Source organism: Acartia tonsa, chromosome 2 (assembly GCF_053477335.1).
Source record: "Acartia tonsa isolate MP-2025a chromosome 2, ASM5347733v1, whole genome shotgun sequence".
Classification (NCBI taxonomy): Eukaryota; Metazoa; Arthropoda; class Copepoda; order Calanoida; family Acartiidae; genus Acartia; species Acartia tonsa.
In genome coordinates this window covers 35,677,869-35,813,698 of record NC_137261.1, presented here as the reverse complement: position 1 = coordinate 35,813,698, position 135,830 = coordinate 35,677,869, and the positions used below count along the sequence as shown (strand labels likewise).

Here is a 135,830-nt window from a genome sequence, read left to right as displayed (position 1 = left end):
ACAAAATCATAAAATCAATTACAGTTTTAATGGGCGCGGGGGTCAGAAGGCCTGGGCCAACTATAATCGTAATTAGAAACATGAGATTGTCTTTAAACTTTAAAGAAAAGAAGCCGTTTTTATTTTCCCTTACTTGTATTGTCGCGTGGGAGAAGAGATTATAATCAACAATTTTCAATTAAAAAAATAAATTGAGACTCAAAGACATATATTTGTACCAACTAAAATTGCTTTTATGCAGTTAGGTTTTTTTTTTTAAATCATTTCATAATGACAATTTAACATGACATGCATCACCCACCGGCCGCATAAAATCTGATTAAAACTTGTATTGGTTAAAAGTTGAAAAACAAAATTTCTGGCATTTACATTGACATTTTGCACAGCGTAAATAATTAATAACTAAAATTATTGGTGGATAAGTTTAGACACCCTTAGATTTGGCAACCCATACAAGATTCAGTAGTATTAACCATCCAGGTACTCAAAGAATAGCAGAACTAGTTTATTAACTAGTTGTTAATTGAGCCAAATCTAAAATCGAATAAATTCTTAGGATTGCTAGGTTTAACATTTAGGTTAAAGTATTAATTCTTCGATATAATATCACCTATAGATTTAACAGGAAAGAATTTTTGTAATTCCAATTTTGTTGTGATATAAGAAAATGAAGGTGAAATAAACATTAAATATCTATCAACATAAAATATTCATTTACTTCTGACTAATAATTCCATTTTATATTTCTTATCATGATATAAAAACCATTTTAAATTCTCATAAACTTTCTACCAATTACAATCAATGACGTTCGGTATTTTTATTCCATTTTTATCTCTCTACGTATTTAAAAGTTTCAGGGCTCGACAGCCGCACTTTATAAGCAATCCAAAGCCGCCCGGTTAATCTTAGCCTAGGCTAAGTTTACGTGGTTGGTAAATAAGCTATTCGCAGGTGATTTAGACTATTTAGGACAATATTCCTATTCATGCATGGTAATTATTAATGTAAACCTTGGTATTCTTGTTGAACAAAACATATTATTTGTGAGTTATTTGCGTTTTAAAGTCTTAACATAAAATATAAAAGAATAAGAATTTCCTGAAACCAAATTATGATATTAAAAGCCCAAAAATGAGTAAAATAATATGATGTATATGTTACACGGACAAGGATATGGTAAATAATATTTTGCCTCCATTTTGTTAAATTAACATAAGCATTATTGAGACAAACTTTATTTACAACTTTTTGCAATATCGAATATTGTATAATATATCTATATAATATAACTTCTATAGAAGTTTTGAAAATTTACTTAATGGTAAATATCATTTCAAAATTTACCTAATAGTATTGTCATTTAAACATTCAACTAATGTTAATTATCATTTTAAAATTTACCTTATGTTCATTGTCATTCTTTGCTTGATGTAATTGTTATCAATAAGGATAATGATACAATATAAAAAAATACTATTATTTTATGAAAAAAATGTTTGTTATGAAGCAAGATCCTTGTCCCTGATTACATTTTAAAAAGTTTAGTAGGGCATGTGATCAATCTTTGATTGGCACCCACCTCCATAACTCTTTAGCTTCAAGCAATAATATTGATATGTCTATACAAATATCTATATATATATATATAATATTAGGGATATAGAAATAGGGGAATAATAAATTACTACAAGATAAAATATTATTTGACAAAGAGATAGCTAAGAGTAATGTATATCGTGTAAAGTTTCTGCATTTAAAAAAACAAAATTAGACTTTGTACTATTTTGACTAATTAGACCTGAATTAGTAAAGTAAATTTTTCTTGGTCAATTTTTCGGTTCATATATTTCTGATTATAAAACCTATTAATATATTAAATATCTACAAATCAATTTTCAAGTTGTCCTTGATTTTTTACTGCATCTACGGCTGAATTTGGCCGTGTTTTATATCAAGCTTTAACCACTATCGTCGAAAAAAATTTTCGACAACCTACTTTAAGCTGGCAAATCGATGATACACAAAATAAATCCGCGAAATTTTTTTTAATAATATTTCCGCAATTTTACAATTATAACCATTTCTAGAAAATAAAATACGCGACTAAATATCCCTAGTTTTCATTTAAACCAGGAAAACCTTTCATATGTATGTCAATTAAAGAGTTTTAATTAAAAATGAACTATAATTTCAAGATATCAACTATGTGATGTGATAGGTAGCTTAGCTTAGAATGAGAACGAATATTTAGAGCCACTACGCCAGGCTTTAACTCTGTGGGACTCTGTAACCTTTACTTGACCTAATCTAATCTAAAATAAGAATGATTAGTGTTCGTGCATTATTCTTTTGCAATTAGAAGGAAGCGGTATATTTGTAAATTTTATGACAATATCTTATATAAGTATTACAGAAACATACAAACAAACAACCAACCATAATGACCATAAAATTTTTTTTTCATCTTTTCAAAATCTTCTTATCTATGCAACCAAACCGCGCGCACTGCTTCTTTTAAAACATAAATTTGCTCTGTCACTATGAAAATTAGTTTTCTTGTTTGATTAACCGAATTTGAGTAGATGTGAATATTTAATGAGTTACCGCCGTTTACTAACCACGAACTTTTCTACCACACAGTATGGAACATATGTGAGTTTATATTTACTTAAGCAGAAATTCTGAATATATTCTCCTTTAATCATCTTATATTTCAATTATTTATAGTTAAAAATATAAAGGGAGGGGAAAATGAGCTGTAAATTATGCTGGTATTAGTTTTTTTCAAATGTAGGAATTAAATGTTGATTAGTTGGTACAAACTAGCCGTGACCAATCATTGTCAACCAATAGATTTAATATACAGAATGGGTAATTTAATTTATTATTTTATGGAATATACATCAACTTATCATCCATTGTCCTAATATTCCTGCTTGACAGAGATAGACACGTCCATAGGCAAAAATGTTGATTTCCCTCAAAGTGCCTAACTACCACAGAACCCACAAACTTAATTTTTAATATTTAACAATAACCTAACCTGGCCTAAAGTACAAACAATTTAAAAATAGGAAGGGGTAATCCTGTGTTCGACTATATTCTTTGAGGTAAACTGCCCTATAAAACAAAAAGATGGCAAAACTCAAGAAACCAAAAATCCACACAATGCAATGTACCAAGTTATTCTTAATTTATTCAGCGTAAACAATAGGTTTACAACGGGAATCAGTTGCATTTCAGGTTCAATTTTCTGACGAAGCCCATTTTGTTCCGAATTTGTATCACTTTTGAAAAGTGCGACTCCAGTTACGTCATATTTTTCTTTCCCGAAAAAGGGAAGGGGGAAAGAAAAGAAAGGGTTGGGGGGAAGAAAAAAGAGATGAGAGAAAAAGGGGTATTCCCCATTTCTTTTGAAGAGATTTTCTTCCCCCCTTCCCTTTTTCGGGAAAGAAAAATATGACGTAACTGGAGTCGCACTTTTCAAAAGTGATACAAATTCGGAACAAAATGGGCTTCGTCCAATTTTCTTAGTTTAGCTTAAATTGTATAGATATTTTAGATTTATTCCGCAATACTGATGGGGTATGGGTGGGAGGGCAGTTTGCAACCAAGCTTGTTTTATTAAAAACTATATAAAGAGATATCAAGACAAAATGAATTATCAAACTAAAAAATCTGGGAGAGGGGGGAGGAAATATTATTTTGTTTGTCTCCAATAATGGCAAAAAAATATATTATTTTATGAGTCATGAATATATGTATTATTTCTATTTATCTAATTATACAATAAAACTTAAATTCATGCTCCTATTTTGTATTCTCTAGTTGTAAAAGCAACTGAATATTATTATTAGCAGTGCATCTATTATACAATTTAGTTCTGTAGGTAGGTTTGTTAAAAAATAAAAAGATAGATAATATTATTTTGACTTGCCATCTACTTTTATTTACTTGAATTTATATCCCATAAAGATTCGCACATGTAGGTTCTCGTTCTTATTACTAGCGGAGCTACTCTAAAATGAGGTAGGTTCGCCCGTCCGTTTCTGCATGTCCTATTTCAAAGCAGATTAGCAAACAAAGTTTGGTAATATTCCTTTCATTATATATTTTTAATTTAATTATTTAACTTCCTGACATTAAAAACAACAGTTTACTATTCTTTTTCATCCAGGCTATAGTACCTTTTCTGATGCTGTGCTTTTTATTGATATGAGTGTCCTTTTTATTTACTATTTAACATATTTATAATACAAAAAAACTTTCTATGTAAAAATGTTAGTTGAATGAGTGTTTAGACAAAGGTTGATGATTCATTAGCATAATTTGGTAGGAAGGCAGGCAAAATGACCAGTGGTGAATATTTTAGTTTTAAATTTTTCACGAAAACAGAACATTTAAAGTAAAACCTTCTTAAATGATATATTAAAACCATGGGTTTAAATTTAAAAAAATGTATATACCTGATATTAAGTCTTTAATCAATAATAATACAAATAGTAACACATTTATTTTAGGAGTAATTTTTAGTTCATTCGTCATATGAGTAATAAAAGGATGACAACATCCAAGTTGACAAAAAAACCAAATGCATATCTTATGGGCAGCGAGTTAATCACATTTTCCCCAAAGCGCTTCGATATTTCTGGCGTACTGACGGGCAATCAAATTAATTAAAGAGAAGTTTAGCTCCTAAAAATACATCTTGCTATGAGATATAATACATAATATATTGTTTGGGAAAACAAGAGAAAATCAAACATACACAAACAGGAAGGATTAATATAAACACTCCAACATTAAAAGTGTAGACTAAAGAAAAGCTTTCTTAATGTTTGGAAGCCTACATATAAGTAAACAGAAAATTTGGCATAATTAATATAAATATTTCATCAAGGTAATTTTTTTATGAAATTGTAATTGGTCAATGCCACTTATTGCAATGAATATTTATATTTTGCTCTTTCTCTTTTACACTCTCTCTCTTACTCTCTCTCTCTCTCTCTGAACCAGCGGCTGAACCCATTCGAAAATTCATTGAAAATCAATTTCGTTTGGCTGAGTTCCAAGCCAAAAATACAAGGTGTTGAGACACACAGACATTAAACCTATTATTAGAATAGCAAAAATTTCTACAAAATGAGCAAAATTAGTTTTAGTTCCGGAGTAGCCATCAATCCATAACTGATAATAAAATTGGCATCATAATGATAAAAAAAAATTGTTTTCTTAACTTACAATGTGGTGAGGTCATTTTGCTGTTTAATATTTTTTACTTTATTTAATAAAGACTAGATTTGATTCTGTCACGCCTGCCTTGATTCGGAACCCATACTAGTCTTTTTTTTAATTCTTGTCGTTGGCGACTAGTAGGTATTTTATTTTCAAAACTAGTTGCTCATGCTCATTGGCATGGAAATATTCATATAAAATTTTAGGCATCTACATTTAGTAGCAGCCTAGATCACTATACCTATTACGGATGACAAAATTTTTTAATTGTGTAGTAAATATACTAGCGCGATGTTGGTGGTACGCTCCCCCAAGTATATATGTATGTATAGAAGTACCATATCGATTCAGTGGTTAGCGAGATCCTATACTACACACAGACAGACAGACTTAAGATAGTTAAACATCCTGTTACTTTTATAAAAGGATATAAAACTTGAAAGGAAATAACATCTATATAGAAAAAACTCATTTAAAAATCCCAAAGCTGTTACTCATCTGGCCCTATTGACCTAATGATAATGTTACTCACCAAGAGAAATAAACAATGGAAAAATCACTCCTTCATTTCTCACCAACAAACCAAGGATATATGGGTAGATAGATACAGGATATATCAATTTGATTCGTAATATATATTTTTACTACTATCGGCTTCACCCCTAGCATCCAGGGACACTGTAATAGAAGTTTTTAGGAAGGGGTATAACTAATACTATAGCCTAAAACCATTCAAAGACCTAAATTTTCCACAACAAATCATAGCTTAAAACCACTCGGGACAAAGGACATGCTTCTCTCAAACTCAATTATTGAAATCTTAAGCTTCAGATAAATAAACCTTACTACTTTATGTAATATGGTTGGAGGCGACTCTAGCATCAAATTAATAATATTCTCGATATGAAAAAATAAGAAAACATCAAAATCATAAAGGAACAAAAAAAATTCCAGATTCCTTTGAATATCCTGGAACCCTGTTAATAATATATGTAGGATTATATACATTATTATGCATGCATTTGGAAATTTCTAATTTTGTTTGAAAACATTGCATTTTTTACTGCACGTTTCAGGGATGCGGATCCATAGCGTACGCTCAGGGTGTTTATTGTCAAGATATCATCAAAAAATAGTGTACAATGCTGCGCCCCTAAAATCTAGAGGTTCTATATTCGAGGGGATTGTGATTGGGGCAGAAAAAGCCTAAAACCATCCCGACAGCTTCCCTAAAATGGAAAACTTAATTAGAAAGTAGTTACTTTAATCTTAACACCAAACAAAAAAAATCTCACTACTTTATAGAATACTAGCGGCTTCGCCACTAGCCTCTCGGGGCTTTGCCCAAAGAGGTGATAAAAAAAAATTTGGGCGAAATACGTAAAAGGACCAAGGAAATCCCCTACAAAAAAATGGGGGGGGGATTTTTTGTTTTTGGGGGGGTTGGGGGTGTCCCAACCCCCAAGAAAAAAGCCTAAAACCACCACAGGACCAGTAGGTATATTCCCTGAAGAGTAGAATCCGATCGGTTCAGTGGTTACCGAGATCTCAAGGGACGGACGGACGGACAGACAGACGGACAGACATCGTTCTACTTTGTATTATAGATGATTAAAATGATATTGGTGTAGGTCATATTTACTCTCGACTTGAAAATTAAGCAAATTTGCTCCCATAATGGCATATCATATCTTGTAAACTACATAGTCATACATAAATAATTAGAGATACATAATGTTAAGTTAAGGCTCCTAATCACTGAAAAGCATAAGTCATCTAAGCCATATATCCTATGTAATACATTTTGAAAATGAATTAATATATTATGGGATTATGCATTTCAGGAATAGGCAGTTTTAAACATTCTTAATAATAAATAAGTAAATGTAAATTTAAAAAAAAAAAATAATGAACAAATGAGGTTTTTTTCCTACAGTGGTGTAGCTTTTCAACAAAAACGCAAACACAAAAAGACAAGGGGTTTAATATGATTGTAAGGTATAATTGTAAATAACATTGTAAATAAAATTCAAGAAAAAAAATATTAAGAAGTCTAATTAAAACATTTTCAGTTTTCTGCAAAATTAGAACTTAGGATCCTAGGACAAACGTATGAGTGGAAAACATTGAATGGGACAAACGTCGGAGTGGACAAACGTAGGAGATTGACAAGCATCGGAGAGGACAAACGCAGGAGAGGGACAAACATTGTTTGAAAATTAATAGTAAAATCCTAATTGGGCTCAAATTTTAGTCCATAGACTGCTGTTCCGCCACGCAGTTGGATGGAAGGTCAGACGTCTGGACACATCCTAAATGTACAAAAGCTTAGCTTTAAACAAAATTGAATGTTTGCTTTCTAGCTTATATAATGGTTACGTATTAAACGCATATGTGTGTATATTTATGATGAATGATGTTTCAACAATTATCAATCTTTAATGTTGAAATGTATGATTTGTCAGGGAAAAATGAATTGATAATATTGCAAGTTACAAAAGTGTTCATTCATATTTTTCTCTTTCGAAACTGCGACAAAATTGGGACAGCAATAAGGACACTTGTAGAACTCCATTTAAAACATTACTTATATATGTAAAAAAAATCTGTCACTGTAGGTTTCTTAAATCTATTCTGTATTAAAGTATCCCTGTTAACCAATTGCAATTTAATAAGAAGAAAAATGATTTCAAATTGACATTAGACAAAATATTCTAATATTTAGAGAAAAGAAATACAAGAGAATGATTTTTTTGGTTTCTTTACTTTTGGTAAAATCCTCATAAAAATTTGCAGAGTGAAAGCGTGCTACAAACAGTGATAGGTACGAATATTCTAATAATTTAGTTTTTGTTCCACGCGTCTTATTAACACATTTCCTATTATACCATTTCAAAGAAGATAAAGTACCATTTTCATTCTGCATCTACAACTCTTGTTCTAGATATTTTTAGGAATAGAAAATTGAAATTATGTGCTGTTCACATTTAGCCGCCCCCCCCCCCCTATTTCCCCAACTGTTGCAATAAATTTAAAATAAGAATATGTTTTTTTCTATGCTTAACCCTGAGGGGCTACCCAGTGCCAGATATAACCTAACCTGAATAAATAGTAAAAAGTGAACAAAAAGTACCCCCCCCCCCCTTTTAAAATTTATTTCAGAATAAGGGTTTGGGATGGGGTTTATCAGTGCTTCGGTGCTTCAATTCGGTTTAAAGGGCTGAATACCTGTCCCTTATCTACTCACACATCCTTACACACGTACACACACACACACACACACACACATACGCTGATTAATAGCTGGCGAATCTATAAAGAAATTTTTGACCACTCCTAACCTTCACAGTGGCACCAAACTGTGCAAAACCAAATTATTCAATGGTTTTTCTCCTATCGCACATGAAGACATATGGGTTGAGTTAGGAAAACTTCACATGGTTTTTCATTAGATGCTAAAAAAACAATTTTTAAAAACAAATGGCCTATCTCATGAACTTAACTAAAAATCCTTAATAATGTTTAAGTTTTAGCGTATTCAACTATTATAACCTCATAAATCTTAAGTATTCAAATTTTGGTACCTCAATAAATCATCCGGAGAGATAGTAAGTAATTAGGTCCGATGAAATTTTTTAATAATTTTGTTCGATGTTGAACCATAAATATAGGCATAGTGCATGGAAAGCCATTACTTTTTATCTAATATTTATATTATATTGGTTTATATGTGAAGGCAATTTTCCTTAATCACAAAGTGGAGCTACTATAACCCCTCACTATATATAAGAAGGAAAAAATATATCAAGACTATAGTCAAACGATAGCAGGAAGGTATGCGACATTGACCGGTGAATTGGCAGTTTTATCTATTCTCAAAGTTGGACTTCTTAAAACTAACACCATAGCTTTTAAACAACTATTTGTGATGTTTCTAAATACAAGTCTATAGTCTATCATTATTGGATAAATATTATCAATTTCTAATGAGATAATAAGTTGAGTAATATGTTTACATAAATAATATGTAAGCAATGTATATTAAAAAGTATGTTAATAATAAGTCAGTTTTCACAACTTTTATCAAATGCCAAAACATTAACCTAAAAACTTGTTGATGCTTCCCTGTCGTATACATACAGTATGTAATCATAATACGTCAATAGATCGTTATATATATAATTTTTCAGCAATGACCATTTTCAATTAATGCCATATAGTCAACAAATAAAAAGTCATTGACTAGATTTGAAAAATAACATGTCGATATAATAACAAACAATTTAATTACATATAGTTAAAAAAAAGTTATTGAAATCGATTAATGAATATAAAGAGGAGAGTATGTGTTGAACATGTAAAATAAATGATTCTACCCTTGTATTTATTGGTCAGCATGAGGTGTATTGTAAAACGCCCATATTTGTTCATTCTACCAGAAAGTACAAAAAATAAACATGGAATCTATATTGTTATTATTATTTTTAAAACCATTTTTATGGAATTTTAAATAAATTGTTCTTGAAATATGATTGTCTAATTGATTTAAAACGCTGAATACTGATAGTAAAGTATTCATGGGAAACAAAATAATGAAGGGAGGGAGTAGTTTTTTGTTTGTTTGTTTGTTAGGTTATATTGGCTACTTGGTAGTCCCGCAGGCTTAAGGTACCGCAGCAGGTGTTAGGCATAGAAAAAAACACCCACAACCCTTATTTTCACCGTATTTAAAAATTATGGTTGGTGGTTGTTATCACTGATCAAAAGGAACTTTATGTAAAAGTAACGAAATAACAACAAATGTTTGAAGTTCTAAATTATGTGCACATACATGTGTATTACCCCGTCCCGTTTTAGAAAAAAATTGTTAGAATTTTTGCCCCCAGCCATAATATGGTTGATTTATGCAAAATAATGACCCATGCTAAATATTTTTTCTGTAATGCAAAAATTGCGATGGTACAAGCACTGCAAAGTTTTTGCAATTTGCAAAAAATACCTGTTTTTAAAGCTCTTGTACCATCTCAATTTTGAAGATTTTTATAAAATTTTAACTCTAGTGTGTCGATATAAACCTGAAATTTACCAAAAAAAATGGGGGCAATCTCAAATATAACATATGAAGGACAAAGGTGTAGCAAGTAATTTTCCAAAGTAAAAATTGCCAAATTTCATACATAAATAATAGGGTTGGGCCGGATTGGCAGTTACGGATATCCAGCTGATTTATAATGTGGGATATCTGGTATTCAGGTTTATATTGACACACTAGAATTGAAATTTTGTGAAAATCTTTAAAATTGAGGTTGTACAAACTTTTAAAATCTACAAAAAGACCATTTTTAAAGCTTTTGTTCCATCTCAATTTTAACAATTTTTACAAAATTTCAATTCTAGTGTGTCAATATAAACCTGAATACCCGATATCCGGCATTATAAATCAGCTGGATATCCGTATCTGTCCAATCCGGCCCAACCCTATTATTTATGTATGAAATTTGGCAATTTTTACTTTGGAAAATTACTTGCTACACCTTTGTCTTTCATATGTTATAATTGAGATTGCCCCAATTTTTTTGGTAAATTTCAGGTTTAAATTGACACACTAGAATTTAAATTTTGTAAAAATCTTCAAAATTGAGATGGTACAAGAGCTTTAAAAACAGGTCTTTTTGCAAATTTTAAAAACTTTGCTGTGCTTGTACTATCGCAATTTTTGCATTACAGAAAAAATATTTTGCATGGGTCATTATTTTGCATAAATCAACCATATTATGGCTGGGGGCAAAAATTTTAACAAAATATTTCTAAAACGAGACGGGGTAATGTGTATTTACTACCCATTGCGTATCTTTTTTAAATAAATGATCAAATCATAAGTCACACAGTGGAAGAAAAATCAGTCAGAAATATGAATAAATCTAAAGTCATTTTATCATGTTTTCTGCTTTTCCAGATAAATGAGAATAATAAAAAGTATGACGTAAAAAGTAATTGAATGCACTCAAGATCCCTAAAATGACATAATTCTACTGAGCTTGCTTCTTGTAATCCTGAATAAAAAAACTAACAGCACTTGTCACTTGGTCACTTGGTCACTTGTCTCATTTGCCTAATAGCAGAAAGTTGCATGAGAACCAAAGTTTTAGAAATAGGTTCGATAAAGTAAAAAAAGCAAAAAAAAAGATAGACTAAGTTTTTGAACTCTATTCCTTGGTCATATAAGCCCAAGCATTCTTGACATGGGGGAAATGCTGTTATAATATTGACTTTGTGTTTTAAGAGATATTAGGTTATTTGAAGAAAAGGCAAAATCCTGTGCACGTCTCTGCTGTTGATTGAAACTAATAATATTTATCATAAATAAGTTCGCCTGTATTTATATCTTCCTGTGTTAAGCTTGTAATTTGTTACATTCATTATTACTACACCTGTATTTATATCCTTGACAAGTATTATCTATAATACAAAGTAGCTTGATGTCTGTCCGTCTGTCTTTCCGTCCCTTTTAATCTCGGTAACCACTGAACCGATCGGATTTTTTTCTTCAGGGTATATACCTATTGATCCTGTGGTGGTTTTAAGATATTTTCTTGGGGAATGGAACACCCCTCCCCCCCCGTCCAAAAAAAATTCCAACCCCATTTTTTTGTGTATGGGGAAGTTAGTTCACATGAAACTACTAGCAGCACCAGTAGTACTTAATTTTTTTCTAATTATCTCTTGGGGCAAAGCCCCTAGAGGCTAGGGGCGAAGCCGCTAGTATATCATATTGTGTAAAGCGTGTAATGTGTTATTTTATTATCACTACACCTGTATTTATATCCTTGACTAGTATCATATATCTTCTTGTGTTAACTTTGTAATTTAAGCAAGGATGCAATATTCCATAATATACCTAACCGAACAGATAATTTTACAAAGTTTGCTTTTACCTCTGCATGGCATAAAGTGCGATAATGTCAACTTCATCGCATAGGATAAGCCCGATTAAAATTGCAGCATGGTTCATGTTTCTTTCATCATTCAGACACAGAGAATTTATTACAAAATCTAAAGGCAATAGGATTAGCTTTTGGGAAACTATGTAATATATTTTGTTTAAGAATTGAGCCATTAAGAATTGGCCCGAATAATATCAAACAGTCAAATTAAAAAGGTTTTCTTTACTTTTATTGTATACTCTTTGACGCATATAATCTAAATAATTATTCACTTTTTTCAGCTAGTACTTGTACTTATGCTTTAATGGTTAAAAGAAGGTTGTTAATACCTAAAGTGGCATAACTTAAATTTCATTCGCAATTTTAAAAAAATAAAATCTAGGGTATGGAGGGCAGTAAAAATTACTTTTTTTGTAATTTGTACAATACGAAAAATATTCGAAGTTTTTCTTTTCTATTACATTTCTTATTGCTATTATTATAGCAATGCAAACTTTAAAAAAAATGATGATGAAATGTGTCTCGCCACTTTACCCCTGTTGTATACTAATGACTGGACACTGATACAAGTGAATACCATGCAAAATATGATGGATAGCAACACTTAACCTATTAATCAATGTAACACCAGCTAGCCATGGTTAAATGCTACCCATTTAGACATACATACATCTTTGCAAATTTTGGCGGAGAACAATGCAGTTTAAAACAAATAAAGAAATGATTGAAAATAACCCAGTTCAAATCCGACATAATGTGTAATAGCTGGTTCTTAACAATGGGACTTGACAGTGACACGAATAAAAAGGATCATATTGTATTAATTAGAAATTTTTTTTTGTTTTTCCCTTAAGCTCTCGCTTAACTTTACATGCAAGTACCTATAAATGGACCACCTAAACCGAACACGGCTCTACTTTCTCTGCCGCCTGCGGGATGGCTAAAACCCTTTCGAGATCTAATAACCATTACCTAACCTAACCTAAAATGTACATGAAAAATATGTGACTTTTATTTTGTATAAACTATACTAGCGGTTTCGCCCCTAGATGCTCTTGTGGAAAGTCGTAACTCCAATTTCAATCTTATTTTAAAAACAAAACTAAAAATTTAGTATAGAGGTTAATTTTTTCCTGGGGGGATTTATCCACAAGAAGCTTCAAAGGAGAACCATGTCTGTTTAGGGGTTAACGATATCCCTAGCTATACAAAGACAGCAGACAGACAGACGTACAGTTAGTTTTATATAAGAATTGCAGAGTTTTAAATGCAACCAATGAGCTTGAATTGTTTGGTTGATTAGATACTTAAAATCAATTTTTGAGGTAAAATTATCAAATAAAACTTTTACGCCTCATATTAAACGTGTTTACAGCTTACTGAAGGCCTAATATCATCACAATAGACTTATCATGCTATATTGAAAGAGAAGAGAATAAAAATTTATAAAAATTAAGTGTTTTATTTAAATCAAGTTAAATAAATGCAAATTGCTTTAAGAACAAAATTAACTTTTTCATTATTTTTTTAGTATTTTCAAGCTTGATTTAGTTAAATATCACTACAGATCCAAAAATAAAAGTACCAATTATGTAAATATGTGAAACTGTCTTTCAATTTCTTTCTATATGCTATGAAATTTTTATATAATATGATATCCTCGTATAGTGTGCCTGGCTTTATTCAGGACAGGGACACTTATTCCGTAAAACGAATATGTTATACTAGAATATTATTAACCCTCATACGAGAAGCGGACATAAAACGTGAAAACATCAATCATGGCGGCCAAAGGAGCCATCCCAAATCTTGGTATATAGTTATATACCAGCGGCTACGCCCCTAAAGGCCTCTAGTGTCACTTTAAATGTTTGTTGTAAATAATACGTTACCTATCTATGTTGCGTTCAAGTCTCTAAGATACCTATCTATGTTGTGTTCAAGTCTCTATAAGTAAATTTTTTTTTTAATTTTTGTGATTTCTCTTGGGAGGGTGGTGGTGCCCTCCCCCAAAATAGTTATAAACCTTCCCAGGACCTATGAGAAGCTACTCTGTTAAGGAGAACCCGATCGGTTCAGCGGTTAGCGAGATCCTTCGGTGCAAACATACAAACACAGAGACAAACAGATAGACATCCTGTTACTTTAGTATAAGGATTTTTATTAAAATTAAAGAATCACATTCTTTATGTCTTTCTTGCTCCAAACCTAATGTAACATTAATTATAAGCTTACTAAAGCATTTTTTTACCTTAAGTATAGCTGAGACCAGGAGTACCCTATACCTCGAGTGTTTTGATTACTTTTAAGCTTGTCTTGATATCTCTAATGGAGAGGGGGAATGCTACCCCACCTCTCCCCAGGATAATGATCATTCCTCCCCCCCCCCCAAATAGGGTTAAAAGAGAGAAACTTCTGTCCATAAATATATATATTTGTTCCTATTTTTAAGACAAAACCTTTATTTTTATCTAGTGACCTATCCCACTAATTGTTTATCATAATATTGATACCTATCCTTGATATTTCTGAATTTATTACCAACACCTTGTGACCTATCGCTGGTTAACTTCATACTTATATCATAACTAGGGATGCTTTAATAAAACATTTTAGACGAATATGTGATAAAAAAAATTGTAGCCAAACGAAGTAAATCTATAATATTTAAGCACTAAACGTGTACAAATATCCTTAAAAAGCATCATTAGATTAAACAATTTTACGATATATTTACATAAATTTGCTTAGACTTTTAGATTCTAAACGTTGCCCGACTTTCTGATTAGATGAGCTTTGCTTTTATGTATGTTATCATCTTTGCTTCTCTAATACCTTTGAGGATGGTTGATAACAAAGTAGAAAGAGACCTTTATAATAGGCCTCATACACTATCAATGTCACGCATCTGACATAGCAACTATATTTTCATCTATTAATGTCTATAATTAGAGATTCGAACCCATGACCTCCCCAACGACCAGCGGATGCGCTACATGTTACGTGGGTCTTCCTTGCTTAGTATATTTCTTTGAGATCATAAGAAAGAAACACAATGCTACTTTACAACAGACAAAATTACCATAACAATTATTGCTTTTTACACTGTAAACAATTATGTCTGATATCGGCACACCCCTTTATTTTCTAGCTTTCTATCAAAACTGTGTACATACGGGTCAAGGGCTTTTTATTACAAGATATCATATCTATCTATGTATATGTATGTTGTATATCTAGCATGTAATAAAATGTTCAACTTTATTGCAAAGTAATAGAAAGTTTTGCAGGCAAATGTGTTAAAAGATTAATAAATTAATAAACTGTCTTATTATTATGCCTCACGAATATCCAACCAATTTACATTTTAATGCTCATAGTCGCGGGTTCAAATCCGAGCTTGTAATATAATTATCGTTACATGTAATTCAGGAGTTAAAGGATTTTAAAATTATTAACCATTTGATGTTTGTGATTATATTCTGAGTTAACACTTTCACTGAAAAATTTAGATCATGTTATATTATTGTATATTCTATTATGAATAGGTTTTTTTTTGTGGTAGCTTAAGATTTGAATTACTATTAAACCGATGGATCGAGTTCTTCATTTTAGGTTCCGGAATGTTTTAGGCTATTTTGTTAAAAAAAATAAGTCCTATAGGCTGTTTCTTCCTTTCTCTATGTCAACGAACAAAAATCTTCTAAATGCTTGGGGGCGTAGTCACTGGTGATAAAGAAAATAGTTACCCAAATAGTCTTCAAAGGATGTGTTAACAGCATTTCAAACTTATAAAATAGTTTAAAATATATAAGAGGAAAATCAATGATAAAATGTACAAATTCCTTTTTGTCTAATCTTGATATTCATCCACAAAGTTCAAAAAAAAATGTTATTAGTTTTTAATATACGTTAGGCTTCGACCTTACCACCATAGACATATTTTTGCGTTGATGATAAAATAATACTGAACTATAAGAAAAGTTGGGGTGGGGGGGGGGGGGGGGGGGAGTTACCCACAACCTGCAATAAGTCTCTAAGATATTCCTAAATTTTAGGACTTGGTCGATTCAGTGGTGAACAAGATCTTAACGGTACGATAAAAAAATCACTTTTATATTATCGAAAAGTTAGTTAGGTGTAATTCGTTTTTTTATAAATTGTCCTAGCTGGACCAATGTGATGCATATGTTTAGTAGACCTGTAGTACTTCGAAATATCTATCAATCCACATATGTATCCCTGCATTCCTAAGTAGAAAAGTGATTCAAATTAATAAAAGAAATGTATATGTTAAAAGATTCTTAAACATTTGGATTCTATGCATAATATATGATTAACATTGAAATATTTAGAACAAAATAATCCAATGGAATATCTATTTTTATTATGACTACTGTAATTTGATTTTCATCTTAAATTCTTAAAACAAGATTGTTTTAATTATGCTGTAATTATATCAACATATGTATTTAGTCAAAATACCCAGGGATCTCAAAGGATAAGACTGATGACGATAAATTGATTTACATTTCCAATAAATAATTATTCACAAATTATTGGCAGAAATAATTGGACTATTTTAGTTTTAACCAACCAATCAAAATAAAACTACTAAAGTTTTAAGTCAGAGTGTTTATAAAACTTTGGGTACCACGATAGCTTACATTCAATTCCTCCTTTTATCATGCTATTACATATTTTATGTTTTTGTAACCCAACTTTTTTTAATTAGGCCTTTTGTCGCGTAAAGTTTGACAAAGTTATCTTGTGTAGCTGTCAGAGTTTCAATCAAAATTTTAAACTCATTATGAGGAAGATTAGGTTATTGATATGCTCCTTCTGTATACTGTATATAGAATTATCTACATATTGATAACATTAAAACATAATATTTTTATATCAAGATATTAGGAGCATATTTCTTTTTCATTTTAAAAAAGATGCAGACCTTTTCAACTAAGTTATATGAACATAGCTGTTTTTTTTTTAAAGTTTTAACGTTATCGGGTGATTATATCTTTCTTGTTTAACTTTTAACTTTAATCGACAGTTTCTTAGATATTGACCAATTGGAAACCAATTTTATTCAGTCATTAGAAAGGGTAGTAATGCCCACCACATAAGAAGTAGTCCTGATAGCATTAGTGTCAGATAAATAGGCATGAAAACTAATACAGCAGCTTCGCTACTAAACAAGGATGACAACATCCATAAAAGCGAAGCACTGAAACGGTAGGACAAACGGACATTAACACTTGTATAGTGTCAGAACTGAATAATTAGAATATAAATGTATAAGAGTCGATGCAAAATTGTAAGTAAATTTGTTGAAAAACTGCTTGATACAGAATGATGTTTATGGACATACTTACATTTTTAGGACTTAATTTTAGAGTTGCTTCGCTTGTAATATTGTACTTTGTTGTCCCAGGAATCAGTATACAAAAAATCAGATCAATCGGATAATTAGATCATATAAAAATTTGTTGTTAAAAAAGTAAAAAAATCAACATGTTTAAAATGGACGTACGGACATTTTGGTATTGATCATAGAGTTGCTACGCTTTCTAAATCGTATCTAACTACTGCAGGAATCACCATGCAAAGTTTGAAATCGATAGGACAATTCTAACATGCCTAAATTAACGAAAAAAGCTATTTAAAAAAATAAAAAAATCAACATGTTTAAAATGAACGTACGGACATTTTGGTAATGATTATAGAGTTGCTACGCTTTCTAAATCTATCTAACTACTGCAGGAATCACCATGCAAAGTTTAAAATCGATAGGACAATTCTAACATGCCTAAATTAACGAAAAAAGCTATCCGTGACGGACGGACGTACGGAGTGACGGACGGACCGACCCTAATTATAGAAAAGCCTCGCTTTTAAAAATATCAGTTAAGGTTGTCAATGAGTCTCTAACCAAAGAAACAACAACACTCACACACACATTTATTCATTTACTTATGTGTCCAAGCTTGTGTGATTTACTTTGTCTCTCCGTCAGTCAGTACGTAACGCTATGGGGATTTTTTCGGCTGCTATGTTACATAGACAGCTCAAACTTCAGTGATGATTGCTAGTCTATACATTGTTTTGTTCTTCCATCTTTGAGTTTTTGCATACTATCTAACTTCCTTCTCTGTTATGAAACTTAACATCTGCTCATTAGCTCACTTTTTCCGTTTTTGTGTGTTTCGCTACTTATGAATGTTGTCATCCTTGTTATAGTTCTGAATATGTCTGACACTAAGGCTTGTTGAGTAGCTGTGTTTGTGCACAATACCAAAGAATTCTTGAAAATCCATCAACAGTACAACTTTTTCAAGTTCAGCATCAATAACCCCTGCTTCACCAACAACGAAATTAATTCGAAAAAAAACACGAAACCTATACGTAACTTCAGCTGTCGTTGGAGGTCAACATATCGTAGAATTGACAACCTCTACATCTGCACCCCAAATATTTTTTTTTTCGCTTGTTGGTTATACCTTATTCCTGCAATAGCATAAAACCTCATATGACAACGCTATGATAAATTAATGTATATTCTCAATTAGCATCAACAAATTTTCTCCATTTAACCTAAAAATATTGATTCAAAAGTTTGAACACTGCTTCTTTGAACCAAAGAGCCAACGAATGAGAGAACTCGTTCGTAAATAAAACGTTGAGGAATAGTCACTTTCGTGGCAACGCCCCATAAGAGGCGATTCGTCGTATTTTTTAAATGGCTTTTTATATGTTATTTTAGGTTAGGTAAGGTTATATTGGGTTTGGTGATTGCCCCACAAGGTTAGGCAATTGGCCCAGAAGGGTTAGAGCCCACTTAGGCTACTGTGGAAAATACGAAGAATTTCCCCTTAAGGTGCGTTGCCACGAAAGGTACTGTACCCAAAGTTGTGTACCAAATATTGTATTCTTCTGGGGATATTGACATAAAATAATCCCTCCTTATAACTATACAAAGCTTCTCTGTAAAGAAGAGCCATGTAAGTTTAGTTGTTAGAGAGATCCTTCGTTACACACACAGACTGACAGACTGATATCCTGTTACTTTCATATGAGGTGTGGAGGGAACACACGTTTGGTCTGTTTGTAAAATAAGAGATTTTATATAACCATTTGATCCGCCTTTTTGCCCAATTATGAAGATGAACTTTTGGCCAATCCCACACCGGACTAAACCCGACTAATTGTGGTTTCCATTTTTTTGTCCATTGTATAAGTTGTAATTGTAAGAAGTCTGCGGTTTCTCTATGGAGCAACGTTACTGTTATTTTCAGGAAGGGAGGGTACATTGGACTATAAGGTTTCATGAACAAAAAACGTTTTTATGACGTTCATTTATTTTTTGGTTACATCTACTAAATCTTGATTAGATGGTTCAAACTACCAGTTTTCAGTTAAGAGCTTACACAAACAAAAGTGTATTTTTGTTTATCTTGAAGATAAATTTTAATTTATCGTCCATTGTCTTATACCTAAATCTCCCTGGCACACTGTTTCTGTTGTTTTATGGGGGGTTGCAAATTTAGGGTTGTAATATTGGCGTCACAGTAGGAAAAATTGCAATTTAATACCCGCACAAAATAAATTCTAAACAATACATATTACTATCTTAAGAAAGCATTCATTTAACCATAGTTCTTGATCATTATCCAAGAAAAAAATATTGTTCTTACTGGCACCACCCCTGCGGGGCTCTTTAACCTAAACTATAAAAAGCATCAAAAACCTGTTTAGGTCAAAGTGCGATATAACGCAGCTGCTTTCAATTAATAGATTATTCCAAAATTATTGTTTATTAATTAGAACAATTTGTTAGATTAGTTCTATAATTGAGAAATTATCATAAAAAAATCTAAATGATATCAACTGTGATTTGAAGATGTATTTCGCAAATTGTTGCCTGAAGGAAGAAATTATTGACGTTGAGAAAAATGATTTATGTACGTTGCGGCTATAATTTTATTTCTAGTACATATAAAATGTAATGTCTCATTATTTAAAATTGATTATTAATATTTATTTGTGTAAAAAATACGTTCTTTTACAATAAGTTTTTTTTTTCTATGTTATCATCTTTTTTGCTCTTTAGTAAAAGAAAATTTTAATTTATGACGCTTGAATTAGCCATATCATTTTTTTAAATAACATATAAAAATCTTAAACTTAATATAAAAAAGTATTTAATTTCTTGTTCGTCAAGATTTGTGTTTGTCACAAAAAAGATTGAGGATTGAGTTCCCAATTCTAGAAAAGTTTCAGTTTTGCTTCGTTTTAGGCTTTTTTATTTATTAAATCTAACTATTAGGGGGAACAGTCACTAGTTGTTAAATTAAGCATTTAAATTTTGATTTATTATACATCAGATTATTCATGAAATTTTAGGATAAAGGTTTATACAAAAATGAATAATATGTAAAGAATACAGATTAAACAATTATGCAAAGTAAAACTTCTTTTATAACATGCGCAAATGAATAACCCCACAAAAAAGTCTAAGAATACGTACATCATATGTTAAATAATTAGAACCAATAGTATTACAAGGATGAGCACTAAAGCGCGCTACAATGTAATAGGCACCGAAACGGTATAACGCGCGTCGTAGCGCGGTTAAAATGCACCCATCCTGGTCAGAAATTGCGGCACCCGACTGACAACGTTCATTGCTCTAGACCACAAGGCAGGGCAAAAGTAGGGTACACACAGATTTTGTCCCCCATATTAAGCTTTTTAGTTATGTATTGGTGTTAGATATGTTGACATAAACTTTTGCAGACTTTTTTTTTATCACGTAACCCGGAAATAAAAAGCGTTGCCTATAAATCAGTGAAAAGATTAAAAAGAATCAATAATTTCCTCTATTATCTGTAAGATGAATTTAAATATATTTTGAAGCAGAATTAGACTAAAACAAAAAGTATTTCATAACTTTTTAGAAATGCAAGATCAATCTTTATTTAGGCATAATTTATCAAAAGAGTTTACTGAAAATATTAACAATAAACTTAATTTTTGGATAAACTTATTTTTAAGAAAGTATTCTTAAAATGTTATAAACAAGAAAACAAACTAAAAATTATTATAAGTTCAATGTTCTCTAAACTGGGATAGAAGTATTTTTCAAAAGCATTCTTATGCATTAAATCTTTGTTTAAAGATTTAGATTTTGTAAAGATAGCACTTTGACATTTAATTTGGCTATAAAACCTTTCTCGGAATTGAATTTATGCAATCTATAGGACTTTAAATCGGCTGTTTTCGACAATGTGTGACAAATTTATTTGGACACTCTTCAAATTACGTTTTTGAATTCTTTAATTGATTGGAAATAAATTTAAAATAATATCAAACAGACAAATATAAGATGTAAGGAAAACATCAAAGTTTACTTGAATACAGGACTTTTAATATGGACATACTTACATTTTAAAACTTGATTATAGAGATACTTTTAACACTGCGATTATTTGTCCTCAATCATGTGTACGTATTGAATAATCAAATCTAATAGAATTGATGTAAACAATAATCAACATGTTTCAAATCAAAGGACTTTCTATTAATGAGTGCAGAGTTGTTATTGCTACTCTTGCTAAATTGTTCCTATCTGTTTAAGGAATCCGCAAGCCTTATCGAACGGAAAGAAAAACTGTATATGCTAATGTAGAAAAATCTTCAACTATCTTTGTAAAAGACATTAATCAATATAATTCTATTATAAGTCATCCCCCTTCCCTCCTCTGCACCTTAATATTTTCATTTTCTTTCAATAGCTGTTGATCTATCCCTGTTTGGCAAATTTTTACCTCCTGCTGGTATTAGCTAGACATGATGGATAGATTATCATACACATTTGTTATACCAACATACTTTTTATCAATACATATTATACCATTCATACCTTTCCTACCAATGAATGAATACGTATTGTTATGTCTGTTTTACAAACTAGTGGCCTCGCCCCACGAGGTAATTGAAGGCCTCACTGCTGTATAAATGCGTTCTTAAAGCTACAGAAATATTATAAAAAATTCTCTTGTCAAAGTTACTGTGTGGTGGGGTTTCCCCACCTTTACTTTTTGTTTAAAAAAATTAAGGGGGGCATATTCCTTTTTTGAAGAAAGCCCCCCCCCCCCCCTTAGAAATCTAGCTGGAACCAATATATATATTCCCTGAATATTAGAGCCCATTCGGTTCAGCGGTTTCCATTTTATTTTAATTCGTAATACTTTAAGTGCAGATTCAGAATGTTTGATATAATTTTCTGATAGCTTCAGATGTTTTGTACTTAAACTTATTTTTTTGCATTGTACAGACAAAGTTTTATTTTTTATAAATTTATTAAATGTTAACAAGCACCATACAATACAATAACACTTTTAGTTTATCTTATAATATCATTAGACAATAACATTATTGATATTCAGTCAATCACAATAACATTAAAGAAGGTGTATCAACTTTTTTTTTATAGCTAGCCGGTTCTTTTAGTAAGTAGTAGATGTAAAATTTTTCATAGAATTCAGATATGCAATCGGTTTTTTTGTAGACCTCTTATTTTTTAAGTAATTTAAGTTTTAAAAAAAAAAGTTAAGTCGGTTTTAAGGTACTAAAATGCAACAAAAAAAGAAAGAAAATGGCCATTATGAACAAAAATAGTAAGATCTTTAATTTGACACCTTACTTTTTCAATTCTGTCAGGTAATTATTGAAAAAATCGATTTTTTTAAACCCACGAGAATAAAAACTTTGAACTTATTTTTTTCATTCCCCAGGCATAAGAAATAGGCATTATATATACTGTTAGAATGAGAAAAGTATTACAAATCCATTCTAAGCAAAATTGAAATAAAAAGTTTACAATATAGTATATAAACTACAATAAAAGGAATTATATGAAAATATCATATTATATTATACAGGCAACGTCTTAATTCTTGAATTGAGTACAAAAATGGGAAGGGGGTAAAGAGGGGGTAAAAAAGGGAAGACAAAAGTGTTGCCTGAACAAAAAATATAATTGGCCATTTGTTTATTTTTTATTTTTTTACTTTTTTTCAATTTTGCTTACAATGGATTCGTAATATTTTTCTGATTCTAAAGGTATATATGAACCCATATTTTTTTACCTGTGAAATGATAAAATTAAGTTCAAAGTTTTTATTCTTGTGGGTTTAAAAAAATCAATTTTTTCAATAATTACCTGACAAAATTCAAAAAGTAAGGTGTCAAATTAAAGATCTTACTATTTTTGTACATAATGGACATTTTCTTCCTTTTTTTGTTGCGTTTTTGTACCTTAAAATCGACTTAATCTTTTTTTTTAAACTTAAATTACTTTAAAAATAAGAGGTCTACAAAAAAACCGATTGCATAACTGAATTCTATGAAAAATTTTACATCTACTATTTACTAAAAGAACCGGCTAGCTATAAAAAAAAGTTGATACACCTTCTTTTAAAAATGAATTTGTGTCCAAATATGTTATACACAGGGATAAGGGATAGGAAACCTGGCCATAAATTAGGTCTCGGCCTGGTTTTGAAAGGGATCATGCAACTTTTACCATTTGCCTAATTTAATGACCTTACTGGCGGACGGCTCATATTGGCTACCACTCTAAACCAATAGTGTTCTGTGATTTGGGCTTGTTTTGTATCAACCAATCACCAATTGGCGCCGCCAATTGGTGATTGGTTGATACAAAACAAGCCCAAATCACAGATGGCAGAAATTTTAGAAGCAGACAATTCTAGAAAAAATAATGATTTCGTCTGCTACGAAAAAATAAATATAAATGGTGTTAGATCACATTAGTTTAATTATTAAATCTGCTTAGAGTTAAACATTAAAAAAGGGCCATATAGAAAAAAACAAAAATAATGGGATTATTTTTTTTTGGAAAGAAGGTAGCTACGAATTTTCATTTGGTAGTTTATAAATTAGATGTTGTATTTTGAATTTTAAAAATTTAGTACGGAATTGATACAACACCTTAACCCTAATTTTTGTACAATACAACACAGTACAGATATATCATTACATTATAGTATCCAAAGAACTTGATAGAATGTTACCCAAGTGCATATTTATTTATTTATTTTGAATTTTAATTAGCAATGAAATTTTCAAATAAAATTTTTACTCATTAATAAAAATGCAAATAATACAAACTAAAATCTGTCTGAGGGAAACCCAACGATAGCTTTCTGACAGGTCAAATTACCAAAGAAAAAGATAAAAAAATTTTGGGAGAGAAAAAACTTCATTTTAACAAAAGCCATTAATATATAGGTTTATAAAAAGTTATGTTTTTTACTTTAAACTAGCTACCTGAATTTGATTCTATACTTTATCTACACACACACACACAGCTTTTTTATTAGCGTTTAGGACGAACCACTGCGTCATCCCAAAACTGGTTTATTAGGCCTAGGCTTGAAATAGGCCTGAAATAATATTTTCCTACGTTTCCCATCCCTTATCCCTGGTTATACATCTTAATCATGCTGCAAAAGATGATTATATTTTACATGATTTTGAACCTTGACGTAAAGATACAACAACTTTACATAATAGAAATATTAGGGTTGGCAATCCGTATCCGAATCCGGGATCCGAAATCCGGAATCCACCCAATTTTTGGTCAATTTTGGAATCTGAATCAGAATCCGGAATCCTTTTTTCAATAGCGGATTCGGATTCTTAATTGGTAGGCTAAAATTAGCGTCTTGAGTTTTTTCTTTCAACTCCCCCCTTTTTAAGGCAAAGATTATCATCATTATATATAAAATCTTTTAAAATCTGGTTCGATTCTCGGAAGTTAATTATAGAGAACACCAAGAACATTAATTTTTAGGACATATGTAGCACTTAATTTGGATCATATGAAGGAAATGAAGTCATTCCTAAAAAGGACAGAAATTCCCTTCCAAAAAGGACAGAAATCATCTTCCTTTTTCTCAGATATCTCAAATATGGACAAAAATCACTCTCCTTTTTCTTACATATCTGAAAAAGAGGATAAAAATCACCTTCCTAAATCTCACTTATTCTTCCTAATTCTAAGAAAATTAACCCAATACCTCCATGTTCTTCCTTATTCTCAGATAATCTACCTTATTCTAAGAAATTCTTCCTTGTCCTTACAAATTCTCCCTTATTCTCAGATAACCTACCTTATTCTAAGAAATTCTTCCTTATTCTAAGAAAATCTACCTTATTCTAAGACATTCTTCCTTATTCTAAGAAAATCTACCTTATTCTAAGACATTCTTCCTTATTCTAAGAAATTCCTCCTAATTCTATGAAAATCTTCCTTATTATAAGACATTCTTCCTTATTCTTAGAAAATCTACCTTATTCTAAGACATTCTTCCTTATTCTAAGAAATTCTTAGTTAGTCTAATAAGATCTACCATATTCTAAGAAATACTTCCTAATTCTACAAAAATCTACCTTATTATAAGACATTCTTCCTTATTCTAAGAAAATCTACCTTATTCTAAGACATTCTTCCTTATTCTAAGAAAATCTACCTTATTCTAAGACATTCTTCCTTATTCTAAGAAATTCTTAGTTATTCTAATAAGATCTACCTTATTCTAAGAAATACTTCCTAATTCTATGAAAATCTACCTTATTCTAAGACATTCTTGCTTATTCTAAGAAATTCTTCCTTATTCTAATAAGATCTACCTTATTCTAAGAAATACTTCCTATTTCTATGAAAATCTACCTTATTCTAAGACATTCTTCCTTATTCTAAGAAAATCTACCTTATTCTAAGACATTCTTCCTTATTCTAAGAAAATCTACCTTATTATAAGACATTCTTCCTTTTCCTTACTAATTCTCTCTTATTTTCAGATAACCTAGCTTATTCTATGAAGTTCTTCCTTAATTCCCCTAAATCTTCCTTTTTCTCAGATAATTTTCCTAATTTATATTGGGATATCATAACTGAAATAGAGGTATAGAGAATATATAAATTCTGCCTTTTCACCTTCCTTATTCTCTCAAAATCTTGGTTTTTCTCACATATATTTCCTTATGTTTATTGGGATATCAGAACATGTGTAGGATAAGTTTGGGTTGTATCTTTTGACCTGAAATATTTGTTTGTACTTTAGAGGTGGAATGATCATAAAGTACATTTTAATAGGAGAAACCCCAGTCTGTAAAACACACTAGCTGTATCAATAATCTGTTCTACTTGCCAACTGATACAAATATTAGACCAAAATGGAAAATCATCCCTCCCCCCCCAAAAAAAAATTTTCTTTACAATAATAAAATAAAAACCCAGGCAGAGAGTCAGATATTTGTATATAATGAAAAGTATAACCCCCCCCCCCTCAAATGGTTGGCAACTTAATTTTCAGTCTGTCTATAAATCAGCTGATAATTATGTAATGGATGCAAGGGCGTACTATGAATTTGTACTATTTGGGGTATAAAGAAAGTTTTTGTTGTTCTCTCCAGAAATATTTAAATTAAACTTTTTGAACAGTGATCATCATTTATCTTTATATAACACGCTAGCAATGTGTAAAATTATGCAGAATAGCAATTATTTATCGATAACGAACTAAGATTGCACATAAAAACATTAAAATATACAAGACTGGAGTTACGTAAGATTAGAATTAAGTAAATTACAAATCATGTAAACTGTACAAAAAATATTATTAGTATAGTATTTATCTATCTATCTACCCTCCCCCACCCCACCCAATCGCTAATGTTAAATTGTATATTTTCTTTTAAAAATGTGAATGTTTTCTTTAACCTTAAAGTCTGTACGATACATAATTTAAATACTGACTTAACTTATAGTTGAAAAATTGAACACATAATCTTATCCCTTTAGATCCCTGAGACTTCAAAGTGGCCGAAGCAAAGGTTTTCTATAATTAGGGTTGGTCCGTCTGTATGTAACAGTTAGCTTTTTTCGTTAATTTAAACAGTTAAAATTGTTTTATCAATTTTAAACTTGGCATGATGATTCCTTTAACAATGAGGTCCTTCTGATTTCAGAGCTTCATTTTTATGGATATTGTCATTCTTTTTAAAAAGCGAAGCTTTTCTATAATTAGAGTTGGTCCGTTCGTCCGTCCGTCCGTCCGTACTTCTGAGAGAGATAGCTTTTTTCATTAATTTAGGCATGTTAGAATTATCCTGTCGATTTCATGGTGATTCCTTTAGTAGTTAGGTATGATTAAGAAAGCGTAGCAACTCTATAATCATTACCAGAATGTCCGTACGTCCATTTTAAACATGTTGGTTCTTTACTTTTTTAACAACAAATTTTTATGTGATCTAATAATCCGATTGTTATAATTTGTTGGTATAGTGATTCCTGGGACAACAAAGTACAATATTATAAGCAAAGCTACTCTATAATCAAGTCCAAAAAAATTAAATATGTCCATAAACATTATCCTCTATCAAGAAGTTTTTCCAACAAATTTACTCACAATTTTGCTTTGACTCCTTTTTTATATTCTGATTATTCAGTTCTGACACTAAACATGTGTTAGTGTCCGTTTGACCTACCGTTTTAGAGCTTCGCTTTTATGGATGCTGTCATCCATGTTTAATTTTGTTTATACTTTTATTATTTCAGGGAGAGAGGGGACAATGGTCTGTTTATTACACTAGTCCCCAAAGTTTTATAATTTGTAAGTTTATACAACTTTACGCACTTGAGTGAATTTTTATTGGTTGGTTAATTAAGTGTTCAGACGTTTCAACCATTAATTTTAATCTATAGAAGGGATAATTTTGTGCATCATCATTGGGGATGTACGCGCTACCGTGGCTAAAAAGTAGTACATAAACAGAGAATATTGGTGTTTGCAGAGAGAGAGAGAGAAAGGGGACATTGGGCTGTTAATTACACAAGTCCAAAAATATTTACAATAACATTTTCTTATTAGTTGGCTTAACAACTGTGTGGACTTTTAATAAATTTTAATTGGTTGGTGTATTAAGTTGAGTGTCCAAATGTTTGTAATTGTAATCTACTGAAGGGGTAATTTTGTGTTTTAACATTGAGATTTACATAATTTTATTAGCCATTATCTTATCCCATTAGATCCCTGGGTATTATCAATTAACTCAAACGCCATGTCCAACAAACCAAAATAACTGCCCAAACACCCGAGGTATTAGGTTAAGTAACACTAACACCCATCACACAACCACCATTTTGATTGCAAAACCTTTGTCGGAGAAGTCCTAAATGGGATTGGTAATGAGTTGTGACTGTTTGGGGCCAAGGCATTCTACATACTTTAACTATTAATGCCTTTAGTTTTTATGCTGGTTAATTTGATTTTAAAGTTGTTTATTCTCTGATTTTTCCAGGGATAATACAATGGCCGTTAAATTGATGTACAACCCAATGATGATACACAAAATTACTCCTTAAAAATTTGTGGTTGAAACGTTTGAACACAAAAAATCAAAGAATCAAAATTCACTATATTCCACAAGGTAATAAGCCAACGAATAAGAATCATTATAATAAAACTTTGGGGACTATTATTAAACAGCCCATTGTACCCTCTTTCTCTAAGTAATTTCTCTTGGGAGAGTGGGGGTACCTTCCCCAATTTATGCAAAGGAGAACCAGAAATTGGTCTAGCAGTTAGCGAGATCTTTCGATATACATATATAATCACAGGTATTGACAGATATACACAAACACACAATGTTAATTTTGAATATTGACTAGTAGTTGCGCTCCTCAAGGCCTTTAAGGGGTGAGGTCAACCCACAACCCTTATTTTAGTTTTAAAAAGTATGACAACATCCATAAAACCGAAGCTCTAAAACGGCGGGAAAGAAGAACATTAAAACTTTAGATTGTCAGAACTAAATAATCCGACTATAAATGTGTTACTGTAAAAATGTTTAAACTGTTAAATACAGGATACTGTTTATATATACTAGCGGCTTCGCCCCTAGCCTCTAGGGGCTTTGCCCAAGAGGTGATAAAAAAAAATTATTGCGAGAGACCATAAAGGACCATGGAAACTCCTTCAAAAAAAAAAAAAAAAAAAAAAAAAAAAATGGGGGGGGATTTTTTGGTTTTTGGGGGGGTTGGGGGTGTCCCACCCCCCGAGAAAATAGCTTAAAACCACCACAGGACCAATAGGTAGATACCCTGAAGAGTAGAATCCGATCGGTTCAGTGGTTACCGAGATCTTAAGGGACAGACAGACAGACGGACGGACAGACGGTCAGACGGACAGACGGACAGACAGACATCGTTCTACTTTGTATTATAGATGTACTTTTTTATTAGGATTTGATTAGAGAGATGCCTTGCATATGATATTGTACCTTGTTGTCCTAGGAATCATTATTCCCAAAGTATGATGAATAGGATAATTATCCTATTATATAAAGATGTAACTCTTTTTATACATTTTAATTGGAACCGATGATCTGTTTAATAGTGAAACAATTGTCTTCCATTAATAAAATGTTAAAAAATAACCCATGTTACATATATAAATAAATCCTTATAATAAAGTAACAGGATGTCTCTGTGTTTGTAAGTTTGTACAGAAGGATCTTGCTAACCGCTGAACCGATCGGGTAGCTTCTCATATGTCCCGGGAAAAAACATAACTAACACAATCTATCAGCGAAAAAATATTTTTGGTAAATAGTTGATTTTAAAATAGATTGATAAGAGAAAAAAAATTACGTGTCCCTAGAGGCCTCTAGGGGCGTAGCCGCTAGTCCTATTATATAAAGTAGTAAGCGTTTGTTGTCTGTCCCAAAGGATCTCGCTAACCGCTGAACCGATATTGTTCTCCTTTACAGTGAAGCTTCTTATAGGTCCTGGGAAGGTTTTAAACTATTTTTCGAGAGGGTGTCCTAACCTCCCTCTCCCCCTAAAAAATTATTTTTATAACTCTTTATAAACTCAAATTTAAAATAGGATGAGGTCGACTTTTCCTTCTCCTACCAGTGCAGTGCCACTAGAGGCTTCTAGGGGCGTAGCCGCTAGTATTATATAAAGTAGTAAGCTTTTTTGGGTCTGTAACAAAGGATCTTGCTAACCGCTGAACCGATTAGGTTCTCCATTGTAGAGAACCTTCCCATAGGTCCCGGGATGGTTTTAGGCTATTTTATATTTAAGCCTTGGAATGGTTTTAGGCTATTTTTCTTCCACCTCCTTACCCCTCAACAGAAAGAGTCTACTAGATGCCAGGGGCGCAGCCGCTATTCCAATTATATAAAGTAAAGAAGGATATTGCTAACCGCTGAACCGATTAGGTTCTCCATTGTAGAGAACCTTTACATAGGTACAGGATGGTTTTAGGCAACTTTTTTATTTTAATTTAAGTCTAGGGATGGTTTTAGTCTATTCTGCTCTTTTCTACCCATTGAAATACAAAGCCACCAAAGGCTAGGGACGCAGCCGCTAGTTTCATACAAAAAGTTGTAAAAAATCCGCATGTTTTGAATGTCTAAATAAACGAAAAAAGCTAACACATGGACGGAACGACCCTAATTATAGAAAACCTTTGCTTCCGTATGCAGTTTATGGGGTGGATGATATGTGAAAACCAGTCTTCAAGATCTAAGGGATAAGATAATGGCCGGTAAAATGATTTTAATTTCCAAGTTTAATTAATTAATTACAACTTTCTATTTATTTTTTTCTATTGTCTATTTATTAAACTTTTCCCCCCCTTTTGGTTAAATAGTAAAACTTCAATGTACGCCCTTGAATTGATTTCATAATTATCAGCTGTTTGGGTTCAATCACTTCCGGCGAAAAAAATAAGTTGCCAACCTTCTATAGAGTTTGTACCACATAAATAGGAATGTGAAAAAAAAACATTACATTGGTTGAGACTAGCAGCTACGCCACTAGAGGCTTCCATGGACACTTAGGGTAATTAATCAAATACAAATATCTGACTCTAAGCCTGGTATTTTATTTTTGACAAGGAAATTAATTTTTTTCTGATGGGTAGGGTAGGAACTTTTTCTTTAAGCAATTTCTCTTGGGAGCCCAGAAAAACATCCTGTTACTTTTATAAAAGGATTGATAATTACATATAGTTATTGAAGAAAATATCAGTAAAATATACAATATATTTAAATTTGTTTTGAAATTATTACTTTTTTGGTCTTGGTCTAATATTTGTATGTGTTGGCTAGTGAAGGATTATAAAGACTCCTGTTCTTATTTTCTGCTATCCTGTTATTATAAGGTTTATTTCTCAGTAAAATTATGTTAATATTATCAATAATTTTATGAATAAAAACATAAACACTAAATGTCAAAAGATACAACCAAAAAAATACTGAATGTACTATTATTTCTTAAGATAATTTCCTACTTGTTTTACAGACTGGGGTTCTTTCTAATAAAATGTACTTTATGATCATTCCACCTCTAAAGTACAAACAAATATTTCAGGTCAAAAGATACAACCCAAACTTATCCTACACATGTTCTGATATCCCAATAAACATAAGGAAATATATGTGAGAAAAACCAAGATTTTGAGAGAATAAGGAAGGTGAAAAGGCAGAATTTATATATTCTCTATACCTCTATTTCAGTTATGATATCCCAATATAAATTAGGAAAATTATCTGAGAAAAAGGAAGAATTAGGGGAATTAAGGAAGAACTTCATAGAATAAGCTAGGTTATCTGAAAATAAGAGAGAATTAGTAAGGAAAAGGAAGAATTACTTAGAAGAAGCTAGATTTTCTTAGAATAAGGAAGAATGTCTTAGAATAAGGTAGATTTTCTTAGAATAAGGAAGAATGTCTTAGAATAAGGTAGATTTTCATAGAATTAGGAAGTATTTCTTAGAATAAGGTAGATCTTATTAGAATAAGGAAGAATTTCTTAGAATAAGCAAGAATGTCTTAGAATAAGGTAGATTTTCTTAGAATAAGGAAGAATGTCTCAGAATAAGGTAGATTTTCTTAGAATAAGGAAGAATGTCTTATAATAAGGTAGATCTTATTAGAATAAGGTAGATTTTCTCAGAATAAGGAAGAATGTTTTATAATAAGGTAGATTTTCATAGAATTAGGAAGTATTTCTTAGAACAAGGTAGATCTTATTAGAATAAGGAAGAATTTCTTAGAATAAGGAAGAATGTCTTAGAATAAGGTAGATTTTCTTAGAATTGGGAAGAATGTCTTAGAATAAGGTAGATTTTCTTAGAATAAGGAAGAATGTCTTATAATAAGGTAGATCTTATTAGAATAAGGTAGATTTTTTCAGAATAAGGAAGAATGTCTTATAATAAGGTAGATTTTCATAGAATTAGGAAGTATTTCTTAGAATAAGGTAGATCTTATTAGAATAAGGAAGAATTTCTTAGAATAAGGTAGATCTTATTAGAATAAGGAAGAATTTCTTAGAATAAGGAAGAATGTCTTAGAATAAGGTAGATTTTCTTAGAATAAGGAAGAATGTCTTAGAATAAGGTAGATTTTCTTAGAATAAGGAAGAATGTCTTATAATAAGGTAGATTTTCATAGAATTAGGAAGTATTTCTTAGAATAAGGAAGAATTTGAGAGAATAAGGTAGATTTTCTTAGAATAAGGAAGAATTTGCTAGAATAAGGTAGGTCTTCTTAGAATAAGGGAGAATTTGTGTAATTAAGGTAGAATTTCTGAGAATAAGTGAGAATTTGGGTAAATAAGGTAGATTTATTAAGCATAGTTGTAATAGTGAGGAAAAGGAAGAATTTCTAAGAATTAGGAAGAATTTGTAAGATGGTGGACAGAGGTCACCTTCCTTTAGTGAGAATTTGTAAGATAGTGGACAGAAATCACCTTCCTTACTGAGAATTTGTAAGAAAAAGGAAAGTAAATAGCCTTCCTATACCCAAGGAAGGGAATTTCTGTCCTTTTTAGGAATGACTTCATTTTCTTCATATGATCCCTTAATTTTAAAAAAAGTCTTTTAAAATATTGCTAGAATCCGGAATCCGCGGGAATCCGCCATTTTTTTGGTCCGATTCTTGTAAGAATCCGAATCCGGTCCAAAAATTTGACGGATTGCCATCCCTAAGAAATATATCAAGTTGCTCCCATTAGTGATATTTAAAAGAGGAATATAGAACAGTTATTTTTCACATCGTATTATATATAGAAAACATTTAGGCCAAAAAAACTGGTATTAATTTCATATTTTTATTTTATGGGTTGTGAAAATTTATCTTCGATACTATTAGATACATTTTTTTCAGTATTGCACTGAGCCGGTTCTAATCCAACGCATATTAATGGGTTTCGACGCAGGAAAATACTTTTTATAGGAAATTTAGTGCTTTTTTGCCTTTATCACTAAATGTGAGTGAATGAATATGCATTATTATACTCACAATGCATCCGCCATCCTTTTACAATATAACTTTAATGTAGTAATTAAGAAAATAATGAGTTTTAAAAGGCCTTAGAATAATTATGTATATGTGCATAGGACTTAGCCCACTGTCAGATGATTTTAAAGCCAAGGATGATAATTTTTTTCTTAATTTATAGTCATTATGGTTTAGCTTGAAATTATAAACTTCCAAGGTTCCAACAACCTATAAAATGTTGAATTAAAGTATTAATATTTAGAATAGCTTAAGACATCCTCTTTATTTAGTAAGGCTGTCCTTTATTACATCGTACATACCTGGCCTTAAATATATAAAAAACTTACGATGCATTAGGTTTTCTGAAAGAAGAGCAAAATCGATCCAGTGGTTAACAAGATTTTACGTGCATTTATTTTTAATATATCTTATTATTTACTCGTAAGAACAAATGTACAATTGGCTTAAACCCCATTTTTAATGTATTCAGCTGAGGTTTACATGCACTAAAAATTGCATTATGCACGCTAAAATATAAACATATTCTTTAAGTGGATTGGCATCAACCAACTTCTTCATATACAGACTAAAGGGATGGGTAAATCAAAGATAAAATGCTTATTTGTTACCTTTACGTTTAGTATGTCAATAAAATTTAAATGTTTTTACTTTTTAAATTTACAACAACTATGAAAAAAAAACAATGTTGATGGTGATTTTATTATTTGGGCTAGGGGATTAGGAACTGCCCTGCAAGGCTTATTAGTAGGTTTTAATTCCTAGAGTTTTTATACATTCTGCAGATGCTGAGAAAAATTTAAAATTTTGTTAATTTGACATTGAGGAATCTTACTGATGGAAATGTATAATATCTATTTCTTAATCCCTATATCTCTCTTGGTTTGCAACAAAATAATAATTTCTTGGAAAAGTGTGACTGCTCAGTTCTCCCATAATTTAGCAACTGTTCGGTGATGCCATAACTAATAACTGCTCGGGACTGATATGATTTAAAACCATGTAAAATTAAATCTTAAATTAACGGGGAGTTTCTTTGTCATCTATTAAAAAAGGTCTATTTTCCTCAATTTTATTTTAAACCTTCTTATACCCCAAAGTTGAAATATTGAGGATGGTAATGTCCAAGTTAAGGATGCCCCTTGAGGCCTGAAAAATAACTGTAAAATTAGTTTTAATTTTTTTTTGTAGGGGGGGATGGGGAGGTTACAATATGGAAATAAGTCATTTGGATAATGCAAATTAAAAGCACTTTTTTGGTTGTGTCTTGCTTACTTCTAGGCTCTTTTGTTTAATATTTCAATTAGATATGCATCTTACTTGAAATAATTTTTGTTATTGTACTTTTTTTTGTCAAAAATTTAAAATTATTTTAAGTTCAGGAAAAGACAAATACGTTCATTTTTTTATCTAATTAAGATTATGATTAAATTTAAGGTTGGTTTAATCTAAAAATAAAAAAAAAGTCTAAGTTAAGTTTTTATTTGATCTTTGAATTGGCCTAATGATTATTTGCTTAGGTAGAAAACATTTTAAAGTCATCAAATTAAAGGAAATCACCACTTTACTGATTAAACACGAAAGTAAATGATAAAAAGTGTTTTATTATAAAACTTTTCTAAGCTTTAAGGTTTTTTTTATAAATTTTGTTTTAGTCTGATGTGTATGTTAACTCATGAGGTGTCTCTAAAAATCAAACTAAAAACAAAAAGACTATATAAACCGTTCATTTAAATTGTAATAGTTTAATATTTGTGTAATAAGTAGTTGAAATAATTGTTAGTCTATGTGGGTGGGGCATCCCGCTCTCTTCCCTCTTACTCTGTGCAATTTTGACTCGCAGAATATAATTAAATTTAGCGTCTGGATGTTTTCATCTCATGCAAACCAAAAAAAAGTTAATCTAGATTACCATCATAAACTCAAACCATGTTAGTCAAAATTTAAATCTTTTTTTAACCTGTGCGCTTAAGTTAAAATGCACTGTAAGAAATGTTGATTTATCATATAAATTTTATCCATCCATAAATAAAAGAACCAGGACGTAACGTACGTAAATATCCTGCTCAACTGAAAATTGACAACGAACCAATAATACTAGCTTTAATAAAAAAGCAAATACTTTAAAGACATATTTTTTTGATTTTTTGATTATAACGAAACTTTAATTTTGCAGTGCGTATTAAATGTAAGCTCTAAGATTATATTTTGTATACAATTCAGAACAAATTAGAAAATCTTATGTAATTCAAATTCTAAAAGGTGAGCTTAGCTCACATTTGGAAGATTTTTAAAGGTCAAATTAATCAAATTTGTTTACTTTCTAAAATAATTTTGATGTTTGGGCCACAGAAAAAAGGTTTCATATGGAAAAGTGTGAATTGTAATCTGTTTATCATTTATTAACAGATTAGATTAAATTTGTGTTTACACTTGCAATTATCAGACTTTTATTTGTTTTACTTTAAAAAAGATATGAAAAAGCTTTAACAAGCTTTTAATTCCAGATATTGAGAAGACTATTAATGATATTGCCCCAAACCCCCGCCCCACCCCCACCACACACATTCTCACATTCATCAGCTTAAAAACTTTAAATAATTTTCAATCTGAATTTAGTTTTACAAAGGGACAGGGTTCACCAATAATTATGATCTACATAGGTGGTAATTTGTCCAATATAATTAGGGATATATTTATTTATCGTCAATTGTCACATCCCTTGGATTGGATTTGATACATTTTTATTACACAAGAATGAAAACATTTGTAGCAAAAATGGTAAGTTAGTTATCAGTTAAAAGCTTTCTTATTAATACAATTTTATATCAATATAAATAAAGCAATTTAATCTTAACTAAATCTAAATCTGAAACAAACATACAAACAGTCAGACAGACAGACACATTCGTGGTGTAATCTTTGCATTTAAATGAAACAGTTATAGCCACATTTACATATGTTAGTGGAATGTTTTGACTTGATTACAAAATGGGAATCAGGATCACACTTTTCGCTCTTGATGTAAGTGGACAAAGTGTCTCAAAAATTAGCCATGTGACGTAATAAAAATGAGAGGGAAGAGAGGAGAATTGGGAAAGAAAACCATCCAAAAAGAGATGGATAATCCCTTATTTTTATGACGTTACATGGCTTACTTTTAAGACACTTTGTCCCGTCCTGTAATAGGGGAAAGTCGACCCTCTAATTCAATTTTTTGTTTCTTTAGAAAAATTCAAAAGTGGGAGGGCTACACATACACACAGACAGCTATACTGGGGTATAGTCCCTTTCGTGGCAACGCACCTTAAGGGGCGATTTTTCGTATTTTTTACAGTAGCTTTTCTCCTATTTCTAGCCCCTGTGGAAGGCTCTAACCCTGTAGGGCCAATTACCTAACCCTGTGGGACAATCTCCTAACCAAATATAACCTAACCTAACCTAAAATAACATATAAAAAGTCATTCTAAAAATATGACGAATCGCCCCTTAAGGAGCGTTGCCACGAAAAGGACTATTCCCGTAAACTGTTACTTTCATATAAGAATAATTATAGATATACACAAATTCCGTTTAAAACTTTGCTGACTATTTGCCATTTGAATTTAATTAGAAGTTTTTATTTTATTTCTATGCTTATTTAGCACAATTGTTTAGTTGAGTATTTGTGATCTCGAATATAGATATTGCATATAGCGTAGGAAGCATGAAGAAATCTCATCCTACTACCTAGATTACATTTAAAGGACTTAGTTAATTTTAACAAAACCTATTCATTTAAATATTGTTAAAAGCGAAGCTTTTCTATTATTAGCGTTGATCCGTCCGAAACGAATAGCTCTTATCGTTAATTTAGACATATTAGAATTATCGATTTTAATCTTGGCAAAGTGGTTCCTGTAGTAGTTAGGTACAATTTTAAGAGCGTAGCAACTCTATGATCGTTAGCATAATATTTGTATGGTTATTTCAAACATATTAAATAATTTTTTTTGTATAATTTACTGTCCAATGTCTCCTTCCTCCCTGATTAAATGCGAATTTCATAGCTACATTATTTTCTTAATTTTCTTTAAAAAACAAAAAAAATATGCAAACTTTCGGTTACCAAATGTAAAAGTTTTGTTGGCAGGTAACAAAAACTCAGCCAACTTTATGATCATCAATACGACACCAAAAAGATAAAATTGAAAGGAAATTCCGGTGTTTAGAATTTTATGTTTTTTTGCGCTTAATTGGATTATATTTTAAGAACATAGTAAAAATGGCCTTGGAAAAACGAAGTAGCGGGTTTAGTAGTATTTTCATTTTCATATTTTCATTACCTTTTGTTTAGGTTGTTTATTTTATGTTATGTTAGGTTAGGTACATGTTAAAGATTACCCCTCAAGCCCCGCAGGGGCTAGAAATAGGAGAAAAGTAAATGTGAAAATACGATGAAACCTGCTACTACGTTTTCTTCCCATGATTTATGGTTTTTTATTTATTAGGTTATATAAAGATGAGTGGACTTTACATGATTTAATTCAATCGAACATTCTGAATATCGTTTTCTGTTACCGAAAGTATGCCATTCTAAAATTTTGGTGTTACAATATAGTAAAAGATTTCAAATATTAAGTGCTGTGTTTTTAAAGTATGAAACATTTCTAGAACCCACCAAGGGTCATGAAATCTCAAGAAAGGGGAAGACAGATGCCTAAATGGGACACTTCCACGTTTATATTGAGAATTTTTACAATATATCTATTTTTGATTTAAGATTATTATTAATGTTAGTTCAGGTATTTGCACTGGTATGCCTTTATTTGGCTTTTGATTAAATTGGAATTAAAACCATTAAAGATTAATCATTTTTGGGTCATTTCTTCGACCCCCTCCCAGTTGTAACCAAATTTTTTATTCTTTAAATTACTTTTAATTATTTCTTAAGTTTCTGAGCTTCCTTCTAATGCAACGCATCACCTTTTCTTTTTAACCATTCTCCATTTATTTTTATCTCTTCTATTCTTTCTCAATGTCTCCTTCTTTTAGAGTTGGGTAAACAATATGGATATGCTTTATTTGCAACGAACAATCTTTTCAGCAATATCTCTACATATGACTTTGACTAAAGAGCTGACTGGAATTTAATTGTAATACATTATAAGGACAATTAATCACCAGGGACAAACTGCAATTATCAGCTCCTATATTTATTGGAAGGAGGAAGGTAGAAAATTGACCTAATACCATCTCTAGACCTGATAAAATAGTCTAAAACAATTATGGGACCAATGTTAAGCTTCACTATTAATCGGTTCAGTGGTAGCAAGATATTTAAGGACAAACTAAAAAACTGTCCTTAATCTAGGAAAGACTATTATTTATATTTTTTTAATGTGCTTTTACCAACACGCCGCTTATTAGTTTTTGATTGCTGTTGTTTTATTTTTAACTAATTGTTTTAAAAAATTTGGAAATTAATTCTTCAAAAAGAAATAAGAAATACTTTCTTAAGCGACAATCAATCTTATACGAAATGAATGTCATATTATTCTTTCTGTAAATACCAACCTAAGTTTATTTACTCCACTGTCTTAACTCCAAGTTAGATTGTCTCTTATCGATAATATGATCTAAATGAGGTCCCGCCTGGGTTTCCATAATAATCCTCTCCCATCTCCCGCCTTTCCCTAGTTCGCGCCTTAGACAAAAAAACTCATGTCATTTTTAGTCAAATTGCTCACTTTCTCTCTAAGATCTCTGATAAGGAGGGTTCATGATTGATGGGTTGCAATATGCCAGATAAAACACGCAAAATGCATTAAAAAAGAATAAAGTGTCTTTTGTAATGTGGCAACTACAATGTGCCTATGTGATTTGCGCGGTTGTTGTGCCTATTTAACTTGCTCACCCGACCCTAAATATAATAAAAAAGCTACTTCAGACATTAAAGGTTAGTACAGAGTTTATATAAACTTTTGTATTTTTATTCGACCCCTAGTATCTAGGGACTCTTTAATTGGGTAGGGAGGAAGAGAAAAAAATATAAACATAAAACTGCCTAACACCATCCCGGGACCATTATTTTTGTTAATATTATGCATGTTAACTATTAAACTTATTGAGTCCCTTTATTTCTGAGAAACTCTAGATTGGTTTTAGAATACATTTTGGCTTTTTTTTCTGCCCTCTCTCCTTTCGAATAGAAAGCCACTAGATGCTTATGGCAAGCCGTTTGTAAGAAAACTATCAGTATAATACCATACAGTGAAAACAGACAAGAATGAAAAGTAAAAAGTTTTGACATAAATCAATTTATATCATATTTGTGTTACATACTATTTTTGATTTAAAGCAATTTATGACTTTTAATCTTTAAATCTGCCAATAAAAAAGGAAATTACAGTCATTTTACCTTATGATATAATAAATTTTCCATAAATAAAATGGAGTAATTTATTTGTCAAAATGTTAATTAGTTTTCCTAACTTGTAAGAAATAAGGTTCGTATTAGAAACTGTAATAGGGAAATATAAATTTTGTTAAAGCCATATAAATTATCAAATTAACATAGAGATTAGATTTGTGAAAGAAATGGGAACACCCCTAATACCGATTGTATATCCATCAAAATCAAGGATTTTAAGGGATGAGACATTGAACCATTAATGTAACACATCCCTAATAATGATAATCAAAATCACCCCTTCTGTAATTAAAATCATTGGTGGAAAATATTTTACATTGCAGCTATTATCTGATCAAGATTTATTTAAAGTTTTCAAAGAAAGAAAATGTATAATTTTGGGGACCATTATGATTTACAGTTACAATGAATCCTCCCTCCCTGATTGTATCTATCAAATTGTAGTGGGGGTATTAAACAAAAATCGGCATAATTGAGCGGTTCATAAAATCTTGCTTTGTCCTTTCACTTGTTTAAAGTATGAGAATGGAAATAGTATTTAAAGAGGGGCAATGTGGGTGGTTTTATAAATAAGGCCTTCGAATAGTCACTAATAATCATCTACGTACTCCTCAACTCATAATTTTAATATTTTTATTTTGCAATTCTTGATATTATTAATTTTTTAATATTTTTTGTTACAATATTTGTTGGTGTTATGGCCTATGGCTTTTTTTTACATTTACATACTAAGCGCTATATTATTAAGAGAGAGCTTGGCTACTATTAAGAGTATAATTTTCATAACAGTTTTTAAACAATAAATTTAAAAAATAAGTTTAAATCAACGTGATTGGTATATAAACTGCAAAAGCATATCCAATCAATTCAGTGTCCTTACTATAAAAGGCCCAGAATATAAAATTTTCTCTCTTACTTTTTTACATTTTACCGACAATAAAAACATAAAATGTGAAAAATTTGGTTTCCAGTATTTAAAAGTTCATTCTTTACTAGATTATTTTCACTACAATATTATAAATCTATGTGTGATTTACTTTTATTTAAGCTTTTAAAGACACTTTCAATAAATAAGTCTATATTGTGTGTTGTGTTTTCGGGCCTGTTAGTTTGTGTTTTAAGTTTATCGTATTGTGCGGGCGAACGGAAATCTCTGGTTTTGAAGTAGCAGTGCTTTTAATAAAAGTACAAACAGTGTTTGTATAAAAACAGATTTGATATAGACATAAAATATTGAAAAATGCATCCTTTTATAAGAAATTTCAGTGGTGAGAAGCCGTCGGTTTTTTTGAGGGGTGATAGGGGCACTTCGAATCCATAAAAAAATTATACTCTGGCTCCAGTAAAAATAAGACGTTCACTCCAGGTTTACGTCGAAATAAGAAATGTGAAGCCGCCGTTACTTTTGAGCTGCGTTTCGATCAGCTTAAACGAAAAAAGCGGCTAAAGCTACAGCTTCGGATCCATATCGCTGCTGTATACGAGATGGGAGTCTCTGTATTACTTAGTCTCGCTGTACACGAGGTTAATCGAGTCCAGGGGGAGGGACAATTGTTACCAGATTTTAGAATTTTTAAGTCGATTTAGATCATTGATAATTCGAATAAATTTACTCATTGTCATCTCAATGCCCTCATAAATCCCGTTTTTTTAGATTTTATATTATATTGTGGTCCAAAGCTTTGAGCGCACGGTCTACCATTCGTTGTCTAAAAACTTTGGGTGCTCTAATAAGTCTTCATTGGAAGGTACAAACTATCAGTATCCAAGCTTTAACACCAATAATTCAAATCTAGGGAGAGCTTATTGAGTTGTTTTTTTTTTATTTCGTGTGTGTCATAAATTATCGTCTATTGACTTGTCCTTTAAGATCCCTGTGTTCTCCGGAAGCACATCTGAAAGTTAATACTTGCACAAATAAAACTTAATTAATATCACTGGATATCTATACATGTCCTTGATAGAGTGTGAAGATGCCATTAAAAGTTTTCATTGCAAATAGCTTTTCTATAAATGCCTGTATTCATTTTCTCTAACTATGCAAAACTTTTCAGCATTTGTTTTCTACTTCCAACGAAAAAATTAAGTATTTATAAATTTCAAATTGATTTAAACGTATGAATTGGTAAACTGTTGAAATATAAATTATAACTGTTTACTAATCTTTTTCTTTATTATATAGGCTTTTTGATATTATATTATCAATTATTCTAAATCATGCTACACTACCTATGAATTAAATTGCTCTTGTTTTTTTATGCTAATGTTATAAATATGACTTATTATAATTACACCTCAATTGTAATATTATTCATACATTTGTATTTTCTCTTAAATACATAATAAGTTTTTTCTAAATAGCTTTATTAAAAACTTAAAACATTAATCGAAAAAAAATGAAACATAATATGCATATTTACATTAAAAAAGCTATATTTATCTATCTATCAAACTATACTTGCAGTTTGATAATAGATAAGTATTTCAACATAAGCATACAAAAAAATATAATATTATTACACATATTCACATAATTTTAATTGATAGTTTGCTACTTCCATAACCTGGGTTAGCCGTTGCAAAAATGCATTCGTTTTAAAAGTTTCGTTTTTTGTCTATTTTTGTAAATATTTTGTTAAAATTCAACAATTTTGAGTGATTTACAATTATTGCCTATGCTTAATTTTGTAAATAATTTATCAAAAAAGTTGAATTTTTGTAGTGAAAGTAAAAATGACTCTTCCTAGATTGATCACATATCATATTTCATAATCAACAAAATATATTTATTATTTAACAGTTGGGAAGTTGAATATATATTTCATTCTTTGTTTTATAGTCCGTGAATATATCCATGAAAATTATAAGATTACTTTGAGGACCGTATATGACTAATTTTTGGTTTGAACAAAAGAATCTGGTTCAGTGGTTAAAATATGAAGTTTTCTGTAAAACATTGTGTTATATTCAAAATTGAAATTTTATAAGATTATTACTTTTTACCTACTCTTTGCTAAAAACAGAATTAGATTTGTAATGAACAATAACAAATTGTCATAATTTGAATTTTTTTTTAAATTAAAAATTTAACTAAAAAATCATATACAAAATTATTTAATTAGATTCTAGTAATGACAATGAACAATTGAGTAACATATTAGTATGGACCTGTTAACAAACATCTTATTCAACAGTTTAACGAATAAAACATAAATCTCAGATTATCTTTTAATAGAAAAAAATGAATTTCAACCTCCCAACGCGTTGATATTGATAAAAAATGAGGAAGAATTCCATTAGATATAGCTGATGACATTTTTATTCAAATAATGAAATTCAATGCACGTCAACATAAATTTGCATATTATTGTGTGTATTTCAAGTCTAAGGGTTAAAATTCGCACTTATTGTGTAATATTTACTCGTAATAAAATAAAATTTTCAATGAGAAGAAAATTGATAATGCCAGTGACCAAAGGTTGCAGCACTTTTTAGCCATACAAAATGTAAAAAGATTATTTCCGTCCCTTGTCATTTTTATATAAATATTTTCGTTTTTAGTTCTTTGCTTATGATTAGATTATTTCCTGAAGGCATGTTCCAAATTCATTGATGACCAACCAATCGACAAAGAACAGTATAGGCACATTTCATTTATAAAATACCTTAATAGTTATTTCTCGTATCGTATTATAAACGGCTTTCCGCGGATATAGAATGTACAATTATAAGATTAAAACTAGTTTTTTTAGCCCCGTGATGCCGAAGGCACCGGCTAAAAAACTGGTTTTAATCTTATGATTGTACATTTCTATATTCGTAGTCTGTAGAAAACTGGATATAATACGATGCTAACATAGTTTTTTCGTATTCATGAGAACCGGTTCCTATCCACCGGATTCAAATGAATACGAGAAAATATTTTACAACTCTTCCTTTTAAGAGAGTGTCAAAAATTGATTCTGAGTTTTAAGTCTTTCAAATTGACACTTTAATATTAGTTGTATTGACTCAAAAGTTAGAATTAAATTCAAATTGAATTGGAATTATACTCTTTAGTATTTTATGTTGTATAAATAGATTTTTAAAGAAAGAAATACTTATATAAATTTTTATTCGAAATGTGTTTTATAAAATTTCAATAAGTATCGCAGCTAATTTGCCACAAGTAATACTGTTCTTACTGTGCTACTTTGGACAATATTATCCTTGTTTTTGTCTTTTTAGTATTTCTTAATGTACTTTTAATACTTTTTTTTGAAAAATACAGAAAGATTTTTTGAAAATCTGAAATTGTATACCTGCTTAAAAGGAGGGTTAAAAACATAGGGGCTTGTCTATAAAATTGTATTTACAAAATATCTTTAATGGTTTCTTTAGTTCAGCCTTTCAAAAATATCCGGAAAACGGCGGGCTGTGCCCTTTTTTGTCTTTTATCTATTAATTTTATAGAACCATCAAAAATTCATGAATAAGAAGAGCGCCAAAAAAGGATGATTTATTTCTTGCTCTGTAAAAAGAAATAGATGTCAAATATAGGGTTTTATACTGACAGCTTCCATTATGAAAAATTTGTAAAAAGTTGATAATAGAATATTAATCAATATTTTTGTATACATACAAAAAGAATTAGATTGTTTTAGTTCTCAGTTTTGTCATAAATGTTTCTCTTAATTCGTTTCGACGCAATTGTCTGCATTTAGTTAGAAAGAAAGTAATTGTCACGCCTTATGCTTGACACATAACCTTTCAGAGAAAAATTTTAAAGTATTCAAAAAATTGCGACTTTTTGACCCTTTTTCAATTTGACCAACCATTATAAAGAGCGGGTGAGGGGGGGGGCGGCAATTGTTCAACCATTATAATTGTCTCGCAAATTCTTAAAGAGATAGTCATTGATGTAGATTTATTTGTAACCCTTAATTTTTATTTTATCTTTTAATGACTATTACTGCATGAGGTTTAAATTTTATAATCTTTCCTTAGAGGTATTGAGAAGATAAGACAATGGGCAAAATAAAGTTAAACAAAATAACCTCATTGATAGATTAAAATTGTTGGTAGAAAAGAGTTAACAATATAGTAACCAAAGCTTTATGAGCCAACGAATACGATATCATATTCATAACCAGAATAATATGCAGTCTAATATCCCCGCCTACCCCCTGAATTTTCTGGTATTTTTATAAAACAAAACTGAGGAGAGTCCTTTGAAGTTTGACTTTTTATCTCTGTATTTCTCTCCTCTTAAACATCTTTTCTTCTTCATAGGTGAAAAGACTTTTAGCAAGGAATGCTAATTACTTCTTTGTAATTTCAACAAGGATAATAATGATTAAAAAGAGCAGCTATAAAAGAAAAAAACAGTTAAGTAATATCCAAGAAAAATAATAAAGTGATCCTTATATTAAAGTATCAAAAGTCTTTCTGTGTGTCTTTCCTTCTGTAACTAGGGATCTCGCTAACCACCAAAGGGAAATAGTTCTTCTTTATAGCTTCACATATATCCAGGGAATTGGAAATTACTATTTTTCTCTTGTTGGAGGAGGGTGCCTCCATCCTCCCAACAGAGTTCGTCCTTATATATAAACTCCTTAAAATAGTTTGTTTACTTTTTCTTTTAAAAACTATAAAGCCATAATTGGAGGGTCAACTTCAAGTTAAAATTAAATTTTAGAAATTATTGGCTATATTTTCATTAATATTTTATTCAAGTTTACAATTAAAAACCAACTACTAACTAAATTTAACTAAGTCTGACAGACCGACGGTGTCTACCTATTTATAGAGTATCCACAAGACTAAAAACTTTTCCTTGTAAATTTCTTGCCACTAAAAAGGGCTAGGCAAGGCAGATAAAGGTTTTAATTTTCAGCAAAATATATAAAACGTGGACATTTTTGAATTTTTAAAACTAAAATCTTGTACTTGTGATGTTTTTTATTATATTTATGCTTACAGTCTGTATATATACCATCATCATTACCTCTCTCTCTCACTTTTTTCACTTCTTTGGTGCTTTTCCCCACGACTTTACCCCACGATACCTCTTATTTTTTTTTAAATAAGAGGCTTATGGTTTTTTATGCCTAACCCCTACGGAGAGCCCAACCCTGTACCCAATTTAACCTAACCTAACCTAAAGTAAAAAAATATACACACAAAAAACTTCCATCTTCAATTTATTTCAAAATATGTAAAAGGAGGGGGTGAGTTCTGTGCTCGACTAACAACTTTGAAGGAAATCGCAGATTGTCTTCTACTATTTAAATTTTTAAATAGGTGAAGTATTATTAAGCTTTGCTTGCAAGTTTATTTATCATAAATTTTTGCATCTCTCAAATTGAATGCTAATATTTTATAAATGTCATATTAAATAAAAACTCTTTTGTTCGAAGTTTCATCATTAAAACTTCTTTGTTATGAAAACATTCCCCATAACAAAGTACTAATTCATATTTATGAATGAATTATAGAAATGCGACGCATTTGATAGATAAATAAATAACTGTTGCTAAAATGTTTTTTGCAACGTTATAACTGTCAAAACTAAAGGAGGGATGATTGGATTTTTGATTTATATTCATTGATTGAATTCTTGATAAACTATTCTACATTCTAATCAGTAAGCAGCTTTAAACATGGACTTATATTTCATTATTTTAATTTATATGTAACAAATATATCTGCTATTTAACTCTATATTTTTTTCAACAGAAACAGATTTCAATTATATTAAATAAGGTTTTGATGACCAAAAAGACATCGATAACCGTTGAACCGATTGAGTTCTGCTGTTTAGGTAAGCTTCATATGAGTCCAAGAATGGTTTAGACTATTTTATTTAAATTTTAATCTTGCTATGATTTGAAGTTATTTAACTGCTTCCTCCCTCCCCTTGATGCTAAGGCCGTAGCTGATAATTTCAATAATATTTATCTTACCACTGTTTAGTGGGTAGGTATACCTAAAGCACCAATTATAAAGGTTTATTCAATTGAATTAAAATCTCTGTACAATCTATGTCCCTGTTCCCTCTTTCAGTGAGTCAGTCAACACTGCAAATAAATTGGCGCATCTATCTATATTTATCAGGAACACTAGGATAAGACAATGGAAGATAATATAATAATTTCCCTAATTTTTTATGTGTTTTTGATCCATTTGGTAGTTAGTTAATTGGACTGTAAATTATACTGGCTTTAAAACTTTGGGTAAGTTGTTGAATCCTGAGCGGTTCTTTCAAACTCGCAGTCTTTTAACTTTTCAATTAATTGCATTAATTAACATAATGGGTAATTTTTTTTAAAGGGAAATGTGCATCAATTTATCGTCAATTGACTCATTCCTTAATATTCCGGATAAAGTTACTGTTGCTTATATTTTCCATAATCATTTATTACAGTCGCTAATATTTTGATTTCAATACTGTCAATTTTTATTTGTTGGTAAGTTTTACATTGGTTCAGAGATGGTTTTATGCTATTTTATATTTTGATTAGATTAAAAGATTGTCTTATGCTTTTTTGCCCTTTTTTCATTCATGTGAAAACAGTATGTCATGTACTTTAACATTGTCTCCTAAAGGGAAAATATTGCAACTTTAGTTTATAGCACAACTACACTTAACCTAGCTATGTATGTTCGTCCGCATGACCAGCACTAAAAACACATACTTGAAATACTTGGCTGTTTCCATAAAGTGCCCTGTCGATCATAGATTCCCCCCTTATTTACAACAAATTAAAAATAAGGGGCAAGTATTTTTTGTGTTTGTGTTTTACTTTAGGTCAGGTAAGGTTATATTCATTACACGATAGCCAGGCAGGAGTTAGGAATAAAGATAAATAAATCTACCCACCTTCCCTTAGTTCCAATTTAATTAAAGAAAATAGATGTGTTCTCTGTTCGCTAGGACCTGCGAGGGAAAGCACCAATACTTTTTTATATTTTTTTACAATGCTGCACTTTAGGTTAACATGATCATTTTTGTGTGAAGACGGAAAACGAGACCAAATATATTTGTGCACAGGACTTTTTCTCGGCACATTTAAATCTATCTGATCATCAACTCAGGGATAGGGAAATGACAACTGATAAAAAAAATATTGAACTGTAAACTTTTTTTCTAAGGAATCAAAGGTACAACCACTAGTAACTAATTAAAATTTTGTGTAACATTTATATTAACTAGCTGTTTGGTTCCGCCCTTATATATACTATTATATTTATGTTATAAAGTAGTGAGGATGTTTTGTTTGTCCTATAAAAATACTGCTATCGGCTTAAAAGTCTTTGGAAAGTTTTAGGGTACTTTCTGTACCATCCTACCCATTCCAATTCAAGCCCTAGAATTAAAGAAGTAAGTTTTTTTGTTTGTCAGGATCTAAAAACTCTGTACTAATTGAGTTCTGTATTACAGAAAAGGTTTATGAGTTAGAAATATTTATATATATTATGCCTCTAAATACAGGCCCTTAGAGGCTATGGGCGCAGCTGATTGCTTACAAACATAAACGGAAAATGATTATGTTTCATTAGCTTGAAAGTATTAAAACAATATTTCTTTCTTTGTATACCATATCTCTATCCCTTGATCAGACTTGCAAATCTTTACCATAAATAAATGACCACTCATTTGTTTTACAGATTATTCGCATAGTCCCGCTTCTTACATAGGTTACAGTTGACAGACACCCAGTACACCGAGAAAGTACATTGCCAAAAAAATACCAAAATTTTAAATTTATGATAAATGGCATTTTCATTTTTAAGCATAGATTGAAACATTCATGTATCCTGTTCTTTACGCTAAGATACGGCCTCTAAAAAGTCAATTAAAAAAAATCTGAATACCTTAAGTGAAGCTCATTTTCAAACCCACAGCCACCTTAAAAAACTTTATGTGTTGGAATGACTTTTCTTGTATTCCCTGGCAAGTTCGAACCCATTAATTCCCTTTTCCTTACACCAGAGAATGAGTGTGTTACGCGGCATTCCTAACTATCTCCGCGCTTCGCTTGTAAACAAACAAAGGCGCGCACATTTTTTCCTTGTTGATTCCCATGTGAAGAGCTACGTGAATAAAAATAATGTATTGGATGGATATACATGCGCTCTAATCCGTGGAAGATCTCAAATAAGCCTTCCTGCTTAGTTTGACGTATAATGTGGTAAGAATTTATCTTTAATTCTTAATAATAAGTGTAGTATGGTAGATTTTTACGAAGAAATTTAAAACATTAATTTTTCAATAAATAGACCATTTAACTGCTAACTTTTGACATACGAATATTTTCCTTAATTTTATTGATCATTTGAATCTAAAATTATCAATTTCTGATGCTATTTAATATGTTTCGTGCCAATTTAAAGTTTTTTAGAAATTTTATATTTTTAATTAAATTGAAATCACGCAACCTCGATATACAAAAATAATAAACCATTAATATTATGTTATTAATTTTTATATTTTTGTTTTAGATGCACCGTTTTCATGGTAATAAATACACATTTGTAAACATTCACATGTTGGTCATTCGGAGGGCTTGGAGATTAAGATTTCGTGTACGGCAAGGCATGCGTACCGAAACAATGAAAACGAGACAGAACAGATGCGGCTAAGAAAATATCTGTGAAGTTTTGTGAATGTGTTGGTTGTGATACCTTACCACACACTATTATAATCGTAATCAGTACAGTTAATTATTGTGACAATCATGGGTCCTAAAAAGAATAAAGGCGCTCAACTGGGACTACGGCTGCGCCCAGCCGTCGAGGCCCTAACCAGTGAACTAGATAAAGTGATGAAGTTGGTCAGTGAATCTTCAGAGCTTGATGTTAGACATTTCACTAAGGAGTCAATCCTTGTCCATGACAAGTTCGAAACATTCGATAGCATTATGGTCGGTTTTAGCAAGCTTGGTGTGAGAATCCAAGAGCTTGAGGAGTTTAGTGACATTTATTCTAATATAATTACTGTGCAAAAAGATTATAACGCTCTGAAAGATGCTCTAGATGCTATGGAGGAGCTTAGTGACATTCAAAGTGTTGTTGATTTAGTTGGTGATAATTTGCCTGACCATAAGGCTGAACTATATGATCGTTGCTTAAAGATTGTGAAGGTTATTAAAGGGTCATACTTTCCCTTACCAGAACCAATTATAAACACTTTGTCTGCTTTGATGAAACGGCTGGCCGAGGTTAAGCTTGAACCTGTGAAGCCGCCTACAACGACGGCGGGTGCTTCGACAGCATCGCCATTTGTGTCGCCGTTTGGCACACCACAGTTCGGCACCGGTTCTATGTTCACGCCAGGATATATGAATCGTGTCGACGAACGTCTTCTTCCAAGCTTTGACGGCTCAGAGTCAGCCTACGTAAGTTTCAAGGACAATTTTAAAAAGCTTACCGTAGGACAGGACCCGTCATATTTACAGTTATTGTTGAGCAGTGAAAAGGTTTGCAAAAATAAAGAGTTAAGACTTCAGTTAATTCAGATTCAATCACATGAATCTCAATGGGCTTACCTCGACGCACGTTTTAAGTCCAAAACACGTCAGATGCTCTGCCTTTTCAACCAATGGGAGAAGAAGCCTAAACCGTCGGACTCCAACCAGATTGTGACAGTCTTAGCAGAGTTTGGTGGTGCAGTTAGCCAGCTCGAGCAGCTGACTAAAGATGATGATGATGAGGAAGTCACCACAAGCCAGTGGTTGACCATTATTCTTTTGGAAATGTTATCCAAAAAGTTGCCACGTGATTTCCAGGACAAGCTCAACCTGGCGTTGGGCTCGATGGATACCCCAAATATTCCTAAGCTGTTGAAGATTATAGAGGAACAGCGTGGCGCCATTTTGATGAGGTGTTCAATCGATGTAGACACCCCCTCCAAGAAGAAAGGTAATCCTGCGGCCGCAGCTACAGCCGTTGGTAAACCTGGGTCTCCAGCTAAGACCAAGAAGAAACAGCCTTGCCCGTCGGAAGGTTGTAACTCTGATCACCTGTTGTTTAAGTGCTCCAAGTTTAGGGATATGTCTGTTCCTGAACGCAAAGTCTTCATCAAGAAGATAGGCGCCTGTTTGCTCTGCTTACAAAAAGGGCATCGGGTGGCCGATTGTCCCAGAGCCGATAAGCTTGGCAGCTGTACCATTGATAGTTGCAACCAGCCTCATAATTCATTATTACATGAATCAGTTGCTAGTGGACAAGTTGCGGCAGTGTATGAATCACAATTGTTTAGCAAGAACAATTTTATGCTGATGTTGCAGCAGGTCCCGGCGTTGGCGGCTGACAAACGTCAAGTCACCGTCAATGCCATGTGGGACAGTGGAGCAAATTTGACGTTGATTTCTAGAAGTATTGCCAAGAAGTTAGAGTTGCCATCAACTGGTCGCACAGCTACTATTTCTCTGGCAGATGGAAAGAGCCAAGCATGTCCTACAGTCAAGATTTGTTTGGTTGACCGCAACCGGAATTCACATATTCTGGAGGCGGCGGTAGTGCCCAGCATTGGTACTGAAGAAGGGTTGCGTTCTATTGATCCTACAGCCGCCGCCGACATTTTCAACATGAAGCCTGATAATTTTTCTATGGTCGACGGCAAGATTGATGTTTTAATCGGCCATTTAACACCAGCTATGTTCCCGTGTGCAGATAAAATGGTTGGTGATTCTAGACTGTACAGAAGCTTATTTGGTACAGGCTATTTAGTTGTGTCTGCAGATGGCAGGACTGTTGCTAATCCTGTCGCCTGTAAAGCTGTGAAGTTGGAGGTCAGCAAGATGGAGTTCCTGAGTACTGAAAGTTTGGGAATACAGCCGCCATCAATGTGCAGCGGTTGTAAGAACTGCCGTCATTGCGCCGCCATAGCCGCCGGGCAGTCCGCCTTGGATGTGCGTAAGCGGCAGCTGATTGAAGAAGGTCTAACATTAGATCTTGAGAACCATATTTGGACGGCCTCATATCCCTACAAGCAGCCGCCAAGTGTGTTATTTGACAATTCAGAGCAGGCCAATAAGATCTGCTTACGTGACCGGCAGAGAATGATTAAAAAAGGTGAGTACAGCACCTTCTGCCAAGTGTTTCAAGAAGCTGTGTCTCGTGGAGTGTATCAGAAAGCTTCGCCAGAAGACCTAGCTTATACTAAGCCCGTGTATTATTCGAGCCTAGTCTGCGCATATAAAGAGTCTATTTCCACACCCTTGAGGATATGCGCCAATTCTAGCCTCTGCTGCAAGGGGCTAAGCCTCAATAGTATTATGATGGACGGCCCAGTTCCATTATATACTCTGATGCACAATCTTATCCGGTTCAGAAGTTATAAGTGTGCATTCGTGGCTGATATTCAGAAGTTCTATAATTCATTATTAGCTACCTATGAAGATTCTCAGCTGAAACGTGTTTTTTTCGCTGATACAGTTGATGGAGAGCCAGAGGTCTACCTTACCAAAACCATCAACTTTGGTGAGGCCTTGGCTGGAGATATGGCCGTGACCGCCCTCAGACTCACTGGTCGTATTTTTGGTGGACGTTCCCAGCAGGATGTTCAAGATGTTTATGGATCTGAGAAGATTAGAGGTTGTGACGTTGTAGCCCAGCAGGATGTGTGGAGAGATGTTCAGCAACCACTCAGTTCTGAATTTATTTTGTATCAAGATCCTCCATCGGTCAAATTGGAGACTTGTACTTACGTGGATGACTGTTTGAGCGGTCATAACAGCAAACCTGAAGCTGTCCAGCTGGTCCAAGAGCTGGAAGATATGATTGCACCTGGCAATTTCAAGTTTAAATCTGTTGTTTATTCTGGAGATGATGTTGACAGTGTAAAAGTTCTGGGCCTTGTTTGGGACCCTAAACAGGATAAGTTGTTCCTACCTGTCAGAGCCAACCACGGCGAGAAGATTAAGGGTAGAAAGTTACTAGAGGATCTGGACCTGGAGGATCTCTGGAGAAGTCTACCTGAGTTGATAACTAAACGTGAAGTTTGGAGAATTGTGCAACAACTTTATGACCCAATGGGTCTAGCAGCGCCATTGCTGCTTAAATCCAAGCTTTGTCTGCGCTCAGTTTGCATACATGGATGTAACTGGGATGATGTTATACCTGGAGAGTTGAGGTCGGAGCTCGTGTCCAGCCTCCAGGACCGTTCGGCACTTGGAAATGTGTCGTTCAGACGTTCGATGGTTCCTGATAAGCCGTTGGGGCTTCCAATGCTTGTTGGTTTCTGCGATGCATCTAACCAGGCCTATGCAGCCATCACCTACCTGAGATGGCCAGTTCCTGGAGGATATGATGTAGTTTTGTGTTGCGCCAAGTCGCGTGTCGCACCAGTGAAGATTGAGTCTATACCAAGGTTAGAAATGCTTAGTTGTCTAATTTTGGCAAGGCTTGTGGATACTGTTGCCAGAGCCCTACCTTTCAACATTTCTGGCAAAGTGTTTTTTAGCGATAGCAGCTGCGCCCTAGCTCAGCTATCCAGTGACAGTGTTATGTTAAATGTTTTTAACAGTCATCGTGTTTCCGAGATACAACAGTTGACGAGCCCTGAAGATTGGAGATGGGTTCCAACCCAGCACAACATTGCCGATCTGGCAACGCGTGGTTTGTGTACGATAGAGGATGTACAACCTGGATCTACATACCAGGAAGGTCCAAGCTGGTTGCGCCTGGAACAGGACCAGTGGCCCGTTAAGACGGCGGGTGAGGTAAATGCATCCATTCCCGAGAGCGAGCTAAATCCCAAGATGGCGAAGCTCAAGGTAATGTTCACACAGGTAGTGGACAATGATTTTTGGAGGTCTCTGGCAAGAAGGACCTACAGGCAGGCAAGGAGGACTGTGGCCGCAGTTCTTAAGGCTGCCAACTGCTTTAAAACGCTGCTTATCAAGAAACGTGGCGTTGCAGCAAATGAGGATGGTGTTAGCAACAATGATAGTTCTAAGTATTATGAGAACTATACTTTCACAAATACATACATGGATTCTGTTTGTGACCTGTTTTTGACTTCCTTCAACCAAGAGGAGGAGATGACCATGGACGCCGAGGGGAAATTTGACTCCCTTCAACCGTATCATCACAAGGTCCAGGTTTGTTGGCCCATTGTGGGTCATGATGGATGTTATCCTCTTAGGACATTTACAATATTGAAAATGTCCGGGAGAGGAGATGAGGCTCTTGAGGCCGCTGCTGGAGGCCCCAGGAAGATTATGAAGGACAGCCCAGGTGTTGTCTTGCTCAGCCGCCACAACAGGCTGGCGCGGCTCATCCTTCAACAGTCCCACGATGAATTAGGGCATGGAGGCCATCGTAAGACGTTGGCGCAAAGCCGCAGGTATGCATGGATCACACATGGCCGCATGGAGGCTATGAAAGTGGTCAAGAGTTGTGCTGCATGTTCCATTGAATATGCCAAGCGTTCGAGTCCCGCAATTGCTAATATTCTGCCAGATCGTGTCGAGCCCTCTGTGCCCTTCAAGGAGGTGCATATGGACCTTGCGGGGCCGATCGAAGTTACGAAGCCTGGCGTTGGTACTAGGAGTTCCAAGACCAAGTACAAAGTTTGGTTGTTGATTGTGGCCTGTAGATTTACACAGGCTGTGTTTGTTGATGTGTTGACTGATTATTCAACTGAAGCCGTGCTGGTCGGCTTGAGAAAACTTCAGGCGTTTTACAATATGCCTAGAAGGGTTACCACAGACAGAGGCACCAATATGGCCGGTGCCAAGCGAATTATGGATGAACTTTTGAAGGATACCCGAATGCATTTTGAATGGCATCTGGTGCCCACCGCAGCACACTCGTTCGTGGGTACTGTGGAGAGGCAGGTTGGGCTGGTCAAGCGTGTGTTGAACAAGAAGTTGGCTGGTGCTACTGTAACCTTCAATGATTTATTGGTGTTGTGTGCTGAGACTGCAAAAGTCTTGAATTCTAAGCCATTGACCTATGCCACCCAAGGAGATGACGTCAATTGCTGGAGAATAATTTCACCTGCTGATCTGTTAGGCGGCAGGACCAACGATGCAATCTGCACCTTTGAAACAGGTTGTAAAGAGCCCATCACCAGGAGGCTGGAGAACTTGGAGGAGTTGACCCGTCAGTTCCATCAGGTGTACAAGGAGCAGCTCATGCCTGAGCTACTCAAGTCCGTCAAGTGGCGCAGCAACAAGGTGCTGCTTGAGCCGGGAGACGTGGTGCTGATCGACGATAGCACAAATTTGATGAAGAAGTTCAGATTGGGGCGTGTGGAAGAAGTGCGCCCAGGTGGGAGGACCGTGGTTTGCAAGTTCAAATTATCAGATGACGCAGCCGCCACGAGTAACGAGACTTCCGCAAGACGTCTGCTCAAGATCAATCTACCCAAAGTTTAGTATAAGTATCGTTCTTGTTTAACTTTGAATTTTATTTTACGGTAGATTTATCAGATTTTTTTCGAAAGACAAAAAACGCAAATTTTAACTCAATTTCGTTTAAACTTTCAAATCGACGCAAGATTTTTTTCATTTGAAATGCAAACTTAAGTTATTTATACGTTTACGCAAGTTTTTTCAATGATTTAAGTCTTTCCGGGACCAGGGATTTTTTTCGTGGAAATTTTCCTAGGTACCTACGCAAATACGAACATTTTTATACTTGTTTGATTGAAATTCGATATGATAAAAAAGTAACACAATGAGATTTTTTTACATCATATAAATATTTCTTAAGATTTATTATAATCACATAGATAATTTAATATTACATATATATTAAAATTATTTCTATTTACCTTTTAACCGATGTACCTAAAGAAAAATGCAGATTTTTTTCGTCTTGAATTAAGTAGATTCTTTGAGTTCGAAGATTTAAGCTTAATAAGACCGCTCTATAGTGTATCTTAGCTCTGTTACCTCGGCCAGACATACTACAGAACGGCAAAACTAAAGCATAAGATAATTTTATTTTGATTGCTTTGATTGATGATTCTAAAGTTTCTTGAATTATTCATGATTCTTTTAAATTTTGATTTGATTTAAACATCACTAATTATGTTTATTTTCAGTTGATGGAGCCCTGCGCCAGAAATCCTGTCGGAAATTATGCAGTATCAAAAAATTGTGATGGAAAGACATAACGTCCGTCAGGATAGCTGGAACATGGCATTATTAATATTTGAAAGATTGGTTAGTTTGTATCTTGAGGGGTACATTCTAACTGAGGCCCCAAATTGCCTTAATTTTGACTGTATGAATATGTACAAGTTGCTTTCTTCTTAAAACAGAGAGAAATTGCAAACTCAGCATTTAGAGAAGTTCTTTTCTTATAATTGAGCTTTTGTTTTATTTTGGTAATTTAATTTGCATATTTCAATTGCAATTTTATTTTACGCAATTTTAATTCACGAAGATTTAAAATTATGAAATTTTAATTTTCCGATGTTTGATGATTTTACAGTCATATTTTATTTAGATTTAAGTATCTATTTTATTAAACATGTTAGATTTAAGGATTACCTATCTTATCTAAGAATGTCTAGATGTAAGCCCGAGTATTTTTCCGCTGGAGAAAATGCTTAATTTTGAGAAGTTTTTTATGAAAATTCTATTTTTCTTTTCTAGCAAAAAGATTTAGTAGAAAAAATGTCATTATTTAATCTTTCTTTCTTTGATTAAAAGTTTGAGTTGATTATTTAATTATTGATGCGATTTTTAATATAAAAATCATTTGCCTATTATTATGTAGGTACCTAATCAAAGTTTAGGTACTATTGATTATTAATTCATGTATTCGCAATTACATGGTCTGTAATTCTAACTTTAATTGAGGTTATGAGGCCATGATTAATGAGATGTGTGAGTGGTAAATGTGCATTTCATGAATGTTGAATGCTTTTCCCATTCCTTATTCCTATCCTTATGTGGTAGTGGAGTCGGTTTGAGTTATTGTGGTGTTCGTAAGTTACCATAATTAATTTTAGGCCTGATGGCCATGCCATTTTAAACTCTTGTAATTTATGCGTTATGAGATTGTGATTTTGTGGACACTGTCTGCACGCATGATGCTAAGATGAGTTATTGTGTTCGATTCCCAGTGACCAGACGGGTGTGTGTTGGAATGACTTTTCTTGTATTCCCTGGCAAGTTCGAACCCATTAATTCCCTTTTCCTTACACCAGAGAATGAGTGTGTTACGCGGCATTCCTAACTATCTCCGCGCTTCGCTTGTAAACAAACAAAGGCGCGCACATTTTTTCCTTGTTGATTCCCATGTGAAGAGCTACGTGAATAAAAATAATGTATTGGATGGATATACATGCGCTCTAATCCGTGGAAGATCTCAAATAAGCCTTCCTGCTTAGTTTGACGTATAATGTGGTAAGAATTTATCTTTAATTCTTAATAATAAGTGTAGTATGGTAGATTTTTACGAAGAAATTTAAAACATTAATTTTTCAATAAATAGACCATTTAACTGCTAACTTTTGACATACGAATATTTTCCTTAATTTTATTGATCATTTGAATCTAAAATTATCAATTTCTGATGCTATTTAATATGTTTCGTGCCAATTTAAAGTTTTTTAGAAATTTTATATTTTTAATTAAATTGAAATCACGCAACCTCGATATACAAAAATAATAAACCATTAATATTATGTTATTAATTTTTATATTTTTGTTTTAGATGCACCGTTTTCATGGTAATAAATACACATTTGTAAACATTCACATGTTGGTCATTCGGAGGGCTTGGAGATTAAGATTTCGTGTACGGCAAGGCATGCGTACCGAAACACTTTATATGTGCGTTAATCCAAATAATTAAAATCATTTAGAATTTGTTTCCATATTTTTTATTTTATTATCTAGAAGTTATTTTTGGATTACCTGAAAATTTAGAATTTTATAATTGTTATGGCATTGAACTATTTTGAAATTTGTAAACTACACATTAAAACTTTTTTGAAGAATGCTTTGTTTTACATATCAAAATTTTAGGTGAACATCAATATATTTTATATATTTTTTGACATTCTTAAGCTTTAAAAAAACTTGTATAAAAATTTTAGTAAACTAGAAAAATTCATACCTTTTCTTTTTTACCTTTTTTTCAACCACTGCAAAAATAATGTTTGTTTTTTATTTAGCTTTGCATTAATTATAAAAGAAGTTTACCATTTGCAGTACATTTTATATGTATAGGCATATTACCATAATATTAATCACATTAAAAACGAACAACTGCTGTAGAGAGATCTTATTTGCATAATTTCAAAATTTCGTGATGAATTTTGTAAGTCTGGGCGAATAGAAAATATTTTTCTATGACCATAAGTTAGAATGAAAACAATATTAAGAAAAGGAGTGCATATAATTGATTCATGTACACAGAAATTTTTCCTCAATTTGTGAATTAATTAGATGATGTAATTCTTTCACATTTAAACTTATTGCCATTTAAACTCTTCTGTCTGTACATATGATCAAAATTATTGACATAAAAATAAAATAACAAAAAATAAAATGACAAAAAAAAATTATTAAAATAAAATTCACAAATATCCGAACCCTATTCCCCAGGGAGGGAGAAGACATTACAAATTACACTTGTACCAAAGTTTTTATATTTTATTCATTGTCTCAAAACTAAGGGTACTTGAATTTAGATTAGTTGGTTCCAAAGTAGTTTGTTTAAACTTTGAAACCAATCAGTTCAATCTTTAAAAAGGGTAATTATTTTCTTATAAAGGGAGGTTTAAATCAATTAGTCATTATTTGACTTATCCCTTAAGATCCCTGATGGTGACATTGTATTGGTCACTCTGTCTTTATTATTTTTCCCTATTCCCTGAAACTCTGAGTGACACTTTTGTGACATTGTGATGGCCACTAGACCTTTATTATTGATCGAATTTCAGACATAATCTTCATGTCAAGTCGATTTTTAAACAACATTTTTTTTCTTGTCTGTCCTTTTCATCAATTCATTTCCTATTCTAAACCTATATTGTTTAAACAATTCTGATTAATTTGTAATTCTTGGTTGGTTGACCGATCATAAGTTCATCTTTAAATGAATCTGTTTTGACTTTATGAAAGAATGTCAAAAAATTTAATAGATCTTCGTTGAAAAAATGATTAACGTTTTCATAAGGCATAACATTTTACACGAAAGGTATAACTATTACATGAAATCTAAAAGAGTTCACCAAATATTGATATTAAATTGTAAATTTCAGACTCTATAAAATGCTTGTTTTGAGATAGTTTGTTAAACAGAAATAGAACAATATAAAGTGAGCGTAGCAACTCTTATAGCAGCTTTGTAGTGAGCCCACTATCAACATTGTTGGGTTTGTGTGACTTTGTGAGTGTGAATACCCGCCCTAAACCATCAACCATCAACAAATGTAAGTTTTTGACATATAACTGTTTTGGGGATAAATTCTTCATAGGATTAAACAATAGAATTTTGGTAAAAAAAACTAACCAAATGTTTTTGTTTGATGTATTCAAAGTTTAAAATATTTTGTTTGTATTTGGAAAGATTACGTGGCCATTTTACTGTTGGTTAGCATTTTTGTACAGTAGTAGCGTTAAGTATTATTAATGAAACTAATATTCAAAAAGTAATTTTCTATCTTTCCAAATGCAGTTTCATTATCAGTAATAATATTTGGGTTGAGTAACCTTGTCTTTAGACATTGGCTGCAGCGACGACTTATTTTAAAATGTACAGCTGCGGCAAAGGGTGGCCTTAGATTGAGTGACGTGTGTCTGGCTGTTGCTTCCTTTAAGCTTTATCAAAGAGTGGCTGAGGTGGGATGTGGTTGAAGCCTTCTGTGTTAATTATGTCAGCTGCGCGGCTTAATATGACTAAGGCTGACGAGTTCTAAATAACTTAATACTTTAACAACTACCGGCTTCGCCCCTAGCCTCTAGGGGCTTTGCCCCAAGAGGTAATTTTAAAAAAATGGAGATGCAACCACTTATTTAGAACATATTTTAAAAAAAACATATTTTGGTGTTGCGAACCATAAATTTATGGGTTCAATATTTTTTTTTTTTTGGGGGGGGGGTTGAGGGTGTCCCACCCCCATAGAAAATAGCATAAAACCACCACAGGACCAGTATGTATATTCCCTGAAGAGTAGAATCCGTTCGGTTCAGTGGTTATCGAGATCTTAAGGGACAGACAGACAGACGGACGGACAGACAGACAGACAGACATCATTCTACTTTGTATTATAGATGTTTAAGTATTTTTCAAGATAGGCAAATCAAATACACCAATAAAAAAAATTCTTGGTGTTAGAACGAAATATTTGTATTCAGAGATCTTAAGGAATATGACGTTGAACAATAAATAAATATTCATCTCCATACTTCACTTCATTTCTATAAATTATTAGTTTCAAAGATAGGACTCTGATAGCCCAAAAGTAACAAATCAAAATTCAATAAAAGTATCCAAAGTTTATTGTCAACGAATAAGATAACAGTAGAAATCTGTTATCAGAGTAATTTATGTTCCAATGTACCTTCCCTCCCGGCCCTGATAAATAGTGCAGTACTAGTTGTATCCCTCTCATTCCCCAGTCCCAAATAATGATGTTATTTGCTTGTAAATTGTATGAATGAGTAAGGTGAACACAAATTACCATCCTTTCTCTTATAACGTATCATTTTATTTTTGTATTAAGATTCTCTATAAAATTTCTTTCATAGACAAAGTATAATAAAGATTCAATTAATTTTGATCAAAATCTGTCATGAAAAAGGAATTCTTATTCTTTTCTCCCTTGCTTAAAATGTTTGTTTAGGTTGGTTTCCATTATAGCACACATGTAGAACCTAAACTTATTCTTGGTTATGTAAGGTTAAGCAAAGGACAGAAAATTAAGATTAGTGGTTCGTAAAAAAAAGGGCCCTGTATGGTTTGAGCCCCTTAGAGGGACTAGTCATATGTATTTATCTTCCAAGTTTCAATATCAGGGGGGGGGGGGATTTTATTGGTCAAAAAATGTGTTTGATTATTATTACAAAAATGTGCCTATAGTTATAATCGTACATATGATAAGTATTAGAATCCCCTGAAAAGCATAGAGCCTCCTACCTATCAATAACATCGTATGTTCGTGGCCGCTGTCCATAGTATAGTTCAAACAAAACCCTGGATAACTAAGGGTAGCCAAATCTCTCCTTTTCTGTCCAAACACCCCTAGTATTAGATTAAGTAACATCCAACTGACAACCAACTCTTTGATTGATCGACCTTTGTCTTAAATTCCAACTGCGAATTGTAGTGGTATTGATTTGGGCCACGCACCTGACATATTAGCAGTAGCCATTTTTAACGTCTTTAGTTATGACGCAGTGTAAAGCATAGATTCGAAACTATCACCTCCTTGACGGCGAGCGGATTGTATAATAGGTCTCCAGGTACTAAGAAAATAGAAATAGAAAGTATATAAAATAATGTTATAATAATTCATCTATGTTTACTTGATTTTTTTCATAAACATTGTACATATATGGTAGGCCTAATATTAGAGGCCTTAATTCCAGGAAGGAAGTTATTATTTACAGTTCAACTTTTCCACATTTTAGTACAGCTATGGTTGTTTGCTTATGTATTTCGGTTTCAAAAAGAGTTTTTTCCTATTTCCTCAAAAACACAAATTAACCTTTTGAAGAAAAATCTTGTATACCTTATGTTAATTTTGTTGAATAGGGCCTGGGATAAGAAAGACCCTCCGGGACAGTATCCCGTACGGATAGGGCCCCGCTAGGCTAAAGCCTCATGAAAGAGCAATACACTTGTTTTTTCTTCAAAAGTTTAGATTAAATGGTTGGTTGGGTTGATGTTTAAAAGTCTTTAGGAAAGATTAGGCAAGGTTTTGCACTGCACTTATTAGATATGGAAGTTTTTGTATTGTCTTACTTTTCTTTTACAATACATATAGATACAAAGTAGTACAGAAATATTAAAATTAAAATACATAAGTATTTTTAGTGCATAAAGAGCATCCCTTTAATTCCTTACTTTATTAATGTTTTACACATAGGCATAGTTGCATGACTGGGCCTAACTATTCAATAAAAACAATTTTACATGGATACAAGGGTAGGATAATTTAAGAAATATTACAATTTAATATTTCTTACAATTGTTAACATATCCAAATTTTAAAACATCAAAATATTTTGTCTATTCCTAATTTCAAATTGTCTTTTGTATTCTAAGGGAGCCGAAAAATGTACTGGTCCCCAAAGTTTGGCTTTTATTTGATTGTGTTTGATCGAGTTAAACTTTTTAACCAATAATTTTAATTGCTTAATATAATTAGGGATGAACATAAATTTATCGTCCATTGTCTTATCCACGAAGATTTACCACTTTTCTTGCAATTAAACCAATTATAAATTCATCCATCTTATGCACGCAGTTCCTATATCTTTTTCTACGCATGTAAATGTTCATCTATTAAGTACTCTATTTCTCCTAATTTTTCTTAATTGAATATTTAAACATTTTAAAAGTTCAACACATTTTTTATCTAAAGGGATAAAAACACCAAAACAAAAAATTGAATTACGAACACAGTAATAGTGTCTGACTGATTATGACGTAACAAAAAAAATTAGCTAATGAGAGGCCACCATAAATTTTACCATTGGTCAATAACGGCCTCTCATTGGCTAATTTTTTTTTGTTACGTCATAATCACTCAGACACTATTACTGTGTTCTTGAATTACTTATTCAGTGGATTAATAATTATAAGTTGAAAGGTTTGACGCGATACAGATTTAGTCTCCAAAGTTTTTATGTCAACAAATAATTTAAATTTCTATAAAATTTTGGAGGCCACAAAATTCAATGTATCCTCTCTCTAGTTTTAAAAGAAAATGTCCTTGTTTGATCCCAAAGCCATTTAAATTCCCCCTTTACCCCACTGTTGACTGTTAAACTCATCTTCATACCCCGGGGCCATTATAATAACCTTTCCTAATTGATTACACCTTCAGATATAAAGAATTTACATTAAATTAAAAGATGTAATTAAATAAGAATCAAATTTAAAACACAGAATAAAAGTTGGCTGAAAGATTTAAATTAATCAATTTTAGTATTGAATAGTTTAATATTAGCTATCATATATGCTTACTCGATTTTGAAAGAAAAAAGGTTGCATTTTTATCAAGGATCTTAAAGTTAACCCTTCTAAGGATTTTTAGAAGAAAAATTTGGACACTGTTAGACCCAACAAACCAATGTAGTACCAACATATTTTAAACCATCGAATTAGAGAACGTGTTTTTTAAAAAGAGCAGCATTTTCTTGTAAATTATACTGGTTCCCAAAGTTTCCTGACACACAATTTACATCTTTTAATTAAAATTATACCACCATTTATTTTAATTTACAGTGAATAATGTTGATTTTCATTGTTCACAAATCTATCGTCCATTGTTTTATCCCTTGAGATCCGTGGATATTATGTGATGATGGTATAACATAACTAGAGTAATCTCCATACAAAGTATAGTATTAGTGTTACACAATTTTATCCATAAATACAAGAATACGGAGATAGGTAAATGAACAATAAAACCATATTGCCAATATTTTAAACCAAGAAAGTTTTGTTAAGGAAATAAACGGGGTTGGGTATCTCGAATTTTAGATAAAAAGAAACTGAATCTATTATGTTTTTACCAAATATTACACTATGTATGCAATAATATCCGAATTTATGAAAATTGTCATTCAAACTTCAAGAGAAATATAATATACCTTTAATTGTACAATCCTTGTATCCCAACCACGCCTAGATTATAAGAAAATATAAGGATGAGTTGCTTCAAGTGAAAACGCCATTTCAAAATATAAATATTTTATTTCATAAAATGTAAATCATAAATTTATTTTTAAATTAGGAATTTACATACCATTTCGTTTTTTTAAATATATCTCTTTATTTCACTAAATGTTGAATAACACGATTTTTTTTCTAAAGGAAAAAACTAGTAGAGTAACTGCACTCCCAAAGTTGAAAAAACTTCCCAAACCTCAAAATTCTTTAAAAATTACTTGCGCTGTTCTGTTTGCATTATCTATCTGATGAGAAGGCGAGTATTAGTTCCACTTGACTTTAAATATGGTTTATGATAAGATGGTAAAAAGGTGATATTTACAACATATTCGCGCCGGGGAGCCTTTTATAGTCCCCTCATGATCATTCTTTTGCTCATCTCTCCCCTCAGGGATTAAGGATGTGTTATCTAAAGATAAAATAATTCACAATCCTTGAATTAAAACAACCACTGACTTATCCCTCCCCAAACATATGAAAGCTACAAAAGGCAGAAAGTAAACAAAAATCATATTTATTTCTTGTCACTTTCCTATGAGGAAAATATTTTATCTTCGTGTAACATATCCTTAATCCCTGATGATTCTGCTTGTATGGCGTACCAACATTTTTATCTAGGTGTCCAATTATCATCTTTATTTCTAGCGCATCCACTCGATATTGAGCTTAGTCTGTATCTTCATGCCGTCGAGACACTTTATAAAACACGAGGATCTTCTACATTCTTTATAAAAGTAACAGGGTCAGGATGTGTATGTCTGTCTGTATGTCTTTACAGAAGGATATCTCTTACTGCTGGATCGACATGGTTCTCCTATGCAATGTAGTTTTTCATACGTTCTGGAAAGGTTTATTATTATTTCTATGGAGGGACCCACCATCCATCTCTATGCCAAAACTATGGTTGAATACGACAATTAGTTTTTTTTACTTAAAGAGAGGCACACGTATTCATTATTTGAATCATGCGATGTTTCTTTCTGTTGAAATAAACTTCCCTGCAAGACAAAAACTATAACAACAGGGTGTGTTCAAGTGTTGTCTCAAATTAGATTTTTATATTTAATATCAAAAATATGGATAAAAATTACAAAAAATTCTTATTTTTTTTAATAAATATTTTATGTATAACTACATTCTACAAAATTGAAATTGATTAAAATTTCTAAATAACTCTCTCTATCTTTGGTTTTCTTACTACTCTTTCTTTTGAAGAGTATGTACACCGTATAAATGAACATGCTTACATACAATTTAGTCACATCACTTTCTATACATACTTTTTATTTTCTAACTTTTTGTCAGGCTATAAAAGGCAAAGATGAGTATTATATGCGCGTAAAATCAATGTATTACAACACATAGGCCTTTTTGTTTGAACGTAGGAGGTCTTACACTAAAATGGAAGTTTTTAATGAAAAAATAAGCCTAACAAGTATTACACTAATATTAGAAACAATAAAATTAATCTGCTAATTAAAGAATACATTTTAAATAGAAGAAACATAATATATATATATAATATATATATACATAAATATTTATTTATATTGACTTTTGTATTTTATATCTATACGTTACAGGGTGTTCTTTTGAATAAATGCCAGTTTAATCAACATCAAATCTTAAATTGATGTAGCAGTTTATCATTCAGAAATTTAATTATAAGCTGAATGTATCTTTGTTAAAAGGGCCAATAAATAAGACTAAATAAGATTGGCTTAAACAACAAAATATTTATTTCAGATGTAAAGTTTCAACAAATTTTATTCTTTGGTCTTTTGTAAGTTCTTAAATTTTCATTTACCTCAGCAATGATGGACTTAGAGGCCGAACAAAAAACAAACCAACTAAGACAACAAAAAACTATACAACAGCCTCTCTGCAGAAAAAAAAACGGCACCTTAAAACCTCCACGGTTCACCCTGTATAAAAATTTCAGGTCACAAAATAGGGAAGTGATCAAATATAAAAGTGACAGCTCTGCCTCTCTCTCTTTAAGCTCTTCATGCTAAGGAATAAATGGATAGGTCAAATAGAGATTAGTTACGTTTTCCTCCATTAAAACATAACAACAAAATTTTGTTATTAAAAAACATACTTTTTGAATGATTTCCATATTTTTATTTAAACATAATATAATAGGTACTGCTATTTTTAAAGGAATATAGTAATATTAGAATTCTGGGTCAGATTAAGTTATCCCCCATTGATCTCTCCCTGTATGCCTGAAACTGCACACAATCATTCTGAAGACACAAATATCCAATGTTTAAAATAGATATCCGCATATTTTATAGTGCAGCTTCTCAATAACTGCTTTGTCTTTTTTATATCTGTCCACCATTGTCTTGTATATTTTGCAATATTAGGATTTTTTTTCAATCCTATTGTATAAAGTAGTATGGGTGCTTCATTATTATATTTTTTACAACTCTAGGGATGGTATTAAGCTTGTTTTCTAGCCCCTTGCTGTCCCTTTCAGTACTGAGCCCCTAACCGCTTAAAAATGAATAAATAAATAGCTAATCGAGAATAAACATCATATAAAATATGTAATAATCATTATCCAAATAGTTTTCTTTCCAACTGTTAGAAAATAGAAACTTATTCTTATTCGTTGGCCTGAAAACTTAACCCTTTACAGTCGGGTCCCTTGCCGCACCTTAATCAGTTGGGGGGGGGGGCGTTCAACGCACCCCCCCCCAATTATCTCAGTTCCTATTAGAGCTAGAGGGCTTAAAAGTTTTGTGCAAGTCCCCTGTTTGATAATGAATTTCCGACCTGAAGTGAATCAAATTTTCGCTTCCTTCACCCCTTCACAACCTTTGTTTTTAGGTCCTTTTTTACTGAAAAATTTCAAACGGCTGTAATTTTCTTATTTTTGAAGCTAGAAGAACAATGTTTTTACAGAAAATGTTTATCTTTATGTAAATTTTATATTAGAAATATCAAAACATAAATTTCAGCGGCCGCTGCTGTACTTGGCAGCCGCCGCAGTCGGCGGTCGGCGGGAGAACGGCGGCGGATCTTTATGAAATTTTAATACGTTATGTAGACATGTAAGGAAAGCTTAAGTTTAAAATTTGAAGTCTCTAAGTCAAAAATTGCGGTCACAGAAGCCTTTTAAAGATTTATGGAGACCTGGAGGATCAGGACCTGCAGGACCATACCTGGAACCTGAAATTGACTTTAACACCTGTATTTCATATGAGAATGTACTACTAGAGGATATTTTAGTATTTTAGTAAGATAAAATGCTTTGTTTAAGTCAAAAAAATCTTTTTGCTCTTTACCTGGATCACCCTGCCAGGTTTGCTGGCATCCTGTGCCCGCCAGGATGGAGATATTCAAAAAAAATTCCAACTTTCAGTTATGTGTCATACCCATACTTAAAATGTCACGCAGTTTGGGCTCTTTATCTTTCACACACAGAAAATGAAATGAGAAAGAAAAAACCGGATGGGGTTAAGGGTTAAGGTACTATTATTGACTCTTGATTAGTTGGTTCAATCTTAAAGTGTCCAAACTTTTTAATTGATAATTTTTACTAATTGAAGCGAAAATCTTGTTTAATATCATAGAGAATAAACATCAATATATCATTAATTAAGATCCGTGCTTTAAACTCTCATATTACACAATTTCAATCGATTTAAGTACGTCTGTATAGACAGATGAGATATAATGTTTTGGTAATATACATTATACAATATACATGCTTGTATATATTCATAAAAACATTACTCAAATAAACTATTCAAATGACATTATAATAAACTACAGTCTAAAATAGTTTTTGGAATTAACGTGCTTTTTGTCAATCTTGTTAATGTGTTTAAAATTCATATTAAGTTTCATAAAAGAAATTTAAAAGTAGAATTTATTAAGTGTTTAATCCTTTAAAAGTATGTTAAAACAGGGGATAAATAAAAAGTGGTAGAATAAACTCACATATTTTAAAATTAAAGAACATACACGTTTCCCCTATATTTATTATTAACTACAATCTTATAGGATTCCAGATATCATAGAGATGAGACAATAGACGATAAATTAATGTACATCGACAAACAAAAGTTACTCTTCAGTAGAAGAGTTGAAAATTTTGAGTAACTAGTAATTTTCAGTCCAATGTTCCCTCCATTCTTGTGTACCGGCCTTCAATGATTCTAACTTAATTGAGACTAAACAAACAAAGAACATTCTTTGTATAAAAAATAATGAGCTTTTAATCAGAAACATGAAATAAAAGAAAATATTATAATAATTAAGCCCAATATTTGTACAAGGTACGGCCCTAATTAGCATTATCAATACATTGTGTCATAGATAGATACATACATATATTGGTTGTCAAAAAATAGTTAGATAGATAAATTGATAGATTGGCTGATAGAACATTAAAGTAAAAGAATAGAGGGGACACGAGCTATATATAACTGGGCCCCAGTGCCAACTTTCAATTAGGTTTTGAATATCAGCCAAAAGCGTCGTAAATACAAATTCAGCTAAGTCGCTGCAACAGAGCATTAGAGGCTAGGGGCGAAGCCGCTAGTTAGGATTAAAAAGCACTGCTCGCCTTTGTCCCCATAAACCTAAAACTTAAATTCACTTGTTTGTTAAAGATTCTGAAATTCTTAAAGGATGAATTGTCTGTTTAAGAAAAGTATGGACAAGACATCCAGCTGAATTTTAACGTTATAATATATGACGGTTTCATTGAGACTGACACGCGGATGCCGAACCCTGTTGGAAGATAGGAAGAGGATAAAATTGTCATCCATTTACCAATCCGTATCTCTCGGCCGTGGGTTGCAAAAGTTGATAATGAAATAATTTTGTTTGTAATTAGTAGAACAGAATAAAAACTAATTAAAATTAATTTTAATAGAGAAGAAAGGAATAAAACATAGATAATGATAAAAAAAATGAAAAAGAATAACAAAGCAAAAAAGAGATATTTCAGTTTTTTTCACCTTTAAATAAAAAATCATAATTTAAATGTTTTACTATTTTTTTACATACTAGCAACTGTGGCGCTAGCTTCTAGGGGAGCTGTATTTAAAGGGGTTAGAAGAGGCATAAATATAGCCTTAAATTATCGTAAGGCTTAAAATTAAAAATGAAATAGCTAAAACCTTTATAGGACCTAAAATCTTACATCAAATAAGCTTCCATAAAATAGAGAACTCAATAAGTTCAGTATTTATTAAGAACTTAAGCTACAGACAAAAAAACTGAAAAATTATAGAATAATAGACAATTTTCAACGGATATTAAAATAAAAAGAAAGTGATACCAGTTTTGTAAGCACGGGCCTAAGTCTACTCGGGACTAAACAACTGGTTTTAATCTTTTATTTTAATATCAGCGGAAAGATGTCTAATACGAAGCGATAAATAAATATTACTTTATCTTTATAACCTTACGGCGGCAGATAAAATTATTGATAATAATTGAAATCAAAGTTATTCAAAATTTCGGCGCCTCTAATCAGTCTAAGATAATATCTGATTGTGATTCCTGAAGATATATTACAACAAAATATCACTGTATAATATTATTAGGGGTAAACATTCAAATGCCCCGCCTCAAAAAGCCAGTAATAGAATTTAAAGTTAATATTTTGGACTTCCAATCAAATTCAAGGTAAATTATTCAGGTTTAAACTTAAACCAGGGGTATATATTCTGCATGGTTGACCCTGCTAAAGTGGGGGGAAGAATAATAAATATAAGGTTGGGGGGAAAAATGTAAAAAAAATTAAGAGAAATGAAAACATTTTTTTCCATTTTTCTCTTCCTTGTTGAAAAAAAATCTAAAAGAATATGTGGGATAATATAATACTATGAATAAAATTAAGAATTCTGAATGTTTTTTTTCTATTTTTTCACCCTTCTTGATGTAAAAAACTAGTAGGGGGAAGAAAAAAAACCTTTTTTACGGCAGTGGTAAAAAAATTTATTCTTGTGCAGAATATACAACCCTGACTTAAGTGTTAAGTGGAGGGGGTTGAGTGCAAAACAATGAGTGCAGGGGTTGTTAGTTTGTTAGTTATATATATGCCATGAGAGGGGGGGGGGGTAGAGGAAAGAGGTAAAAGGCTATATAATGCAGGGAGAGGATGGGTTGATCTGTTTATTACACTAGTTAAGTTAAGTGTTCATACATTTCAGCCACTAATTGTAATCTACAGAAGGGTAATTTGTAATTCAAAGAAAATTATGGAGTAGCCCCTCTCTTTACTTGGAATTGTAAAACTTTTAAAAATCTTTTACATGTTTATGTTTTATATGTTATGTATTATTTATATGTTTTAATTGAAGAATACGAATTAATTTAATTACTTTAAATTAATTTAGTTTTATGATTATGTTTAACAATGGTAGATGAATTTTTGCTAGCATTTTATTTTTGCTGACCTGTATGCAATCCTAATCATACTACTAATGCTTGATAATTAGTGTCAATTCATTTCAGCAAAGATAAGTTTTTAAATTCTATTGGGGACCCTACAATATTGTTAAATCAAATATTAGAAGAATAACAGTATTATTGAATATTTTAAGATAGTTAAGGCTCTTTTTCACATAACTCTATCTATGATCATTTCCTATTTTATTTAATAGTAATGTATGAACACCATGCATGATGTATTTATTGCCATGAAGGGGGGGGGGGGCGAAGGAGAAGTGACACATTTGGAATTTTGGGGAGAGGGGAGGGGATACATTAGGAAAGGGAATTATATGGCATGTATAATAAATTCTCTTAATGAGGGTGGGTTAATATCATTATCACTTATGCTTCAGTAATACCTACAATAATAAAATGTCTATTTTAGTAAGTTTTTTTTATAAATTACCATTTTTGAGCATTTCAATCAGTTTTTTTTTTAAAACTCAACATATTTTTTCAAAATTATTTGAATATTTTGGCACAAAATAACAAAGCAGTTTAAAAATTCTATCTATAATGCTTATTGGCGCTGTTCAGGGTGTTCAACCCCAATAATTAACATTGAGACCTTTAAAATTAGGCGGGAAATTAAAATACCCTATTGCTGGGTTTCTCAGGCCCGGGCTATGTGATACCTCGTCCATTATTAGGTTACACTGCAGATGTGCTGTTATAGTACAATGGTATATAAACTTTAGGGGCTTTAAAGGATGCTTTCTAAGGATAAAGAAATCTTTAAACTGCAGACTTATTTCAAGATTTATAAAAAAAAATGTAAATAACTTTATTGATATTCAACATTGTGGTTGTGTAGTTGTGAAAAAGGAATCATCTTTAACAAATATTACAATATTGAAGCGAAGATTAACTAATTTAATGTTAGATAATCGGGCAAGCGATCATCAACGCTAATAGAAAGACAGTGCTTTATACGTTCGTACATTTTGAGATGTAATTATAGATATTCTACGCTTTTTATTATTAGCCTAAAACCATTTTTCGACATGTGTGAAGCTTCGCTAAAAATAAGATTTTAATCGGTTCAGTTGTTATTAAAATCTTTAGCTACAGACAAAAAAAACTTACTATTTTACATAATAGAGTTTTGGAGAATTGGTTATTGAATAAATTATTAAGACAACTTATTTCTACATACAATTGTGAATTTTAACCCTACTTATTTGTACAGAAACATAGACTTCATAAATTGAATTTAAATAATTATGACTGAACCCTTCTTCCATGCACTTTATTTCTCTTAATTCTGATCCGAAAACATGATTTCATCAAATTATGAATATATTTAGGAATATAGGCATAAATAAATTGAATATCAATAGCTTCACCGCTCCCGCATTCTTTAATTGGAGGCTTTTTAGGTCCTAGAATATTTGGGCGGCAAAATGCTGATATTTCTCTTTTCCTTTTATGCCATATTTTCTACGTGCAAAATGATAAACTTATTTTAATAATTACACACAACTGTAATACACTGTAAACTGTTATATTGTTTGTTTTCTAGACATCTTTTATTGTTTTGTGCTTCGCTACTTATGGCTGTTGTTATATTTGTTATATTTGTTATTTCCTAACCATACATACAGGATTTGATTGAAAATATAATATGATGGAAATTTTAATTTAATTAATTAAATTGATATCAAATTTTGGGCACTTAAGGCAGCAAAGCAAGGATTATGGACAAATATGTTAATTTTTGAAAAGGCAAGTAAAACAAGAAAATTAATTCCAGGGCTGAAGCATTACTGTGTTTAGACTCGCCTTCCCTCGTAGCATTTTGTCAATATGGCCAAAATAAAAGAAGTTATTTATAAATTAAATGGATGTAAAATAAACGTGGATATCATGACAGGGAAAAATTTGACGTCAATTTAGGTTGCTTTTATGAACCTCATTTATTGGTTAGTTCGTTCATCCAGCCAGAGTGAAGGTATTGGGGCAAAGGGGGTGGATGGGGGGGGGGAGTTATCGTTATTTTAGCCAGCTACAAGTTTCACTTAATTAGAATGCCTGATAATCAAGTGTAAGTGTGGTATCCGCCGAGGATCAATGGCAGACACCGGAGTTCAATTAGATTACGGCAGTGTGACAGACGTGGACACCTTACTATAGAGAAGCTACGCTTCTCTAGCTTTCACTAGATAATGATCAACATCTACTTTCAGTTGTCACTTTATTGAAGGGTTAAGAGATACTGCAGTTATATACAACAAACAAGAATTACATGGATAGGAATAAATAATCATAACATAAAAGCATAAATAATACATATACAATGGTCAGTTTGGGCAATAATGATTCCCCCATCCCTGGAAAGGGTGGGGGAGAATTAAGAATACAGTTAACCATAATAAACATGACAGATTCAAATCATTAATTCTAAGCGTAGGGAGGGGGTCACTAGACCCCTTCCCCAGGACTCGGGGGAGGGCCATTGGCCCTACACCGAACCCCAGATCAGGGGTGCCATAGAGATGGCTCACGGTTGCCGAATACCACAACTCTCCCCTCGGAAGGCTGGAAGGTGGTTTCCCTACCAGACTTCCGACAGTGGTTGAGGCCTTCGGCCCGCTCCTTAGGGCTAAAATATATATATACAACCGATAATGATTCAATGGAATCCTAGTGGTGAGTATCTTCTTAGGGTTGATGGGCTCCCAATGTGGGATAGAAGGCAGAGGCTGACTTGGGTTGGATACGTTGGTCAGCGCCGGCAGGTATCAGGTTTGGTGGTGGCACATTTGTTGCTGGAACGGTTAGCAGTGGGACCTGCGGGTTGTTGTTGGCAGCGGCTGGGGCACTGGCTGCCAGGTTGATTGTCTGAGCAGCGGCCTGTCCTCCTGAGGGGCCGCGGGGTCTGCCAGAGGGCGGTCCTGGCCTACCTGGGCGGTCATGCCCGCTGTCAGTTGATTTCATAGACACCATTTCCTCGGCTGCTTCCCTGCCGATGGGAATGGCATCCCAGTCCACTGAAAAGTCCCGGGACTTGGCATGGTTGAGCCTGGCTCTAGCCATCGCCTTCTTATACAAGGCTGGGTGGTACAGGAACACTTGTGATATCGCATTCAGGGCTGCCCGGACTCCTCCTTGTGCTGCTGCCAGAGAAATGATGGTTAGGTCCCCCAGCAGTTTGAGGATCAGCAGCAGCAAGCACAGGATGGCGGCGCCATCTCCCCACTCGTGGATGGCTTGTCTAAATCCTGCCCAGACATCCAGGGCTGCCTCTCCTTCCTCCGCCAGTCGGTCAATGTTGTAGGACACTATCCCATGGTCTCCTGTGGCCGAACAGCTGCCTTGCTGAACGCAGGAGCCATAGGATAGGCCGGTCAGCATGGCACTCTTGTATGCTGGGAACGCCAGCAGTTGTTGCCAGTCGTTCAACTCAGCCTGTGAATACAAACCACCTGAACTGAAGTCATCTAAGGGGTCTGTCAACAACTGCTTAGGCGTATCCAGCGGGGGTGGCCTCTTCTTGGGAGCAGGGGTTAACTCTATCCAGCCTTCCTCCGCGTGCACAGTCAGGGGGTAGGTGGAGGAACAGGGAATCTTGGTGGCGTGCTCACTGTATACCCGCGTCACAGCGTCTACAAAACCTGTGGGCTCCACTGGCACTTTGTCCCAACACTCCTTGTGTTCGCGGACAACATACTTGTGCCTTTGGCAGGTCAGCTGCAGCAGGATGTCTCCCCTCAGTACCGAGAACGTGCTCCCCTGGACACGCACCGGGTGGGCCGGATCTAGTTGCTGGAGCTTCCAGCAGTTGGCCGCTACTTCTTCTGCTGCAGTGCTTCTCATGCGTGTTTCCAGGGTAAATCCAATATAACCTGCATGGATCTGTGCTTGAAGGGGAACGTCAACATCCCTGGCCGACACTCGGGGCAGCGCAGCCGCGGCTGGGTCAGCTGCCACAAACAACGCTGGATGGTTGGTGGCATGGGCCTCGAAGTCGCAGTTCACAATTGAGGTGGGGCTGGTCATGTTGATGAAAAACTGGGCCTGATGGTCAACCAGATATGCATCCCTCACCAGGCTGGGCTGGAGGCTGCGGATCAGCCTCAAGGGGCAATCTCTTCCCAGGTGGTCCCACACGTAGGTTGCTTCCCCAGTGATACAGGACAGCTCAGAATGGGGACAATCGAGGGTCAGGTGGTCAGACTGGGACTCCACCCGTCCATCCTCCACCACATAGGTCTCCTCCTTGACCAGCAGCCGCCGCTCCTGGAGCACTAATTCATTGCGGTAGAGCTGGCCCTCAAAGTGGACGTCCTCCCCCTCGCAACCCACCCCCTCGGGGCTGTTGACGAGGGCGCCCACCATATCAATGGTGAAGGACAGGGGGTGGTTCAGCTGGAACGTCAGTGGCTGGGTCTTGCCTGGCAACGTGTATACTCGGTTCCTGGCCAGGTCTCGGCACGCTTCTGGGTCTATCTTGGTTGGCCTCATGAGGGTGGGGACCGAGGTCACCTTGAGGTGACCCCATACCCCACACCTGAATGTCCACTGGGACACGGTGAGCTGACAGCTGAACCCAGTGGTTTCCCTCACCTTGACTTGCTGCAGGACGTGGATGTCATGGCCCAGGGGCACCTCCTGGTGTAGGGGCTCCGTGTCACACATCTTTTCTTTATTGTAAGACGTGACATGGGTGGGGTTGGCACAGTCCCACCCCACCAGGACGTAGCTGGTTGTAGGCCACACGGCTGCCAGCAGGAGGCCCCACAGGACCATCCACCAATGGGAGAGGCTTCCAGGTAACCATCTTCCTCGTGCGCGCGGCTGGGGATCTCCGGCTCTGGTCACGGCTGCTTCTTGGGGCTGGACACGGCTGGGCTGCTCCTGGCTAGACACAAATTTCCATTGAGCGTTATCTGTATGCGGCCGAGGCACCCCGATACCCTCCCCAATGACAGACTGGCAAGCGACTGGCGCTTGCCTGGGTGTCGGCTCCCCTAGCCCTAAATGCTCCCTTCCCTGGTCCAAGGCATGCCCAGTGGCATGGGGCTGAAGTGCATGTGGCACAGGCTCGCCCTTACTCAATGCCCTCCCCTGCCCTAGGAACTCAGGTGCATGTGGCACAGGCAAGTCCTTATTTTCCCAATTTTCAATCTCCCCAGCCTCAAGTGCAGGGGGCACAGGCAAGGCTGGGTGTTTACAAGGTTTTGGATTCAATACATTTAACAAATTCAACTTATCCTGATGGTGAGCCGCTGGGTTCCCTTGGCTGGTAGAGGGCTCTGGATGGCATGTAGCTGGACTCTCCCTGCAGGCTGGTGGCGCTGGCTGGCATGTAGCTGGGCTCTCCCTGCAGGCTGGTGGCGCTGGCTGGCTGGGGGTGACGGGTGTCACCCCTTCCTCTGGGACCGCTGGCTCGTTCCAGGACTCAGGTCTCTCGGTGGCGGCGACGGTTGTCGCCCCAGACATCAGGTTGGAGGCTGGCTCGTTCCAGGATCCAGGTATCTCGGTGGCGGCGACGGTTGTCGCCCCAGGCACAAGGTGGGAGGCGCTGGATAGCACCCCCCCATCATCCCAGGTGGCGACGCCGGGTGGCGTCCCATACATCGATGCAGAGGTGCGGGCTAGCACCTCCTGCCTCTCTCGTTCAGCGGCTGCCAGGGCCTCCCCATACACCGTCTCAGGGACGCTGGGCAGCGCCCCTCCACTCTTGCTGGGTAGGCTCAGTCGGGCAGGTTCCATCATGTTGAGGCTGAAAGGCTGGGGCCTCAGCACCTCTGGCTCGGCTATGTTGTTGGGCTGTATCAGCTCTGGCCCCAGATGGTTAAGACTGAAGCCTAGGCCAACCCGGTTGGGCTCAGCCGCGCCGCCCAGTACGTTGATCCTAGCTGGGACAGTCCCGAACTGCGGCATCCCATCGGCTCGGTCCGCAGCTCTGGGGGCGGCTGCTTGCGGTGGTGGTGCTGGGGGCGCGCTCCCTTCCATATGGGCCACTCTGCTTGGCTTCCCTGGAGGGGCACCTTTGTCGGCGGTGCGCCTGCGGCTGGCTACCTGGGCCCAGTCAGCTCTACACTCGGCCGCCGTGTGACCGTCATAGTGGCAACGCTCACACTTGGCAGAACGGTCACGGCGTGGCTGGGTGCGCCTCTCCTCTAGGCTAACTTCCACAGGCGTTGGACAGTCTCGAGCTCGGTGGCCTCTCCCCTGGCAGCGGTAGCAGCGGCCTGGAACCTTGTCATCTGGAGCGACCTTCCCCATCTGGTGGAGACCCGGAGCCAAGGAGCCAATCTCCATTGGCTCCGACTCGTCATATTGGGGCAACTGGATGCAGGCAGATCCAGTCAGCCCGTCGGTCGAGTCCACTAAGCACACACCTTCCTTCAGCTGCTTAGTAACCATGGTCACGGTGAACATGGCCTTGCGAGTGTACTCAGGTACACTCGCAATTTCATGGTTCATCATGAGGCGTTTTACATTGGCGTTACGAATTCCACGGTTTAATTCGTCCACCAACAATTCAAGATCCTCATGATTGTAGGCGTCCCTATACAAGGCGCACTTTGTTGATATGTACGCCTGTATAGGTTCTGTCGAGTGTTGCTTGTAGTCCCTAAACGCTTGTTTAAGCGTTTGGGACTCAAAAGCAGGGCGAAATAACAATTCACACTCGGTCTTGACCTGTTCGTAGGTCAAGGCTTGGCCTGCCTCGCCAAACAGATGGGACGCCATTTCCGCCGCTTGCCCTACCAATGACAGTAGTAGGGCGTTGCGGCGGTTGAGGGAATCATGAGGTGGCACGCGGTAAGCCGCCCATGACATCTCCAGTCGGCGGATATGTGCCGACCAGGACTGCTTGGGCGGCCCTCTAAACTCCGGGAGATTGCTCAGCATCAGCTTGCGGTACTCGGCTGGGGCCGGCTGAGGGTCATCCTGGAGCCATCCTGGGGCTTGGTCACCTCCTGGGACTTGATGCTGGTCCATTGGGTCAACGGTGAAACGGCGGGCACAAAGTTATACAGGACTACAATGAATGGGTTGTCACTTGAGGCTTCCTAGCCTAACAGCCAACACTGTTTGTATCACTAGGTTGGGAGTTTTAGTTGCAAAGATATAACTTAGCTGTACTTATCAATAGTTAGGTGTTGAGGTAGATAGATGTTGAGGGTCTGAACTGCTGTCAAGAACTGATTGGGTTTTCCCTTATCACACTAGAGCTAGGAGGAAAGAAACTTGCAATTCTTTATTTGCTAAAAATACCCCTGTTAGATGCTATGGAGTAGCTCCGCTCTGGTGTGAAAGTGTGTGTGTGTGTGTGCGTGGAATCTTCTGTCCTTGTAACGCGCGTTCGCGCCGTCAAATCCGCGCACACGGGGAAAACGCGCTCTCACCCCTCAGCTCGCTCCCTCATTGGTCCGCTTCGTCCGTTGGATTTATGATGTTTTCCGCACTTTGTTGCGCTACCCGTGAATGGCGCTCTGTGTATCCGATCGCTAGCTCCACACTACAGACGGACTTAGTCTAGTGTGGGTAGGAAGGGGGGAAGCGCGTGAGGGGACGGGGGTAACTCCGTCCGTTCCCACTGTGAGGGAGGGGGGTAACTGTGTGCTGGTGTAATGGGGCCTTTGCTTCTTAATCTTAGGCTTATCTGTTATATAACCCTGATTGTATTTGCCTTCAAATGGAGAGGGGCCCCTCCCCTTCCCTTGGAATAAGGGGTGTATTGTTTTTTGTGCTGTGGGCTTGAGATTGTTTTGATTATATTACATCTAGCTTTTATTGCTGTCCTTATCACAATTGCATAACAGATTTGTTGACCAACTCTGTTCTATTTTTAGCTGTTATCACAATACACAGTAATCCAAGCCTGTTCTATTCTTAGATTTATCACAACACAACAATTTGTTTGCCAAGCTTTGCTCATAAATCTATTGTTTGGCCATCACATTAGGGTGGTAATCCCTGCAAATGTGATATAATATCTGTCTTCTAGATGGGTGGCTGCGTTGTAGCTTCTCAGGATACTCGGGGTTGACGTAGTTTTTCTCTGTTCTGGTGCACTACACCCGTATGTTAGCTCGCAGCTTGCAGCTATGTGGCATGTTTCAGCCTATCGGCGGCAGGGAATGTCCCGTCCTGCTAGCGCCACTGGTTCGGATCCTGCTATTTCTTGCAGTAAAGTTGGCCTATTTTCAGCCGTCTACACGTATTTGGCTTGTTTCAGCCGGTCCGCAGGCCTGTTTCAGCCCTTTTGGCGCTCAATTCTCCGTTAGATATCAGCGCTGCTCGCGGTTATTCGTCAGATTTCGCTGTTTTGCTTCCACAACTGCCGGATGCAGAGTTAAACTTTGCTGTCCAGGGTGGGTAATTCAGGTTGCTTGCGTCAGTTTTGCCAGATTCACTGCTGGGAGTACCTTAGCCTCAGATGCGCGTCTGCTCTACACTTGTGGTTCGCCGTAATCTCACACAGCTGTCACCAAAGTTGTGGTATCCGCCGAGGATCAATGGCAGACACCGGAGTTCAATTAGATTACGGCAGTGTGACAGACGTGGACACCTTACTATAGAGAAGCTACGCTTCTCTAGCTTTCACTAGATAATGATCAACATCTACTTTCAGTTGTCACTTTATTGAAGGGTTAAGAGATACTGCAGTTATATACAACAAACAAGAATTACATGGATAGGAATAAATAATCATAACATAAAAGCATAAATAATACATATACAATGGTCAGTTTGGGCAATAATGATTCCCCCATCCCTGGAAAGGGTGGGGGAGAATTAAGAATACAGTTAACCATAATAAACATGACAGATTCAAATCATTAATTCTAAGCGTAGGGAGGGGGTCACTAGACCCCTTCCCCAGGACTCGGGGGAGGGCCATTGGCCCTACACCGAACCCCAGATCAGGGGTGCCATAGAGATGGCTCACGGTTGCCGAATACCACATAAGATTCAAGTAATGGTAAATCAATTGCAACTGATTCAGTTGTATCTACAATTTCTAAAAGAAACCAAACCTGATACTGAGAATTGACAACACTTTAATTGATTCTTTTTATTAAAGCCTTTATGTGTCTGTGCATCAAGACACACAAATACACAAGTTTCTCCAAAAGTAATTAAATAGAGGGTCAATTGTCCCTTATTGAAAAAGATATTCGGTAATACATATGTATAATGACTACATTAAAACAAGGATGCCATCGATAAATTGTACCTAATTACCACAGGGATCACTCTGCAAAATTTGAACTTGTGGTTTCACACCTCTGGGAAATTGCTGTGCAAGCCAATGTGTACAACCCTCTTTCTAATAGCTTTATTATTGCTTTTTCCTCGGGTTGAAAACTCCAATCAAACATTGACGGGATCATATAGGACTACTGAGACATGACATTCTTACTGTAATTTTATTCTGAATATGACTGGCATGACTTTGGAATTTCTCTCAATGACAAAACAGTTTGTTTGGTTGTAGCTCTCAATCTGTTATTGGAACACCGAATCCCCCTCTAATTAGATCTTAAACAAAATCAAAGGGAATTTAGTGAAAAGTTTTTAAACTGAAAACAAATTAACAGGGAGGGAGTGGACAATGGACTGCAAGTTATCCTGACCCTTAAACTCTTAATTTGGTTGCACTATCTTATCTACAAAAATGTTTAATGTACATAAGGAGTGATTTTATTTATCTTAATCTGGTGTGTACATTTATTGTCTTAATCTCTAAAATTACAGGTTTTTTTAAACGGTAAAAATGGAGAGAGGGATTATTTGGTTGGTGCATTGACAAAAAAAAAGGATTTATTTTGATAAGACAGTGATTATGTATATGGAATCAAATATTAATGTGTAACACCTTTTAAGTAAAAGTAATAAAATTTAAGTATTAAAATTATAGATAATTGATGTGAACTAAATAAACTTTAATCTCTATGACGTACAAAATAAATATTACCACACTTGTAGTTATGTGATGTATTATTGTAATATTTTTGTATTTGGGAGTTAGATTATAACCATAAAACTGATTACACTGAAATATAATATAGAAGAAAACTATTTTTGTTACCATCATTAGCGGACTTTATTACAGATTGGCAACCACATCGGTCAAGAATCAAGGAAAATTGCTTTTGGACTTGGTAAAATTTTATTTTTTTTCAAAATTTCTTAGTCGGATGAATGGTAACTTTTAATTAAAGTAAATCTAATTTATAATTTCAAAAGATATCTAGTTGGTTACAAATAAAATTTGTGAATAAAAATCTAATTCCTTTTTTTTTAACGATAATATTGTCTGATAAAGGCAAAAAGATAATAAAAATAAAGTTTTGTCTACTAAAAATAGAGGCAAAAAGATAAAATCTAATTACGGTAATATACAAAAAAAAAGATAATTTGGTCTGATAAGGACTAAAAGATAGTAAAAACAAAGTTTGTATACTAAAAATAGGGGGCAACAAAAATTGAATTTATGCTCCATTACGTCCTAAGGTTGATAATCAACATTTTTGAACTAGTTATTATTAAATTTGATGTAAAAAAGAAAACCTTTAATCAATCAATAAATCAAGATAATAATTTTTATGTTTATGAAGCAAATTTCTCATTTAAAATTGGGGAAAATTTGAAAATTATATATTATGCAGTTAAAAGATTAATTCAAGATAGATATAATTTAATAAGACAAGGTAATACAGGTATAGAAGATAGAGGTACAGCGGAGAATCTGGATAATAATTCATCATATAATAGACAAGAAGTAGATCAAGAAATAGCAGGTCCTTTCACATTTAGTCATTTTGGAATAAATAGAACTTTAGACAGGTTTCCTGAGTTTAGAAGATATTTAGGTGGAACGATAATAATTGGAAACAGTGAAATTGATAATATCTATCATTCTGATTCAGAATAAAGTTTTAAAAATATACGTCATCAAAATATTAAAATATTGAAAACTTTCATGAAAATTGTTGTAAATATTTAAAACACAAGTGTTTTTCACCGGACATACACTGTAATTATAGTAATTATATCATTTCATTAAAAGGTTGGGAAGTTGAAAATTTTTTAATTACCTAACATTTTTAAATTGTTAAGAAAATAATATTGTAGTTTTGTACTTTGGACACAAAAGAAAAGTCTAAATTATAAAACTAAATATAAAGATAATTAAAAAAGGTAAAATAAAAGTTTTGTATATTGAACACAAAAGAAAAGTTCAATTTATAAAGCTAATAATTATTGTTAAAGTAATTAAATGATAAAATTTTGCTTAAATATTCTTGGTTTATGGAAATTAAGAATTCTATGTTCTGAAATTAGAGGGCAAAGTTGGACTGAAAAAATTCGAAGCTGTCAAATTACTCTTGGTTCTATAACTATTATAAGAATAAAGTTCAAACAAACATTGTAAAATTTTTAGGTAAAGGTAATTTTAAAAGATAATTCTACTTGTTAATCTAAAAATTGGTAAAAATAATTTTGGAAAATAACTCTACCTGATTTATCGGGAAAGTCATCAAAACATTGTTCCTGTTTAAATTTCATTGAAATTTAAAATAAAGATAGTCTCCACCAAGAAAATTGTTCCTGAAATATAATTTGGTAAGCTAAAAATAAAAAAGGTTTTGATCAAAATAAAAACTTTCAACGGTAATCAAGTTTTATTTTATACACTGTAAAAAACATTTTCCTTAAAACATAAAGGTAAAGAAAATAAAAAATGTCGGACACAGAACAACAAAATGATCCTTACTTTGCAGGTGCCAGACGAAGGAAGTTTAGTAATTGGTTTGTTAAAAATAAGGAAAAATATCTAGAAAGGCTACAAAAGTATAAAGATAACTTGGAAAATTCAAATGGAGAAAATTACAAAAGTATACGTGAAAACCATGTAGATTTTAATACAGAAACAATGGATTTATTGCGCAACAGAGAAGCAGAAAGTTATGTAACAAATTTTACAGAGCTTACTGATGATGTTTCACTTGGAAATCTCAGGGATGAAAGGGATAGAGAAATGAACTTTGAAAGAAGAAATTTTAATCAACATAGAGATAATTCTAATCAATTTAATTTTGATAGAGAAAATTTTAACACAAATGATCATGATAATAATCAACATCAAAATCAGTGGAATGAATTTAGAGGTTTTAATTATAGACAAGAACAAAGATATCCAAAAAATGAAAGATATTTTGAAAGAAATGAAAGAAATTCTAGACAATCTAGAAAAGATAGTTTTCAAGAAAATAGAGATTCTTATTTAAATAAAAAATATATGGAAGATTTACAAAAGAAAATTGATAATCTAAATATGGAAATAAAATATTTAAAACGAAAACCGGCTAGAGGAGAAAAATTTGAGGCTAAAACAGTATATAGATCTGCGGAAAACAGGGATTCTAGCCCTGCGGGACTCTCGTTGACCCATGCAACCGAAGCTGTGGAACTATTGGAGGAATATTTAGTATCAAATCAAGCAGAAAAACAAAAAATGAAACAAAATGTTATCAAACAATTATCAAAAATTGGAAAAATACAAACATTGGAAAATAAATATAACTCGTCAAAGTATTATAATTGTGATGATTTCACACCAAAAATTATAGATACAAGCCTAAGATATTACAATGTTGAGAAAGTTAGCGATAAGTTAAAAATTATAAAAAATCAACTCCTCTCACTGAAAAATGTAGGACTGATCGATTACATCGACCAGTTTGGTGAATTCGACTTTGATAGCTTTTCACAATTCGAATTCAATGCAGTTTTCCACAATTCTCTCCCAAGGGATACCAAAGATAGAATTGAATGCAAAAATATAAACCCAGCAAAATTGACTACCAAAGATTATCTTAACATTGTCAGTGACATTGTTAACAATGGACGTATAGCAAACCATAACATTGATTATATGCTTGAAACATTTAAAACATCCAAAAGAAACATAGAGGATATTTATGATGAGTATAGAAGGAAAATAAATAATCTACCTCCTAATGTTATGTCTGCTAGTGAGAAAGAAAGAAGAATACATTCTCAAATGATGAAATATCTACCAACTCAATTATTATCTATTTTGAGAATAGAAGAAGCTAAATTAGGTAGAAATCTTAATAGTGAAACACTCCATGATTTCATATTGCTTAATAGGGATCAAATAAACAAATATCTCAGATTTGTTAACAAAACTACAATGACAAAGAAAGTTCCAATAAAAAGGATAGATGAAAATGAACTAGAGGATGATAATACCACGGAAATAAATTATGAAATAGAGGAGGAGTATCTTACTGCAAGTAGTGATGAAGAAGATGAAGATTCCAATGTTTTAAAAGTAAAAAATGAGCCTAGGCCATTTAAAAAATGTAAAATATGTAAGAAAAACTATCATACTCAAGACGAGTGTATATTTAATCCCGATGAAAATAAAAGACAAAAAAATCAGCAAAAACTAAAAATTAGAAATTGTCTTAAATGTAAGGGCCAACATAAGGATAGTAACTGTGAAATATTTAAGAAACTATTGGTTTCTAAACCGTGTGAAAGGTGCGAAGCGGCCGAAAAATATGAATACCACCATACCCCAGAAGAATGCCTAAAGGTCAATTTTTTAGAGAAAATAAAAAACAACCAATAAAAAATAAATTCAATGAAAAATGGTATAAAAAAGTTGAAAAATTAATTAATGATAAAAATGACTCAAAAAATAAATTAGAGCTAAAAAATGGTTGTTTTTCAGAAAAACTTATAGTTGGAAAAGTAAATGATAATAATTATAAAAAATTAGGCCAAAATTATGCTAATTATGAATTATATATTAATATGATAAAAAATGAAATGATGCACAAGTGTTTAAGTAAATTAATAGGGTATTTGAACCTTTTTAATTTAAAGTACAGGTGTTATCAATGTAAAAATTATGAAAATAGATTCAAATCTTTAGAATATTTAAATTTAATAAAAATTAAAAATGATAAACAAGGACAAAACCATCCATTAGTGTTGAATAAAATAAATGATTATCCAATGGAAAAAATAAAATGGATAAAAATAAAACCTGTTTGCGATGAAAATATAATCAAGAAAGACAATAATAAAATATCCTGTATCAATTTAATAAATAGAAAAAGAAAAATAGATTCAAATGTATATTTTAATCATAAATGTTCAAAATCAAACAATGAAAAATTCAATATGAATATTTGTAGCGAAGAAATTATTCAAACAAATAACAAGTACAATATTGTTAGAAATTACATAACAATGCATGGAAATAAAATAACAAGCAGCAATGTGTCAAAAAGCATAGAAGCGAAAATTGTTAAAAAAGAATATAAGGTAATTAAACCATCCAAACATTGGTATATAAACCATAATGTTTTCTATATAAAGCTAAATAAAACTAATAAAATCAAAGATACTTTCATTATTCAGATAAGGAAATATTTGAAAAGAGATATGAATTCAATAAAAAGAAAATTAAAGAGTTATAGTAACATTACTTTCTCTGTAAAAGATGTAGAAATAATGAAAAAAATAGATGAATTAAAACCAGATACGTGTAATTTGAAGGAAAAGGAAATTTTTCCAGCCAATAGTTGGATTACTTGGGAGTCAAACCTTCAATGTCCGAGTATACCTGAATTACAAAATAAAGTATTTAAGTATAATAAATTAAAACAATGGGGAAAAACTATTATAAATAAAACCAAGAGATATAAATGGGTTCAAGATATCAAAATTAAGTCAGAAAATACGGTAAATTATTTAAAAGAAATAGAAATTATGAAAAAATTTAAAAAATTTGTTGAAAATAGTGAAAGCCCAATTATAATTATGTGGATAATTATGATAGCAGTATTTATGATAAGTTCCATGGAGAAAAAGATAGATATTGTATTAAATCTAGGAACCTTTTGGATTTCATATATCTGTACCAAAAAGAGTATAAATTGGATACTATTAATATGGAATTGGCTGAAAAATAAAAAAAAAAATTATAAAACTATAAAAAAGAAGATAAAGTACAAAAAGATAAGATATCATAAAAATAAAAAGAATAAACGGAAATATTCAATGAATAAAGTAAAATTTAAAACAAAATTAGTAAAAATAGATAAAGCAAAAGAATTCTGTTTCCCAATATTTTTTGAAGATACCAAGATAATCTTTGAGTTAGACACAGGTAGCGAATATAATATTGTTTCCAAGGATTTTATTCAGAATTATATCCCTGACTATGAAAAATATTACACTGGTCCAAATAACATTTCACTGACTGGAATAGAAAATAATAATCCAATAAATGTGATAGGAGTGTATAAAATACCATTTAATTTACCAGGTTATGGAAATATTAATTTAACAATTCGAATATCAAATAATATTGATGATTTTTTTATACTGGGGAGACAATTTTTCAAAAAAGTTGGAGGTCTACTACAATATGACAAAGAAAATAAAACTGTAAAATTAGAATTTTCAATGAAAGGAACACCCAGCTTATTTTTTGGACAAAAATTACAGCTTAAACCTAGAGAAGAAAAATATCTTGTGGGAAAAATTATAAATGGTGAACAAATGAAAGATTATGTAATTAAAAATAATATAAACTTACCTGTGTATATAGAAAAAGATAAAATAGTGGAAGATAAAATGATATGTAGAGTAAAAAATAGGTTAAATATACCTGTGCAGTGTGGCTTATCAGGGGCCTTTTTAATGCAGAATCTGGATCATCCTGCGAAGGACCATATCGGCGACGGTTCTCCTGATTTTGATTCTCCATTACAACAAACTTCATGGTCTAAAATAAAGAAAATTGTAAAATCAATGAAAGAAAAGATAATTAAAGATAAAAAAGATATAGATACAGATGAAATGAGCCACTCTAATAGTAAAAATGAATTTATAGAGGCTTTTAAAGAAAAAGTTGACCACTCTAGTGGTGTGGATATAACAAAATTATTAGAAATAAAAAATTTAACGGTGGAAGAAATAGCAGCTTTAATGAAAACTGGAAATGCTGACGGTAATTATCAAATAGCAGAATATTTGTATAATGAATCAATTTATTCAAGACATACATTTGATTGCGGGAGATTATCAGATAATATACCTAAATTAGATGTAGAAACAAAAAGTGAGATGGTAAAAAATACTAAACCATACAATTTGACACCTGAAGACCAAAATCATGTAACCAATTTTTTTAACTTATTATTAAAAAATAATTTAGTTGAAGTAGCGCCACCACATCAAAGTTTTGGAGCACCTATATTTACTGTAAAAACTAGAAATGATGGTACTGGTTTACCAAGGATAATAGCAGACATGAGGAATGCAAATTTAAGTATTAAACAATCTAAAGCTGCTACGCTCCCAGACTATAAACAATTATTGAATAAAATGATAACAAAATCCAAATATGTGTCATCTTTTGATTTAAAAAAATGCTACTATAGTATTCCCCTTTCGGAGAGGGCGAAAGAAACGGGGCTATTCAATGTTATACTCCCCCAAGGAGTATATAGATTTAATACAGCTATAACTGGGTTAAATTGTGTTCCTGCTTTTATTGTACAAACCTTTTTAAAATATTTACATTTAGATGAAAATGGAAAATTTAGCTACATAAAAGATATAATTGTCTTTATAGACGATATTATAATTTTCTCAGATGGTAATTTAGAGGATCATGTCTGTAAGGTAAAAAATGTTCTCAAAAGATTAAAGAAAATTGGGGTAAAGATATCCCCAGAAAAGGCTAATACTTGTATAGATATTGACAACGGTGAAATAGAGCTACTTGGATATAAAATTAAAAACAGAAAATTTTGTATTCCTGATAAAAAGATAAAAACTATCACAGAAATGACATATCCTGACTCATTAAAGAAACTACAAGTGTTTTTGGGAAAATTAAACTATTATAGAAATATATTTAGTTTAAAAATACATGAAGCGTTAAATAAATTATACAAAAAACTTTCACCATTTACTTTTGATGATGAATTAAAGAAAAACTTTGATATAATTAAGGAAAAGCTCAACACAGAAATTCAATCAATAGACACTGTAGAATCCAATAGTGTAAATATTTTGTTTAGTGATAGCAGCTTCTATTCTACAGGAGGGGTGTTATTAAACTTAAATATGAATGAAGCCTGTAAAGATTTGGTACACAAAATAAAAAGCTTTGAGTTCACACAAGAAAATAAAAAGAAATTTTTAAAAGAAGGGGAAGATCTCCAAATACTAACTTGTAAAGATAATTTTGTGGAAACCTTATTTGAAACAGCAAAAATTTTAAATTACAAAACACAAATTACAAATGATATACAAGCTTTTATGAATTTAGCCTTTATTTACTGTCAATTGACAGATTTTGAAGGGTTTTTTCCAATACGGGAAAATGAAACTGAAAAAATGGCATTAAAACGGCTTGAAGATAATTTATTTTGCAAGTCATACACAGAAATAGATAAAAAATACATGGAAGAAAAGTTAGATGAATTTACATACCTCTTGGCAGGTTTTGCGAATCTCCTGGATGTCAGTATCCATATGTTTAACAACACCCATGACCTCGGTCTTAATGTGGGATCCCAGCTTTCTGAAATATTAATAATGTATAATTGTGAAGAAAACTTATACTATGGTATAAAAGTAATCAAATCAGAACGGTTCAAAATAACTACAATAAATTTTTCTCCAGATCTTATGAAAAAAATTGAATTAAAAACGTACTTTTTAAAAATAATAAAAGAAAACACCTACGAGCAAAACAAAAAGTTTATAAAAATTTTGGGGTATTTTTCCAAAGCAGTACCAAAAGGTACTGAAAAGCTAGGAATTGCTTTTCTAGAAATGTGGGCATTATATTTATGTTTAATGCATTTTGAACCATATATTATTAACAGACCCACTTATATTTTGATAGACAGTAATGTAATTACCGCAGTCTTAAATAATAGTAAACTTATAAAGAAAACTACAAAATTAGATAACCTAAGTTCTAGAATTACATCTTGGTATAGCAACGATAATATCTACTTTATTCATTGTACAGATAAAGAAAATCTTGCTGACATCTTTTCAAGATTAACTGGAGAAAATGAAAATACTGGATTTAATGAAACATTTAAACCAGTATATAAAGATGAAATGTTAGAAATAGTATCATTGGAACAAAATTCTAGGATAAAAGAAAAATCTTATGATAAACCTTTAAAGCGAATGATAAGGAAAAAAGATATTTATCCAGCAAAAGAAGTAATAAAAAACATTCAAGAAGCCTTAAAATTGCCGGATCCAGGAAGACATATTATTAATAAATTAAATAACATTATGAACACGAAGGACTTTGTGAATTTACAGTTACAAGAAAAAAATTGTCCTAATCAAAATCCTATGGATCTGAAATTCATAGATAAGAAAATTTTGTTACCTACAAAACTAATTTTACCATTCATATGCCTATTTCATTATTCTTTAGGTCATATTGGTAAAAAGAAATTAAAAAATTATATATTTGATAATTATTATATAAATAATAAAAAATATGCCAATATGATATGTGAAAATTTGACAAATTCTTGTATGGGTTGTTTAACAAACAAACAATTAGTACATAAATATAAAGAGGGGTCTACATCTTTTATTAACAGTAAAAGGCCTAATGAAACCATTTATATTGATTTATTGGAGTTTCCAATAATAGAAAGCCATTTAAAAAAGAAATCAAAATTACCCAGCGCAATTCTAGTAATTAAATGCGTGTACAGTAATTATATCTCATTATATGTGATAAATGAAAAGAAAGATTATGTTATAAGAAATTGCCTCACAAACCATTTCTGTACTTTTGATTTACCTATGTATTTAGTAAGTGATAATGCCCAGCTATTTAAATCTAAACTAATAAAAACATATTTATTAAATTTAAATATAAAAATGGTAGAAAGCTCTGCTTTAAAATCTAAGGTTAGGGGCTTTGTGGAAATAGCGGTGAAAAGAATTAACTATCTTTTAAGGGTAGTTAGAGAAAATAAAAAATACTTGGACGTCCATCATATTATATCTATAATAGCATATATGCTGAATCATACACCTTATGGAAATAGTAAGTTAACCCCATACAACATTATGTTTTTATCAGTGAAAAATTTGGATGGTAATATAAGACAGCCAGGAGAATATTTGTTTGATTATAAACTTAAAGTAAATTCTGATCTAGAAGAAAAATTAAAAAGTTACCATAAAGAATTTTTAAATATGGTAAAAGAATGTAGAAATAGAATTATAAAAGAAAAACAGAAGGTAATATTAAAGAAAAACAAGAATAGATTTGACCACAAATTTAAAATAAATGACTATGTCATTATTAAGTTAAATGATAGTGGTTATGGTGCAAAATATAGACCAATTTTTGGAACTATTCTGTATAAAGTTATAAAAACAAAGAAATATGTTTTACTTTTAGAATCAACAGTAAGTAATCAAATTATAACTAGGCATATAGCGGATGTAAAGTTAATTAATTTTGAAAAAATTGCAGAATTAAACCTCCCAAATTATATAGCTGAGATGTTTGGAGGCATTAATTTAAGTAATTTAAGCAATATTTTTGATATACCTAATATGGAATCAAAAAGATCAAGAATAAAAACGAAAATTAAAGAAACAGAAGAAAAATTTGACAATATAGAAAGTGAATCAGATGAAGAAATCTTTATACAAAAAGATGAAAATGATAATCTGTCGGATATTCAAGAAGAACCCTATTTAGAAGCTTTGGATGAAACACTATGACAAGCCATTTAAATTTCAAGTGAAAAATAAAATCGATTTCCATATTAAAATAGCTGAATATGTGAAAAAATAATGAAAATTTCTAAAAAAGATAATTTTTATGATAATTAAATAAATAAAATAATAAATTAAAAGGTAAAAATTTGAATGTATGGTAATTAAAAAGTATTAAAACAGAAAAGAACACTTGTGGGAAAAAATTAGGAAATTGAACGTACGTATAATTGCGTGTTAATGCTTTAAAATGATAATCATCAGACCATAAAAAAAAGGACACCTGTAAAGTGGACCTAATAGTAATTAGGGGTAATTAAATAAAAAATGTACACTAGTTGATAAAATGATTAATAAAACACTTGAAAACGTAGATGATTCATAAAAATTTGAAAAGTTTTGAGGTCATAAAATAAACAATTAAAAGATATATGATTCATAAAAATTTTAAAACACTTGAAAAAGTATATGATTCATAAAAATTTAAGAAAGTTTTGAGGTCATATGATTAATTAAACAAAATTATATTTTAAATGTGTAAAGTTACCAATTATAGTTTTGAAATAGGAGATATTTGCTGATTATTTTGAATAGTCTAATCTAAAAATAGTCTAAAATTTGAACCTAAAATGTATGGCTAAAAAAAAGATATACAAACAATTATGCGGTAATTAAAAAGACAATCATTTCTTCTAAAAAATTAAAAATTGTACATAAAGAACCATAGAGTAGGTTTTGTGTGTAAAATGATGTTAAAAATGAGGTTTCATAAAAGTGAAATAAAATCGAAAATTTTTCATGAAAACAATAAAATTGGTTAGAAGGAAAAAATGTTTAAAAAATGAAGTGTCCTATATATTATAAATAAAATAGGGTCAGGAAAATTAAAGTGGGGTCTCTAATTAAAGAAAAGGACACTCTTTTAGTAAAATACAAGTGCAAAATAATTTGCTTTGAATTAAAACAAATGTTGGGAAAAGATATAAAGATAAAAATAAAAGATCAAAACGTTACACACATAACACTACGAAAACTAAAAAACAACACCCCCCCAACTAACGGAAAAATTTAAAGATAGAAAATTATAAATACCAAATAAATAAAACCAAAAACACCCCCCCACTAAATTATTCATTTTAAAGGGGTGACATATTAAAATGATTGTTTAAGAAAACATTAAATGAAAGAATGTCCTTTTATAGACTAACTTTTTAAAAGGACACTTATAAAGGAAAATTTATAAGTAAAATAATGTGGTTTATAAAACATGATAAAAAATAACTTAAGTCATAAATATGAAAGACTTGTGAATTATTCTTCATAAAAGATAATGTGGTTTATGAGATATGATAACTTAGGTGATAAAAATTGGTTAAAATAAAGTTAAAAATAAGCTAGAAAGTCAAAAGAAAAAAGAGACTGTCCTTTTACAAATTATGCTTTAAAAAGGGACACTTGGTCAGTTGATATATCAATTTAAAATGAATATTGTTAAAAAAATCATTAAATAGATTATTAACAAAAAATAGCAAAAGAAATGTAAAAATCTGTTTAAAATTGAAATAATAAATAACGGAAAAAACTTTAGAAAAACAAAGATAAGACGGTTCTTTTAAATAGAACATCTTTTTAAAACAAACATAAGACTGTTCTTTTATAAAACATCTTTTAAAACAGGACAAAAAATTGTCAACCCAAAGTAAAGTAGCAAGGTATGACATTAGTTCATTAAAAATACTCAAAAAGCAAACATATCTCAAAATTAAAACAGTTAATCTCAGTTACAGTTTTACAAGAATTCTTGGTTTAATTTATTTTGAAATGTGAAATAAATTAAAATTATAATTTAATGTGAAAATTTCAGAGAAGAAAATGGAACCAGGGAGAGATAGAGACAGGAAAAGATATGATAGGTAAAAAATTATTACTTGAATTCCTCTTCATTAGATGGGTTTTTTTCTGTAGCACGCTTTCTGTCGCAGTAATCTTTCAAAGTTTTGTGTATCCACCGAAAAAAAGTCACCAGATAGACTAGTGGAACGATAACCTAAACAAAAAGTCTATGGGCTCAAAGATATCCCTCAAAAGAACAAATTAAAATGGTAAACGTTCAAGAAATGTCTTTATTTTCCATAGCAAATTTTTCTTTGAATTAATTGATTTACGGTAACATTAATTCGAAGCTAGTTAAAGTTATGAAATATCTGTTAAAAGTAACTTTAATTAGATTACCCTTATTAAGTCAAGGGTAATAACACTTTTAAAATGAAAAGTAATAATGTTAAACTCATTTTAAAAGGGGTAATTTTATATGGGGTTCATGTAAAGTTACCTGCAAAACCATAACACAGGAATAACAAACAAGTAGGTAACGAAGAATAGCTACGTTGATACCCAATAACTGCGTACACAAAGTAGAGACAAGTGTTCCATCCTAGAAAGAAAATTTTTCTTCAGAAATTAATTTCACACATTGTATTAAAAAATAATCTTACGCTTATGGTATTAAAAAATGCTCAATTTTCAGTGATATTTTTAATTAAATACTCAAAAAGAAATGTAAATACTCAAATATCCTGTGATTATAAAATACTCATTGAACTTTTTATCAAGATTTTTGTCAAGCTAATTAATGCCATGCCTTAATTTATGAAAGATAACTTTAATGAAAGATATTTAATATTGATAATTAAAACTATATAAGAAAATAAGATAAATTAGTATGAAAGATAACTCACGTCAGTGTTTAATAAGTTTATCAAACCCAACTGAATCTTGTGTTGAGATAGTAATGGGTTCCTCTCCCAAAACCTAGCGAGAGCGTCGTCGATAATGTGGGGCTGCTGCAGGGTGTAGTTGACCCTAAACAAAGATATAACCCTTATGAAAATTCTTTTTAATTCTTTAAGATAAAATTTTAATTAAACTAAGATAATGAATTAAATTAATAAGAGTAAAAGTTTATAATTTACATAATGCTATTAAGGGGAAAATTTTCCAATGATAATCAACAAAATTTTCAAAATGCTTAAAATTTTCTAAATACTTAGATTTGAATTTTCCAATGATAATCAACAAAAATTTTCAAAAATGCCTAAACTTTTCTAAATGCTTAGATTAAATCTTCAAATGATAATCTACGAAATCTTTTTTAACGTTTAGATATAAATTTTTCCAATGATAATCAACAAAATTTTCTAAATGCCTAGCTTAAAATTTCATTATGATAACTTACATCATATTATATACAAATTCTTGTATATTTTCTTGAACTAAATTAACATCAATAGTAGACACAGTTAGTTCTTGTAACATTTCATCTTTAAAAATTTGTAGCTGCGGGCCGCAGGCCATTTCACAGATATTGGTACGACTAATGTTAAACATTTTCACAAGTAAAGTAAACTTTCAACTAAAATACCTGAATAAAGTAAGATGATACTACTTGATAATACTTGATACATTTTTCTGTTGACATGCAAAAATTCTGAAATTAAAAATATACGTAGTTTATATATTATGATTAAAAAGATAAAAAGCGAAATTGTATGACAAAATATTTTATAGAAAAAACTTTAATTTTAAAATATTATGAGGATAAAATTAAATTGAAAGTTTAGGAAAGATAAAATTGGAAGAGTAAAAGTATAAAATGATAAAATGTTGTATTAAAAAATTGTTGCTAAAAATTAAGTGGAAAATTTGTTGGAAAAATTAGACGTGTAAAATGTTATTTTCAGGGGAAGATACAATAATGGAAGGTACAGGGGTAGATACATCAGGATTTAAATTTGTCGAAAGTTGGGAAAGATCCATTTGTACTTCTTTTAAAACATTAAAATGCTTCTTGTTCATCAAAAGTCTCTTGAATAGCAAACCTAAAAATAATTAAAATTATTATATTTTTTTTTAGGAATGGAAGTCAGTCCAGAGATGAGGATAGGGGCGTCAAACGCTACAACCAAGGAATGAGGGATAAACCCTACGAAAAGAAAAGATCAAAAAATGATAATAGAGAATCATCAAATGACTCCATCGAAGAAGTTGCTGTGAGGCTAAAGAAAACTGGTTATACCCAGGGTGAAATAAAAAATATTTTGGGCGCTACCAAGATATTCCTGTCATCAAAAAATATGGAAGTAAAAACAATGCTAGAACAACAAACACAAACCTTTGACAAAAAAGTACCTGAAAAGGAATGGAAAAGTATGGATAGGAAAGTAATGGAAATGGTAGTTAAAGAACTCAATGAAAATGATTCAAAGAAGACAAAGTTTGTTATCATTGATATTGACATTTTCTCCTGCTTCAGTAGCGATAGTTATGATAAAAATCTAGAAGTGTACATTGGGAAAATGTGTGAAATGATAATATCAAATGTGAAATTTGAAGAACCACCAACCATCCTGATCATGAGTTTTCCTGGCAACTCCATGGAAGATATCCATTTGCGTGACAAAAATTTGTTCCAACTAATTGAAGGAGTAAAGGAATACTTAAGACATGTAGGGAAGCAGATAAATATTGAGTATATGAGCCATATCAGAAGTTCAATTGTAATGTCTGTGCTGCGTAGAAACAATCTGAATGAAAACACCAACACATATCCCCAATATGTAAACAATCTAAAAGCCAGGAATACCAAAGCAGCAGACATACCTATCTTCTTTGTTTACAACCTTGAAAACACACAGAAGTATTACTTCCAAGCCAGGTGTGTGGTGGAGTATATGGAAACCGGTCATTTCATCACTGCTCTGGCAATTCTGCTAAACAATTGTGATGATGTATTTGTTAGACAAAGGAAAGTTGAATACAATGAAAGAATATTTGGTACAACAAATAATACTGAGGAAGATAAGAAAGGATTCAAACCTGCATATGAAAGAAGTGATCTAAAATTGAAGTATCATGAAAACAAAGTTGCTCTTCTAAAAGATAAAAAAACACAAGCGGAACTTGAACTGGAAGAGTTAAAGAAAACAACAAAGAGTAAGAATCTAACTGAGCTGACCAACAAACTCAAGAGGATTGAAAATAAAAGCCACGAGCTGCCAGAGAATGTCAAGCAGCTGCAAAAGTACATTTCAACCTTGGAAATAAAAATAAAAAACCTCCAAAATGAAATATTGAAAGAAGATGATCAAGACAACAAGATACTGCTGGAAATTAGATGTAAAAAAGCACAGAAGGAAATGAAAGAGGAGGAACATAAACTTAACCTTAAAAAAGAAGAAAGTGAAAGAGAATATGAAGACGACAAAGCAAAAAGAATCAAAATTATAAAGGAGAAAATAGAAAAAGAAGAAGCAGAAATTGCAAAAGATGACAAAAAAGTTGAAAGTGAATTTGAAAAGGAGAAGATAAGACAGCTACAAAACATCAATAATAAGTGCCAATCTAACACTGGACTGCTGGAAGATATTGTCAAATACTGTCAAGAGATAGAAAAAAATCAAACTAAAATGACAACAGAAATGACCACAAATGATTCCCTTGAGAAAGAAGTCCAAGAATTAGCTTGGAAAAATGGTAATTTGACAGATGAACTTAAAGCCACGCGTGAAGAATTGGAAAAAGTAAAGAAAGAAAAAATGGAAAATGAGAAAAGATGTGAGGATTTACTCGAAGACTACAGGCGAAGCCAAGAGCATTTGATGGAAATGCGCTCTGACATAACAACAAAAGAACAAGAAGTCAGTCAACTAACCAAGCAATTAGAAGCTAATAAAATCCTTGATATGGAAACATTTACCCTTGGAAATGATGAAGATGAAGAAATGGAGGAAGGAAAAAATGACATGGATGAAGAAATGGAGGAAGGAAAAAATTGAATGACGTCACAGGCAAAACACACAAGTGTAAATAAGTGTATATATTATAATGAAAGTAACACATAATTGCCAGTTAGTTTTAAAATAGTAAATATAAAGCATTGGAAAATTTTATAAAGTAAAACATTTGCTAATTATATTTGAGAATCAAACTTTAGATAAAGTATTTGTAAAGTTTATGATAACATTAAAGTTCAATTTTTTTTAAAAGATAATATTGAAGATACTTAACTATATTAAGTCTTCAAAAAGATAATACTTGTTTCATATTTAAAGATATATGCAAATTATTACTTAAGAATCAAATTGTAAGGTTTCGTGATAATTTTAATATTCAATCTTTGAAAAAAGTATATAAGGATAATATTGACAAAGTGTTTGTAAAGTTTTATGATAATAAGGATAATATTGGAGATACTTAATTGGAATTAAATCTTCAAAAAGATAATACTTGTTTTCTATTTAAAGCTATTTAAAATTTCAATGAAGTTTTAAAATGATAACCCTGTAAAATATTCAGAAGATAACCCTGTAAAATATTTGAAAGTTTTAAAATGATAACCCTGTAAAATATTCAGAAGATAACCCTGTAAAATATTTGAAAATTACTTGTGAAATTATAATATTTGGTGAAAGTATTTAAAGTTTAAACAGAGATAATTTAAAGTTAAACTAACGTTTTCTTTAAAAAGATAGTTGAATAAGATATTTTTAGCGATAATTTAAAGTTAAAATTTTGTTAAGTATGATATGATAACACTGGATAAAAGGATATGTAAGTTCAAATGTTTTAAAAATAAAATTTTTCTTATTATTAGAAAAAACGAAGTAAAGATAGTAAAATTTAAAGTCTTAAAAACGAAAATATTCTTGATATTAAATGATAAAATTGTTGTATTTGTAAAGTGTAATAGATCAAGTAAAGTATAATACTCTAACATAAAGATAATACTACGATAATTTTTTTGATTTCAGATCAAAATGAAAGTTATAAGATGGTTAATGATAATTTTGGTCACAATTGTAAACACTAGAAAAGGAGAAGAGGAAACCATCATATATGGCACATCCCACTTTGAGGTAAGCGAAAAGTTAAAAGATAATTTTAGAAAACCAGAAAAGATAAAAATAGAAATATTGGGCATAAAGGAACTTAAAAATTTAGAATTGCAATTGGAAAAAAATCCCTTTTTGTCTATACTAAGAGGGGAACCAAATGTGTTTGACAAATGGAATGAAATCAAACAAAAACTTGGGGGTTTCAATGCAAATGATAATGTGGAAAATGATAATACATGTTATATAACAAATTTGATAGATGCAATGACATATATATTAAGTTCTATTCCAAGGACAAAAAGATCAGTAGATAATATTGATGGACTTAGTGACGAAGAAATTGAAAATTTGTTTATAGAAATACAAAATAGAATTAAAACAGATTATAGAGAAATATATGACGAAAGCCAAATTTTGATTCAACAGGTTATTGATGCACAGACTACAACACAAGCAAAAATAAAATTTCATAATTTTAGAATGTATTTAATGTGTCAAGTAAATGATAAAAAGAAAGAGTTATTGCTAATTATTGGCTATAATTTAATGAAAGATACACAGCTAAAAACTCCAATGGAACTAAAAAATATGTATAAATCTTCTTTAAATGAATTACGCATTAAGATTACTAATTTACTTAATATTTTAGGAAAACAGTTAAATTACCCTGAAGAAAATGAAAACGAAAATTGCAACGATGGAGGGGAGCAACCTGAAAATGGAGAAAATGATAATACAAACGATAATAACCAAGAGGATGAGAATAATGATAATAGCCAAGGAAATACTAACTCTAATCAAAATGGTGATAACCTTGATAATAATTCAGACGACAATAATTCAGAGGACCAAAATGGTGATAACCTTGATAATAATTCAGATGACAATAATTCAGAGGATCAAAATGGTAATAACCTTGACAATAATTCAGAGAATCAAAATGGTAATAACCCTGAAAATAACTCTGAAAATAATTCTGAAAATAATTCTGAAAATAATTCTGAAAATAATTCTGAAAATAATTCTGATAATCAGAATGGTGGAAACAATAACGACAACGATAACAATCAGAATGGTGGAAACAATAATGATAATGACAACGATAACAGTGATAATAGTACCACCAATAATAATTCTAATCAAAGTGAAAATAAAAATGACAATGATAGCTATAGTGAAAACACAAATAAAGACAGCATTTTGCACTTTTATAATAATATTCGAAAGATGATCGTATCAATTAATTTAGAAGCTAATGGAAAAGCTGGAAATACATTAAATGAACTAATCAACAAAATAGATCAACAACTTTCAGTTATGAAGAATGATATATCCAACAATTTCGGAGAAAAATTTAATGAAAGTCTTGAAGAAATTTATAAACTACTACAATCCAGCTTCAACATATTAATCAACACCCTAAGTGACGAAGAAAAAAGAAAACTGGAGGATCTGGATACAATTACAGGTGAAGACAGTAATATTAAAATAAACATCAGCCTTAAAATATTATCAATGGTTGAAACAATTAAAAGTATGGTGCAGTTATTAAATTTAACCTTTAAATCTTATCAAGTAAATAGTCTAGATGATAGCTTTCTTACTAATAGGGATGATAATATTAGCGAAAGGAGTGTTGATAATGATGTATGCCACTCAACTCCTAATAAATGCACTAGCGATGGTATCCAAATATCAGTTATGAAAGATAAACTTAAAAAGATATTAATGTTAGATGACATTAGTGAAATTAAAATAGATAATAAAAAGGGCAGTTCTGAAATCTATGAAGAAGTTATTGAATTAATTTCTTTCAAGGACTACCTTACTAAAATCTCTAATTTTGAAAAAAGTAAATATAATTTTTCATCTCAGAAAAAACAATTTAATGTAGAAGGCTTAAAGGAAATATTAGAAGATGAAAGAAAAAATCACAGTATTATGGAAACATTAATTCAAATTATAAATTATCTTTTGGAGCTAGAAGAAAAATTAAAAAATTCAGAAATAGCAGTTTTAGATAAAAAATTATTTGCAGAATGTAAAATTATGGGTAGTTTTAAAAGCTTAGTTGTATCAAACAATACAATTTTTGGTTTTAAAAAGAAAATATCGCCTGCTTATAAAGTTATACCAGTACCATTTTGCTTCGATAAAAAATGTCTTATTCTAGATGCAAAAAATTATGTTATAGACAATAAAGGGATATGTGAAGGCCAGATAATTGAAGATAAAAACTATTGTCTAAATGAAATTATAGACATTCCGTGTAAGCAAGAAAAGAAAAATACAGAAAAATGCCAATTTAAAAAAGCTAAAAAAGGTCAAACTATTATTTTGTTGAATAGAGAATATAAATGTGAAAGTGTATGTACTTTTAGGAAAGACGGGGTAATTACAGAACAATCTTTTATAACAAATAAAGATTTCAATAATAACTTCTCAGAAGATAAAACAATTTTTGAAAGATTTGCTTCAGAAAATATATATATACAAATCTCATTATACATGGCAAATTTGATTCTAGGATATATTGTTCTTAGTATATTTAAAAGAATTATGAGAAAATGTATAAAATTGTGTCACAAAAAAAGGAAAAGGAAAGATAATATAGAAATGATAGTTGTAAATGAAGAAAATAGGCCTATGGTTAGACCAGCTAGAAACCAAAGGCGTATTCAGTTTAATCCTACAGCACCCTAACTCATATATAAATTAATTTTAGATAATACCTGTGAGACACAATAAGAAAAAGTTCAGCAGGATGCTGAAAATGAAAGATGCCCACAGTATAGCGCCAGAGAAATTAATGGAGGGAAGATCCATCTCATCCAGGTACGGTATTTTATCCTAAATAAAAAATGAAAAAGATAATTTTATGATAATCCTGGGGAGAAATATTAGAATGATAATTTTAGCACGATAATTTAAATAGAAAGACAAAAAGGTTAAAGGAAAATTATGCGAAAAAATGCCTAAAGAAAATTTTAAAAATATCCAATTTAAAAGTGTAAACTAAATGATAGTTGAAAAATTCATTAAAATAAAATTCGGTTTACTTTTAAGGTCTCCAAAGAGATGTCAACAGACCCTGATAGATATGAAATGGCGCTGACCGGTTCATTCACCAGAAATTTAAACGCCTGCGCCACAGTAAACACAGACATGAGTTTAGTAAATTGAAGGTAAACAGTATGGCTACAACTCATTTTTGGAAAATATCTATAAAAAGTATTAAAAAGATATTACTTTTCTTGGAAGATTTATGATAACCATGCAAAGTTATTGAAAGTTTAAAAGATAATTTTATGCTAAGTTTAAAAGATAATTTTATGCAAAGTTATTGAAAGTTTAAAAGATAATTTTATGCAAAGTTATTGAAAGTTTAAAAAGATAATTTTATGCAAAGTTATTTTTATAAAAATTAAAAGTAATAATGATAAATTCTAGTAGACGTGTATGATCACTGGCTACTGTAAAACTAATTGTTATAACATTATAGGAAATTGGGTGAAAACCAGTAACAATAAAAAACCTGAAATTAAAGAAGCCAAAACAAACAAGGATAAAGAGATATTTAAATTGATTTCTTATATAATTTTTCATTGCAACATAATGTAAAAGTAGTGGTTTATTTTCCTTATTATAAAAAATAGAAAAATTTATTATTAAAGAAATTTTTACAATTTATGTTAAGGTCTCCTCAAAAGTTTTCAGTAAAATTTTTATGAAAAGTAACAAGTAAATTAAGATTTTTTTATTGTTGAAAAGTAAAATTACAGAAGAAAATTTTTCCATTTTAATCATTTGAATATTATGAATAAGCAAATTAAAATATTTTTATCTTTTGATTAACAATTAGAACTTAAAAAATTTTTTTTATATATCGCTTTTGGAATTATTATTGATACAAAAAAAAGAAAAAAAATAAAAGGGAAATCACTTATACCTGCCTGATGAGTCAACAAGTTGTTCCGGATACGAGTTCAACAAAACAAGAGCAGAGAATTCACCCATCTGCTGAGACAACATGCACATCCTTCTCTCCCTGAAAAATGGAGAAATGTATTCATTGGATATTTGGAATATCAGGAGCTGATGATCCGCAACCACACATCCAGCAAGGAGTGCCTACAAATAGAATTACTGAAATAACAGCTGCCATCAGATGAATCCCTTATTAATCATTTTAATATTTCCAAAATGTGTTTAATTTCTACAATTTTGAGTTCTAAATCTAAGCAATAATTCCTTTTTCTTTAAATAAAGCAAAACTACAGTATGATTTTGAAATTTTTTTTAGTAAACAATTAAAAAGTAATTTTTTTTACACATTCAAATATTCAAACTTATTCAAAATTTTTTTATCAAACAGTCTAAATTAAAATTTTGTTTTACCTAATTAAAAGAAATTTTTAGCTTTTTGAGGGCAGACTGTAACACCTTTTAAGTAAAAGTAATAAAATTTAAGTATTAAAATTATAGATAATTGATGTGAACTAAATAAACTTTAATCTCTATGACGTACAAAATAAATATTACCACACTTGTAGTTATGTGATGTATTATTGTAATATTTTTGTATTTGGGAGTTAGATTATAACCATAAAACTGATTACACTGAAATATAATATAGAAGAAAACTATTTTTGTTACCATCATTAGCGGACTTTATTACAAATGGGTTAATTATGTCTATGGGTTTCCATTATTTATTCCCACGATTATTCTAAAGTGGTTTTAATTACAATAATTTTAAAAAAAGGATTTGAAAATATATCTTTACTATTTGTATATTATACTATTTACTGCTCTGTATTAGGGGGGGGGGGAAGGATTTAATGATTAAAGGATTAAAAGAATTAAAGCAAATAACGGGTTGGAAGGGGACTTTGTTTTAAAAACATATTATCTTGTTCGTTTGATTACAATCTTTGGGTACTTATATTAAATCTCAATTGGTTGGGTAAGTGTCCAGCAGTGTCCATAAATTTCAACCAATAATTGTTATCTACACAAATTATTTTGTCATCAATCTATCTATCTATTGTGTTATCGCTGAAGATCCATGGTTTTTTCAAACTATTTTATTCTCTAGTTTGTTTTCCCAAAACTTGTCTGTTATTAGCCAAACCCAAATGTTATTATCAATAAACAATGGCCTGGTTGTATGTCCAAATGTAAAGTTTCAATTCGGCATAAAAGATAATTGATTTCAAATATTTTTCTGGTTTTTGCAGATACAAAGGAGAGGATTTAGTATGAATAACTATTAACTAGAGTGTCCTTAATTCTACTATTCTCACTGAAATTCTTATTAGTTTTTTGATGCTTAATCACATATAAATAAACAAATAAAAAGTATTTTTTTAAATTAGAAAACAAGATTGATGTTATAATCAAAACAAAAAAAAACAATGAAATATAGTTCTAGAACATTTGCTTAAGTAGACATTAGTTCACTGAAAAGCTACGCTATACCACAATACCACGCCCTGGTGGTAAAAAAATGTGGTTGGTCAAAAATTATAGATTTTAGAGCAATTGTATTTTTCCTTCAGTTGGAAACTTAAATATATTTACAGTTAAAAGCTTCAACTTATTTTTTCTTCTTTAAGAGATATTTAAAGTCAATTTCAAACCTTTGAAAACAGCTTTAAGAAATATAATATTGATTGTACCAATAATTCTTTCATAAAAGAGTTTTTACTCATAAAATTATCGCATATAGCATTTTCATAACCAGAAGCTTAATAACAAAACAAAAAACATCTAAGATATCCTAAAACATTTCAGCAAAATATGTCAAAAATAGACAAACCCATTTCTTTAAAATGTGCTTAATGCCTGCTAAATAATGGTTTTAGGCTATTTCTAGTAACAAATATCTTAATTGCATAGCTCTTATAGTAAAAAACGGAGATATATTAAAACTCTCAACTGTTTTCTAGTGCTGAGGTCAAAGGATCAAGACTGGTACTTCTGCTACTTCTTACTTGCTTCTTCATGGATATATTATTAGTTTTCTTGGCAACAATACACATTCTAAATTTATTTTTCAATCCCACTTGGCGTATCAATCATGTTTGTAGGGCTTGATATTTTGATCTACCAGAATTGTATAGTACACCCTTTTTATTGTTTAAAGACAAGATTTTCTTTAATGGGGTCATTTAGTTTTCACATATTTGTGTTCATGTTCATGTTCGTTTATTCCACCATTTAATATATGAGTTTCGCCTCAATGGATGTTGTCATAATTATCTATATATATATATATATATATATTCTTAATTTTTGTCTTACAATCTAAAACTTTTTTATTCTTTTAGTAATCAATATTTTCCTGTTTTTAGTATATCATTATTCTATCATAAAAGTATCCATTTCCCTGCCGAAACAAATATCTTAGGCTATTTTTTGCAAATAGATTTAGATGCAAATTTGTTAGCGCCTTTTGTCACACTATTGCTTTAAAATGCCTTTGACAGAAAAAATTATTATTTTGTACTTTGCCGTTGCGTGTACATGAACAGAGGGGTGTGCGAAACGAACATACCTCCCCCCCACACACCCTATTGTCCTATTAAAGAGGTTGAAAACTAAACTAAACTCTATTAACAAATGCTATTTCAAAATATTGAAATACGATTGAAACTTTAAATGATTTTCAATTGAAATTTTTATCATTTTTGTAAACACTCGAGAAAATAAATTGATGTCAAATTCAAATTTCGATGACTTTTTAGAAATTTTTATTACGATCTCAAATTTAGATATTCTGTGTTTTGTTAAGCACAAAACCCACCCACCCCTCTTTTTAAAAAATAAATCGAATTTTTTTACGGAGGGGGGGGGGAGTAGTCAATCTTTAAACCGAAGGTTAGGACCTGCAGATTTAGGCCCTGCATGGGTTAGTCATAGTAAGAAAAGCCACATCTCACCCCCTCCCCTTATTTGATTTTATTTTAAAAATAATGAACAGTAGCTCAGTGCTCGACAGAAATTTTAAGGAAAGCACCAAATCAGCTCTTTCCACTGAAATATTTTTCCTTTATTTCCGCATTCAAGATGATAAAAATCAAACCTTTTTTCACTGATTTATAAAAAAAACTATTATTGATAAAATTTATCATGGGTTGTTATCTGCATTGTAAAATTGATTATAGTTGACATCCATCACACACACAGAGAACGCAGACACACACACACACACACACATAAAATATATATTTATAAACATAAAAAAAGAATTATAAACGAAAAGTAAAGTCCTTTTAATTTTTTTGTGTTGTTAACAATTTTACTATTTTCATAACTTTGCAATGTAGAACTTTTTAAAGAAAAACTGGATCATATGAAGAAAATGAAGTCATTCCTAAAAAGGACAGAAATTCCCTTCCTTGGGTATAGGAAGGCTATTTACTTTCCTTTTTCTTACAAATTCTCTGTAAGGAAGGTGATTTCTGTCCACTATCTTACAAATTCTCACTAAAGGAAGGTGACCTCTGTCCACCATCTTACAAATTCTTCCTAATTCTTAGAAATTCTTCCTTTTCCTCACTATTACAACTATGCTTAATAAATCTACCTTATTTACCCAAATTCTTACTTATTCTCAGAAATTCTACCTTAATTAGACAAATTCTCCCTTATTCTAAGAAGACCTACCTTATTCAATGAAATTCTTCCTTATTCTAAGAAAATCTACCTTATTCCCTCAAATTCTTCCTTATTCTAAGAAATACTTCCTAATTCTATGAAAATCTACCTTATTCTAAGACATTCTTCCTTATTCTAAGAAAATCTTCCTTATTCTAATAAGATCTACCTTATTCTAAGAAATACTTCCTAATTCTATGATAATCTACCTTATTCTAACAAATTCTCCCTTATTCTAAGAAGACCTACCTTATTCTAGGAAATTCTTCCTTATTCTAAGAAAGTCTACCTTATTCCTTCAAATTCTTCCTTATTCTAAGAAATACTTCCTAATTCTATGAGAATCTACCTTATTCTAAGACATTCTTCCTTATTCTAAGAAAATCTACCTTATTCTAAGACATTCTTCCTTATTCTAAGAAATTCTTCCTTATTCTAATAAGATCTACCTTATTCTAAGAAATACTTCCTAATTCTATGAAAATCTACTTTATTCTAAGACATTCTTCCTTATTCTAAGAAAATCTACCTTATTCTAAGACATTCTTCCTTATTCTAAGAAATTCTACCTTATTCTAAGACATTCTTTCTTATTCTAAGAAATTCTTTCTTATTCTAATAAGATCTACCTTATTCTAAGAAATACTTCCTAATTCTATGAAAATCTACCTTATTATAAGACATTCTTCCTTATTCTAAGAAAATCTACCTTATTCTAAGACATTCTTCCTTATTCTAAGAAAATCTAGCTTATTCTAAGAACTTCTTCCTTTTCCTTACTAATTCTCTCTTATTTTCAGATAACCTAGCTTTTTCTAAGAAGTTCTTCCTTAATTCCCCTAATTCTTCCTTTTTCTCAGATAATTTTCCTAATTTATATTGGGATATCATAACTGAAATAGAGGTATAGAGAATATATAAATTCTGCCTTTTCCCCTTCCTTATTCTCTCAAAATCTTGGTTTTTCTCACATATATTTCCTTATGTTTATTGGGATATCAGAACAACATGTGTAGGATAAGTTTGAGTTGTATCTTTTGACCTGAAATGTTTGTTTGTACTTTAGAGGTGGAAATTCATAAAGTACATTTTAATAGGAACCCCAGTCAGAAGTATGAAATTATCTTAAGAAATAATAGAAAATTCAGTATTTTTTTTAGTTGTATCTTTTGACATTTAGTGTTTATGTTTTTATTCATAAAATTATTAATAATATTAACATAATTTTGCAGAGAAATAAACCTAATAATAACAGGATAACAGAAAAAGACAAGTAGTCTTTACAATCTTTCTCTAGCCAACACATAAAATATTAGACCAAAACCAAAAAAGTAATAATTTCAAAACAAATTAAAATATTTTGTATATTTTACTGATAATTTTCTTCAATAACTATATGTAATTAGCAATCCTTTTATAAAAGTAACAGGATGTTTGTCTGAGCTCCCAAGAAAAATTGCCTAAAGAAAAAAATTTCCCCCCTAACCATCAGAAAAAAATCTTTTCCTTTTCAAAAATAAAATCCCAGGCTTAGAGTCAGACATTTTTATTTGATTAATTACCCAAAGTGTCCATAGAAGCCTCTAGTGGCGTAGCTGCTAGTCTCAACCAATGTAATGTTTTTTTTCTTCACATTCCTATTTATGTGGTACAAACTCTATAGAAAGTTGGCAACTTATTCTTTTCGTCGGTAAACTAAAACAGCTGATAATTATGAAATCAATTCAAGGGCAATTAGAGTGGGTCAATTTTCAATTTTTTTTTTAATTTTGAATTCACCACAATGGATTTATTATTACTTAGATCTTACACGAAACATTTCATGTTCTATAATAGAGTGAACTCTCTTGCGGGCTAAAATAACGATCTTCCCCACCCAATTCTTTACCCTATTCCCTCCCATCCTAATGGAAAAATGGTACACCAAATAAAATCGAAGGGAAATTGCAACCTAAACTAACTAAAAAATTTCTCCTGTGATAATATCCACGTGAATAAATATAGAATTAATTGGAAGTTGAACCATAATTTTGTATCCTCTTAAAATATCATTGTTGTAGATGGTTAAAACATTATCTATCCCCTCTCCCCTTTACCCTATCTCTTTTCCTTCTTTATGGTGAATAAACTGACCAATAAACAGGTTAGCAACTTAATTTGGCGACAACTTTTCTATGTAACTCTATGTCAATAAGATAGGGTACTTATAGCTTTAAAAATCGAACCATCCTTTTAAATATTGACCCAACTCGACCCAATTTGTTGCTTTTAAAGACCAATACTAAAATCTAAATACAAAAAGTTTTGACATTAAGAAATATTTTATTTTTTGGTATTAAGTAATATGAATATTAAGAAAATTCATAATCCTTTATATCTTTTGAACATATATTTATAATTATAAAAATATCCGAAAATCAACAATTCTTTAGCTCTGATGTTGGTCATCACTCATCCCCTCACTAACCCATATGTTCTATTATTCATTCCCCAAATATACTATTAACAGGGATCTAAAGGGATATGACAATTGCCGATAAGTTGATGTAAATCCTCAATGATTAAACATAAAATTATCCCTTCTGTAAGTTATAATTGGTGGTTAAATCGTTTACTATTAACAGGGATCTAAAGAATAAGACAATTGCCGATAAGTTGATGTAAATCCTCACTGATTAAACATAAAATTATCCCTTTTGTAAGTTATAATTAGTGGTTGAATTGAATCGTTAATGGACAGGACACTCATTTTAATGTACAAACCAATAAAATTCAATAAAAGTTTTAAGTCACTGAATAAGAAAACGTTATTATAAAACTTTGGGGACCAGTGCAGTGTAATAAACAGCTCAATATTCACTCCCTCCCTGGATTATTACACAGTTTTATTTTAACAATTTCTTATTAATGGGCTCAACAACTTTAGAGACTTTTTATTTAATTAATTAAGTAAATTGATTTATCATCCATTGTCCTATCCCTCTTAATTCCTGATTATAGGTTGATTTCTCTGTTTCGGCATGGGACAAGGACAACATATCAAAGACAATTTGTAAATATAGAATATGTAATATAAAAGTTTTTTTAAAATAATTAGATACCGCTGAACCGATATGGTTCATTTTTACACTGTAGCTTCTCATAGATCCTGAGAAGGTTTATAGCCATTTTGAGAAGGGTACCACCACCCACCTTGAAAAATATTACTCCTTTACAAAAAATTTTAATTTAAAATAAAAAAAACAGAAATGAAAAATGTGGGGATGAGTATGATCCCCCCCCCCCCCACCAAAACAAAAAAAATTAACCCCCTTCCCTTCATTTTTTTCACTTTTTCATTTTAAACTACTATAGAAAATGGAGATATTAAATTCAATTCCCACCACCTAAAGTGCCCCTAAAAGTGTCTCTAGGAGCGTAGCCGCTAGTTTGAAATAAAACACTAACAATATAATTAATTATCCATTAAAATTCTTAAAATTCTAAATATACATAGTCTATGGTCTTATTTTAAATGTATGTCTGTGGGTTTGTGTTCGTTCATAAAAAATACACCCCCTCCCTTACCATGTAGCCGGCCGTGCTGCGTCAAATTCTTGTCCAGGCTAGCCAAGCTGACGGACGTTTTTTTTTCTAATTTCTAAAAGCTACCTTTTTTATAAGAATATTTTTTTAATATTATATATAGAAGCAGTATGGTTCTTCATTACTGTTTAGCTTCTTATAAGACAAAGGAAGGTTTATAGCTATTTTGGGGGAGAGTACTAACACATTCTAAAGAGATATCTCCCCTAGGAAAAATCTCCCCCCCCCCCAAAAAAAAAAATTAGAAACCCACTAAAATTAAAGAGGTCTCTAGGGGCTAGTTTGTCATTAAATTAAAAACATTCTTATTTTTCACTCTTAAAAAAAGCTAGCTTTTTTATTTGGATGAAAAAATCTGATCTACATAAAATTATTGCAACACAGCACTTTTCTCATCTCCTGGTAGAATATGAAGAAAATAGTAAGGTTTTTCTGTCTGAAGCTTAAGATCCCAGGAATGGTTGGTCTAATTAGCAAGAATTAGCTAAATTATCTGAGACAAAGGAAGGATATGTGATGAGAAGGAAGACTTTGAGGGAAAAAGGTAGATTTTCTTAGAATAAGGAAGAATGTCTTATAATAAGGTAGATTTTCATAGAATTAGGAAGTATTTCTTAGAATAAGGTAGATCTTATTAGAATAAGGAAGAAAATCTTAGAATAAGGTAGGCTATCTGAGAATAAGGAAGAACTAGGAGGTATTGGGTTAATTTTCTTATAATTAGGAAGATTAAGTGAGATTTAGGAAGAGATTTTCTTAGAATAAGGAAGAATGTCCTAGAATAAGGTAGATTTTCTTAGAATAAGGAAGAATGTCTTAGAATAAGGTAGATTTTCTTAGAATAAGGAAGAATGTCTTAGAATAAGGTAGATTTTCTTAGAATAAGGAAGAATGTCTTAGAATAAGATAGATTTTCATAGAATTAGGAAGAATGTCTTAGAATAAGGTAGATTTTTTTTAGAAAAAGGAAGAATGTCTTATAATATGGTAGATTTTCATAGAATTAGGAAGTATTTCTTAGAATAAGGTAGATCTTATTAGAATAACTAAGAATTTCTTAGAATAAGGAAGAATGTCTTATAATAAGGTAGATTTTCATAGAATTAGGAAGAATTTCTTAGAATAAGGAAGAATGTCTTAGAATAAGGTAGATTGTCATAGAATTAGGAAGTATTTCTTAGAATAAGGTAGATCTTATTAGAATAAGGAAGAATTTCTTAGAATAAGGTAGGCTATCTGAGAATAAGGAAGAACTTAGAGGTATTGGGTTAATTTTCTTAGAATTAGGAAGATAAAGTGAGATTTAGGAAGGTGATTTTTATCCTCTTTTTCAGATATGTGAGAAAAAGGAGAGTGATTTTTGTCCATATTTGAGATATCTGAGAAAAAGGAAGATGATTTCTGTCCTTTTTGGAAGGGAATTTCTGTCCTTTTTAGGAATGACTTCATTTCCTTCATATGATCCGAAAAACTTTATATGTAACCTAATATTTTTACTTTATGCTACTCAAAGTAAAAATAAAATAGCCTAAAATAAATTTTCTTTCTATTATAATTCATTTTTTCGTTTTATCTTTTTTCACTTTCAGTCTTTTTTTGCATTATTCTGGTTTCGGCTTTCATTAAAAGAATATAAAGGGAATCTCTTATCGTTTTAAACATGACAAAATTAAAAGTAACCTATCTTTTACACCTTTTTTGCTGTTAGTACTTTTTCCGTGAACTCGGTATGCAAATTCTTTATTATGGTTTAATCCAATTCTGAACCGACTATTACGTTTTTCATATCAAAGATAAAAATATGCTTTGTTAATACATTGTAATCAAAGAAGGTCCTCTCAAAACCTAAAAAAATGTGAGAAAAATTCTAGATGTTTATCTAGTAAGCTTCCGTCAATAACATTAATGTTACGTTGCATATCAAACTCATAGGCCTGGAAATTTGTATTGCATACGTGAACAACATTTTTTTCACAATTTTAATTGTAGGCCCCTACAGGGGCGGGAATAGATATGCAGAAAAATGTAAATCACCTAAAATAAAAATTTAGTTTGAAGCGTAGCATGGATACGATATTTATTAATTTAACAAAGCTTCTTTATAATTAACTAGCGGCTACGCCCCTAGAGGCCTCTAGGGGCACTTGAGGAGGGGGGAGTCGAATTTGATAACCCAATTTCTTATTTCAGAGTTTAAAAAGAAAAAGTAAAATTTTTTTTTTTTGGGGGGGGTATTTTTCATTTTTTGGGGGGTTGGGGGTGTCCCATCCCCCAAGAAAATAGCTTAAAACCATCATAGGACCAGTAGGTAAATTCCCTGAAGAGTAGGGCCCAATCGGTTCAGTGGTTACTGAGATCTTAAGCTTCAGACGGACAGACAGACGGACAGACGGACAGACAGACAGACAGACAGACATCGTTCTACTTTGTATTATAGATGTCTGTAACTGAAAACTTTACTTAGATAGGTATATTTTGGTTGTAACTAAAAGCTTTCATTCTTCTTTTCTAAGTCTCACATAAATATAGACTCAAACTAAATTTCTTATTTCGTTTTTTTTTGATACTAAAAATTATAAATTTTACAAAAACAAATTAGCCAAGGAAAATAAACTGAAAATAAAACCATGTTTTGTTTGTCAAACACATTTAAGCAATCATGTCAAATAAAGCTTAGAGTCATAGTAATTTAAAAACTATTAAATATTTTATCAAACTTTTTCTGTGCATGACTCTATATACGTTGAAACCTTTTTGTTTTTCATAAAATATGAAAGTTGATGTTGGGTGAAAAAGGATGAGATTTAATATGGTTTGATTCTACTATGGTCTCAAATTAATAAAGAAAGGTCAAAATTATATTTTTCCAGGGTCGATTTGTCTTGGGAGATGGAAATAACCCCCAACAAAATAATTAAACTTTCAATTGACCAATAAAAGGCTTCAATGTTACAGACATCCTATTATTTTTATATTAGAATTGTTATTTATGTTTTTTAATTTCTAAATTAAATTTCTGACCCAATGTTATTGAGTGGATGGGGCGTAGTGTTATGGGTCAATAAGATGCAGCAAACAGAGAAAGGAACACATAATCACCAATTTGAATTGTGTTTTATTTCTTTCATTCGTTTAATTAAAATAGTTTCTTGTCCCTGCGGGGATATCCAAACTATTGGGTTCCTTAAAATGTAAATGTGGGGCAATTTTAAACCAAACTTGAACTAACTTAACCAAAAATATGAAACTATAGAATGCTGTTATTGGAAATCTAGTGCATGAAAAAAAGAATTTTTTTATCTTCTTACTTTTTTAAAAAGGGATTAAAATGTGAGATCCCATCCGTGTGTGTAACACTCTGTAATAACATCCATCTACATTGATCAACCCACAACACTCAAACTCAAAACCAAAATCATAATATAACAAGGACGACAACATCTATAAGTGTAAAAAACAAAGTAACATTTAATGTGGTTACTCATAAATCTGTGAATTCGTCTGAATTAATATCTGTCAAAGACCAACTTTATACTGCAATATAGCTTCAAAATAATTACAAAATTAAAACCCTTAATTCGGGTATAGTTATAACCAACAACTGAATTATTCAAGGAAATAAATTTCGAAATTTCAGCTATTTTTTGGGAAGAGGGAGTGAAGAATGTCCCCCAAAGTCAGCTGAAATTACACAATATTTTTATTCGAATTAATTCAGTTTTTGGTTTCAACTGCCCTGCCTATAAACACAAATTCTTAGATCTATATTTTACACTCTAACATTCATCCGAACTAAATCAAAATATAATACTGAAATTATTTCAATTTTTTTTCGTCAATGATTTCTCATTTTGTCTGCTGGCTCTAATATGATTTTACTAACGGCTAAACTTATGTTATAGGTTAGGTTATACAATACTGTATTTCATTTAATTCATACCTCCAAAAAATAAAATCAATTTTATATGCACACATAAAAAAAACTGTTTTACGTCATTCAAGAATTTTTTTTAATGAAATCACCTCATACCTATATAATTTACTTCAAATCATATGTGCCTTAATTGACATTTCAGGGAGAAGACGGTTGCACTTTTAAGTATATTGGGAAAAAAATCCAGGTTTTGTTCGCTTTATAAAATGAAAATGATACAAAATAGTAAATTATTTTTCAAGAAGGCAAAGGATCTCAAAAATTGGTCAATCGATAAAATTGTGCTTTGTATATTAAGAGATATAAGTTTTCCGGAATTTTAATGTAGGGAGTAGATTTGAAATCTGCATCAAATTTTAAGGATTTTTTATAAAATTCGTTTTTTGTATAATTCTTTATCTAAAAGCGGAAATACATTTTAAGTTAATTAATTTTGACCAATAGGATAGTTGGATTTTAAACTACCTGTGCTCTAATTGGTTGAATGATGTACGACATCCAATCAGAGCGCAGATTTTTTAAATCCACCAATCACGGATGCCAAAATTAATTAACTTAATTTGTATTTCCGCTTTTAGATAAAGAATTATACAAAAAATGAATTTTATAAAAAATCCTTAAAATTTGATGCAGATTTCAAATCTACTCCCTACATTAAAATTCCGGAAAACTTATATCTCTTATTGTATATACCATGGAATTGTTTAAAGCAAAAGACTATGGGCATGGGCAAAGCCGCTAGTATTTCATAGTTTTTTAAAGGGGGAGGTAGCTTTCGCAGAATTCCGGAAAGGTGTGAGTTTTAAGACTTAAAAATAGGAGAATAATTCTAAAATTTGGCATGGTAGTTGCTTTTATAGGGTATAACATAGATTTGTGAGAAGAAAAAACGGCGTCCGAACCGCCGCTCCCGATGAAAACCGCCAATTTTTTTTCACGTTTTCTCGCAAAATTAGAAACTTTTGAATCACTTGAGGCAACTTTTTTTCTATATGAATTTTCCCAATATTTTCTTCGGACACTTGTGATTTTTTTGGTAGAGTTGGGATATGTTTTTTATATTAAACACAAATGTTCAGAGCAAATAAAAGGTCAACTTTATTAGAAATTAGTAAGTTTGTCTTAAATGATTCAAATTTGTGTAATCTAACGAGAAAAAGGGAAAAAACTAACGGGACCGGTTTTCAGCAGCTGCGGCGGTTTTGCCGCCGTTTCTTCACAGTTCTACAATGTACCATATTAGAGCAACTAGCCTGCCAATTTTAGAGTTCTACTCTTATTTTAAAGTCTTAAAAGTCACACCTTTACGGAATTCTGCGAAAGCTACCTCCTTTAGGAGATTAGGCTAGATTTGTTGCATATCTTTGTCCACAAAGATTTTAACACAAGAACAAAAAATATTTTTTTTTTCACGCAAAAACAAGGTTGCAATATCCTTCCTCTTGACTAATGTGTGAGTTTTTGTGTGTATTCAAGTGATTCAGGCCTTTTGGAATTAGTAATGACAAATTGGTGTGTTTGTGTATGAGGGTGAGTGTGTGTGTGTATGTGTGTGGGTTGGTGTTGGTGTGTATGTTTATGTACAGTAACTTATTGAGTCAAAAATGTTTTCTAATTTAATTTCTGTCAAATAAAAAGTCAATTATATTGATTAAAACCAATTAATAATAATTGTTGTTTATAAAACAGTACAATTGAGTTGGTTTGAAGTTGTTTAAGATACCTCAATATATTACTAATAAATCAACGGAAAAGGAACAATTACGTTCAAAGTAATAGCAAACAAAGTTAGTTGCATCTTAAATTTATCTAGAAAAAAACTAATAATTAGCAAAAAGATAAACCAATACAAATTTACTTTTTTTCTACATTTTTAATTAGACAATAAACAAGTAAATTAGAATCATGGCGTAGATTTTTAAAATTAACTAATATTGATTTTTTTTTAAATTGTGGAGATTCTACGCGCCAACAATTTTACAACTGCTAAGTTCAAATGTTAAAGCATTTTTGCAAGATTTAAAGATCATTTGAGGCTTCCTATTTTAGTAACAATAGCTTAGTGCTGCATAAATTTAAATAAGGATGAAAACATCCATAATTAAGTAGGGAAGCACAAGAAAAATCATGGATTGACAAGCAGACAAGCAGTAAGATGTAGAGCGGATGTTTAGTGGCCATAATAAATGAGAGAGAAAATGAAAGAATGAAAATTACAAAACATTTTTTATATGAATAAATATAATTTCGTTTGAAGCATGATTTACAGACAAACTGCCTAGTAGAGAATGCATATTGGTACAATGATTCTTCGCAAAAAAATTATTATCTCTATCTAAAATAGGAACTGAGAAAATTACGTTTCCTTGAACATGTTTTAAACAGACGTACAGACATACAAACAATTTCTAATTATACATAGAACAGGGCAATCATTAACATTAACCTTACTTAAAATAATTAAAAGCTATAGTGAAAATACGACGAAACCCTCTACTTCGTTTTCTTTCCCTGATCCCATATTTTCCGCCCCTCATCTCAATCTCTGTTAAACAATAAAATTAATTATTAATTGGTTTTCAATCAAAGTTTGCATATTATCTATCAGTGTTAGCAAAACGGTTCTAAAACAAGGATAATCATATTCTAAAGTAAGCAGGATTTTTAATAAAATAATAAATTAAAATACAAAAATGCAGTTTTATTATTATCTTAGGCATTGTTAGATAGTGACCTATAATATTGTAAATTTCTACCTCAACAGATATTTGAGAAAGGTTTAAATGATATAAAGTTTGTTTTCTTAAATTATGATAATTTAATATTTTACAATATTTAAGAAAATTTTATAAAAATATCTGGGTCCCAGAATATCTTTATATCAAAGCTCTTAAATCGAAAAGAAAAAAAAGTATTAAAAACTTAAATCATCATAAAAAATACCACAATTAGCATTTGCAGACAATCAAATAACCTTAGATATTGTTTAAGGGGATCTTTGCAGAGATACTTGATTGTTAAAGATGCGTGAATATCGAATACCCCCCCCCCCCTCCCCTTCCACTTGAACACGATTCTTTATTGAATTGTGCCACAAAAGGGAAAACTCTCCCGCTGAGAATCCTCGTAATAACTTAATACCAGCATTTCACTTTAGGCTCTGATGGTTATTTATCAATAATAGATATAACATGGTAACTAGAGTAACTTTTTTAAAAAAAATCTAATTTTCTTAGTTCCTATGAGAAATAAATGCGCAAAATTTCTCTAAAATTCCTTTGACTATATCTATTTGGCAATGATTGGATCTAAAAATTCTAGTGGGAAGAATCATTTGTTCTTAATCATCTACTCTATAATTCATATTTGCATGTCTTTCTGTTTTGCTTTTACTAAGTAAAATATTAAGTCTATTTTCGGGATGGAAAAAAAACTCTATTGAATTTAATATCTATTATGATCTGTGCTTCTCTGTGTGTTCAAGTAAGATTTTACATCCAGATAAGCTTGTTATAAACTATACATTTTACATAGGCCTTGTCAGGAACAGTGAGATTCAGCAACCACAGAAAATCATATTTCCTCGAGTCAAAATACCTGGACTAAGCATCTAATTTAAACCCGTTGAAACAGTTGTAAACCTTCCATGACAATAGAAAAAAGTAAACTATAAAAATATCTTTATACAGACAGACAAACTTGTAGACATGCTGCAACTTTTCAGTAAGGATACAGGAAAACAAAATTATAACCATTTATGACTTACAAAACTATATTTTTTCATGTCGCCATGTCCCTGTGCCTAGGCCTAGCACAGACAGTTTTATTTATCATATCCATATAATATGTAATCATCTTACTGGGGTATTATTACTATAATTATCTTTATTGCTGTTATTCTATTATTAGATGAGACTTTTCTTTATTCAATTCTTTAATCATGGCATGATTAAATGATAAGATAAATTTATATTTGAAAGATAAGGACAATTTGTTATTAAATAGCGCAGCAACAACAAGCTAACAAAATTCTAATGCAGTATAAAAATAAAAAATCGTAGATTTTTACAGGGTTGAAGCGGGCATTGGATGTATATAGTCTAACAGTTTTCTTATTGGTACTTATGTTTATGCACTGTATTAACAATTTAAAAATTAATTTAATCTTGAGAGGGGTTATTCGTTCATCTTAATTTGGAGTGTACATTCAGCAAATTAAATGTAATGGGAACTTTTGGTAAAATCTTGAAAATGTGACTTTAAGCTATACAGACATACACTTGTAATTAAGTAGCTGATAAAATCTCAAACACTATTGTTTATTGTTTTATGCTTAAACATAAAATATAACGATTTTATTAAAACCATTAAGATGTTTATCAAAATAAACTTTTCCTCTAAGATCAGAAATAAAATAACCTAATGTTTACTTTCGACTTAGAATCATTATTTTAATCGTTACAACACTTTTATGGCAATTAAAATTGAAGTTTACTATCACACTTACAATTCAATATTTTTATTGTTTCAAGACTTTTATAGCAATTAAAATTAAATGAGTCGCTCTGAGGGTTTCAATTGCATTTCAATAATGACTCGGAAAGTAGCAATTATGTTTTTAATAAAACAAGGATGACAATGTCAATAAAAGCGAAGCTGAATACACTAGACGGGATAACAAACGATCACTTACAAACATTGAACTCTGATATTAAAGGAACAGAATATTATTTCAAAATATTTTTAATGAAACAAGTATATTTAGCATAATATCATAATTAAACACAAAAGTCTGACAATCATAGAGTATCTTCGCTCTTTTAAGAACAATGTATATAGTGCAATAGTGCGTTTTGGAGGAATGTGCTCTAAATTCGGGGGTATCAACATTCCCCTTAAAACTTTAATTGAAAGGTTTCATTTTATTCCCTCAAAGCTCATCCACCCCCCCCCCCACCCTCTGACAAATGCCTGTGTACGCCACTATCAACAAAAAAAGACTAATTTTACTTTAATTACAGGAGTTTGAAAAATTTCTTCTTTTGCATGTTTTGATTTGACAGTCTCATGGTTAGTTCCAGACAGAACTCCTATAATTATGGAATATTGTTTTGTTTTTTATTTAACAATAGATATGCATTTAATTGCTTTTATTGAAAGTTTAAACTATTAACTTTATTGGAAGAAAGCTTCTCTCAAAATAACACTATTCAAACAGTAGCGAAACATGATTTTTTTAAATGGACTACTTACTTTCTAAAAAGTTTAGAGAAAGATAATTTATGAATTTGAAGTCAATGATAATTTTAATTTTATTCTAGACATTGGACATTTCAGTCAAATGTTCATTTTAAATTTAGTTAAGATAAAACTAAATGCCGCCTATTCTATAAACTGAAGTGAGAGAAAACTCCATTTAAGACAGGTTAATAGGTCACATGAAATAAATTAGATTTTCCTCATGATACAAAATTCAGTTTAGATTATGGGATATTGGTAAGAATATTAAAAATAATCGTAAAACAGAAGAAAATACTACATTCATAAAGTACATCCTAGAGGTTTATTTTTCTTCTATTCACCCATCTCTGCCTATTTGGCAGGTAGGGAGGGGATATTGGACTGTAAATTATTGGTTCCAGGGTTTTATAATCAAGTTTTCTCACTGTCAAAACTTTACAATACAAAACGAGTAGTTTTGTTTATCATAATTGGCGGTCGACATCAATTTATCGTTTTTTGTCTTGTCCCTGAAGATCCCTGAGCTATTTGCTTAATTTTTAGTCACATATAAAGGTTTAGATTTCAATGATAACAAAAAAACACTTCTTTGGTTGTTAGATAAACAAATTGAACAAACAATTTTATAAAACTCATTACAATTAAAGAGAAAGAAAGCTAATTAAATGAAAACTAGGAGTATAACATTTATTATAAACATAACTGTATTTAAGCTTGTTGCAAAATTTTTCAAATACAGGATTTTTTTAAAGGAGATTCTTACATTTTTAGGACTCATCATTATAACATTGTAACTTGTTGCCCTAGGAATCATTACTCTAAAAAATAGATCAATAGGTTATTATATAAATTGTTTAAATAGACGTACGGACTTTTAAGTACCGATTAAACATTTGTTACTCTGTCTAAATCATTCCTAAAATTTATTTTTAAAAATCTGCATTCCAAGTTTGAAATCGATACAATTGTTATGCTTTCATAGAACAATCTTATGATAAATAATAACTTTATTTGTTTTAACTTTTATGTAAGTTGTCAACCTTGTATAAAACATTACTTATGCAGAACTGGACACGCCACGCTATTGTGGATGCTGTCATCATTGTTAAATGTCTTTTCGGTTTTCAAGGAGTAAGAAAGATCAGCACTAGACTGCAAATTATACTGGTACCCAAATTTTTATAAATTGCTCTCAATCGTTGGTTTAAAATTTGGGTACTTAGGAAACTTTGATTAGTTGGTTTAACTAGCAATGTGTTATCTTTTCAATGTATATTTTAAAACTATAGAAAGAGTAATTTCTTTTACCAATAATGAATAAATTTATCGTCCATTTTCTTATACCTTAAGATCCTTGATACCATTTAGTTTAAATTTATTTTGAACATCCTTGTATATCCTCTGAAGCTCATGTTTCTAATTTTACAGATGACAAAGAGAGCCAGACACTGAGCAGAGACACCGACTTTATCTGAGGTTTTAATTAATTTAGAAAAAATAGATTTTGCTGCTTGATATTCCAGTAGGCTTTGTATACGATCCTTTCAATTTTTGGGTCTGCAATGCTTTTGCAATGCATAATTCTTTATACATCTCACTCATTACTGAATTGATTGGGTTCTTCGTGAAAGGGAAGCTTTACTTCGGTCTCGGGATAGTTTTAGGTCAGTTTAAACAAACCAGTCGACATAAAAGCACCCGAACTTTTTAAGCCAACGAATGAAATATCATTTATACGTGGCTATTTAAGTGTTATTTATAGTTCAATGTACCCTTCCTCCCTGAAAATATCGAACATCTTCGCTGAGTCAGAAACAACTATCTATTATTTTTTAATTAATTTCGTAAATTTTATAGTTTTAAAGATAAAATTTTTGCACTCGTAGAACCTTTTAAACATTTTTAATGTATTTTATTTATGTTTTTATGAGTAGCATACCTAACAAAGAATTTAAAGAATAAAAGAAAGCCATAAAAATTTTGATGTCATGAATTGCATTTCTTTTTACTGCACTGCACAACGCGTATGTTAGAAATATACGGGGATAGGCAAATGAACACAAAACAATCTTGTGTTTTGAATAACTCTTCACTTTAATAACCTCTAGAGGACGGGATGCGTAGGACGTATTTTTGTGTATCTCTAAATAAAATGTTGGTAATGAAGTGCATGATTACGAGGCCAAACATCCCACATGACAACCATTAATTGATTGCTCCACCTTTGTCTTGCAGTCTTATCTGTGCATGGTAATTAGTTGCACCTGTTTTGGGTCAAGGCTTCCCCCCCCCCTTCTCGTGCACCTGACATAGAAGCAGTAGGAATCATTTTAACATGTTTCAGCCTCCTTTACTCAAAAGATTTGTTTAACTGGCTGTAAATCTTGTTTTTTAAAAGCTCTAGTTTTCAGGATTGAGGGAAAATTAGAATATAAAACATATTGCTACCAAAACTTTAATCACGCTTTCTAACATTCGATGGCTAAAAAACATTGTAGGTCCAGGCTATTTATGATTGTTCTGTATAAATGAATAGTGTCATAACTTTAATAACAATAATTATAATCTAGGAAAATTGATTGTTTATCATAAGTTATATTAAGAAGTAAATTTTTAAACTTGTCCAATGATATATTTTTTTTTATTTCAGATGACTGAATGTTGGGAGAACTAATCATAAGAAATGTCACCTTTATCTTCTAAACAGGTCAAGTATTTTAAACATAATTAATAACATGTATAATTATGTTCAGAAGTAGCGCAGCTAATATTGATAAATATATGTCTGGTGCTAATATAAATCTTTCATTATCCTACACCTTAAATCATATATGATTAACAAGATGTCTATCGGTAGCGAAGAATCTCTATAACTGCTAGATCTTCTTTACAATGAAGCTTCTTATATGTTCAGTGAAAGTTTATAACTGTTGAGGGGAGGGGGGGGGGGGTTACCTCGTAATTAAATGTCAACCCCCACCCCCCTCTCTTTCTTCAAATATCCACTAAGACCTCTAGGGGCGTAGCCGCTAGTTATAGATAGAGTAAACAAAAAGACAAACAACCATCATATTTTATAATTTAAGAATTATATATTTATGTATGTACTGGTAATGTGTCTACATATTTTAGCAAATTCTAAATTAGTTTCACTACTGTTTACATACAGTTATTACACTAGATGTTCAGTCACACACAATAATTCCTTCAACTTCATATCAAATTTATACCAGACGAAGATTTTTGTTTATATTTAGTCATAAATACTTCAATCTAATAATAGGAGCGACGAAATTTACGATGATATAATTTTCCGAAATCTTGCTCTATTCTAAACAATTCAGCTATTTATAGCTATCTTACTATGGACAAAACGATTGCAACTTTCGTACTTAATGTGCAAACTTTCTAACCAATAGTATAGTCGGATTTTCCGTACGATGTTTTCTATTGGCGCAATTTAGATATTTAGGGATCTAGTGTATCTATTACTACTGTATACATCTGAATAGCAGGGTCACAGGGCAAATTACAAATATATTCGACAGTCATAATCCCTTATCTTGAAAATTGATAATGAGAACCCTACTCTTCCCAACCAGATCTATAAATTAAAAGATATATATAGGTTAACTTAAATATAGGATGGGTTATGGCTCACTAAAACAAGAGACAAATTTATGATGTATTGAATGAATATCATGATTTCTTGCATTTTCAAAATGTTAGGCCTTTCTAGCAAGCATTTGTCACACGAATACGTAATCTGTAGATTTAACCGGATAAACTACACGTCCTTTCACGCAAACTTTTCAACCAATAAGTTAATCTACAGAAGGAGTAATTGTGTTTATCTTCATTGGGGATGTACCATTGTAAATGTATTTATTGTCCATGGTCTTTTGTTGGCTTAAACACTCTGAGTGTTTTTATAAAATGTTTATTGGTTGATTCAAAATAGAAGAATCCAAACTTTTAAACCAATAATTTTAATCTATAGATAATTTTTTTCATCATTGGGATATTATACGTCAATGTATTGTCCATTGTCTTATCACTGAAGATTACTAAATAAAATTTATAAGAAAAAAAGGGTGGGGGAAGGGTCCAATTTTTTTCAATAAATAAAATATAAGATTGTACCCAGTATATCCAGTGTCAATTCTTTTTGCTGGAGTTGCAACAACAGGCAGGAAATTAAAATTGCAAAGTACCAGGGAGAAGGAAGGAGGGAGGTACACAATTATAAAAGTACCCAAAATTTATAATCACAACTTTGGATACTTTTATTAAATCCGTATTAATTACTGCAAGGTTCAATGTCCAATTATTTTAATCTACAGAAGGGGTAATTTTGTAAATTATCATTGGGGATGTTTATAAATTTATCGTACATTGTCTTATTCCTGAAGCTGCCTGCAAAGTATGGACTCAAAAGATTTTTCAACAGGATATATCAAAAATTTAAAAATAGAGAAAATAATTTAATTTAATGATATTTAGACCCTTTGCCAGTAATATTTTAAAAAATGAAATAAAAATGTTTTTATACTTTTTTAATATATGTAAAGATATTTTAGTTTTTAAAAAGTGTAATTATTATCATTTCTATAAAAAGAATTTGAATAATAATGCTGACGTATCAACGTACAATTATGGTAATGAAAAATAGCATAGCTGTTAACATAACACAGAAATAAAAAATAAATCTTCTTCAACTTTGTCAATGTTAATGTAATTTCTAGTCGAGCACAGAAAAGAAATTGAAAGTAAGGGGGTGGGTATTTTTATTTTACCTTTGACTATGTTAGTTTAGGTTATATTAGGTACTGGGTAGCCCCGCAGGGTAAGGAATCGTTGGGTAGGGCCATCTTGTATGGATTAGGCATGAGAACTCCCCCCCCCCCCAGTTCTCTTATTTAAAAAATAGGGGGGGGGGGGTTCCTTCCTAGGGCACTTTAAAAACATTGGAAATCCTTAACCATATTCTATTCATTGTTATGCTTATAATTGTTGTTTTCGCATTAAATATATTGAACTATGTAAAAAGTTATTTATCAAGAACAGTTATTGTTTTCATAAAGTCTTGCAGATAGGAAAAAAGATGGAAGGCTGTTTACTAGACCATTCCTGTTAAACTTGACACCATTATGTTAGCATACAAATTAATTTGATTTTGTCGACATTATTGCATATGAAGAAAAAAACGTATGTTTTCCCTTAAAAAGCCTATCAAGCACACCAAAACCCTACCTTAATTTTCGGGGGAAAAAATTTAAAATAAAAGGAGGCCTTTTTTCTTAATGGCTAACCCCTGCAGATAGCCTAAACCCTGCAGGGCCTATTATGACAAAAAATAACCTAACACCACCTGACCTAAATTTTAAAAAATATCTTATAATTTTCCCCCACACTACTACTTATTTTATTTTATTTTCTAAAATAGGGGGGGGGGTGCAGTGGTTTTCTTTGCTATACTAGCCACATTGAGGGAAACCACCAAAATATCATTGATTGACATATGTATTATGTATATTTGATATTCATTAATAAATCATACACATTAAACAATATTTCAATGACTAAAGTCTAATTGAAACAAAGGCGGGACTAAAGTTTGACAGGGAATGGTTTGATGCCCGGGATGCCTGGCCATGTAATCCCTGAATTGAATGCCTTGTTTTGTTGTAAGAAAACACTGCGTGATATAAGATTAGATATCTCAAACCTTACTTCCATTCATCCAATAATCAATTTAGAAAGTCAAGATGATCAAATGCTTTATTAGACCAATAGGAACACAGTGTATAAACAATCCGACCACACTATTACTTTGAAAGTGTACATATTTTTGTTCAAGAGCATCTAATATATTTATTTCGTCTTAATAATAAGTCAAAAAAATATATTTGAATTGGCAACAGCTTTGAAACAAAAATCTTGATCAGAGTTTAAAGTCGGATGGATAATAGTGGCTGAATGACCATCTATGATAATATATCTTTTTTATCTAAGCCATGTTTGTGCTGCTTTGTAAATACTAATGTCAAGAATATCAATTTTTGGGAGGGTTATCTAATTGTTTTAATAAAGATAACTTGTTTCTTACTCTCAAAGATGCTAATTGCTTCACCCCTAACCTTTGGACGATGTAAGTTGAGGAGAGGAATATAGCCCTACCCACCTGTAGCATTTTCGAATAATACTTTTTACCATTTCTCCAGGTAATTTTCCGAAATTTGATATATTGCATTCCTACAATATAAAGTAATAAGAGTTGTCCGTTAACACCTCGCTAACCACTGAACCGATTGAGTTCTTTATTACAAAGAGTAGCTTCACAGATTCCAGAATGGATTTTGGCTAAACTATATCTTAGGTCTTTGGATATTTTTAGGCTTATTGAATACCCCCTTCCTATTGAATACAGGGTCCCTAAATACTAGATTGCAGCCTCTAGTAACTCAAATAGACACAGAGATACAGTTTGCAGTTTGTTATATTAAATTTTTACTATAAAAAAAATACTTTTAGTTTTTTCAAAATCTTTTTCACGTTCCCAATAGATCTCTTCTACTTAAAGAAAAATCCAGAACATTGAGAAATAATGATTTTCAAAATATAAAATAAGTGGGGGGATAGTTTCGTTAGTCAAAAATAGGTTTAAGTTTAAGTACCTATTTTTTTCTTGTACAAGAAAATAAAAGAAATCCTCCAACTTTTGGAAAACTGGATAAATAAAAAATATATGATTGTTTCTGGAAAAGAAGGAAATGAATTTTAATTTCATTATCTAATCCTTTAAGATTTGAATCTTTAATTTGGTAATTTGAATCTTTTATTTTAAATTTATAAGAAATGGGGTATTCATTCCTAAACAAAAAACTGGACAGGAATATCATTCTCATTTAAACAAAAACTCATTTTTATGCTAGTAAAATGTGGTTTAATTTTGGTTTTTAAATTTCATTTATTTCCCTGGTATAATTTTTCTTTCTTTTAGTAATTAATAAAAATTCTAAAATCTTCCAAAAAAAATTTAAAATCTTCTAAAATCATACCAGGGATATAAATGAGATACCAGGGAAATAAATGGGGTATTCCTGTCCAGTTTTTTGTTTAGGAATGAATATTTCTTACCCGAGGGAATAAATGATGGACCGATTCATTCTCATTTAAACAAAAACTCATTTTTATGCTAGTAAAATGTGGTTTAATTTTGGTTTTTAAATTTCATTTATTTCCCTGGTATAATTTTTCTTTCTTTAAGTAATTAATAAAAATTATAAAATCTTCCAAAAAAAATTAAAAATCTTCTAAAATCATACCAGGGATATAAATGAGATACCAGGGAAATAAATGAATATTTACATCCACTATTTAAGGGGTTGTTTATATGGGAATGAATATTTACATCCACTATTTAAGGGGTTGTTTATATGGGAATGACAATTTAATCACGGATTAGACTGTAAATTACACTGTTACCCAAAGTTTTATAATCTTGTTATATTATCTTAAAACTTTTATTACTTTTTAAAAATCTTAATTTGCTGTTTATAGACTAGTAGAGTTAAAGCTTTTTAACCCATATTTTTAATCCAAAGATGATATAATTTGTTTGTCATCATTGAGAATTTATATCAATCTATCGTCCATTGTGTTATCCTTCAAGATCCTTGCGATTTAATGGAATTTTAATTTAATTTCTTATTCTTTTCAAAAAGAAAAGTAAATAAAAAGAATAACGGAGAACGTCCATAAGTAGCGAAGCTTTATGACCTTAATGTAACAACATATCAATTGTGTAAATTTTTAGATTAATTAGATTACATAATGAACATCACACACAAGAAGGCCATCAAGAATATTAAACTTTATATGTAGTTTTTATCTGGGATCTTGAGGGATAAGACGATACAAAATGAATGTATACGTTAAATTGACGTAAATTACTCCTTCTGTAGAGTAAAATTATTGATAAACACACCTAGTTTGTACCAACCAACCAAAATTTTATAGAAAAGGAATAAGAGAACGTGATTTTTAAGTACGAGTTCAATCTACAGTACTTTGTACATAAATTAGTCAACCCCAAAAATAAATTATTCATCAATGATTTTTTAATTTAACCAATTACTATAATAAATCTATTTAATTTGATTGAATGATTCGAGTTTGAGTACTGCGGCGAGGAAATTTTAAATGATGAACCTTCAGTTTCAAGCATAATTACACATTTAAGTGTTTTTTGATGAGTTCAAACTATAATATTTTGAGAAGATAATTAATGTGTGTTAGAAAATGTGAAACTCTTTTAATCAGTTAATATTACGGATCTTTAAGGGACAAGGAAATGAGCGATAAATTGTTTTTTAACTCCAATGATAAAAAAGAACATAATTCCCTTCTGTAGATTTAAGTTATTAGTTAAAAAGTTTAAATCACCCAATCAAAATTTGAAGAAAAAAAATAGTTTTTAACACATTTTTAAAAGCTAATTTCATTGTCATTCTTTTATATGGCCTTTTTGTGTTTGTTTTAAGGATATTTTAACATTTGGTTTATTGTTTTCATACCTCTTTTCATACTATTTTTTTGTTATTATACTTTTTGACAGATTTTGTAGTGCTGTTGTAGTTTTTTTTATCCTTGTTAATTATCACAGAGCAGTCATTATGTAGCCATGGGTGGAACTACGGGAACCACCACTCTCCTTTAAAATTACAAAGATGGGTTGGGGGAGTGGTAACAAGAATCTCAGAGGGGTATAACGCTTACATCCCCTTAGTAATTTTAATAAGGTGAGGGTGTCCTTCCCATCTTGCACGCCCCTGGTATCGTGTATGACTTATTTTGTGTTTGTTTCTATATTTGTGATCACACACATATAGAAGCAATATTTAAATAATTTCATGCATGGTCAATCAATATTTAAATATTTTAGACCCTTCAGGCGGACTATCACATTTCCTCAACATATATTTTAGAATTAATGTGTTTAACAAATTTCCTAGTACGTTTTTCGTTAGTGAAATAAATTTTTTAATATTTCCTTGAAATTAAACTTTGGTTTAAAGCTAAAAAAATACAAAATCGTGTGTCTGTCTATCTGTTGCAAGTTACTATTTAATAATTAGGACAATTATGCCATAAGATGCTAAGCATGGAAGCTAACAAGTCCTTGAATGAAAAGAAAGAATTGTAAACTGTTATTTATGAATTAGGAAGTTGATAGTTTAAGAAAATATAGTAAAATTAAATGAATTGTAAATAAAATACAAAAAGTATTTTTTATGTTTTAACATGCGGATAGACGTACCGACATATCTCAATTAAAGAGTAGCTGTGTTACCAAAAATCAATATCATCAAATTAATTAATAAATTAATCAAAGTCTCATCAACTTTTAGCTTTTGGCAGTAGAGCCTCTATATAATGTTTTATTTTTACAGTATTTTTGGGTAGGGAGGTTGTGGTAGAATTTTTTTCCAAGGGGACGTATCTCAAAGAGGGTGCACGTTATCCCCCTCAAAATATCATGAAATCTTCCCTGAGATTAGTAATTAAAAGTTGTCTAATAATTTATATATTTTTAGATCCTTTTGGTTTTGTTGATCTGTATTGAGTGTGCCGACAGAGGCCTCCTTGAACCAAGATTCAGTAACAGACAAATTCAGGAATATTCTTGATATTATTATATTACTAATGCTAAGCAATTGTGTTCACAACTAGCGCAACTATAGCGACCTTGTTGGATGAAAGAAAAGAATAGCTAAATTGATAATTTCAAGAAATTTTTTTTGAAGCAGAATGAAATTAACGACAGAGGTAATACATACAGAGGAAGAAAATTATGTCCACAGGTAAGAAGTTGCAGATTATTTGTAGAGGAGCTACTCTACAGGTAAGAAGTTGCATATTATTTGTAGAGGAGATACTCTACAGGTAAGAGGTTGCATATTATTTGTAGATGAGCTATTCTACAGGAAAGAAGTTGCATATTATTTGTAGAGGAGATACTATACAGGTAAGAGGTTGCATATTATTTGTAGATGAGCTACTCTACAGGAAAGAGGTTACATATTATTTGTAGAGGAGATACTCTACAGGTAAGAGGTTGCATATTATTTGTAGAAGAGCTACTCTACAGGTAAGAGTTTGCATATTATTTGTAGAGGAGCCTCTCTACAGGTAAGAGGTTGCATATTATTTGTAGATGAGCTACTCTACAGGTAAGAGGTTGCATATTATTTGTAGATGAGCTACTCTACAGGAAAGAGGTTGCATATTATTTGTAGAGGAGATACTCTACAGGTAAGAGGTTGCATACTATTTGTAGAGGAGCTACTGTACAGGTAAGAACTTTACATATTATTTGTAGACGAGATACTCTACAGGTAAGAGGTTGCATATTATTTGTAGAAGAGATACTCTACAGGTAAGAGGTTGCATATTATTTGTAGAAGAGCTACTCTACAGGTAAGAGTTTGCATATTATTTGTAGAGGAGCCTCTCTACAGGTAAGAGGTTGCATATTATTTGTAGAGAAACTACTCTACAGGTGGGGGGTTACATATTATTTGTAGAAAAGATACTCAACAGGTAAGAGGTTGCATATTATTTGTAGAGAAGCTGCTCTACAGGTAAGAGGTTGAATATTATTTGTAGAGGAGCTTTTCTACAGGTAAGAGGTTGCATATTATTTGTAGAGGAGTTACTCTATAGGTAAGAGGTTGCATATTATTTGTAAAGAAGTTTCTACGGGTGAGAGGTTGCATATTTTCAAAACCTCTATTTTATTTTACATCGAAATAATATATTTTGTATATCTAGGTGACTAACTATGCAGAATCAACCAAAGGAGATCGTTGTGTTTCCAAATATGATTGTAAATATGAATGCGAAGAAAAAGTTCAGTGTCGAACAAAGTAAGTTTTTTTTTCAGTGATAATTCTCCAGAAATATATTTTTACTTTTTTATAACAATTGGTCTGTTACGGTTTGCCTCAAAGTGCCTAGTCGAGCTCTGTAACCAATTTTTAAATAGATTGAAAATAAGTATGGTTGTAGTTTTTCGTTTGTTTATTTTATAGTTTATTTAGGTTTTATTGAGTATTTACTAAGTAGCTACAACTGGTTAAGGCCCCGCTGGGTCAGGAACCAACACAGTGATCAGGCATATAAAAAATTATTTCAAACATTTCTATGATTAGATAGATATAACTAAAAATAATAATATTACTTATTTCGTAGGTATGAATACAAATGCACAGATTTCAAGAGACAAGAGTGCAAGGTACAGTCTTCCATTTTTAAGTTTCTGTTTAAGACATTTTTAATTATGGAAAAGATAATGGTTATTGAAATAATTAAATAAGTAGGTAATAAAGTGCCTAAGATCAAACTGTTAAATAGCTCTATTTTATTTAAAGCTTTACGATTAATTTATTTAAGAACTTAAAATACTTAGAATGTTTGGCAAAACGTGTGCAATGGAAAGCGGCGCCGCAATAAACGCAGCTCACCTGAGGAGGAGGACAACCATAGTAATCCAGTTGCCAGGATTACAAGAAGTGTGGACAACCATAGTAATCAAGTTGCCAGGAGCACAAGAAGTGTGGAGGGCCCACAGGGTCCACCCATAGTCAGCAGTGATGATTCTGATGTTACATTGAGTAGGGTTAAAAGGTATATGCTCTCTTTTTTAAAATCTTGGTTGAGAGTATCCAAACTTTGAATAATTATAATCTAGAGTGGGGGTAGTTTTGGGTTGTACCTTAGATACTTTTGCTAAATATTGATGGGTTGGTTCAAACTAGCAGTGTCTTAAAATATATATTTTTTCTAGATAACAGATGATTTTGTTTTGATTTCAAGCTGTTGTATATGATCAGAGCTATCCCATTCCAGAATATTATTATTATATTATTAAGGTTGATACCTACAGAGGTTGTGTATGATCAGAGCTATCCCATTCCAGAATCTTATTATCATATTATTGAGGTTGATACCTACAGTAGTTGTGTATGATCAGAGCTATCCCATACCAGAATATTATTATCATATTATTAAGGTTGATACCTACCAGGATACCTACAGTAGTTGTGTATGATCAGAGCTATCCCATTCCAGAATATTATTATCATATTATTAAGGTTGATACCTACAGAGGTTGTATATGATCAGAGCTATCCCATTCCAGAATATTATTATTATATTATTAAGGTTGATACCTACAGAGGTTGTATATGATCAGAGCTATCCCATTCCAGAATATTATTATCATATTATCAAGGTTGATACCTACAGAGGTTGTTTATGATCAGAGCTATCCCATTCCAGAATATTATTATCATATTATTAAGGTTGATACCTACAGAGGTTGTGTATGATATCAGAGCTATCCGATTCCAGAATATTATTATCATATTATTAAGGTTGATACCTACAGAGGTTGTGTATGATAAGAGCTATCCCATTCCAGAATATTATTATCATATTATCAAGGTTGATACCTACAGAGGTTGTGTAAGATCAGAGCTATCCCATTCCAGAATATTATTATCATATTATTAAGGTTGATACCTACAGTAGTTGTGTATGTATCAGAGCTATCCCATTCCAGAATATTATTATCATATTATTAAGGTTGATACCTACAGAGATTGTGTATGATCAGAGCTATCACATTCCAGAATATTATTATTATATTATTAAGGTTGATACCTACAGAGGTTGTATATGATCAGAGCTATCCCATTCCAGAATATTATTATTATATTATTAAGGTTGTATATGATCAAAGCTATCCCATTCCAGAATATTATTATCATATTATTAAGGTTGATACCTACAGAGGTTGTATATGATCAGAGCTATCCCATTCCAGAATATTATCATTATATTATTAAGGTTGATACCTACAGAGGTTGTATATGATCAGAGCTATCCCATTCCAGAATATTATCATTATATTATTAAGGTTGATACCTACAGAGGTTGTATATGATCAAAGCTATCCCATTCCAGAATATTATTATTATATTATTAAGGTTGTATATGATCAAAGCTATCCCATTCCAGAATATTATTATCATATTATTAAGGTTGATACCTACAGAGGTTGTATATGATCAGAGCTATCCCATTCCAGAATATTATCATTATATTATTAAGGTTGATACCTACAGAGGTTGTATATGATCAGAGCTATCCCATTCCAGAATATTATTATTATATTATTAAGGTTGATACCTACAGAGGTTGTATATGATCAAAGCTATCACATTCCAGAATATTATTATTATATTATTAAGGTTGATACCTACAGAGGTTGTATATGATCAGAGCTATCCCATTCCAGAATATTATCATTATATTATTAAGGTTGATACCTACAGAGGTTGTATATGATCAGAGCTATCCTATTCCAGAATCAGATCTTCCATTTGCCAGTGAAACTGCAGGTATGATTATATTTTAGAGTAGCTGTATTCAGGGTCGTTCAAGGGGGTGGTTGTATTTTTTTAGTAAGTTTGTCGACGTTTAAAAATTTACCCCAAAAGCATTCAAAGCCAAAAAATTTTATCCTTCTCCCTGAGAAAAAAAAGTAAAATGGGTAAATTCAAAATAGAAATTGAACAGAAAACATTTTTTATATTCAGGACAAATATTTGAGTTTGCTTCGCCGCCTCTGAGTAAATCATGTTGGAGAAATGTTAGAAAATGTGAGGTAAGATAAAAACAATTAGTTTACTCTAAATTTACTAGCGGCTTCGCCCCTAGCCTCTAGGGGCTTTTTTTCTAAAGGTTCAGGGGAGAATTTTAAAAATTTTGTTTACATTTTTTTTTAGATATTTTCTGTATTTTATAACATTTTATAACTCTTTATATCATTTTATAACTCTTTATAACATTTTATAACTCTTTATAACTTTTTATATTTATTTATATTGATTTATATTATTTAAAACCCTTGGATTTTTCTTTTTTTATTGTTTTTTAAACTTTCTTTGCCATTAGCTTATTTGGGGCTTCGCCCCTACAGGAGAACGAAGTTTTCACAATCTTTTTGAATTTGATAAAACAAAGTTTAAAAGAAGAAGAAATTTAAAAAGAAGAAAAATAATCGAAATATAAAGAAAATATAAAAAAGTATAAAAAAATATAAAAATTTATAAAATATATAAAAATATATAAAAACATAAATGATAAAAAACATTAAAATTAGAAAAAAAATATGAAAATTTTTTTTTTGGGGGGGGAAATTTTCATTTTTTGGGGGGTAGGGGGTGTCCCACCCCCCAAGAAAATAGCTTAAAACCACCACAGGACCAATAGGTATATACCCTGAAGAGTAGAATCCAATCCGTTCAGTGGTTACCGAGATCTTAAGCTTTAGACGGACGGACGGACGGACAGACGGACAGACAGACAGACATCATTCTACTTTGTATTATAGATAATGTTTAGATTTTCAATAGAGGACAACTTGTTCATCTAACTGATATAATCGTCCATTTCATATTAAAGGGAAGGGTACGGACAGATAAATGGTATAAAGCCACCAGAGACTTAAATTTTAAAACTAAACAGCTTAATCTTTATAGATTAGGATTACAAAGCTTATAATTTTATATTTTTAGCTAGAAATGATTGAACGTAAGGCCCATTGCGATTAATATAAATACAAATTTTAGTGGAAGAAGTACCGATCCCAGTGTCGAAACGTGCCAACCAAGTCCTGTGACGATAAGACAACCAAAGTGTGCAAGAACAACTGTGACAGAGTTTATTACTGTTTCAAGTGTCCATCTGGCTCTGCACTGGTTACCACGCCCAAACCATCCGTAGGTAAGATGGGTATATAGTAAGGAGCGGAGGGGACATTGGACTGTAAATTATACTTGTATCCAAAGTTTTATAACCAGTCTGATTCGTTGGCTTAAAAGCTTTGCATACTTCTATTAAAATATGATTGGCTGGTTTAAACGAGCATTATCAGTTTGATCATCATTGGGGATGTAATTCAATTTATTGTCTAATGTCTTTTCTCTGGTACAAAAAAAACAGTTAGAAAAACTGAGACTGATATTATTTTTTTTCTTACTTATTCATAATGTTTGAATAAAATATCATTATTCTAAAATTTAGCAAAAATACAGAAAATGAAAAACTTAAAGTATTATGAATTGAACTTTGTTACTGGTGCAGGCCAAGGGTTACCTGCCCCTGTACCCTCCCCTGCTCCAGGTCCCCCCGCCCCTCCACCACCTGGACTCTTCATAGGCCCGCCTCAACCTTAGAACAGGTCCTTGGCTACCGGCTTTTGATTCCTATGGTAGATAAGTAGAATATTTTTAGATTAATATATTCAAATAATATTCTTTTATATATTTACAAAACAAACGAATAATAAAAGAACATTTTTTAAACCAACAAGATATAGAATGAGATATACAAAAATTGCCCAGTTAGTGCGTGGCTGTTCAACTAAAGAACCCCTCTCCATTATTTTGAAATAAATTGAAAAAGAGGGAGGCGTTAGGTTATATTGTGTACTGGGTTTATTACTTTTGGTCAGGTTAGGTTATATTGGGTAATGGGTAATACTGCAGGGTTAGATCTCCCCGAAGAGTTAGGGCCACCACAGTTGTAAGGCATATAGAAGAAAAAACTACCACCACTCCCCATTATTTTCAATCTATTTCAAAAATAAGAAGGGGTTGGTCTTGATAGGCACTTTTAAAGAACACACCGTGCTATGTCATATAAATAAAAATTTATTTCTCCTTTTTTGCAGGACCCCCCGCTCCACCTCCAGCCGGCACTTTCATAGGACCGCCAGCACCACCAAACAGGTTCGACAGCTTAGATATCGACGTTGTTGATGTCAAGACACAGAATAGAAATTTTAAAAGAGGATCTAAAAACCAACGCAATCAGAATAATAGGCGCAGTGGCTCAAACAGAAGACGTCGACCTTAATTGTGAGTGAAAAAAAACTTTTTTTGTTTTCAGCACTGTTTTACTGTGCTAGTTAAATGTTTTTTTTCTTTAAACTTACATATCTACTCAATATCATTAAAGGATAATTTTTTTACCTATTATTTTTTCATCAAATTTGTCTATTTTTAGTTTCATTAGCAAGTTTCAACCATATTTTATTAATTGTGATTTTATCTGTTTTCCAATGGTTCTCGTTTAACTTAATTTTTACAGCTCTTTTTATCTTGCTATTATAACATGTTGTTTATCTCAAATGAAAACAAAAGTTACCAGTAAAAAAAATACACATACCAACCATCATACTTAAAGTTACCATTTAAGCTTCCATTTTTGTATAATGCCATACCTTTAGATAAATTATATATATCCTTTTCTGTACTTCAAAAACACATTATGATATAATACAACATATATGTTATTTTATTCTTTTTCATGTTAAATCTAGTATATTTTACTAGCGTTTGAATATACAGAAACCTTATTAAGATCCCAAATCCGTGAACACTTGTGAATGTCCTTTGTTATCAACAAAAATAGATGTAAAAGCTTACTATAAATAATGAATGATATTAATAATGTTGTTTTTATCAGGGCCTGGCACCAGCCAAATAAGCCGCTAAGTTAATTGAAAAACAGGGTTATGAATCCAACTGGTTTTAAATAAAATATAAGTCAAATTAATAGCGGCTTGTTGGCGGCTGACTTCGGCTAGATTGCGGCTGCCATGTCCTTTTTTATATTGTTTATGTACAATAATACAACACGTCTTTCTACAGAATAGAGATTGCATTTTTAGATACGGAATATGGAATTTGTAAACAGTAAATATTAGACAAAGGGATGTTGCATCTCAAGAATATGTTATTGCTCCAAATTTTCAAGCCAGACAAAAAGGGAACCTTCTTACTGACCCTGTTAATTGGAAACTTTGGTGGGAAAATATAACATCTTGAGTTGCACTTAAGTAGAAAAACTTTTAAAAATTCATTTCATTAAATATGAATAATCAACTTAACGATTATAATTATCATGTAGTAAAATTTAGTAACTTTTCAGTTGCAATATTATCTTTAATGTAATATAGATTAATAAAACTTATTATCATTGATTTTAAAAATAATATCATAATAATAACAAATCCTATACAAAATTTAGACTAGACTAGTAGGGTTTCTATTGCTTTGCATTTACTTAATACCCTAATTCTTATGATAGTCAGAGAAATTCTATAGGATTTAGACTATTAAATTGTAATTTATTGTTGCCATTTAATCTTTCATCTTAAAATAAATATAATGTGATCCTAACTACTTAAATAAACCGGTGAAATATTATTATAGCCATATTCATTTAATGTGATTTTTAAAGATTAGATTTTTAGATAGGTAGAGCTCAGCTTTTAGATTATGAATTTAATTGTTTGATAATCTTAAAGATTTTGAGAAAACTATTTTGTATATTACAACCTGTAATCCAATTAAAAAGCAGCGGTGTTTTAACCTAAGTAACAAATATGTAACAAACAAAAAACATATTGTTGGAAATTTTAAAAGTTATTAATAACCAGGGAGGGAGGGGACATTGGACGGTAAATTATCATGTGACCGATGTTTTTAAACGATGCTATCTTATTCGTTGGCTCAAAACTTTTGAGTGTTTTATTCCAATTTGATTGGTTGGTTCCAAACCTTTAGTTTTTAAATTTTTCAACCAATAGTTTTAAGCAAAAGAATAATCTTTTATCAACATTAACAATATGTTTTAATTTATAGTCCATTGGCGTATCCCTCATCATCCCTGCTAATAACTTACAGTTAAATGACACATGATATATTATATTATTCCAATATTATTACAATTTTTTTATGTTAACCAATTATTACCAATATAAATATATTCAAAATATTCTTAAGATTTGTTCTTTAATTTGACGTTTTATAACATTTAAATAACGATTACCTCCAAAACAAGCGGCGTTAATTATCCGAGAAAAAATTGGGTTTCAATTCTTTTCTTCCCTTTTTCGAAGTCTTTCTTCAAATATGACGTGTTAATTTGTTAAAGCCAGATTATTTCAACTACAATTTAGAAAAAAGGGTCAAGGACGTCCAAGATATTTATATTTGGGAGAGGTAGAAAATTGTAAATAATTTTTTTTGGGGGGGAGGGGTTAATCTTTAAATTATACAGGCAAGGACGTCCAAGTTTTTTTTCTTTGAGTGAGAAGTTAATAATTACAAATCTAAAATTTTGGAAGCGGTAATCACCCCCCCCCCTTGGACGTCCCTGAAAAGGTTTACCTATGTTTTTAAATGCATATGATATTTTGCTACAACTTGAACACTGTACTTTTTATTTTATCTTCCTTGTTTTATGAGGAAACATGCATAT

The 135,830-nt window shown here is 31.7% G+C and overlaps 4 protein-coding genes across 7 annotated transcripts; 2 read left to right on the top strand and 2 right to left on the bottom strand.

The window, feature by feature from the left end:
• Nucleotides 1-59,218: 59,218 nt before the first annotated feature.
• Nucleotides 59,219-135,351, top strand: LOC145311690 (uncharacterized). 2 transcript variants are annotated; one of them, XM_080150658.1, is made up of 12 exons: nucleotides 59,219-59,385; nucleotides 120,079-120,135; nucleotides 127,028-127,108; nucleotides 127,241-127,294; nucleotides 128,265-128,359; nucleotides 128,685-128,727; nucleotides 128,902-129,119; nucleotides 130,818-130,897; nucleotides 131,096-131,163; nucleotides 132,131-132,284; nucleotides 132,645-132,741; nucleotides 133,234-133,369. In XM_080150658.1, exons 2-11 carry the CDS (start codon nucleotides 120,112-120,114, stop codon nucleotides 132,734-132,736), a joined length of 909 nt encoding a protein of 302 aa, XP_080006784.1. In that variant the 5' UTR covers nucleotides 59,219-59,385; nucleotides 120,079-120,111; the 3' UTR covers nucleotides 132,737-132,741; nucleotides 133,234-133,369. The 2 variants fall into 2 exon arrangements, with proteins under 2 accessions (XP_080006784.1, XP_080006783.1); XM_080150657.1 differs by lacking the exon at nucleotides 132,645-132,741 and having other exon boundaries at nucleotides 133,234-135,351.
• On the bottom strand, nucleotides 84,442-101,082 carry LOC145311686 (uncharacterized). Of its 3 annotated transcripts, XM_080150653.1 has the most exons (7): nucleotides 93,349-93,539; nucleotides 92,852-92,975; nucleotides 92,446-92,547; nucleotides 92,042-92,160; nucleotides 87,831-87,921; nucleotides 85,996-86,112; nucleotides 84,442-84,945 (listed from the first exon to the last, which is right to left on the bottom strand). In XM_080150653.1, exons 1-7 carry the CDS (start codon nucleotides 93,498-93,500, stop codon nucleotides 84,910-84,912), a joined length of 741 nt encoding a protein of 246 aa, XP_080006779.1. In that variant the 5' UTR covers nucleotides 93,501-93,539; the 3' UTR covers nucleotides 84,442-84,909. The 3 variants fall into 3 exon arrangements, with proteins under 3 accessions (XP_080006779.1, XP_080006776.1, XP_080006777.1); XM_080150650.1 differs by lacking the exon at nucleotides 84,442-84,945 and having other exon boundaries at nucleotides 85,792-86,112; nucleotides 93,349-93,519; XM_080150651.1 differs by lacking the exons at nucleotides 84,442-84,945; nucleotides 93,349-93,539 and adding an exon at nucleotides 100,956-101,082 and having other exon boundaries at nucleotides 85,793-86,112.
• Nucleotides 91,003-96,014, top strand: LOC145311685 (uncharacterized). Its single transcript, XM_080150649.1, has 2 exons — nucleotides 91,003-92,026; nucleotides 94,027-96,014. The coding sequence occupies exons 1-2, from the start codon at nucleotides 91,986-91,988 to the stop codon at nucleotides 95,945-95,947; spliced, it is 1,962 nt and encodes a 653-aa protein (XP_080006775.1). The 5' UTR covers nucleotides 91,003-91,985; the 3' UTR covers nucleotides 95,948-96,014.
• Nucleotides 93,599-100,622, bottom strand: LOC145311687 (uncharacterized). The gene is made up of 3 exons (XM_080150654.1): nucleotides 100,066-100,622; nucleotides 99,739-99,856; nucleotides 93,599-93,991 (listed from the first exon to the last, which is right to left on the bottom strand). Exons 1-3 carry the CDS (start codon nucleotides 100,213-100,215, stop codon nucleotides 93,828-93,830), a joined length of 432 nt encoding a protein of 143 aa, XP_080006780.1. The 5' UTR covers nucleotides 100,216-100,622; the 3' UTR covers nucleotides 93,599-93,827.
• Nucleotides 135,352-135,830: the final 479 nt, after the last annotated feature.

Excerpts from the sequence above, each read along its gene's own strand:
- LOC145311685 (XM_080150649.1), top strand. The coding sequence starts at position 91,986 with ATGGAACCAGGGAGAGATAGAGACAGGAAAAGATATGATAG. Across the intron at positions 92,027-94,026 it reads GACAGGAAAAGATATGATAG|GAATGGAAGTCAGTCCAGAG; the intron begins GTAAAAAATTAT and ends ATTTTTTTTTAG.
- LOC145311686 (XM_080150650.1), bottom strand. The coding sequence starts at position 93,500 with ATGTTTAACATTAGTCGTACCAATATCTGTGAAATGGCCTGCGGCCCG. Across the intron at positions 92,548-92,851 it reads TAAACTTATTAAACACTGAC|GATGGAACACTTGTCTCTAC; the intron begins GTGAGTTATCTT and ends TTTTCTTTCTAG. Across the intron at positions 92,161-92,445 it reads CCTGTGTTATGGTTTTGCAG|GTTATCGTTCCACTAGTCTA; the intron begins GTAACTTTACAT and ends CTTTTTGTTTAG.
- LOC145311687 (XM_080150654.1), bottom strand. The coding sequence starts at position 100,215 with ATGAGTTGTAGCCATACTGTTTACCTTCAATTTACTAAACTCATGTCT. Across the intron at positions 99,857-100,065 it reads TCTCTTTGGAGACCTTAAAA|GATAAAATACCGTACCTGGA; the intron begins GTAAACCGAATT and ends TTTTTTATTTAG. Across the intron at positions 93,992-99,738 it reads TTTCTTATTGTGTCTCACAG|GTTTGCTATTCAAGAGACTT; the intron begins GTATTATCTAAA and ends AATTATTTTTAG.
- LOC145311690 (XM_080150657.1), top strand. The coding sequence starts at position 120,112 with ATGTCACCTTTATCTTCTAAACAG. Across the intron at positions 127,295-128,264 it reads GAAGAAAATTATGTCCACAG|GTGACTAACTATGCAGAATC; the intron begins GTAAGAAGTTGC and ends TTGTATATCTAG. Across the intron at positions 129,120-130,817 it reads ACATTGAGTAGGGTTAAAAG|GTTGATACCTACAGAGGTTG; the intron begins GTATATGCTCTC and ends TATATTATTAAG.